General features: G+C 39.9%; 6 protein-coding genes and 1 pseudogene across 6 annotated transcripts in view; 3 read left to right on the top strand and 4 right to left on the bottom strand.

The window, feature by feature from the left end:
* Positions 1 to 34226, bottom strand: part of LOC139442898 (lysosomal cobalamin transporter ABCD4-like) — a 35880-nt gene extending 1654 nt beyond the window's left edge. Inside the window, exons 1-17 of the mRNA XM_071223806.1 lie at positions 34183 to 34226; positions 33277 to 33395; positions 31186 to 31313; positions 27283 to 27422; positions 26513 to 26629; positions 24691 to 24816; positions 21483 to 21628; positions 18797 to 18918; positions 15612 to 15703; positions 14425 to 14508; positions 12274 to 12425; positions 10681 to 10791; positions 9048 to 9127; positions 8088 to 8124; positions 3987 to 4080; positions 3129 to 3205; positions 263 to 471 (exon numbers count right to left, since the gene is read on the bottom strand). Of these exons, the coding sequence (XP_071079907.1) occupies positions 275 to 471; positions 3129 to 3205; positions 3987 to 4080; positions 8088 to 8124; positions 9048 to 9127; positions 10681 to 10791; positions 12274 to 12425; positions 14425 to 14508; positions 15612 to 15703; positions 18797 to 18918; positions 21483 to 21628; positions 24691 to 24816; positions 26513 to 26629; positions 27283 to 27422; positions 31186 to 31313; positions 33277 to 33395; positions 34183 to 34226 (1866 nt within the window). The 3' untranslated portion in view covers positions 263 to 274. The remainder of the gene's footprint in view (positions 1 to 262; positions 472 to 3128; positions 3206 to 3986; positions 4081 to 8087; positions 8125 to 9047; positions 9128 to 10680; positions 10792 to 12273; positions 12426 to 14424; positions 14509 to 15611; positions 15704 to 18796; positions 18919 to 21482; positions 21629 to 24690; positions 24817 to 26512; positions 26630 to 27282; positions 27423 to 31185; positions 31314 to 33276; positions 33396 to 34182) is intronic.
* A 26112-nt stretch (positions 34227 to 60338) lies between these two features.
* On the top strand, positions 60339 to 72308 carry LOC139442978 (G patch domain-containing protein 11-like). The gene is made up of 6 exons (XM_071223904.1): positions 60339 to 60481; positions 67499 to 67728; positions 68857 to 69110; positions 69576 to 69776; positions 71317 to 71398; positions 71712 to 72308. Exons 1-6 carry the CDS (start codon positions 60423 to 60425, stop codon positions 71768 to 71770), a joined length of 885 nt encoding a protein of 294 aa, XP_071080005.1. The 5' UTR covers positions 60339 to 60422; the 3' UTR covers positions 71771 to 72308.
* A 1866-nt stretch (positions 72309 to 74174) lies between these two features.
* Positions 74175 to 79567, bottom strand: LOC139443201 (cytochrome c oxidase assembly protein COX20, mitochondrial-like). The gene is made up of 4 exons (XM_071224163.1): positions 79394 to 79567; positions 76702 to 76813; positions 75341 to 75404; positions 74175 to 74623 (listed from the first exon to the last, which is right to left on the bottom strand). The coding sequence occupies exons 1-4, from the start codon at positions 79451 to 79453 to the stop codon at positions 74485 to 74487; spliced, it is 375 nt and encodes a 124-aa protein (XP_071080264.1). The 5' UTR covers positions 79454 to 79567; the 3' UTR covers positions 74175 to 74484.
* Positions 79568 to 80470: 903 nt separating this feature from the next.
* Positions 80471 to 85254, top strand: LOC139443210 (coiled-coil domain-containing protein 97-like). Its single transcript, XM_071224182.1, has 4 exons — positions 80471 to 81229; positions 81943 to 81988; positions 83214 to 83373; positions 84932 to 85254. The coding sequence occupies exons 1-4, from the start codon at positions 80600 to 80602 to the stop codon at positions 85230 to 85232; spliced, it is 1137 nt and encodes a 378-aa protein (XP_071080283.1). The 5' UTR covers positions 80471 to 80599; the 3' UTR covers positions 85233 to 85254.
* Positions 85255 to 93227: 7973 nt separating this feature from the next.
* Positions 93228 to 102490, top strand: LOC139444156 (lysosomal proton-coupled steroid conjugate and bile acid symporter SLC46A3-like). Its single transcript, XM_071225053.1, has 6 exons — positions 93228 to 94105; positions 94654 to 94887; positions 95065 to 95148; positions 98275 to 98431; positions 98573 to 98670; positions 102453 to 102490. The coding sequence occupies exons 1-6, from the start codon at positions 93232 to 93234 to the stop codon at positions 102488 to 102490; spliced, it is 1485 nt and encodes a 494-aa protein (XP_071081154.1). The 5' UTR covers positions 93228 to 93231.
* Positions 102491 to 110237: 7747 nt separating this feature from the next.
* On the bottom strand, positions 110238 to 122829 carry LOC139442070 (uncharacterized; annotated as a pseudogene).
* Positions 122830 to 126847: 4018 nt separating this feature from the next.
* LOC139442333 (uncharacterized) lies at positions 126848 to 129803 on the bottom strand. The gene is made up of 4 exons (XM_071223129.1): positions 129743 to 129803; positions 129262 to 129394; positions 127200 to 127333; positions 126848 to 127005 (listed from the first exon to the last, which is right to left on the bottom strand). Exons 1-4 carry the CDS (start codon positions 129801 to 129803, stop codon positions 126848 to 126850), a joined length of 486 nt encoding a protein of 161 aa, XP_071079230.1.
* Between the last annotated feature and the right edge of the window lie 14376 nt (positions 129804 to 144179).

Raw genomic sequence — 144179 nt, 5'->3', positions numbered from 1 at the left:
AGTTTCCAGCTGACCTGACTAGATCTTCAGCAAACCATGCTTGTCGTAAGAGGCGACTAACAGGATGGGTGGTCAGGCTCGCTGACTTTGTCGATGCATGTCATTGTATCCATATTGCGTAGATCTATACTTATGACATCAATTACTGGATTGTCTGGTTCAGACTCGATTATTGACAGACCGCAGTAATATAGCTGGAATATTGCTGAATGCCGCATTAAACAACAAACAAAACACCAGGTTATTCACAAGAAACACCAACCAATATTCCCAATCACGCGTTAATGACATCCTGTCTGATTGGGGTCATGGTCCAGCCTCCTTGTCCATCGAGATGGAGCTCCATGTCATGGAATCTCCGCACACTCTCTCGATGTCCGACACTCATGACCGTGATGTTGAGCTCCGCGCACTGCCGATACAGATGTTCCTCAAGGTTCACACCTATCTGACTGGTGGACTCATCTAATGCTGAAAATATAAGCAACAACTGAGTGAGTGAGTGAGTTGGGTTTAACACTGCTTTTAACAGTATTCCAGTTATATCACGGTGTGTCAGCTTAATGTGGGAGGAAAGCCTGAAGTGATGAAGGTCTCAGACGTTTACCACTTCGGTGAAACCCACGAGCACGGGTATGGTGCTGGCAAACCTAGAAACATAATCGGGGCGAACCGGGATTCAAACCCACTATCATAGGTTTCTGGCGTGTCGAAGGGATGCAACTCTGCACAGCGAATCGCGGCTTAGACAACTTGAGTATATTGGTCATACCTGCTAACCTTCAAGTGAATGAGGCTGCTGCCGTGGCCTAATGTTAGAAAAACTCCGCGGAGAGCGGAAGGTCCGGGATTGGACACCCCAGCCGCGTCATACCAAAAGATGTTAAAAGATGATACTTCTTGTTTCCCTGCCCGGCATTAAGAGGCAAAAACAACGACTGGTCAGTATACTGTGTCTGAGTAGTGTATTCATGTTAAACTGAGGCATGGTATCTCAGTGGGCTAGCACTTATTTCTAACCCTAAGTGTAATATTATTAGTTATGCAGCGTTAGAAATTGGCACCAGTCCTATAGTCCTTGCCAAACTGCCCAACAGTAAAGGTATCCTAAGTGTTGCAATATCGAGTAATGACTGCTCCCTATCATATCACAATCCAGTACAATAACTGATCCCTGTACATCCGGGCTTTTTAAGATCATGGCCTCCGAGAGTAAAGTGTCAAGTCAGACGCGATTCTTGTTGTCTCTATAATTAGTGTTTGGATAACACGGGATATTGAAACACTAAGGACTAGTAGAAATTGGTCCATTTTAAGGGTTTTTCTATATGTTATCATTAGAAGGACTAGTGGACAAAAACTGTTAGTTTCTAACCCTGGTTATGGTGTCTTTAGTTGCCGTATAAAGTGTTACGCTTCGCCCAATATTTTTCTGCTAACCTAATATGACACTGTATACGGCAACTAAAGACACCATAACAAATTTATTATGCTGAAAAGTTTACACTATTTGGTATCCATACCACACATGTCATGTCAAAACTAACACTTACAACCTAAGTTAAGGGTCAAAGGGAGACTACTCTTCAAACCTCAGAGGCCAAACCTTGTTGATAATTTTAACTTTATATAATCTTCATTAAAGTCAGGAATGTGAAAAAAATTTATACATAAACGTTCTTGCACATCAAAATTAATGATACTAAAACACAAAACAGTGTCGAATAACAAATGTCTGTTCCAGAATTTTCATGTGAAATATGTAAGGTGGGTGTTGGAAAATCCAAAATGGCTGTTAATGATGGTATACGGTCTCATTTTAGGTCAGTAACAACCATCTTGTATTTTTACTGACGATATATGCGGGCTCATATAGAGTTAGTAGTTCTTCTCTCTCATTGGTCAATCTCACTTTGAGGCATAACAAGGGCAAAAGTGAGCGTGACTCACTAATACCCCCGACCCGCCTAGTGTGTCAGTAGTTTCAAATTAAATAGCTAGGATAGGGTTAGGGTTAATTAATAAAAAAATGGAAAATTAATAAAAACAATTTTTTTTTCTTTTGACTGCACCCCTCCATATGACACAGATTATACATACTAAGTTTGAGATGAATCCCCTGAATAGTTTAAGAGAAATCGCACGGACAAAGTTGACGGACGGACAGACGGACGGAACCTTGGTATAACTGTATACCCCCGACCTTTTAGGTCATATGCCCAGGCAAACAAGTGGTCGATGGCGTCAACCATCCACAACGTCTATACATGATGACACCCTGGAGCCATCAGCCAGGTCACCCCGGACACTCACAGGACACTAGGGAGCTATTCCAGAATAACCACAGGCTTCAGAAACCTGCACAAGTCAACATTTTCAACATGAAAAGTTGTTTTCACCTACATGAACTGTCAGTCTGTGGTCAACTTGAAAAGGGGTACGAGTGATCAAGCAAATATTGTATTACGTAGCATCAGCAATTTAGCAGCCATTCGCAGTGAGCCTGTTGGCATTATGGTAAAACTGTAAGAATATAACTTTTAATAGGACTGGGACAAGTCAAAATTTACTACCCGGGTACCCACTCCCATATTACCCGACCCTACCCGGGTACCCACTGTAGGTCTCAGGAGATACAAAATGTCCGATTGGGAATTTTTTTTACCACAGCACTTGCAAAACGTATTTAGATACATGTATCATACACTGACGTTGACTTAAGTTATATCTTTATTCAACCATATGAAAAGTCAGAAGGAATGGGTGCACAGTCAAAAAGAAATGCGAACATTAGTGACTTGTAGTGTAACCATGGAGTTCTAGATAGTTTTTGTCATTAAACTACCGTATATCGCTGTGTATAAGGTGACTCCACGTATAAGACGACCCCCCTGTACACGCCTTCAAAATCAACCCAAAATCCTATACTCCGTGTATAAGGCGACCTGGAATGACGCACATCACAAGTGCGCACACAAACCTTATATATGCAATAAAAATATGTATATCTTATGCGTATATATCACATGACTAACCACGGGTCCGGGTAGTTCTGTGGGTACCCGGGTCCTCCTCAATACCCACCCAACCCGGGGAACCGAGTTCCCGTCCCAGCCCTAACTTCTAACCTGCAAACGGAGGCTGATGATAATACAGTCTGACGAAGGCCAGCCTCTGCATCTCTCCTGGGGACAGCTCATCATACCTGGGAGACAACAAGAACACACATTATTATTATTTTTAAGCCTTTAAAAAGGTAACTCATTTTGATGAATTCAATACTTCACAAGTGAAATCTGCAGCAGTGTCATTTTGCCCTTCTACTTCGTGTCTCCCAGAGTTTCAGGTCAACATCAGTGAGTGTTGTGCATTATTTGATCCATATGGATTGTTGCAGGCGCTGACCGTAGGGATGGTGTTGAAGTTGTCTGTGACGATGTGTCTGGGTCTGCTCCCCTACCTGTACCTCCCCGTGTCTGCCTGAAGTGATGCAGGTCTCAGACGTTTACCACTTCGGTGAAACCCGAGCACGGATATGGTGCTGACAAACCTAGAAACATAATCGGGGCGAACTGAGATTCGAACCCACAATCATAGGTTTCTGGCGTGTCCAAGGGACGCTACTCTTAATAGCGAATCGTAGCGCCTTAGACGACTGGGCCACCTGTGCCCCCCAAAAGATGTTAAAAGATGGTACTTGTTGTTACCCTGCCTGCATGGCAATCAGCATAACAAGGACTGGTCGGCTCCTAGTCAGAATACTGTGTCTGAGTGGGAATTCATGTTAAACTGCGGCATGGTATCTCAGTGGGCTAGCACTATAAAAATCGACACTTGTCCGGACAAGCACATCCCAACCCAACACACATCCACATTGCTATAAAAGTGCAACAATCTTGGACGCGACCTTAAACCCCATTTCACTTCACCTCACCTAATAACCAAGCATATTGTTTATATCTCAACAATCACCCTTTTACACTCACCAGTTCCAGTCCACAGCAACATCAAGCCCTCCAATCCTGTCAATCAGGTATTTCAGACCTACCAAATCTAGATATTGGTACATCTTGTCATCATCTGAAAAACAGTGTGCAAGTTCAGAATGTGAACATTGACATTCATAAATTAAGTTGATAGGTCAAAGGTGAATTAGATACTCATGACCTTGGTTCAAAATTGAGTGAGTTAATATTTACCGTCACATCGGCAGTATTTCAGCCATATCGTGACGACCTTGGTTCAAAAAGTCTTAAAGCTGAATGAACATATCAAATCTTATGCATGTGACTTAACAGGTCAAATGAAACCCAGCAGAAAAAAAATATTTAAACTGGCTTAGGCTTAAAAAAAATAATAGAACTGACTTATTGCTGCTATTACCATATGCAGCTCACATGTAAAGGGAATTAACTGCATGCTCTATTGGATTGCATTGTTTTTAAGTGTTAGGATTCTTATATTTTGGGGGGAAAATGGAAACCAAAATAAACATGCAGCAGACTTTATGATGATGCTGGCGGTGCCTGAGAACCATTATTTTTTTAGCCTTATATTTCTGTGAACCTTCACGAGTCCACTTTATTCAATTACACCTGTTTCCAGGGAGAACATGAACATCACTCTCAATGTTAAGCTTCGTTCTCTAATTTTCAGGATTTTATCACGAAAATACAAGTTGTAGACATTTCCTTTTATAGGATATCTATTAATGATTGTAAAAATACCATATCATCTTCTTAATGAAAATCTTGGTATGCTGAGAGTGAGTGATTACTTTGGTATAAGACCGCTTTGAACAATATTTCAGTTGTATCATAGAGAGTAATTTTGATGGAAAATGAAAGTCCAAAGTGATGCAGGTCTTAGATGTTGGTTAGTGAGTGAGTGAGTAAGTGAGTGTGTATGGTTTTATGCCACTTTTAGCAATATTCCAGCAATATCACAGCGGGGGACACCAGAAATGGGCTTCACACATTGTACCCATGTCGGGAATCAAACCCGGGTCTTCGGCGTGACGAGCGAACGCTTTAACCACTAGGTTACCCGACCGCCCCTAGATGTTGGTGAAAACCATAGGTACGGGTATGGTTTGGATAGAAATATACTCAGGGGTAGTGTGGGTTTCTCCACAGAAAACAACATCGATGTTAGATAACATGTGAGTGAGGAACAAATCAAAACACATTCTTGTTCAAGATGTACAGCATGTCCATTATACGATATATTTCTTTTGTCAAACCTGAAGACGACTTTTAAATCAAAATTCTAAACATCTAAATTATTGTGTCTTTTCCATCTTCATGAGTCAAGGAAGTTACTGGATATAGAAGTCCAGTTACCACCCTTGCAAAACTAGGCTGGAATTATGGAGTTATATTTTGGCTGGACTGACGAGTCTATGCATTGCCCAATCAAAACTGTGCATTCATAAATTGTTGTGCAGATTTTTGCTGATTGCAGGAATTGCAAAGCATTTGAACCTTCAACTGGGTGTGACAGATATTTTCCAAATCATTTCATGTTTTAAATCAAGGTGCTCAAGTTCTCTGATGCACTGAATAAGGTAAGACCCGTTTTATAACAACATTGATCTTGATTACCGATCAGGTTGTCTTGACTGGACACCATGATTTTGTTTGAAGGAAATGCAAAGAATTTGATAGGTGGAATCGGATTGGTCAGAAGGAGGCGCTACGTTCGAGCCACGAAATGTCAGCCTAGTTCGGCAAGGGTGGAAACGCGACTTTTACAGTCAGTTAACTCCCCTGCCTCGGGAAAATGGTGCATGAACATTAAAACTGTTGTTATATTCACAAACCAATTCTTCGTTGCAATCTACCATTTGTCAGAAATTTCAAAATAAATAACACCTCTATATCTCACAATTTTTAATCTTCCTAGTACATGTATTAAATTAATTGAACTTGGGTAAATTGTGCTGGTTTTTTTTCTTTTTGAATTCTTTTCATGAGTAAAAGCTGGCACAGTTTGTATTGCCTGTCCTCAACATGCGCAACATATATGCCCGGTAGCCACATGCTTTGATGCCTAGATTCAAGTGGGTGAGCCGTCTGGAAGTAAGTTGGTTTGGTTGGCTGGTTTGTTGTTTAATGCTGCACTCAGCAATATTCCAACTATATGACAGCGGTCTGTAAATAATGGAGTCTAGACCAGACAATCCAGTGATTAATATCATGAGCATCGATCCACGCAATTGGGATCAACAACATACATCAACCAAGTCAGGGAACCTGACCACCTGATCCCGTTAGTCGCCTCCTACAAGCATAGTTGCCTTTTACGGCAAGCATGGGTTGCTGAAGACCTATTCTACCCCGGATCTTCACGGGTGTGAGGTGCTCTAAGCAGTTGCAGTTATCAGCATGGTCAGAGGGCACAGTGAGTTAATAGCATGACTGATGTTCACACCATGATGTATGGTAAAACAGACAGGTTACGGCTGAATGATGCATACCGGTAGTTCTTCCTGGGATCACCTGTCACCAGCCATTGTGAGTCATCTCTAACGACAAACATGAAGAACTGAGGAACGGAGAGTCAACTAGAGGTGACGGCATTTACTAACTAGAGAAACAGACCCACAAGCCAGCACTTCCTCAAAGCTTAAAATGTTTTTGCACCAGTAGACCATGTCCATGGTGCATGTACAATGCTTGTTTGCTTGTTTGTTTGTTTGTTTGTTTGTTGTTTAATGCCACACTCAGCAATATTCCAGCTATATGACGGCGGTCTTTCAAATAATCGCGTCTGGACCAGACAATCCAGTGATTGACATCATGAGCATCGATCTACACAATTGGGATCGATGAGATGTATCAACCAAGTCAGCGAGCCTGACCACCCAATCCCGTTAGTCGCCTTTTACGACAAGCATAGTCGCCTTTTACGGCAAGTATAGGTTGCTGAAGACCTATTCTACCCCGGATTCTTCACGGGTCGCATGTACAATGTACTTTGAGTCCATTGGTTAGCTTAATGTTCAACGCCACACTCAGCAACATTCCAGTCCAAAATCACAACTTCCAGACATGGACCTTATTGAGACAACTTTAAGAACCAACAATCACCAAAGTCTCAGGACTGTGCATATAAAGTGAGTGAGTGAGTTTGGTTTTACGCCGCTTTTAGCAATATTCCAGCAATATCACAGCGGGGGACACCAGAAATGGGCTTCACACATTGTACCCATGTCGGGAATCGAACCCGGGTCTTCAGCGTGACGGGCGAACGCTTTAACCACAAGGCTACCCGACTGCCCTAGTGCAAATAAAAGTGCAAAAGTAATTAACTGATAATAAATGATACAGCATTGTTTCACAATGGTCCATTGGTTGGTTTAGTGCTAAACTCCACACTCAGCAATATTCTAGTCCAAAATCATTGCTTCCAGACCTTCATTAAGACAACTTCTTAAGATTCAACAATCACCCATGTCTTAGGATTGTGCAAGTCAAATATTGCAGCAATTAACAGCAATTAACAGCAATTATACAGTTATGTTTCACAACCTCAAAGGTAACCTTGATCTTTGATAGACATAGCACCAACATCATATGTGGTAGGATTTGTAAAGACACGCAAAAATAATTTTTATCTCTTTGACCTTCACAAAAGACTTCCCTAGGTCAAGGCCATAGTTAACTTTTTTTGACAGGGGGGGCAAATAAGATTATGCATTTCTTATTCAAGTTAACTTTCACAAGGAAAAATGTTTTCTATAAAAAATCCAGGGGGGCAAAACGAATTTTCCAGGGCCATTTGAAGGAGGCCATGGAAAAATAATCTCTGATGTTAATAACATCTAACAGTCAAGTGAAAAATTGCTGGCGGTGGCTGTGAAATTCCACAAAAACTTCTATATGACAAAGAAATAAATGTCAGAGGTACGTGACACATTGTTATATAGTCCCATTTAATACTACAGCAGACGCTATCAACACTGGTCTTCTTGTCTTTTATTCAGAGAGGACTGCACAAGAAAACACAGTAAAAGAGTAAGCAGTGTTACCTCTCTGACATTTATTGTGCTTGAAAGTACTAAACTATCACTCGACAATACTCACATTGAACACATTCATCACTCCTCAAAGGGTATATGATCTGGAAGAAAGAATACGCATTCTTAACCACAGAATAAATTGTAAATATTAGTTAAAAATTAAACAGAAAATGTATTCAGTTACCCTGGCAATAAACGAAAAGACCTCAACACTCAAAATAATTCAGTAATCTACTGATTAAACGGGAGGGACGGAATACTCATAGAATAGACATGAACTAATTAATGTCTGTCATGTCATACTGCCACACACCTTGTAGAGTGAGTGACTGAGTATTGTTTTTCGCAGCGTTTAGCAAATATTCCAGGAAAGGGATGAATGTATTAGACTTAAATTACTTGCAACATGTCTATCACGTCCATACTGCCACACACCTTGTAGAGTGAGTGAGTGAGTATTGTTTTTCGCCGCGTTTAGCAAATATTCCAGGGAAGGGATGAATGAATTAGACTTAAATTACTTGCAACATTTCTAGCACGTCCATACTGCCACACACCTTGTAGAGTAAGTGAGTGAGTATTGTTTTTTGTCGCGTTTAGCAAATATTCCAGGAAAGGGATGAGTGTATTAGACTTAAATTACTTGCAACATGTCTATCACGTCCATACTGCCACACACCTTGTAGAGTGAGTGAGTGAGTATTGTATTTTGCCGCGTTTAGCAAATATTCCAGGGAAGCGATGAATGAATAAGACTTAAATTACTTGCAACATGTCTATCACGTCTATACTGCCACACACACTGTAGAGTGAGTGGGTGTCTATGGTTTGTGCCAACGTGGGGAATCGAACCCAGGTTTCAGCGTGACAAGCGAACGTTTTAACCATGAGGCTACTCCACTGCGCCCCACACTGAAGAACACCATCAAGGATTGACTTTATCCACCTTAACAACTTTCCATACTTTTATAATCAATACTTCAGGACCCAAAGTAATAAACATCTTCGTAACACAAATACATACCTGTTCCCTCAGAGTACCGTCAGTGAAGTAGGGCCTCTGGGGAAGGTAGAAAACAGCCTTGGATCCTTTTGCCACATGTCCTGCAAAACATGTTTGTATTTTACATCATCATAAACAGTATTTCAGTTATACCATGGCATGTCAGCTTCATGTGGGAAATGATGATGATGATGATGATGATGATGATGATGATGATGATGATGATGATGAAGACAACAACAACAATACCAAGAACAATAAGAAGAAGAACAACAATAACAATAATAATACCAAAGGCTAAAAAGAATAATAGTCTTGGTTCTCAGGCACCGCCTGCATCAGCATAAAGTCTACTGCACATTTCGTTTTTATTTCCATTTTACAAAAAAATATAAAAATCCTAATACTTAAACAAAATGAGATACACTATAGCACACAGTTACTTCCCTTTACATGCTCACTGCTTAACTGCGCACATTTCGTTTTTATTTCCATTTTCAAAAAAGAAAGAAATCCTGAAACTCAAAATCAATGCGATCCAATGTAGCACACCATTTCTTAACTTTACATGCACACTGCTTTACTGCACATCTCGTGTTATGGTCATGGCGGCAGTAGGAGTTTGTATGCTTGTTTATGTAGGAGGGCCCTTTCCCAGGTTGATGGTACACAACTGTTTATTTGCTTACATACTAGTTTGAGCAAGCAAAAAAAACCACCTTCCCCCGCCCGCAATGTGTTTTCAAAAGTTATTGCCTGAGAACCAATTCTTTTATTTTTTGAAGCCTAGCAGTCATGTTACCATCTCAATGTAACCAATCATTCATGAGTAGGAATATGGTCCTGGCAAGTCATGGATCAAAATCATTTTCCATGCCTGGACCATTACAAAAATGGCCCACCAAAATGCTTTTCACATGGAAACTCGTATTTCCATTTGGCTGAACTCTTTCTTAAAGTGAGTGAGTGAGTATGGTTTTACACTGCTTTTAGCAATATTCCAGCAATATCCCAATGTGAGGAATCGAACCTGGGTCTTTGGCATGACGAGAGAACGCTTAACCCACCAGGCTACCCGACCACCCCTCTTCCTTAAATCTATCAACCAGCAAACTAAACCACTACATGTACAAAATAATTTTTTCAAGGGATATATTTTAATCGCTTAACCAGGGGAATATTTAACAAGTGCAAAAGTGAGCGTGGCTCACTAATACCCCCGACCCGCCTAGTGTGTCAGTAGTTACAAATTAAATAGCTAGGATAGGGTTTGAAAAATTCATAAAAAAATGGAAAATTAATATAAACAATTTTTTTCTTTTGACTGCGCCCCTCCATATGACACAGATTATATGTACTAAGTTTGAGATGAATCCACTGAATAGTTTAAGAGAAATCGCGTGGACAAAGGTCTCAGACGGACGTTAGGGTTTGAAAAAAGGCAAAAAAAATTGAAAATTAATTAAAACAATTTTTTCTTTTGACTGCACCCCTCCATATGACACAGATTATATGTACTAAGTTTGAGATGAATCCACTGAATAGTTTAAGAGAAATCGTGCTGACAAAGTTTTCGGACGGAGAGAACCTTGGTATAACTATATACCCCCGACATTTTATCGGGGCCGACTCGGGGGTATTAAAAGAAACGTACCAGTAATGCTTGACCACAGGCCATTGATGACTCGAAGCAGGGAGCTCTTCCCACAACCGCTGTCGCCAGTAACTAAGATGTTGATCCCGCTCTCCAGCTGGAAATTCAGATCTAAACACATCCAACAGAACAGGCTTAGTTGTGATTTCTGGAAATAGTCGGATGATGGCTGAGAACAAAGAGTTCTAAAAGATTGGTTTGTTTGTTGTTTAACGTCGCACTCAGCAATATTCCAGCTATACGACGGCGGTCTGTAAATAATCAAGTCTGGACCAGACAGTCCAGTGATTGATATGAGCATCGATCCATGCAATTGGGATCAATGACATGCATCAACCAAGTCAGCGAGCCTGACCACCCGATCCCGTTAGTCGCCTTTTATGACAAGCACAGTTGCCTTTTAAGGCAAGCATGGATTGCTGAAGACCTAAGTTCTAATAGAAACAGACACATGAATATAAATGGTTTGAATGATTTACCTTATAACCATCAGTAACAAAATGAAATCTTAAAGAATACATTAACAACATCTATACACCCATTACAATAGTTTGGCCCAGGCGATCGGCAGTCCAACTACATGATTCAGGTCACCCAACAGCTCCTTTGTCTGCAGGCTAGAATATTACATCAACAGATGAATCTGGCATTTAATGAATGAATGAATTAATTAAAAGCACAGCTACACCGACTCACTTTTACCCCAATGACAGTATGGCACGAAGGGGCGATTTGATATTGAGGGTGCAGGTTTGGGAGGAGGTACTTAAGTAAAACAAGCATGAATCATATCCCCCACCAATAAGACATGTTGTGTACAAGACATTAGCCCTCCAGGAACAAGCACTACCACCAATTCAGCGTCAAAGTCGGTGCTATGGAAACTTGAAATGTTTTTGAAAATCCCAAACTTTCAAATGACATCAGTATACCACTACACCTATTTATGTGTCAAATTTGGTGAAAAAATATTATTCGTTTTTCAAGATCTGCTCTGGAACAGTGCACTACCGCCATTTTCATTCCAAGTCCAAGTCGTTGCAAGGAAACATGAAAAATATTTTTTTATAAAATCCCCAACAATCAAAAGGCACCAGTTCACCTATCAATATTCACTAGACCTATCAATGTGCCAAGTTTGTTTAAGATATCTCTCATGGTTATTGAGTTCTGATCTGGAAACAGTCGGAAGGACAGACAGCACCCATTCTTATATCCCTTCTCGACTTTTCTGTACTCACTTCTGGATGAGGTGGGGTGAAATGGGGTTTAATGTCATGATCAAGATTAATGCACTTAAACTGCACTATGTTTTGAGTGTGCATGTGTGTGTGCGTGTGCGTGTGCGTGTGTGTGCTTGTATTAGTCTGCACTCAGGATGGTTTTATAGTGCTAGCCCACACAGATACCAAGTCACAGTTAAACATTAATACCCCACCCATACCCCACCAGACAGTCCTGTTTTCATCCCCTTAATCCGGAGTGCCAGGCAGGGCAATTAAGCACCATCTTTTAACGGGTTTCTTTTTTAACACATGCCCAGGGATCGAATCTCTGAACCTTGTGCTCTCCGGGCAGATGTCTAGTACTCACTTCTACACAGTATTTGGGATGACTTTGGTGGACCATATGTGACGTCCTGCAGTCTGAGTGCCGTGTTTGTCTGGGACACTGTGTCAGCCGCATCCTCAAGGAATTCTCTGTCAGTGTCAAGGTTAACGTCAGAGAGAGGCACCAGATCAGAACTGGAGGAGACGACAGGTGCAAGACAGACAGTGAGTGAGTGACTTGGGTTAAACGCCGCTTTTAACAGTATTCCAGTTATATCACCGCGTGTCAGCTTAATGTGGGAGGAAAGCCCAAAGTGGTGCAGGACTCAGACGTTTTACCACTTTGGTAAACCCACAAGCACGGGTATTGTGCTGACAAACCTTGAAACATAATTGGGGTGAACCGGGATTCGAACCCACAATCATAGGTTTCTGGCATGCCCAAGGGATGCAACTCTGCACAGCGAATCGCAGCGCCTTAGACGACTGGGCCACCCGTGCCCCCCAGCAAGACAGACAGACAAGTACAGTGATTTTCCCAGTGAGCACACAGGTATCTCTATAAATGTTAATTCTTAAACAGACAGAACACATCAAAGTTAATACTTCACTCATAACATTTGACTATTATTGCATATAACAAATAATATATTTGGGGCAACACGTTCTTGGTAAAGTACAAATTCTTGTTTTTTGGGGGGTTGAGTTCGATCCAGGATTCGAACCCACACTGCCAGAGTGAGGCACCTCATCGCCAGCACACAAAGTCAGCGATCCACAAAAATGAAAGTCCGACAACTGGTAGTCTAGATCACATACTTTGTGTACCCCTCCGACAAGTGTAAATTGGCATGGCTCTCATGGCTGAAAGGTATGAATACACAATGCCATTTAGAAAGTGGTCAAATGTAACCAATGTTATATTTTGGATACAACTTTCTTAGTAAATTAAAAATTCCAGTACTTTTTGGGGTTGAATCTCATGTTACATTTGACCACTTTCTAAATCGCTTTGTGTATTCATAATATTGCATACAGATGATCTTTATTTCAGTTGATGTATTTTTTAACCAAATTGCCGCCAAAAGGTAATATCAACAACTGAAAAATCATATATTTCCATCATGAGCCAAAATACAATATGAGACAATGAGGAATTACGGAGGATCTTTCCTCAATAAAATAACCATTATCATAAGTCATTGCCACTTTTGAGGTCTTTGATATTTTGTCTATATAAGAATTAACATTTATGGATACATTAACATAAAAATGGGTGAGCACAGTGTTTACATCCACGTAGCAAACTATAGAAACTTACACTGCTTATTTAATCATTAACTGTAGACAATACAAAATAAATTACCTTGATCAGTGCAATAATGCAACACAAGCCCCTCCCACTCTATTATCAGCCAATCAGGAAACAGCAGTCTGTTAATGGGCATGGCCTATCGTGTTATTAGGTTTATGGTCACATAAATGCAAACAAACAAGTGCAAAAGTGAGCGTGACTCACTAATACCACTGACCCGCCTAGTGTGTCAGTAGTTACAAATCAAAGAGCTAGGATAGGGTTAGGGTTTGAAAAATGCATAAAAATAATTTTTTTCTTTTGACTGCACCCCTTCATATGACAAAGATTATATGTACTAAGTTTGAGATGAATCCACTGAATAGTTTAAGAGAAATCGCGCAGACAAAGTTTTCAGACGGACATTAGGGTTTGAAAAATTCATATAAAATGGAAAATTCATAAAAACAATTTTTTTCTTTTGACTGCACCCCTTCATATGACGCAGATTATATGTACTAAGTTTGAGATGAATCCCCTGAATAGTTTAAGACAAATCGCACATACAAAGTTTTCAGACGGACATTAGGGTTTGAAAAATTAATAAAAAAATGGAAAATTAATAAAAACAATTTTTTTCTTTTGACTGCACCCCTCCTTATGACACAGATTATATGTAGTAAGTTTGAGATGAATCCCCTAAATAGTTTAAGAGAAATCGCACGGACAAAGTTATCGGACGGACGGATGGAACCTTGGTAAAACTATATACCCCCGACATATTGTCGGGGGTATAATAATCTGGTTAACAAATCAAAAGCTACGAATCACTTGCAGTTTATAAAAAAATGGATCTCCGGAACAAGGACAGTTTCAGCACCTGTCGGCCATTAGTCTCACCTGGGCATTGTCTCCTCCAGGAAACTGTAGTCCTCGGACTGTGCATCCTTTAACCGACCCAGCACTTCGAACAGCTCTCCAACCCTGGCAGAAATATACAGGTTGTGATGACACCATCTTACCGAGGCAAGAGCGTCCACTAGCCTGTATCGAAGTCTTGTTAACTTGGCTTTGATACATGCTAGTGGACACGCTTGCCTCGGGAAGATGAGATGACACATACATGGAGACAACTATGCCCAATATCCAACAGTCAATAAAAACAGCCGGAAACAAAGTGTCTACGTTCAGTGTACACGCTTCTATGGTTTCTTTCTAAACATATACCGCATTCGACCCACTCAGGGCGCCCAGGGCGCTCTCAAAATTAGAAATAGGGGGCTCTTATTAAAATATTATTTTGGTGAAAAAAAAAACAGAGTTGAAAGATAAATTTCATGGTTTATGCTGACAGCCTGAAATGTTTATGTACGGCAGATATATTTTTCCAGAATTTAATTGCCCATAGTTAATGGTGCATATAACACAGGAGTGCGTATTATACGCGAATGAATAAGTCTTGTTTACATTGATCCATCAGAAGGGGTGCTAATTGGGATTGTTCACTAGCCAATATATTAGCAAATATCGCCGTGGTCGCTTATTAGAGCGGGCGCTTATTACGTCGAATACCGTAGTCCTATAACATGCAGAAGGTCCCATTGCGAATAAAATACTATATATCTGTCACTCTGTCCATATAGTACCTGAAAAATACACTGGACTATAACTCTAATGTTTGTTTGTTTGTTTGTTGTTTAACGCCGCACTTAGCAATATTCCCGCTATATGACGGCGATCTGTAATTAATCATGTCTGGCCAGACAATCCAGTGATTGACATCATGAGCATCGATCCACGCAATTGGAAAAAGATGACATGGATCAATCAAGTCAGCGAGTCTGACCACCGGATCCCATTATTCCTGTCTTACAACAAGCAGTGTCAGTCGCCTTTTACGACAAGAATGGGTTGCTGAAGACCTATTCTACCCAGGATCTTCCCGGGTCTCTAACTCTAATGAAAATGTAACTTATCTATTGGCCAAAATCTGCCAAGATATTGGAAACACGAAGATGTGAAAACTAAATGTAAAACTCGAGTAACATACTTCCTGTGACCTGTGGTACACAGTGTAACACACTGACCTGTGAGCGTTGCCAGCCATGTCTGTGACCTTGGCAGACAGGTCGATGAGCTTGGTGAAACAACTGATGAGGTAGATGGTCACAAACGCATTCTGGAGCACAGAAACAGCAAGTGAGTTGACGACACTCAAACATCAGGAGATGCAAGTAATGGAAATTCTAGCTACCTTTCTCAGAGAACAAAACAAATAAAAATAAAAATGGTTCCACTACAGTATTATTCACAGAATTATACCAACAAAAGAGTTACTGTACAATATGGGATATAAAGAATCATTTCTTTGCAATTTTTGCAAACGAGAAAAACAAACCTTAGTAAACATGTTTTTTGAGTGCAAAATTGTAAAACATATCTTGAACAACCATACAAAATAGATCAAAGGAATGGAATAGAACTAGAATTTTCAAAATTGGCAATTTTATTAGGATATCAACAAAAACGAAATGATGTATTAAATCATATTCTAACTGTAACAAAGCAAAACATATTCAAATCAAACTTTTCCGACTCCAAACCAAATTTCCTACACATCAAACAAGAAATAACCGATTCATATTACATCGACAGAAATATATCATATTCACAATGTAAATACACACAGTTCATGACATTTTGGTCTGTCCGTCACCACCTATTCGTTTAAAACCACGAACTTGCACAATCCAACAATATGACACTGGAATAGATTTTGTTTGTTATCATCTATAGATATACTTTGTAACTTGTATGTATTTAAGATTGCATATGAACTATATTCTGTAAACATATTGTTTGTGTACTCCAAAAAGAAATAAAATAATATTAAAAAAACCCAAAACCTTTCTCAGAGAACAGGGACTCAAAAATAGTAATATTTTTCAAGTTGACAAAAAAAGCCAATAATGACATTAATGAAACAAAATCTGGGTGCCCCTTGATTGCATTAGGCTTAAAAAAAATAAAAGTATTGGTTTTCAGGCAATGACCTTTGAAAATAAAGTTCTGGCGGGTAGTGGCATTTTCTTTCTTTTTGCGTGTTCACACTAGTATTGAACGAAATAAACAGTTGTCTACCATCAACCTGGGAAAGGGCCTCCCTACATAAACAAGCATACAAACTCCTATTGCCGCCATGACCAAAACATGAGATGCGCAGTAAAGCAGTGTGCTTGTAAAGGGAAGTAACTGTGTGCTACATTGGATCGCATTATTTTAAAGTTTTTAAGATTTCTTTCTTTTTTTTAAAAAAGGCAATGAAAATGGAAATTAAAATGAAACGTGCAGCAGACTTTATGATGATGCGAGCGGTGCCTGAGAACCAAAACTATTATTTTTAGGCATAATAAAGTGATGAATGTTAATTTGGACATACTATAATATACGAGCGAGCGAGCATGGTTTTTACGCCGCTTTTAGCAATATTCCAGCAATATCACGGCGGGGGACACCAGAAATGGGCTTCACACATTGTACCCATGTCGGGATTCGAACCCGGGTCTTTGGCGTGGCCTGCGAACGCTTTAACCACTAGGCTACCCGACTGCCCCACTGTCACTTCAGGTTCAGTGTAAATGCAGTAAACAATCTTTATCACATATGTTCCCTCAGTCTGTCTTCCAGACCCAAGAGCATGAATTAAACAAGTGCAAAAGTGAGCGTGGCTAATACCCCCGACCCGCCTAGTGTGTCAGTAGTTACAAATTAAACAGCTAGGATAGGGTTAGCCTAGGGTTTGAAAAATTCATTAAAAAATGGAAAAATGAAAAAAACAATTTTTTTCTTTTGACTGCACCCCTCCATATGACATAGATTATATGTACTAAGTTTGAGATGAATCCACTGAATAGTTTAAGAGAAATCGCGCGGACAAAGTTTTCAGACGGACGTGGGGGTTTGAAAAATTCATAAAAAAATGGAAAATTAATAAAAACATTTTTTTTCTTTTGACTGCACCCCTCCATCTGACACAGATTATATGTACTAAGTTTGAGATGAATCCCCTGAATAGTTTAAGAGAAATCGTGGGGACAAAGTTTTGGGACGGACGGACAGATGGACGGACGGAATCTTGGTTATACACCTGACAAAATGTCGGGGGTATATAGTTATACCAAGATTCCGTCTGTCCGTCCGTACCAACTCAAGTCTACTACTGGATGCTCATATGAGTGATATTCCACATGTTTCCCATAATCGCAACATTCCCTTTTTTCCAAATGTCTTTTCAAAGCAAGATAAGTTTACCGAAATAGATTTTTCATGTATTCCTTAAATAAAGAATGTAATGAATCAGGCAAATAATGCCAGTTACCATAGTATCTTTGAGGTGTGAACTGATTTGATGAACCAAACAATGGTAGTTGTGTTGTTCCCAAATATATGTCAAAAATGAAAGTGGTTGCTTAAGTTACCATGGTTACTTCCTTGAATTATGGTTAGTTTGTGGACTACCGTTATATGATATGTATGTGAATAAAATGCAAAATTACAGAGTGAACGCTTTGCAGAGTAAGGGAGACAACTGTGCAGGAAATAGTCTTCCAACTTTGCCTCTGACTGCATCTAAGCTATGCAGTAAACAACTAAGAGTGAGTGAGTGAATAGGGTCTAACGCCGCTTTTAACAGTATTCGAGTTATATCAAGGTGTGTCAGCTTAATGTGGGAGGAAAGCCTGAAGTGATGAAGGTCTCAGACATTTATCACTTCGGTGAAACCCACGAGCACGGGTATGGTGCTGACAAACTTAGAAACATAATCGGGCGAACTGGGTTTAGAACCACGATCATAGGTTTCTGGAGTGCCCAAGGGACGCAACTCTGCACAGTGAGTCGCGGCGCCTTAGACGACTGGGCCACCTGGGCCCCCTGAACAACTAGGAAATGAAAACTGCACGGTTTTTTTAGTATCCAATTCCATGGTAATTGTAACCAGAATCAAGGCCGTTAGGTTTCAAATGTCTAAATTTTCAGGCATAAAATTCTTCCATGACATCAGTTGGTTAAAAAATGCAAAGAAAATCAACTTTATCGAAGTCTTTCCATATGAGTACAATACTGTTCACATTTTGCTAAAAAATGGAATCATGAAAAAAATTCATACACCAAAAGAAATCCATACGATTCCTGTGCTTTAGAACCTTTTTTCAACAGAGATTGCAGACCCAACTGAGCGTTGTTCACATTGATGTCAATGATACACATATACCTTGCTGATAAGTGCAGACAGCTCAGCTGCTGACAAAGAGTCGTAGCTCCCGGCAAAGATGGGCACAGCAATAGCAATGTAGCTTAGAATACTGCCCAGGTAGTCTGCAGCTTTGATGGAAACTGGAAGACAAGAAGAGTAGGTCATTGTCAATTATAGTGGGTGAATGTGCAGGGTTTTTTTTAAATAAGCCATATTCAAGCAATATCTCCACAGGCTACAAAAGAATGGGCGGTCTTCACAGATTGCAACCATGTGGGGAATCACGTCTGGGTCTTCAGTGTTACAAGCCATAGCTTTAACCACAAGACTTCCCCACCATGGGTCAACTACAGTTACTACAGGAATGCTACAGTTACTACAGGTATGCTACAGTTACAATAGGTATGCTACAGTTATTACAGGAATGCTAGAGTTACTACAGGAATGCTTCAGTTACTACAGGAATGCTACAGTTATTTCAGGAATGCTTCAGTTACTACAGGAATGCTACAGTTACTACAGGAATGCTTCAGTTACTACAGGAATGCTACAGTTATTACAGGAATGCTACAGTTACTACAGGAATGCTACAGTTACTACAGGAATGCTTCAGTTATTACAGGAATGCTTCAGTTACTACAGGAATGCTACAGTTACTACAGGAATGCCACAGTTACTACAGGAATGCTACAGTTACTACAGGAATGCCACAGTTACTACAGGAATGCTAGAGTTACTACAGGAAAGCTACAGTTACTACAGGTATGCTACAGTTACTACAGGAATGCTACAGTTACAACAGGAATGCAACAGTTACTACAGGAAAGCTACAGTTACTACAGGAATGCCACAGTTACAACAGGAATGCTAGAGTTACTACAGGAAAGCTACAGTTACTACAGGTATGCTACAGTTACTACAGGAATGCCACAGTTACTACAGGAATGCTACAGTTACAACAGGAATGCTACAGTTACTACAGGAATGCTACAGTTACTACAGGAATGCTTCAGTTACTACAGGAATGCTACAGTTACAATAGGAATGCTACAGGTACTACAGGAAAGCTTCAGTTACTACAGGAATACTACAGTTACTACAGGAAAGCTACAGTTACTACAGGAATGCTACAGTTACAACAGGAATGCTACAGTTACTACAGGAATGCTTCAGTTACTACAGGAATGCTACAGTTACTACAGGTATGCTTCAGTTACTACAGAAATGCTACAGTTACTACATGAATGCTACAAGTACTACAGAAATGCTACAGTTACTACAGGTATGCTTCAGTTACTACAGGAATGCTACAGTGACTACAGGAATGCTACAGTTAATGAGACCAGATTGCAATCTAATCAAACAGAATTTAATGGTAACAATTAGAAAAAGTATGGGAAACTGGTTAGCTATGCTCTCGTCAGACACACAGGGAGACAAGGATGGCAGACTGGGACATGTTACACTATAGTATACCGTATTCGACGTAATAAGCGCCCAGGGCGCTCTCAAAATTAGAAATAGGGGGCTCTTATTAGAATATTATTTTGGTGAAGAAAAAAAACAGAGTTGAAAGATCGTAAATGTCGTGGTTTATGCTGACAGCCTGAAATGTTTATGTACGACGGATATATTTTTCCAGAATTTAATTGCCCATAATTAAGGGTGCATATAACACACGAGTGTGTATTATACGCGAATAAATAAGTCTTGTGTACATTGATCAATCGAAAGGGGTGCTATTTAGGATTGTTCACTAGCCAATATATTAGCAAATAAATATTAGAGCATATACGCTATGTTGGAACTGATAGTATTATGTGCATACCTCTGTGCGTCTGTGTGTCTGTGTGTTTGTATGTGTGTGTATGCACGTGCGTGTTTACGAGTGTTTAAGATAGAGCATGTGTACGTATAATCGTGCTATTATTCTTCTGTACTGTATCCTTTTGTACTGTATCCATTTTAATGATATTTATACCAAACCGTTTCCATTGATTTTACTAGTCTCCTCTAGGTGTATTCTGTACATTTAGCTATTTACTGTATTTTTAACCTGTCTTAAGTCCAAGAAGAATGTAATCTGCATATGACTGTAGAGAAAGCAGAACTCCAGATAGCTGTCGGAGCAACTGAGTTCTTACTCAAAGGTTTCTATTTTAATTGGGTTATTACATTTTTCATTGGGTAACCAATATTTTTTCACTCAAATATCTATCACTCTATTGGGTTTTTCCCTAAGTGAGGAAACATTTTAAGATTTAAAAAAAAAATATAATGTTTTAGATGTATAAAAGGGTTCTAACAATAGGCTTGACTCTAACTCGTACTTGTGTCTTGGAAATTAGCTCCGTTACATGCATGCTGAAAAAGCTTTATTGGGGATTTATGCATGCTGTGTTTAAACATTTGAGTTTTTCATTTAATGCAGGCGTTTCTGTAAGCATGTTAATTGAAAGTAATTGAGTTTTGAATATATATGTTTTTGGGGGAGGAAGGAGTATTTTACGCCAAAACGCAGCTTATCTGTAGCTCTGAGAAAGTGAGACTTAAATAAACACTTCTCTCTCCTATACTGCCCCTGAATTCACACTGGGGTGACATTAACTTCTTTCCACTTACACCCTGAAATCATCTTTGTGAGGAGTATAGAAGTACAGGACACATCCTAAACCAAGAATATCATGTTGTTTATAAGACTCACAGTTCAGAGCATACTGTCTGCGGATCAGCTTATGCTGGACCTTGATAAGATCATGGAGTTTCTGATTGGCTTTCTTCTCCTCAGTGACCCCTGACCTGTAGAAAGCTGCTGACTCGGCATTAACTCGGATCTGCATGTGCTTGAACCTGCATCACAGGAGAAGAGGCCACATATAATAGCACTGATTCTGCATCCAGCAATCACATTAACTAAAACGTACCTGATCTTCAAATACAGGGTATCAATAATTCATTATGTGATTTTTGCTATGTTGGTTGGTTGGTTTGTTATTTAACGCCGCACTCAGCAATATTCCAGCTATATGACGGCAGTCTGTAATTAATCGAGTCTGGACCAGACAATCCAGTGATTGATATCATGATCATCGATCCACGCAATATGGATCGATGACATGCATCGACCAAGTCAGCGAGTCTGACCACCCGATCCCGTTAGTCGCCTTTTACGACGAGCAGAGTCACCTTTTACGGCAAGCATGGGTTGCTGAAGACCTATACTACCCCGGAATATTCACAGGTTGATTTTTGCTATGTAAGTATGATGAAAACATTTTCATTTAAAGATTCCATAATAACAAGACGTAATTTCCATCAATACATACAACACTGTGTCCGAGCCTAAAAATCAAGGTGACAAATGCTGTGATGTCATTTGACATTACAACTGATGGAAGCTTTACATAACTCATAAATATTCATTCAGTATGCACAAATGCATGAATTCGATGCTTAAATAAAACAAACTATGCCTTGAATGAAGCAAATATAAAACTTGCTACATGGAATTAATTCACTATGTTTACCAGAGATTCACAGGTTTCGCCTGACGCAGAAAACCTGCGTATTTGACGCATAAATAATTGAAAATACGCTAGAAAAATTTTCTACTGTGTCAGTGCTGACACAATGAAACAGTCATTACAATTAGTAAATTGAGACCTTTCCGTTTGTCAGAAAGAAAATACACTGTATTACAGTGATCCCTCGCTACAACGCTACCTTCGGTGTCCAAATAATTGATGAGCCTTATAGATGATCAGCGGTTTAACGAAGGTCGAGTCGCAGGTGGTAGACGACCAACAAAACAGTATACATGCTCTGCCTACCTAACACGATCTACGTTGCACTTTTCAGTTTCCCAAAAGATTTGAATAGAAGTTATTTATGATTCATAGTGTAAAATAAGATTTATCGAGTATTAGGCCTAATATGCGCTTTAAAAAAACACACACATCGTATCCCTTCAGATGAATAAACAGCTATAACCAACTCGATCAACAAAAAGATGAAATTTGATATAAAACACCACTAAAAATGATGATTTACCATTTAAAATGTACTTCCTGCCCTCAATTGTTTTAATTGCAGAGATTAAGATTACCGTGTGTATTTTCTCGTAAACTAAGCCGGAAATTAGCAATCGGCTGCGCACACATTTCCTCCCAATCAACTGGTGATTCAGTTGAAAGGTACCCAGTGATACCACTTCAAAGAATTTTGATGCAATGGTTGGAAGAAATTGTATCTGAAATTAATATTTTAACAGGAATAATATATTTAAAAAACGTGTTATTGTAGTTGCAGCTTCCACTATATACACTTAAAATTATAAGAACCATAAGCGTAGCACTTTGGTACAAATCTTATGCAGGATATTTTTTTATGTATGGTACGATTTTGACCAGTCACCGTAGGCACTTCACACGCTACACGTATTTCGATTGCGAAAACGTTATGTTGACATTTAATAGTCAAACTGCCTCATATGTTACTTTTAGCGAGTCATAGTACGGCATTTATGATATATGTATCCATTCTCTTGCAACTAAAGTTGGTTTCAAGGCGTCAACAGCGGTAATCTAACCGTGGTTGCTGTTAATAACGGTGAGTTGTGCGATCTACCTCACTTCGCATACAATTTCGCCGAAATTATTGTAAACAATATTATTATTATTGAATGAAATTTTGAATATAATTAAAACATATTGGAAACATTAGTCCAGATAAGAATGATTTTTTTAATTATCAGATATTTTAACAATAGGATTAAATTGCGTAGATTTACTTCAGTTCGGATTTGTTGACAGGTATTTTCGGTGTTACGTGATCGCGGTGATCAGCTGATAATGTTTTCTGAGATGGGGAAAACATCGTGTCATTGGAAAACTTGAGTGTTTTGAAAATGTTAGTAAATTTTGGGAGCCATGCTTTACCGTTTGCGCTAACACAGTTAGCGCTATATTGAAGGGCGCAATAACGAGGGAACACTGTAATAACATTATTAAAACCTGCTGATAATTTATTTTTGTGACTGTTCAGTGCCGACTATGATAGAGGTGTCTGTCTTTTTCAGAGGCAAAAGCAGAGGCGGAAGTAAATGCAATTCAGATTATCATTCTTGTATAAACTTGAAGCAAGAGTTGCTAGGATAATAGTAATGATGTCTGTCAGATTATTCAGTTCAAGAACTTACAGTTAAATATTACATAATAACAGTGTATATTCAGTACAGTCAGTAGTGAGTGAGTGAGTGAGAATGATTTTACGCCGCTTTTAGCAATATTCCAGCAATATCACGGCGGGGGACACCTGAAATGGGCTTCACACATTGTACCCATGTCGGGAATCGAACCCGGGTCTTCGGCGTGACGAGTGAACGCTTTAACCACTAGGCTACCCGACCGCCCCACAGTCAGTAGTACTACAAAACACTGAGCAAGCCATGGTTCCAGAAAGACTGGTGAAAGGTAGAATTAAAATAGTGTGCAACTTGACTTTGTGAATCAAATACATTTATGCTACAGTTAAAATTATGAAGAATATAAAAAGTTAAAATCTTTCCTTGTTTATGTTAACTTCATTTTTCATCCTGATAGCGAGATTCTGAGATTAGTTAATATAACTCCCAAAAATTGATGAATGACTCCTAATCTGAAAAGTTGGTGGTCACGATGACTCCCAATTTTTAATGTCTAGGGCAAACCCTAGATTCAAAGATTTCAAACCTAATTAATAAACAAGTTTTTTTATTACTGTTTTAAATGATCTAAATCTAGTCGAACATTTCATTGTGAGGTATGGCTGGAGCTTTGTATCTCTTATATGGACCCTAGGAATAACATATTCAGAGGTCCGGAGGATAATTAAACACTGTCACACTACACTGGATGTAGGAAGGTGAGTCTCACCTGAAGTCTCCCTCCCTCCTCTTCTGTTGGAAGACGGACCTCACCACGGGGGACATGAGGAACTTGTTGATGATCGTCGCCAGGATGAAGAAAACCACCACACTCACTGGACCAATGTACCCAGTGCTGAAACAACCAACAGATGACCTGATTTATACATCCAACAGATGACCTGATTTATACATTCAACAGATGACCAGATTTATACATCCAACAGATGACCTCATTTATACATCCAACAGATGACCAGATTTATACATTCCACACTCACTGGACCAATGTACCCAGTGCTAAAACATACAACAGATGACCTGATTTATACATCCAACAGATGACCTGATTTATACATCCAACAGATGACCTGATTTATACATCCAACAGGTGACCTGATTTAAACATCCAACAGATGACCTGATTTATACATCCAACAGATGACCTGATTTATACATCCAACAGATGACCTGATTTATACATTCCACACTCACTGGACCAATGTACCCAGTGCTGAAACATCTAACAGATGACCAGATTTATACATCCAACAGATGACCTGATTTATACATCCAACAGATGACCTGTTTTATACATCCAACAGATGACCTGATTTATACATCCAACAGATGACCTGATTTATACATTCCACACTCACTGGACCAATGTACCCAGTGCTGAAACAACCAACAGATGACCTGATTTATACATCCAACAGGTGACCTGATTTATACATTCCACGCTCACTGGAATATTTGTTCATATTATGACCTTTTAATACTAACATTTAATATTTTATTTGTATCTATTAGTGTTTACTTTTGATCTATATTTTAGAAGATGAATTTCTTGACCAAATGGCCACTTTTTGACAAGTCCTCACTTACAATGCTCACAGAAACCTTCATTGAATTACTGAATGAAACTGTGAGATAAGACAAGACATCACAGCCATAATGGCCTTCTATGCTCCAAGAAGTGGTGAGATGCACACAAGTATGTATGTGAATGTGTGCTTGTGAATGCGTGCTTGCTAATGTGTGGCTGCTTGTCATGACTAATGCTGTTTTTTAATGCTAGCCATAGGAGATGGATGCCATGCCGCAGTTTAACATGAATACCCACTCAAGCACATTATACTGACTCAGTGCCAACCAGTCCTTGTTTTAGCCCCTAAAGAGAAGTACCAGGCAGGGAAACAACAAGTACCATCTTTCAACGTGGTACATCTCCCCCAGGGAATAGAGTTAACTGACTTTAAAAGTCCACTTTCCACCCTTGCCAAACTAGGCTTAAATTACTGAGCTCGATCGTAGCGCCACCATTGGCTATTACCAGTTATGTCCCTTCTAAGCCTCTCCTATGGACCAATCAGATTCCAACTCTCATATCACTTCCACTAGCTTCACACAAAATGGTGGCGCCCAGTCAGGACGACCTGATTGATAATCAATATCTACATTGGGATAAAACGGATCTTACATCACGAAATGCATCATATCACATGAGCACCTTGATGAAAAACATGAAAAGATTTAGAATAATATCTGTTCACAACGAGTTGGCAATGCACATGCTTTGCAAATACTGCAGTCGATCGAAATCTGCACGACAGTTTACGAACTAGATTTTGTGATTATTTGCGCGATTTTGATTGGACTATGCATAGATTCGTTAGTCCAGCCAAAATGTAACTCCATAATACCAGCCTAGTTCTGCAAGGGTGGAAACTGGACTTTTATAGTCAGTTAACTCCCTTGCCTCGGGAGATGAACGTGGTATGGCCCAGAGTAGAATCCTATACAAGCCAATGGTAAGAAAGTGCACATACCCTTTGACAGCTTGGTTCACGTAGAAGCCGATGGTGAAAGGGGAGATAATCAGGGGGGCAATTATCAAACTGAAGGAATTGCATAGTTTGTCCACATCCTGCGTGATTCTCTGATCTCTGCAAGATACAAAATGGTAGAATTTGTTGTTTATATACAGCAAGTGTAAACATGTCATCATGGACATATATTGGTGTTTGGAAACATGAGTGTGCAATGAAAAGTAGACTTAAAATCATAAAACATAATTTGAAAGAAAAGGGATAGATGATTAGCATTAGGCTCAAAAAAAGAAAACAACTGGTTCTCAGGCAATGACTTTTAAAAATAATGTGTGGTTTGGTGGTGTGTTTTTGTTTGTTTGTTTGCTTGTTCAAACTAGTAAGTAAGCAAATAAACAGTTGTGTACCATCAACAAGCGAAAGGGCCTCCCTACATAAACAAGCATACAAACTCCTATTGCTGCCATGACCATAAAACAAGATACGCAGTAAAGCAGTGCACATGGAAAGGGAAGTAACTGTGTGCTAAATTGGATCACATTGTATTTAAGTATTAGGATTTTTAGATTTTGGGGGAAAATGGAAAGAAAAAAAAAACGTGTGGGAGACTTTAAGATGACGTGGGCGATGCCAGAGAACCAAGACTATTATTGTTTTTTAGTCTTATGTACATACACTCAAGATTAACAATCAAAATTTGCTTCTCAGGCAGGTCGGAACATTTAGTGACAACAAAATGTTGTAAGAACAAGAAACAGCAAAGTACATACGGGTTATCTATAGCTTTGTCCAGCACATTGAGTCTGTAGTAGATGATGTCGTAGAAGTAGCGGCGGTGAAGAGCAACAGTCAGCGTGCTCCTCCAAGTCACATACAGTACCGATGACACATACAAGATGGTACTCTTCATCTGAACATACAAGAAAATAATGTTAACGTGCATGCTGGCCTATTTCAGATTCCTATGTTCATGAAAGTGCGCACTTTTTTTCCAAAAAACACAGCTGTGTAGAAGGGGGTGCGCATTATACACGAATTATGAGTTTGGATGTTTTTTTCCCCCATGGAAAGACATTACCGTGAGCACGAAACACCGGAAATACCATGTCAACAAATCCATACAGAAATACGCAAAATAATTATGTAATTACACTGTCTGTCTATAAAAAGTGTTCTTTGTATTTCTGGACTTATGTTTGTAACTTACTTTATTAATTTTATTCAAAATTCCTTATAATATTGTTTTTATTAATTTCGGCGAAATCGTGTGTGAAGCGATCGGAAGATCGCACAACTCACCGTTATTAACAGCAACCACGGTCAGAATACCGCTATTGACGCCTTGAAACGAACTTTAGTTGACTGAGAATGGATACATATATCATAAATGACATACTTTGACTCGTTAAAAGTCATATTTGTTTTTGTTTGACGATTTTATGTCAACATGAAATTCTCGCGCTCACGTGATCCCGTGCGCGTGAGCCTTGACGGTGACTGGTCAGACATGTTCCATGTAAAAAATAATACCCGGGAATAGCGATCAGCTGCTTCGCTTAGGGTTATTATTATTTTAAATATGTTTAGTAAAGGCTGCATTTAATTAAGAAAATAATGGAATATATTATTCCTGATAAATAAAATAGTTTGAGATACAATTGTTGCCGATCCTTGCATTAAAAATCCTGTAAAGTTATATCATTGGGTGTGTCTTGACCGAATCACCGGTCGATTCCAAGAAAACGTGTGTACAGCTGATTGCTGTTTCCGGCTTAGTTTACGAGAAAATACACAAGGTAATCTTAATCCCTAGATATAAAACAATGCCTAGCAGAACAATAAATACTATTTAAACGGTAAATAAACATGTCTGGTGATTTTTTATCTCAAATTTCGAATTTGTACTGACGGAAGTTTCTCAGCACCCGTTCGTTTGCCGGACTTCGCTGAAAGGGTACGGTGTAAAAACATTTCTGCGCATAATATTCAAATTTCTTTTTTTCCAAAATATTGAACCCGCTAGAGGGGGGTGCGCATTATACATGGGTGCGCACTATACTCAAGAAAATACGGTAATAGCCATGTTTAAAAAATAATGAAACCTTTGCAATTTTAGTGAGTGAGTTGGGTTTAATGCCGCTTTTAACAGTATTCTTGTCATATCACGGCGTGTCAGCTTAATGTGGGAGGAAAGCCTGGAGTGATACAGGTCTCAGACGTTTACCACTTCGGTGAAACCTTGCAATTTTAAGACACCTGATTTCTCAGAACTTAATGGCAATGGCTATCCACATGGAAAACCTCAAAGCACAACAATTGACATAGATATATACAAATATATAAGATAGCTACGCGATAAATTGCAAAGAACAATGAAGAACAAAGCGTTGTTTATAATTTATGATAAAACATTGTTCTATCATGACGTCATTTCTTGAAGACGTAAATTGGACGAATTTATTTTTTAGAGGGAAGTGTCTAGTGAGTTGTTCCCAATAGACGTGAGTTGTTCCCAATAGACGTAGCTTGGCAGCACAGATGAACGCAATGGCTGAACGATCGCACCCAAAAGAGGGAGAAATATGAGAATCGGTATTGGGAGAAAAGGTACAGATAACCAATGTGAAAATTGTGAGACCACATTTAGCGCCCCCACCCCCTTCATAAACTGACAAAATGGACTTGTCCGACATTGCTGCAGTTGGGTTCTATGCAGGGAGTCATCATTATTTAAATATGAGTCAATGTTTTGAAGTGAGTACTTTTATCTAACATCCTCAAAGAGGCTGTACGTAAAGTTGATATCTCATACAAGAAATAAATGACACACGTTTATCGCAGCCCCTAATGGTTTATTCTCCCAGCAGTGTTTTATTGTACGATAAACAACTCCAACTCGTCATTTATTTCTTAAATACAGATAAACCTACTGCAATTTGATTGTAGATATTCTAAACATAAAGGTCTATCTGGCTCTTGAAAGAGGCCAGTGTCCACTTGCACAATGTGATCTTAGTGCTACATTCATCGTAACATAGATACTCTAACATAGACTTTACACAATCAGGGCAGACTAGGGAAGCTTAACTAACAGGCGGCCATTCAGTAAAAAATACATCAGTTGAAATAAAGGTCACAAGTATGCAATAATAGTCATATGTTACGAATAAAGTAATGAATATCATTATAAAGGTCAACATACAAATCAAATAGACGACATATGAAAGAGAGAACAATGTGTAGCATATTTAGAATGTCAGGGTACACAAATGGACACCAAACACTAAAGGACAATGTCGACAATAAAGAACGCCTGATGGCGGTGCAAACTGTGCAACAGTCTAATTTTAATCAGTTTGTTCAACTGTGAATATGATAAATGTTGGCAATGGGCAACATGTCACAGAGGTACACTATTGGCGTTTTATGCGTCCCTCGTTAGGTTTATACCACTAGCCTCCGGCTGGTATAAAACCTAACGAATGACACATAAAACCCCAGCACACCTCTTGTTTCTGCTACAACGAATTTATCTTACCGATATGTTTTATTGCAACATTGTAAAAGAATTAACACAAACTCAAAATTGATAGAAAACAGCTTTCGATTGACCTGGATTCATTTGTGCTATGTCATGTGACTTCCATTGACTTGGAAAAAGCGTGCAGGTTTTTGTTTAGAAGCAGGGTATAAGGGATTTATTCTGCCTCTCAGAAATCCACGTGTCGCCTGTATTGTTCGTGGCGGGGTATAAGAGATTTTTTCCCCCACTGAGAAATTTATTCCCCTCCAAGGTGGGTTACACAGTATTTTATTAAGATCACATGGACCAATCAAATCTCATCATTTGGACATGAAGTTAGATAAAATGTTTTATGTCATTCCTCGTGCACCCACTGTGTGACATCATATGCATGTTACATCAAGCGTTTATTCATCGTCACCGAGAAAGCAGAATGTTTTGATGAATATTTTGTTATTGTTTATGTTTTGCGCATTACTTTTGAATTCATTTAAGTAAGAAATGAATATGATTTTCAACATAATCAAAACCAAACCTAGAACAATTTGTACATAACCTACATTCTTTATCAACAAAATGATAAGGTATAGGCCACTCTGTTCCAGAGTCCATTGGATCAACGGGCAGGGACAGATGTGGGCTACCAAAATGCAGAAAGTGCTTCAATGCATCATGGACATTAACTCAAAAGCTTAGGCTTACAATAAAAGAACTGGTTCTCAGGCAATGGCTTTCGCAAATATTGTGCGGGCGGGCAGTGTTTTTTTGTTGTTGTTCAAACTAGTATGTAACCAAATAAACAGTTGTGCACCATCAACCTGGGAAAGGGCCTCCCTACAAATATGTATTCTTTGAGGAGTAAAATCCTGAAATTCATTATTTGAAGACTGGTCGACAACCAGTGTATCTATAATACACACATACAATGAGTTTTGTGTTCGAGATATGGAATATTTAAGGATTTTTGGTTTGTTTTTAAAATGGACATAAAAATGAAACATGAGGTGGAGTTTATGATTATGAGGACGGTGCCTAAACCAAAATTAATATTTTTTAAAGCTTTAAGTGCCTAGTTGTACACAAGTGAATTAACATTCCTTTTAAAAAATCTTAGCTTAATTGAACATGGTAAAATGACAAAATCTCTTACAAAAGCTTCTACGAGAATCAGCAGAACTGCCATGATTGTGTTGGAACGAAACCTGTCCACGTCCTTTTCTCCCAGGATTTCGTAGTACTTGCTGGGGAGTACGCCGATGTTGAAGATGATTACTTGCTCTACAAACACAAACAAAATCCATATATCTGGACATCAGGGACCAGTTTCACAAAGCAATCTTAGCGCTATACCTGTTGAAAGTCTACGTGGAAGTATGGCAGTTATGTTTGTGTTTAACGTCGCACTTAGCAACTTTCCAGCTATATGACGGCGGTCTGTAAATAATCGGGTCTGGACCAGACAATCCAGTGATTGACATCATGAGCATCGATCCACGCAATTAGGATCAATGACATGCATCAACCAAGTCAGTGAGCCTGACCACCCAATCCCGTTAGTAGCCTCTTCCGACAAGCACAGTCGCCTCTTATGGCAACCATGGGTTGCTGAAGACCTATTCTACCCCAGATTTTCATGGGTCTATGGGAGTTATGATCATCTTAGAGCCAAGATCACTGTGTATAATGCAGCGCTGTTTTGTTTTTTTATTCACAGGTTTCTTTGGGATATTTTTTAACAAGTCGTGTTTATGAAGTTGTCTCTGCAGTTTAATGTTATTTAAAATAAATTTTTAGTGGTGAAAACTGTACATTTGCATTCTGCAAATTTAAAGAAATATGGCACAGTAGCTCACCTGGATATGTAAGTCAACAGTTGTCAACAAAGAGAGCTACTCAACAGTAGTCGCTGTTAGCATTGATATTTCAATACTTTGTGCATAAATTCTTAGCAAAATCTAATGATTGAACAAAGCATGTTGAGCACTTTGATTAAAAACATGAAAAGACTTGGAAAATGTCTGTTGACAACGAGTTGGCGGTGTACATGCTTTGCAAATCCTGCAATCGACCAAAATCTGCATGACAGTTTACGAACAGGATTTAGTTTTGTGATTTTGATTGGACTATGCATTGACTCGATAGTCCAGCCAAAATGTAACTCCATAATACCAGCCTAGTTCGGCAAGGGTGGAAACTGGACTTTTAAAGTCAGTTAACTCTTTCTTTAGGAAGTTAGCACAGGCATTGCTACTGATGCCACGAGGGTGTGTTGAATCATATCTTAGCGAGTGAAACGGCTTGTGTAGAAGTTCCATGACAGTTTCCTCAAGCAAAAATATTCAACAACAAAAAACAAGTCATCCTGCTTTCTCAAAGTTTGTGAAGATTAAATGCAACTGAAAATGTGAAAACAGTGAAATGAACCAGGATACCCACACACGCATTTATTCACATGCTTCGTTTCTTCTCATCCCATGCATACAAACGCTTGCGATGGGGGTACAAACAGTTTGTCCAAATTTAGTATGTTTTTGGGGTTTGTTTGTTTTTTAACCCCGCACTCAGCAATATTCCAGGTATATGACAGCGGTCTGTAAATAATCAAATCTGGACCAGACAATCCAGTGATTGATATTAGCATCAATCCATGCAATTGGGATACGATGACATGCATCAGCCAAGTCAGCGAGCCTGACCATCAGATCCCGTTAGTCTCCTCTTACGACAAGCATATTTGCCTTTTATGGCAAGCACAGGTTGCTGAAGACCTATTCTACACCGGACAGGGCCCAAATTTAGAGGAGCTAAAGGATGTTGGCACACATGCTGTCCAAACTCATCCCAAAGATGTTCATTGGCAAAATCTACCAGTCCCCACTACTTTTTGTCAGTTCTAACTTTCAATCAAATAAAAAAAACGCATGAAAATTACCTGGCTTTAATTCCTTCAACATCATGTTCAATGCAATGACGTCATCTTTGCAGTAACTTAGTTAGATCTACATGTCATTCACACAAAGTATATTCACAAATTTCGCCTTTTTAAAAAAATAATTCGAGACTTAGTTGCTAGAAATATATATTTAACCTTAAAGAAGGGCAAACCAATGAAAATTCTAAAATCACACTTTTTGATCTGATGCAACAACTAAATGCCCCACACCATATCATGCATTTTTTTGGGATTGTCAAGATTCCTGTACATCTTTACATGGTGTTTGTTTCACAATATTTAACTTACCCAGTAGAGATAGCAGAAGAAGAAAGAAACTCAACAGAGATGTCACACTCAGCCATCTTGGGAACATCAAACGAAAAAGTCGCAGGAAGCGTTTGATGAACACAATATCAAAACTATATCTGTAAAAAGATGATATACATGCCTATACAGATTATAACCTATTATCCAAATTTTAAAAAATGACATTTTCAACTGTTCCAAGGCCATCTGTTAAATTTATAATAATTGCATTTATTTATTACATATTTAATTGTACATTATGATTTATCATCCAAAACTGGCTCCCACAGGAGATATCGCTTGGATTAGATCAAGCGATATCTACACTGTAGGTATCGCTGCAATGATATTACATCACAATGCTTTGCAGGCCATTGTGACGTCACTGGTTACCATGACGTCACAATCAAATGACATCACTAATGGCTCAGCTACTGAAGCTTTTAGCAGTACTTTATCAAAAGACACTCGGGTGAGATTCTCTATTTATTTTATTAACCTGTCCGTTATTGGCGTTAACATGTTAGACAAAACTCAACAGAGTTAATTCAGTGCAATAACAAAATAATGACCCGAACATTTAAATAGTTATCAGAACAAAACATGTCTAATTCATTTCATCATGTTATACTCTTATACTGCAAACTAAACTTGATGGTAACATAGATATTTTCTTCATTTCTTTTTTACCGATTTATTTCATTTAAAGGGAGGTAAGTGATATCGTTGGCTGCTCGACAAGGGCTCGCTTATCTAAGCCGGGAGCGAGATATTCAGAAATATAAATTTCATAACTCATAGAGACAAGATGGGATTGAAACTGCTCACATCCATGCAGCTGCATCTTATAAAGCCCTTGAACAAATATGGTAGCTTGCCACTATTTAGAAACTTATATGGACTCACTTCGAATCGGAGCTCAAGCGAGCGTGGCCTCCATCCGAGGACATGTTTAGGGGAAGATAACTCTAGGAAACCGCGAGTGCGAGCTTCAAAGTCACAATCATTAATATATGCAGGTTCAAACACTAACTTTTCGTTTGGCAATGATGTATACGGGTGATCATTGGGGTCACTCTACGTGCTTTTTTCCAAAGCCATTGTTTCACGAAAATTAATTACAATTAGATCTACATCACATCTTGAACATATAGTCACTATTAGTGTATTGGATAATTATCTTTATAAATAAAATGTAAGAAGCATTCTGATCTTAAGCATACTATTCCTAATAATTCTGGAATCATTGATCCTGATCGAAATAATTATCAACAGTTATACTTATAAAACGATCCAGCGCCAAAAAGAAGCAAGCCAATTTGGTCAATCACAGGAGTCCGTATCTAAAAATAGACGCCCTCATGCATATTCATGACCATCTCCACGCGCGAGCCCGAAGAAATATGCATGAGGGCGTCTATTTTTAGATACGGACTCCTGTAGGTCAAAACGCCACATTTTCCTAGTCTGTCTATGCTGTTTGTTTGTTGATTAACGCCGCACTCAGCAATATTCCAGCTATATGACGGCGCCTAGTCTATGCATGCATGCGGACAATATCAGATGTAGTAAGATTATTGCACTTTTATAGCGACGTTGCATGCACGTGTGTGTGGCTGCTTGAACTGGTCTGAACTGATGCCGACTTGTTATAGTGCTAACTCACTGAGATACCATGCCACAGGTAAACATGCATACCCCACTTAGACAGTATACTGACTCCAACCCGACCAGTCCTTGTTTTAGCCCCTGAATGCCGAGCGCCAGACAGGGTTACAACAAGTACCATCTTTTAACGTCTTTTCGTATGACGAGGCCGGGGATGAGACCCCGGACCTTCAGCTCTTCGGGCGGACGCTCTCCCTCTAGACCACGGAGGCGCGGTCAAATCTCTTTCGGTTAACTATTAAAACTAATAACAATAGGTATAAAAATTATTAAAAGTTTTGAATCAACTGAAAAATATATATTTATCGTATGAAAATCTTCATCACAAGATGTTACAAACTCTAAACTCATTTTCCATTTCATTTTTGGACTTTTGAACATCACAATAACAAAAAACAAAACATGAATGATTGCCAGACGGTATATATGTATTCATTCAGAAGATTTGAAAAATCGTTTACGTTTTGCGCGAGCGGACATTTTTTTTAAGTACTGCGCTTCCCCAACTCTGAAGCCAAATGACATAATCTCGCGAGATCGTTGTTGCCATAGTAACTGTTGTCACTTCAAACGACGCCATCTTTGGTGTACAGTCACAAATCGACTCTAAAGTACTGTTTTGATTTCTCTGGCAGTGTTTAATCACCAAGGCATATTATCACCACTATTTATATTCTGGTTTGATTGATTTTGAATAATTTTCTCATTTTGCTTGGGTAAGAGCGCCAAAGCTTCCATATGGCAATCCACTTTCACATTTATTACGGAAGTACAGATATCTTCGATTGTTTTAAAGATACTGGTATTTTATTTAAAGAGATCAATAATGTTTTTAAGGTATCATAAAAAATTAAAGATATCTTAAATTCTGTATTTAGTTTCAAGATATCAGGAATTGAATTAATGACATCATAACAAAACATGACATTTTCTTATTTTTAAATCATTTTGATATCAATAATTGAATTTAAGATATCAGCAATTCTTTTCAAGATATCAGTAGTACGCTTCACCATATCCTTAATTCATTTCGTGATATCTTAAATGTTATTGCAGATATCTACAATTATCTGCATTTAAGATATCTCCAATTCCATTCAAGATATCTTCAATTCATTTCAAGATATCTTTAAAGCAATTGAAGATATATGTATTCCGTAATGAATGTGAAAACGGCTTGCCATACTTCCACCCTAAGCTGTCCAGTTATGTTGAAATAAAAATTGGTTGCATCTTTAGCTCGTTCACAACCTTTCAGGATATGTTGGTTCTATTCCCTTATATTCATTTCCCCTATTCCCCCTTGAAGTAAACTTCAGCCATTTTTGTCAGTGTTATATCTTTGTTTTTGTCAGCGATTGTCAACGGATACAGGACGAACTGTAAACGGTGCTGAGTGATTAACACATTAAACTTAACCTGGGTACCGTTCCACAAAGCAATCTTAGCGCTACGTCCATCGTAAGCCAGTGTTAAAGTATGGGAGTTACGATCACCTCAGCGCTAAGATGGCTTTGTGGCGCCGATTGATTAAAACAAAACAAAAACTTTACCTGATGTTAATGTTTGCGGATTTTTGTGCTTTTTCTACAAGTCTTGTGCACATGTCTACACATTATTTTTGTTCCTCACACTCACAGCTCGGGATGAGTTGAATAACATGCAGAGGAGGCACAGTCTGGCTCTCTCCCACCCTGACACTCCCGCCACTCCCGTCCCCCTTCCAGTAGGTCATCATGGTCATTCGTGTTTAGTGTTTTCAGTCTCCAGGCTCTCGGGTGTTTTCTATGAACAAATGCCTCACCAGTTTGTTGATACTTTATGCCAGTCCTAACCATAATTAACCACTTACAAAAAGCTAACAGCCTTACACTCGTCTATAACCTAATGTCATACTGTAACCAAAATATCAAAGAGCTAATTATGCATGCCCTTTATCATCGCTTTAATTTTCAATCTTTCCCAGCATTGTTTTCATTTTTTCTCAGGTCTATATCATTTAATGAATCAACGCACGTTACTTTGCTCTGCTGCACCTTTCTAACACAACCAATTTGCACCCTTTTTCTTTTACCCTTTTAATAGGACCCCTCCACTACCGCTCGGTTCAGCTGCGACCCTCTGACACCCCATGCCGTCACCCACAACCCGCTCTCCAACCCACCCCTCCAGTGTTTGGACATTGATCTGGGCGACCCCGTACAATCCCTCCTGCCATCTGCTGTGATGGACACACACAAGACCGTACAATCACAACTGCCATGCAGAGACATTGATCTTCGCGACCCGAAAGTATCTCCATTCCCCAGTGTTGTGCAGGAAACACCATTGCCATATGTTGTGATTAATGTAGGCGACATTGAAGACACAAAGACCCAGTCTTTCATGGGATCATGTTATTCGTCAGTGTTAAACTTCTTCAAGGGACTGTTTTCTATGTTTTAGATCAATAGTTTATTAATAAGTGTCCAACATAATAAATCCACCATGAACTCATTTGTGGCATCTAATCTCAAATTATATCCCAAATTATCCCTATTTGGCTCCGCCCCTCAGCCACTTTGTGTGTGTGTGTGGGGGGGGGGGGGGGGGGGGGGGGGGGGCGCTAATACATCCATTATCCATGTGTCACTGTACATGAAGTATTGAATCCACGCGCTTAACGTAATATAGACACTATCCTTGTCCAAAATTCACCTCATTGCTCATTTAATTTGTCATGCCATCTCAGTAGCATAGTAGCCGATAACATCACAGTCTATCAATAGTAACATCATTTTGACCCTCTTAAGTATTTGACACGATTTTTCAATATATACTCTGCAAAAAAAGAAATGCAAGAGTGATTAGAGATTATTTTATGGTGGTCGATTGTCAAAACTTGGCACATATCACTGTCATTGACCCAGTTTCCATATGACACATATGAAATAGTAGATTTTCAAGAAGGTAATCCGTTCTCAATATCTTGTATGTCCACCATAAGGGTTCCAAACTGACTGGCATAGTCGTCCAATGGAATCAGTTAGATCCCGAATTGTGGCTTGCTGGGGAATGTTCACCCACTCTTCCTGCAGTGTGTATGTTAACCGTCGGAGGTTCTGTGGTCGTTGCTGACGTGCTCGCAGTCGTTGATCCAGTGTATCCCATAAATGTCTGATTGGCTTTAAATCTGGGGCGGTATTCATAAAAAAAAATAAGAATCTTCTAAGGCCTAAACTTAAGTTTTTTTCAGACTTAAGTTCTTTACGAATAGACCCGTGAAGATCCTGGGTAGAATAGGTCTTCAGCAACCCATGTTTGCCGTAAAAGGCGACTATGCTTGTCGTAAAAGGCGACTAACGGGATCGGGTGATCAGGCACGCTGACTTGGTTTATGCATGTCATCGATCCCAACTGCGTGGATCGATGTTCATGATGTTAAACACTTGATTGTCATATAGCTGGAATATTGCTGAGTGCGGCGTAAAACAACAAACCAAACCAAACCAAACCAAATATTTTATGAATACCGCCCCTGGTCACCTTGGGGGAAATGACAGGACCTAGATGTTGTGATTCCTGAAAAAGGTTGTCCCTTTTTGCATAATGGAAAGGGAGTTTGGCGGAAAAATGTCACCAATGTAATGTGTGCACAATTTGCACTATGTCTGTTCTACCAGTGTAGGAGACGACTGCAGAGGTGACGTGTTGAAAACAGGCTTCAACTGAAGGTGGTTCTCCTGTCTGCTGCTGCAGGTGCTGACTCCATCTATCAATGTGTGTGCGTGTGTGTGTGTGATGCCGCATTCCATGTGACAACACAGTGTTTGATCTGTGCGCACTGATTACTGATCACCTGAACGTCCCTTGAGATAGCAGTGACCTAGGTGACCTGTACATTGCCCTCCGACAGGACGTCAGGGCATACCTTCAGTTGGTTACACGGTGTCAAGTGGTCGTTATTTAACATTATGTAAAGATACTCAATGACATACTCACCGCATGCATTTGACTAGGGGTTGAATGAATATGTTCTTGAAAATCAATACATTTCCCTCATCTATTCCATGCTCTTTTTTAAATCTCAAAAAAGAAAAACTGAGCTGTAAAACCATCAAATTGTATTAATAGACGAAGATGTTTTGGTCGATAAGCTCTTTACTGCTTTCAAATTAACAGCAAAACAAATTCAAATATATGAGCGAAGGTGCGAGTTGAACAGCGTGTAAAGCAAGCATGGATATAACCATCGCCCCCGGTAAAGTTCTTGTGGTTGAAGTACTTATAAACTCACCTTTGATCAAGTGACCATGGACTCATTACATCATAATGTGCTATCTACACGAACAATTAACATGAAAACAACCGCTATGGACGGGATAACTGGCTCAAGCACAGTTCAACACATTTACGCCAACGTTTATCTGACTTAATTATAATCGGTGTTGATTTAACATATATGTAAAATAGTGGGGCCGGGGGTATACATACATGTAGGTTGTATCCATGCCAGATGATTACAAGAAAACATTGATGCAAAGCATCAAAGTTCCCCGCCATATGTGATGCCTCACAAACGCATAATTATGATACTTATGTTACTTAAAGGCATGATGGAGCATAATTAAATTAACCACAAATAACACAACGCTGTTGTGGAAACAAATATTATTTATTTTGAGTATTGGTCAATACAGTTGATACATTTGCATAGGGGAGGTCTATTTATCGATCCCCATTGCTTAGATCGATGCTCATGATGTCAATCACTGGATTGTCTGGTCCAGACTCGATTATTTTACAGACCCCCGGCATATAGTTGGAATATTGCTGAGTGCGGCGTTGAACTACAAACAAACAAAGATAAGGTCTTTTTGTCACAACCACAGATACACAGATACTCAAAATATTATCACGTAGTTGAAGAACATTTCAATACCGGGACTAATCAATAACGGAGAATCCTCGTCTCTTGTTTTACGTTTTTGTCTGTCAGTTTCTTTTTTTGTATTTCTTTCTTTAAAAAAATAGTAATTGTGATCATGACGAGTTGAGTTACTTGGTCTTTTTCTATGTACTGTTTTTTTTTTTTATCCAGTGTCAGTAACTGTTGTGGAATGTGGTTTACTTGTAACGATGACTGGTTTGAGTTCATATTATGATGATTGATGGGTTTGTCGTTTAACGCCAAACTCAGCAATATCCCATCTACATGGTGGCGTTCTGTAAATAATCGAGTCTGGACCAGACAATCCAGTGCTCAATGTCATGAGCATCGATCCGCGCAATTGGGGTCGATGCCATGCATCAACCGGAGCCTTGCCACCCTATTCCGATTGTCGCCTCTTACGACAAGCATAGTCGCCTGATTTACTGTTAAGATGTAACATAACAATTGAGCCATACTACTAAACAGAAGTAAAACTGCTTGTCCATTCGGATCAATCTGACTCAAACCATTCCGCTGATGAGAGTCAAATAATGCATGCGAATATAAATCCGTAAAAGTTGCAATGGAGACCTCATTAAAAAATACCAAAAGTGACGGGGATATCAATATTGCTTGTTGAAATGATTCTATGAAATTTGTTTTTCCTGCTTCAATATTTGGAGCACCTGTGACGGAGCCATAAAACTGATCTGTTATGTAGACAACATCGCTTGAGGCAGTGGCTGCTGGGAGCTGATTATGACCTAGATACCCCTCATTGCCTTCGGTGTTATGACTGTAGAGAGCCGTGCCTTCATCCAAAAGATTATCGAGATCAGTGGAAAACGGTACAGACGCAAATACTGACCAGAGCTACGGCTGTACATTGAATTCCATTAAACGGTTGAAAAATACTACAGCCTTGATGCAAATTCGCCGACACACTACTCCGATTTTGCTTTGACTTTGAGACCAAACGTTTCAAACACGGGGGACTGGGTTAATTCAAAATACGAAATATAACTATTCCAAATATTTCCAGTGAACATGTGCATCCAAACAATCAAAAGTGTGGTATGTAGAATGTGGACTTCAGCCATATTACATTTATATTGGGATGTCGTCGTTGTTCATGAATTAGCATATTCAGAACATATTTTATATTATGCTGTTATTTACGATCTCCGGAGTACAGTTCTTCTTTTGCATACACCGTGAAAATCAGAAAATTAGTCCTTGAGGAAAAAAGGACACATGAATGGTTTAATAATGTCAGCTAATGACCAGAAAGGTCAGATGCATCAATTAACTACATAAACACGATTTTGAAGTATCTCTTATTGCTGGAAAAGAATAGCATCAACATTCAAAGCACATGATTTGTATGTTTTGTTTCCGTAAATGCGTGGCTTGAAATTTCAATTAAACCAACATGTCGACATACATGCTACAAAATTAACGTTTCCCGTATACTTCCCCGCCTTAAGGGCGGGGAAGAATGATCAGTGGAAGCCATGCGTTGAGATCCACGAACAAACCACTTGGTCGTAATGCAAAAATAAGGCTGTCCGGTGATCTAATAATCGGTTGGTGTGCATCGGTCATAAAAAAAATATATTTTCTATATTTGTAAAGCTACGAATTCCTGTTGTTGAGTCAAACCTGTCGCTCCTATTCTTTGGCCTTTATCAAATATGGTAATAGAATGCTTAATGTTTCCCGTCCGATTAAAACACATATGGAATTACTTGAATCACTGCTGTAGCTAGTTAGACATATGAGATAAGAAAAGAAACACCTTCTCAAATACCATTAATTTTCACCATCACAAAAACAACCATGAATGATTGTCAGACGGTATATGTTTTCATTCAGAAGATTTGAAAAATCGCTTACGTTTTACGACCGAAAAGACTTTTCAAGTACTGCACTTCCCCAACTCTAAGGCACAGTGACGTGATCTCGCGAGATCGTTGTCGCCATAGTAACAGTTGTCACTTCAAACGACGCCATCTTTGGTGCATAGTCACAAATCGACTCTAAAGTCTTGCTTTGATTTCTCTGGCACGTTACTGCCTCATTTAGCATCATGTTTGCGAATGTGGCCAGTGTTTATCACCAAGGTATATTGTCACCACTTTTTATATTCTGTTTTGTTTGATTTTGATTAATTTTCTCATTTTCTTTGGGTAAGAACGCCAAACCTTCTATACCAAGCTGCCCAGTTCTGTTGAAATAAAACCTCAGTGTTTATGATCCTTGGTTCCATCTCGAGCTCGTTCACAACCTTCATGATATGTTGGTTCTATTCCCTTTTATTCATTTCCCACTTGATCTAAACTTCACTCATTTTTGACAATTTTATGTCTTTGTTTGTCAGCGCTTAACAACGGATACAAGACGAACTGTATGCGGCGCCGATTGATTAACACAATAAACTTCACCTGATGTTAATGTTTGCGGATTTTTGGTCTTTTTCTACAAGTCGTATTATTTTTGTTCCTCACACTCACAGCTCGGGAAGAGCTCAACAACCTACAGAGGCACAGCCTGGCTCTCTCCCACCCTGACACTCCCGTCCCCCTTCCAGTAGGTCATCATGGTCATTCGTGTTTAGTGTTTTCAGTCTGCAGGCTCTCGGTTGTTTTCTATGAACAAATAATGCCTCACCAGTTTGTTGATATTTTAGCCAGTCCTAACCATAATTAACCATTTACAAAAAGCTAACAGCCTTACACTTGTCTAACCAAAAACTCAAAGAGCTAATCATGCCTGCTCTTTATCATTGCTTTAATTTTCAATCTTTCCCAGAACTGTGTTCCTTCTTTCTCAGGTCTATATCATTTAATGAATCAACGCACGTTGCTTTGCTCTGATGCACCATTCTAACACAACCAATTTGCACTCTTTTTTATTTTACCCTTTTAATAGGACCCCTCCACTACCTCTCGATTCAGCTGGGACCCTCAGACACCCCATGCCGTCACCCACACCCCTCTCTCCAACCCACCCCTCCAGTGTTTGGACATTGATCTGGGCGACCCCGTACACTCCCTCCTGCCATCTGCTGTGATGGACACACACAAGACCCTACAATCAAAGCTGCCATGCATAGACATTGATCTTGGAGACCCGAAAGTATCTCCATTCCCAAGTGTTGTGCGGGAAACACCATTGCCATATGTTGTGATTGATGTAGGCGACATTGAAGAAACACAGACCCAGTCTTTCATGGGATCATGCTACTCGTCAGTGTTAAACTTCTTCAAGGGATTGTTTTCTGTGTTTTAGATGAATAGTTTATTAATGTGTCCAACATAAACCAACCATGAACTCATTTGTGGCATCTAATCTAAAATATTAAGTAAAATATTAGGCTTTTTCGACCAATTAAAATACATTCGCAGGTCTTGTCCAGTTGTTGCTAGGTGTTCATTTGATTGTTTGTTTACAATGTTTACATTTTTATTTTGTATAAAACCTTTGTTTCTGTTCAGTCTTGCTTTGTCTTTTTGTCCATATATTAGAATACGTTGTGAACTCAGTATAACTACAAGGAGTAGACGCCATCGGTCGTATCCAACCAGTCCGGTGCTGATTTCAGGCAAGTGGTTTCCGCAAAATGATTAGAATTTGGTAGAAAACAACTAGTCCCGCTGGATTTTCGCCAGACTCGGATTAACGGGTCAGTTGTCGGGGCGAACCCTGTACACATTGTAAAAAATTCCCGAAGAATCCTTATTGCCACCTGGGATTGATGAGTTGAAGAAGCACAACATGCCCTGTCTTTCGATTTATGTTTTAAATGATTAAGCTTGTTGTGTCCACCCTATGTTTGTCTCCTTGTGTATTACAGTATGTTTACAACTATGTACCACTTAAAATATTTATATTGTACCTTGGCTTCTGTCTTATCATAACAAAAACTGGCTTTGGTTTAGGGTCCAATGAGCATCTGGAGAAACTGACAATGGTATCCCTCTGTTTTTACCATTTATTAGTTAGAGTCGATGTACTCGTTTGGCACAATAAGCATGTAGTAATCTCTTCAATTTATACTGCCCCTCAAAGTAAATAATGTAGAGATTATACGTTGTATTTAGCGAGCCTTGGCGAGCTAAATACATATTGTTTATTCTACATGCAGGACATTTACCATCCCAAACACCCAAGCGTGATAACTTCTTTATCATGTCATTCTTCAATTCTGTGCTCGAAATCTCTTCTAATCTCTCACAATCATTACGTAAACATTGCTAGTTTTCCTGGAATGCGTGCATTAATATTACGTCAGAAGGTATGTGATGTGTCTTCGGACAGTTACAACAGTCGGTATAGTTCCAACTGAAACCTGTTTCTTATACAGTGGCGAAGCAACATCAACGCAAAACAACAATTGTTTTTAATTGCCTTTCGCGGCAATCCATCGGTCTGTCTGCTAGAGTAACTGACCTTTGTCAAAGGGAAGCTACTCTAACCCCAGTATAGTTCCAACTGAAACCTGAATCTAATACAGAGGCGTAACTACATGTAGGCAAAAAACAACATCTGCTTACACAAACTGTTCCTACTTGCTTTTCACGGCAATCCATCGGTCTGTTCGCTAGAGTAACTGCCCTTTATTAAAGGGAAGCTACTCTAACTGCCGTCACGTTTGTTGGCAAGAGTCTGCCTGTCCTGTCATATTACGTTACGACGTGCAATCAGATGTACACGGGCGACAAAACGAAACAAGGTGAGATATATTGGCCAAATCCAACTGCTTTGCTTTGGGTTAAAGGTTCCAAGCCGCAGAGGTCTACAAGCACAGATATGGAATCTGATCCCTCGAGGTTACACACAACCAAATGTTTTCCCATAGACTTCAATAGTAACGTTATATTTTTCTTAAAAATTAACCAAGCATTCAACAGCTATTACCTGTACGTGTGTGTACAGTTTGGCCTTAGAGCAGCAATGTGTGAACCCATCACACATGTTAAAATAATAAATGTGTGAACCCATCACATATGTTAAAATAATAAATGTGTGAACCCATCACACATACTAAAATAATAAATGTCTGAACCCAGTAATAAATGTCTGAACCTTTCCTGGACCTCTTACCAAGAATATGTACAGGTCCAAAATGTAATATGTCTGGTCCCACTCATATCTTTGGTCATAATTTTGTCAAAATGAAACATTTACTGTTACCTTGAACTGCACATGCAAATAATAAACTTACATTCAGACTTCAGATTATTTCTTTGATTGATAAATGATGCTGATACGACATCTTGATCGAAAGTAATGAAAGAAAAATGCTACTAAAGGATATAATTATAGATGTTAGATATGTTGGTTGGTTGGTTGGTTGTTTAACGCCGCACTTAGCAATATTCCAGCTATATGACGGCGGTCTGTAAATAAAAGAGTCTGGACCAGACAATCCAGTGATTAATATCACGCAATTGGTTGGTTGGTTGATTTGTTGCTTTACGCCGCACTCAGCAATATTCCAGACCAGACAATCCAGTGATTGACATCATGAGCATCGATCCACACAATTGGGATCGATGACATGCATCAACCAAGTCCGCGAGACTGACCACCCGATCCCGTTAGTCGCCTTTTACGACAAGCATAGCCGCCTTTTACGGCAAGCATGGGTTGCTGAAGACCTATTCTACCCCGGAATCTTCACGGGTCATCACGCAAATGGGATCAATGACATGCATCAACCAAGTCAGCGAACCTGACCCCCCGATCCTGTTAGTTGCCTTTTATGACAAGCATAGTCACCTTTTACGGCAAGCATGGGTTGCTGAAGACCTATTCTACCCCGGAATCTTCACGGGTCGTTAGATATGTCAAACGGGGGGTTGACCAGTATGAACTTATGACTTGAACTCAAAAATTGTACTTTATCTAAGGATAAAAGTACAGCAGTCAGCACCTTTTATCTTTTAGGGTTGGTTGGTTGGTCTTTAACGCTGCACTCAGCAATATTCCAGCTAAATAAAGGCGTTCTGTAAATTATCAAACCTGGACCAGACAATCAAGTGATTAATTATATCATGAGCATCGATCTATGCAATTGGCATCGATGACATGTATCAACGAAGTCAGCGAGCCTGACCAACCGATCCGGTTAGTTCGCCTCTTACGACAAGCATAGTCGCCTTTTACGGCAAGCATGGGTTGCTGAAGGCCTATTCTACCCCGGATCTTCACGGGTCTTGATCTTTTAGGGAAGCGTCTTACTCTGCACTCAAGTCTTGCTGTAGAGCAAATGGGGACATTGTACATGGTGTAATCACTGCATTGTGTGGCACTTGCTCACTGCTGGAAGACGAAACACTTGGCAGGACTGGAAGCCAACGATTGGTGACCGTGAACTGTGCACTTCTCAGCTGGGATCGGTTGCAGCCGCTGCAAAGATCGTGGTGGTGGGTTGTCATAGGAAGTATCACCAGTGCACTCATCTGCTTCATCAGTGATGAGGCGTGTAGTTTTTCCAAAGCATTCAAAATGTCAAAATATTTTTTTGCATGAACATCTAGTGATTGGCAGTAACAAATTTGATTATTTTTTGTGTTTTTAATCTTCACTGTAGACTCATGCAAGGTGTAAATTAAGAAAATATGCAAATTTGGTCTGAAATCCTAAATTGTTTGAAAGGTTATGCTTCCCAAAGGACATTCAAAGTTTCAGGACATATTGACATATTCAGGCATTTAAGATAAAATTAACCTACCTGATTCTCCACTAGAAAGCAACCCGAATTGGATAAGACCTCCATGTCTCAGAGGACTTGTCCTGATTCATTCACTGTCACCCATGCTTGTCAGAAATTTGGTTTGTTGTTTAACTCCGCACTTTGCAATCTTTCAGATATAAGAAAGCGTCTGTAAATAATCGTGTGTGGGCCAGACAATCCAGTGACTGACATCATGAACATTGGGATACGATGACATGCATCAACCAAGTCAGCGGGCCTGACCACATGATCCCGTTTGTCGCCAATAACGACAAGCATAGTCGCCTAATACGGCAAGCATGGGTTGCTGAAGACCTAATCTCCGCCCGGATCTTCGTGTGTCTGTTTGTTGTAAATGGTGACTATCTGGATTGGGGGGTCAGACCGACTTGGCCGATGCATGTCATCACATCCCAATACCGTGGATCAATGCTCATGATATCAATCACTCGACTGTCTTGTCCAGACTTTAAAATTTACAGAACGCAGCCATATAGGTTAAATATTGCCAAGTGTGGCAGACCCGTGAAGATCCGGGGTAGAATAGGTCTTCAGCAACCCATGCATCGCCTTGTCGTAAAGGGCGACTAACGGGATCGGGTGGTCAGGCTCGTTGACTTGGTTGATGCAGGTCATCGATTCTAAAACAAACAACATTGTAAGCTCTCATCAGGGCTAACTGTAAAGGGGTTGTGGCAAAAGTGTGCAGTGGATCTTGAAACAAAATTCCATAAATTACATCATAGTGCATTATGAAAATACCTGAAACAAATTGTCCACATATGTAAATTCTTCAAATAAGAATAAAATGTTTCCAGTTTCTGCTGTGGGAGACACTATATTCCTCACAAGAGCAAACTTTCCCTCGATCATGAGACAATTGTCACCCTGACGTGAGAAAACAGAATTCTATAAAATTTGGTTGCCTTGTATTGCTCATGTTGCATAAAGTTATCTATTAGGGGCAATTTGTATGAGACACGTTTGAGTAAGTAGCCCAGCGTTAGAAAATGGCACTAGTCCTTTAGTCCTTGCCAAATTGCCCAAGAGTTAAGGTAGCATATGGACTTTGTTAAAATTTTGCTGTATATTGCTGTATATTATTATTATTATTATAAGGAACTAGTGGACAAAAAACTGTTCGTTTCTATCGCAGTTAGCCGCTGACACACAGGCTGTTTTAGCTCTGATAATCATCGAATGATTTGCCAAATTGAAAGAAGAAACTTGGGTTGACGTATCATTTTCTTCAGCTTTCCCAAGAACCTTCCAAATGGAAAACTCGCGAAGTGATCTGATGGACTAAATTTTTGTAAAAGGTTGTGTATCTTGTACACAAGCATATCTTTGCCATACAAATTCCCAAACTCTTGTACAAAAAGACAAAATATTTCACAATGTGAATGACAGAACTGGTCACTTGCTAGGCAATATATTCCCACAAATAACACGAAATGCTTATACATGACATCCGATAGTTTTCCACAAAGAACAACAGATTCTGTATATGGCAGAAAGAGCCAAAATTCAGTTGCCTTCCATCTATCAACTTCACGAAGTGTTTGACCCTTCCGAACAAACTCTTTGGGCAAGTTTTGTTTGATTGTTTGTTGTTTAACGCCTCACGAAGTGTTCAACCCTTCCAAACAAACTCTGTGGGCAAGGTTTGTTTGTTTGTTGTTTAACGTTGCACTTAGCAATATTCCAACTATATGACGGTGGTCAGTAGATCCGGGGTAAAATAGGTCTTGAGCTACCCATCCTTGCCGTAAAAGGTTGGGTGGTTGCTTGTTTAACGCCGCACTCAGCAATATTCCAGCTATATGACGACGGTCTGTATGTAAATAATCGAGTGTGGACCAGACAATCCAGTGACTAATATCATGAACATCGATCCACGCAATTGGGACCGATGGCATGTATTAACCAAGTCAGCGAGCCTGACCACCCGATCCCGTTAGTCGCCTTTTACGATAAGCATAGTCACGGAAAGCATGGTTTGCTCAAGACCTATTCTACCCCGGAATCTTCACGGGTCTGCCGTAAAAGGCGACTATGCTTGTCGTAAAAGGCGATTAACGGGATCGGGTGGTCAGGCTCGCTTTCGTGGTTAATGCACGTCATCGTTCCCAATTTCTTGGATCGATGCTCATAATTTCCATCACTGGATTGCCTGGTCCAGATTCGATTATTTACAGACCGCGGTCATATTGCTGGAATATTGCTGAGTGTGGCGTTTAACAACAAACCAATCAACCAACGGCGGTCAGTAAATAATCGAGTCTTCACCAGACAATCCAGTGACTGACAACATGAGCATCGATCCACGCAATTGGGATCGATGACATACATCAACCAAGTCAGCGAGCCTCAGACCACCCGATCCCGTTAGTCGCGTCTTACGACAGGCATAGTTAGCCTTTAATAGCTAGCATGGGTTGCTGAAGACCTATTCTAACCCGGATCTTCATGGGCTCTTTGAGCAAGTAACTTTTCATGGCCGTAACATGATCCGAAATCTGACTCATCAGGGTCGAACATATCGTACATTCAGTTTCCAGAGGACCCTTCGTCCACAACCAAGTAATTCTTTTGAACCACACCCAAAAACACCAGAACCCACTTGCACAAAGCAATCTTAGCGCTAAGCCTATGTTAAAGTATGGGAGTTACGATCATCTTAGCGCTAAGATCGCTTTGTGCAAGTGGGCCCTGATGCATATAATCAAGAGGGAATTGGAATACCATACCAATGTTTAAAAGCCTTGTGAGGAAAAGGGCCCAAATGATGATTTTCATCAGCCATTTTGTCAAACTGACCATCCATTTGAAGGGGGCTATCTGTGACAAGAAATGTCATTTTGCCCTTCCATACTCCGCTCTGAACACAATTGTCACAGCCATAGTACTCACTGTGGCCTTTCACCTCCTCCACAAAGCTCTTGCAGGTGTGTCACAAATGAAGCAAGATATTTCAAGATTAATGTGGACATTACCTTTTTGTAATGAAGCCCTCTTTCTCTATGATGCATATTTCAGTAATGAAATCTTGAAGATACTCTGAGATGTTTCTTGGCCTATGAGTACCACAAGAAAATACCAATATTAAAAGGGGTTTTCACTTACTGTTGTGCAAGTCTCCCCAAGATTGGCCACAACTGAGTGTTTGTGCTTTTGAATAACGGCATTCCGTCAATGTTGATCTGAATCTTGACACATGTCTGCTCATATGCTGAGTAATCTATGTTTGAGAAAACATCTGAAATGCTAGATGCAATTCCAAAATGGTGGTATGATCCACCTGCGATAGACTTCATATCATAATTTTTAACAGTATTCAACCAAGTCCTTGGATCTTTGGTAGAGAAGGATAACCAGTCCGCATATTGTCCATCAAGGACGACAAAGCATTGTGGAGAATCTGAAATTCTGATGCCCAAATTGCAAGCTTAGCTTGCATAAGTTCTTCCTTTTCACTAGTGACGTGATTTAGTCTCTGATGATCAATTAGTCAATGCCTAGCATTTATCATTTTCATGCTTTTGTAATTCGTATTACTGGAAATGTCCACAAAGAAGTACTGGGTAAAGTACAGGAACATGTTGGGATAATCTGCGGTAGCACGGGTGGCCCAGTCGTTTAAGGCACCGCAATTGGCTGTGCAGAGTTGCGTCTGTTGGGCCAACGGGATCGGGTGGTCAGGCTCGCTGCCTTGGGTTTGATGCGCATGACATCAATCACTGGATTGTCTGGTCCAGACTCGATCATTTACAGACCGCCGTCATATAAAGAGAATACTACACTCATTCTCGTTGGATACCATTTTTACGAAACGAGTGGACTTTCAATGGTGTCTGACCGAGCGAAAGCGAGGTCAGAGACCATAGAAAGTTCACGAGTTTCGTATAAATGGTATCTAACGAGAATGAGTGTGGTATTTTATTTATTACCCACGTTAAAAATATATTTAAGTGTAAATACATAACAACTTTCGTTCGTTGACAGACCAAACTGAAACCGGTTGCAAAATCTGGTTGCGCATGAATTTTGATATATGACCAAATATGGGCATTGTTGACATGTTTATGCATACGCATTAACAACATGCGCCTGCTGTTCTGTTGGCAAACAAACCAGCACCGACGCTCAAGATCCTTTTGGAAGAAATTCTTGAACTTATGGTAATTCAAGCGCCATGTTGTTAGAATGTAGGACCTCGATAAGAAAATTTGTAATGTCACATTAGCGCCGCGCTTTGAATATCGGACCAACAGTCGGTCACTCGCACTGCCGGGGTCCCGGCTGTGCAATCAAAATGGTTCGGTTTCTTTGATCTATCAGCTGAATTTATATCATGTCAGTACCATTTTGGAAGAGAGAAATCAGTCTGTTCGCCAAAGACATTCATGTTAACTGTACCACCCTATACTGAAGACGTGAAAATCAACAAACTCAAATCTGCTTGCATGTCAGTGACAGCTTCGAAGGGCAAGGTCGCCATCGGAATAAGAAAAGACAACCGCGATCCACTCACAGCGTTTTACGCTAGAGATAGGGAATGTTATTGTTCACATATGGGATGTTTGAGGCCACAAAATCAGAAGTCAGGCACACTTCCACGGAGTTTTCGAATGATTTGTATGGAAACTGTGAACTTTAAGTGATCTGGTCGTGCTGTCGTGTACGTTCATTCATGAACAACACCTCCCGAAACAGCGCCACAAAATACGCTTCGAAGGGGACACTGATGGCACAACCGGATCATCCCAAGTAAGTCTAAAAATCTGTCCAGATAGTTTAAACATACTTCATTTCACCACGCTTATCCCTTTACGTTAAATCAAATTGAAAGTTGCGAAAGTGGTCGGGTGCGTCACGCTCATGGGGGCCCTCGATCGGTAGTCGTACATCGTACAATGGATATAGCTCGATTATATAATGTGTGAAGAAGCTCTATCCATAACTTATTTATAATGCAAACCGAACTTGATGCGTGTGACTATTTTGTTTGGTTTAATAAAGTGTTTGTAAATATCACTCGTTCTCATTAATTTCGTCAGTTCTGCCTTGTGGTTGCAAAATGAATGATTTCTCGCGATTCTTTATGAATGAAAAAAGTAGTCCCGGTGTGACAGAGGTCACGGTTATCCAATCTAAACGAATAAAACAAGGTCAACCTTGTACGACACACGTGTGACGTACGGATTTAGTATCTTACCACCTTTATCTTCACCACGTGGGTAATAAAGCTGGAATATTGCTGAGTGCGGCGTTAAACAACAAACCATCCAACCAATCTGTTGGGCATGCAGGAACCTATAATTGTGTGTTCGGATCCCTGGTTGTTCTGATTATGTTTATAGGATTATGTTAGTGGTAATTGTCTAAGAACTGCATCAGTTTGGACTTTCCTCCCACATATTAAGATGACACGCCGTGATTTAACTGAAATACTGTTCAAAGCGGCGTTGTTAAAGGATAACTTTTACATTCATTCTCAGCTAAATGGTAAATTACACAATTGTGCTGTCCCCTGTGTAAAACTTGGATAATATCTTAGCTGAAAATATATTTTCTGTTACAAATCATATAATGCAAGGTGAACGGCTAAATGAATACACTTGTTGATGTACTTGGTTCAGTTTGTATCTTCACCAGTCTAAAGTGTTGCTTATAAAGTCGTTCTGAGCCTTGTTCCCGTGCTCAGTGTGTGACTTCACGACTGAATAATTAAATATTCTGCACATTTTTACTGCACTTTACATTTTCTTTTCATGCATAATGATCATACATCATCATTACCAGCAGTTTTCAAGCAATGGTTCTGATAAAATATCTTTTACTAGCAGTATTCTATTGTCCCCGATTCTACCATCAGATACGTTGGACACTTGTGTGTGCGGAAGTCACAAACCAACTAAACAAACATTATAACACAATGTGTCACATATGATTTGTTCAAGCATAGTCTTAACACTTTTTATCATCAATTTCTGAAACAACTTAAAAAAAAAACATGATACTTTTCATCAGATACGTTAGCATGATTCATTGCAGCACACGCCTGATTCACTACAATACATCATGTTGTGTTTGTTACTTTCATAAAACAACATGTCGCCTACAAGAAATGTCCATCCCAAACCTTGACATGAGTATACTTTCGAAATATCTGACCAATTCGCAAAGTTGTCATCAGATACAATTTTGTCAGATATGTTAGAAAACATCAGCACCATCGGAAGATGGTCATCGAACTTCAGTAATCTCAATAAGTTGAATCTTATTAATGCACATGCGCGCCGTGGCACCTCTCTACTTCCGATTTTCAGCCAAGAACGTCCTGCAACCTGGTTTCGGTTCTCAACAATCCATCACAATCTTTGCCATCTTAGTAAATTGGGGTCCCCCGCCGTGATATTGCTGGAATATTGCTAAAAGCGGCGTAAAACCATACTCACTCAATTAGTAAATTGGTGATCTGAATTGAAAGCCACCCCATAGGTGATGTTTATTTGATAAAATAGTTACTGTTAACTAGGATGGAAAAAATGAATCCCTTACTGTAACTTAGCATTTCCCAAAGAGCATGTTTTCCAACCTAACGTATCTGATGCCAATGTAATTTAATGATTAGATATTTTTCAAGGACCACAACATTCTACTGATGTTTTCTGTCGGTATGCATTTCATTGATAGGCTAAGTACTTTGTTTTACTCAAGCTCCTGTCTAAACACCTAAATACCACCTAACGTATCTGATGATCTATATAACGTATCTGATGATCTATATAACGTATCTGATGAAATTAGCATATTTCACAAAGAATAAAGTATGAAAATTATTAAAAGGTGGCTATTTCATAAGTGCAAACATCTCTTTCACTTCGACGATTGTTTCAGCATGTTTTTTCTGTGCTTGGTTTTAGAAAATGGCGAAAACAGATGCAGAAAACCAAAAGGCGTATGGGGAAATAAAGAAACGAAATGACAGTCACTATCTAGCCAAAGAACGTGCTCGAGTCAGAAGGTTACAGAATACCAATTGATCAAATGCAAACAAAGAAGAAAAAGGCAGTTCGAGAAAGGAATAAACTCTACAGTAAAGCATACCGGGATAGAAAGAGAACACAGAAACAAGCACAAGGTGCCAGCGTAGTTGAGGTCACAGATGTGGTCGTTGATGCAGAAACTGACCAGGTCGACACAGTATCAAGCAGTACTGATGTATTTCGGCAGTAAATGTCACGCCCAGGTCCTTTCTTGGGCAAAATGACTTTTCCAAATAAACAGAGAAAACCAAAACGCTCGTGTGCACTGAAAGGAACAGATACAAAAGTAAAAGAGTTGACTGAACAACTTTCGAGCTACACAAAGAAGCAACAGAAATGGAAGAAACGATATCAGAGGATGAAGGCGAAGTATGGGACACCCAAACAGACTAACCGCGAAGGGAACAATACTGAAAATACCTCAGACCAGACGACAGACAGTCTTCAACAACAGTCTGAAGCAACACCTTCAACAAAAACCAGAAATGATCTCCGGTGTCCCAGTCCCAGTCAATTGCCAGCCACCGTTGTGAGACAATTAACAATGGCTAATGTACTTTTTGGAGAAATTAAAGAAAGTTTCGCAGCCAACAAAAAGCCAAGTGAATGTGATGACATCTCTTGTTGGAGGGAAAGTACTTAAGAAGTACAGATGTGTGTCGGGTTTGAACAAGGCTATCCACAAAGATACCTACATTTCTTTATTATTTCCAAAACTCATTTTGTTGATCAGTTTCAACTTACGCCTTTATACTATGAATAAAAGTGACAGATGCGCTTACGAATGGTGCAGCACAGGTCGCGAACTAGTCCAGATTTCTGCTATATCATCCGGGTACTGACAGGGAAAAAACAATATCAAAGGCAACAACCAGCCCCGGGGGAATTGCTGTAGATCAGTGCCTCTTTAAGACCAATTCACTCACTCACTCAACACGCTCAATATTTATGACAACAATCACAATACACATCTATGCAAATACCTGAAATAGAATCCAAATGCTTATGGGGAGATGGGGTGCACTACAACTTGCGGTGTTATTCCGTCAAACAAACTAGATTCAGTTTGTCAAATTAATAAATGTAACAGTATTAATATTAGTGAGTTGAGCACTTTGAGCAAGTGCAATCGAACGTGAAACAACGTGACTAATATGGAATCCCGTCAACGCCCCAAAAGCTTTTGAAGTATCGCGCTTCCCCAACTCTTAGGTCCAGTGACGTGATCTCGCGAGATCGTTGTCGCCATAGTTACTGTTGTCACTTCAAACGACGCCATCTTTCGTGCACAGTCACAAATCGACTCTAAAGTTTTGTTTTGATTTCTCTGGCACGTTACTGCCTCAATTTAGTAACATGATTGCGAATATGGCAAGTGTTTATCCCCAAGGTATATTATCACCACTTTTTTTATTCTGGTTTAATTGATTTTAAATAATTCTTTTCATTTTGTTTGGTTAAGAACGACAAAGCTTTTATCTTAAGTTTTTCAGTTATGGTGAAATATAAATCTCAGTGTTTGTGATCCTTGGTTACATCTCGAGCTCGTTCACAACCTTTAATGATATGTTGGTTCTATTCCCTTTTATTCATTTTCCCCATTCCCCCCTTGATCTAAATTTCACTCATTTTTGTCCATTTTATGTCTATGTTTTGTCAGCGGTTGACAACAGATACAAGACGAACTGTATAAGGTGCAGATTGATTAATACATTAAACTTAACCTGATGTTGAAGTCTGCGGTTTTGGGGGGTCTTACAAGTCTTATCCGCATGTCTACACATTACTTTTGTTCTCACACTCACAGCTCGGGATGAGTTGAACAACATGCAGAGGCACAGCCTGGCTCTCTCCCACCCTGACACTCCCGTCCCCCTTCCAGTAGGTCATCATGGTCATTCGTGTTAAGTGTTTTCAGTCTGCAGGCTCTCGGGTGTTTTCTATGAACAAATGTCTCACCAGTTTGTTGATACTGTATGCCAGTCCTAACCATAACTAACTATTTACTAAAAGCTAACAGCCTTACACTCGTCTATAACATAATGTCATACTGTAACCAAAACATCAACGAGCTAATTATGTATGACATTGCTTTAATTTTCAATCTTTCCCAGAACTATGTTCATTCTTTCTCAGGTCTATATCATTTAATGAATCAACGCACGTTACTTTGCTCTGATGCACCATTCTAACACAACCAATTTGCACTCTTTTTTCTTTTACCCTTTTAATAGGACCCCTCCACTACCGCTCGATTTATCTGCGACCCTCTGACACCCCATGCCGTCACCCACACCCCGCTCTCCAACCCACCGCTCCAGTGTTTGGACATTGATCTGGGTGACCCCGTACATTCCCTCCTACCATCTCCTGTGATTGAAACGCCCAAGACCGTACAATCAAAGCTGCCATGCATAGACATTGATCTTGGCGACCCGAAAGTATCCCCATTCCCCAGTGTTGTGCAGGAAACACCATTGTCATATGTTGTGATTGATGTAGGCGACATTGAAGAAACACAGACCCAGTCTTTCATGGGATCATGCTATTCGTCAGTGTTAAACTTCTTCAAGGGACTGTTTTCTATGTTTTAGATCAATAGTTTATTAATAAGTGTCCAGCATAAACCCACCATGAACTCATTTGCAGCATCTATTCTAAAATATTAATTACAATATTACACTATTTCGACCAATTAAAAATACATTCGCAGGTCTTGTACAGTTGTTGCTAGGTGTTCATTTGATTGTTTGTTTACAGTATTTTCATTTATAATTTGTATAAAACTTTTGTTTCTGTTCAGTCTTACTTTGTCTTTTTTGTTCACATATTTTAATATGTTTTGAACTTAGTATAATTACAAGGATTAGACGCCATTGGTCGCTGATTTCGGGTAGTGGTTTCCGCAAAATGAATAGATTTTGGTAGAAAACAACTAAACCATCTGGATTTTCGCTAGCCTCGGACTAAAGATTTCCAGAAGAATCCTGATTGTCACCTGTGTTTGATGTATATATTGAACTTGATCTCACACATATGATTGATACCAGTTATCTCAAATGGGTTTCTCACCCACAGGTGTGTAAGAAATTGGAGAAACACAGGCCCAGTCTTTCGTTGGAATGTGCTTCTGTTTTAAACGATTGTTTTATGTTTTAAATTATTATGCTTGTTTCTGTCCACCCTAGGCTTGTCTCTTTATATTACAGTGTGTTTACAACTATGTACCATCTTGTACTCATCTTGTACCTTGACTTCCTCCTTATGACAAAAACTGACTTTAGTTAAAGGGCCTAGGGGCCTGGAGAAACTGACAATGGAATCCCCCTGTATGTTTACCATTTACTAATATGTATGGCACACTAAGCATGTAATAATCTCTACAATTTATACTGTCCCTCAAAGTGAATATTTATTATCCATGTTTCACGTTTTTGACCACAGTACCATTTTCCCGAGGCAAGGGAGTTAACTGTGGAAACTAGACTTTCATAGTTACCTCCCTTGCCTCAGTGGTCGATGTTCCCTTGACACTGAGTTTCTCCCTCCAGAATGTGCAGAAAATGTAGTCACAGTGCCGTAGCCATGCAGTAGCTGGTTGATTCCTGTCATTGATCCCAATTGCGTGGATCGATGTTGATGATAGCAATCACTGGTTTGTCTGGTCCAGTCTCGATCATTTACAGAGCGCCGTCATATAGCTAGAATATTGCTGAGTGCGGCGTAAAACAACAAACCAACCAACCACGCTTATTTATCCAGGTACTAGTATCTGCTCGGTTTATCTGTTTCCCGACCAGTGGATCCGTTTGCATTCCAGTCGGCATTCTCAACCCAGCTGCCTACGGGCTCTAAAGGGTTTTCACATCCACCACGCATATCGGATACCCATTCCCTGATTGGATTGTTTGTTGTTTAACGCTGCACTCAGCAATGTTCCAGCTATATGACGGCGGTCTGTAAAATAATCGAGTCTGGACCAGACAATCCAGTGATTGACATCATGAGCATCGGGATTGGGATCGATGACATGTATCAACCAAGTCAGCGAGCCTGACCACCCGATCCCGTTAGTCGCCTTTTACGACAAGCATAGTCGCGTTTGATGAACAGAGGCAAATTTGAACTAAGTCATTTTGACCAGAGTGACCAGTATTTATTTATTCTTTTTTTTTTTTTTTTTTTGGGGGGGGGGGGGGGGGGGGGGGATAACTATGCGAAGTTTGAATTCGGATTACTCCATTAAAAATCATATGATATTATCTTCATTATTGTAGCAAATTAAAGTTAAATACCACTAGATTGTCGCCAGTAATTGTTTGTATGAAGTACATTTGCATACAATTTAAATTGTGTAAAATTAGAGTGATTCGCCTGGAGCCAAAAATTACGTTATATTAACTTAACAGTTTAATAATTAATACAATCCCTATGCTATCCAAATGACAATGGCATTATGACAACCAGAATAACTTCAACTTCATGTTGATAAATGCTTTTTATGTGTGTGTTTTGCACGGTGGACCTGGGTAGCCGGAGGCAAGATGATGCTATTTTAGGTGCTGACTCTCCATCTATTTATTTATGTGTGTGTGTGTGTGTGTGTGTGCGTGTGCGTGTGTGGAAGACAGTGTTTACTGATGACCTGGGCCCTCTTCAAAAAGCGATCTTAGTGCTAAGACGATCGTAACTCCCATACTTTAACATAGGCTTACGATAGTCTTAGTGCTAAGATGGCTTTGTTCATGTGGGCCCTGGACATCCCTTGAGATAGCAGTGACCTAGGTGACCTGTATATTGCCCTCCGACACGGCGTCAGGGCATACCTTCAGTAGGATAAGCGGTGTCAAGTCGCTGTTGTTTAATGTGAAAAATACTCATACTCATTACATGTATTTGACTAAGGGTTGATAAGAATAAATAGGATTATGAATAACAATACATTTCTATTCCTATGGCTCTATGCTACATCTCAACTGAGCTGTCAACACATCGAATGGTATTTATGGACGAAATGTTTTTGGTCGATAAGCTCTTTACTGCTTTCACAATAACAGCAAAACAAATTCAAGTATATGAGAAAATTATATGAGAGAGGGTGCGAGTTGAATAGCATGTGAAGCAAGCATGGATATAATCTTCGCCACCGGTGAAGTTCTTGTGGTTGAAGTACTTATAAACTGACCATGGACTCATTACATCATAATGTGCTATCTACACGAACAATGAACATGAAAACAACCGATACTGAAGCACAGTGCAACACATTTACGCCAACTTTTATCTGACTTAATTATAATCGGAGTTGATTTACATACCGTATTCGACGTAATAAGCGCTTAGGCGCTCTCAAAATTAGAAATAGGGGCCCTTATTAGAATATTATTTTGGTGAGGAAAAAAAACAGAGTTGAAAGATAAATTTCGTGGTTTATGCTGACGGTCTGAACTGTTTATATACGACAGATATATTTTTCCAGAATTTAATTGCCCATAATTAAGGGTGCATATAACACACGAGTGCGTATTATTCACGAATAAATAAGTCTTGTGTACATTGATCAATCGGAAGGGATGCTAATTGGGATTGTTCAATAGCCAATATATTAGCAAATATCACCGTGGGCGCTTATTAGAGCGGGGCGCTTATTACGTCGAATACGGTATATGTAAAATAGTGGGGCCAGGGGTATACATAGGTTGTATCTATGCCACTTGATTACGATCAGTGGTAGCCATGCGTTGAGATTCACGAACAATATGGTCGCAATGCAAAAATAAGGCTGTCCGGTGATCTAATGATCGGCTGGTCTTGGGTTCGAAACTCAGATTTGCCCCGATTACCGTATGATCTTTGGTCAACATCAGACCATGCTCTTGGTTTCAGCAACGTGGCACAGTAAACTGATACTTGATACTATATGGTATGTACAAAGCGTCAATGGAACTCCTGGAGGGGCACGGGTGGCCCAGTCGTCTAAGGCGCCGCGATTCGCTGTGCAGAGTTGCGTCCCTTGGGCACGCCAGAAACCTATGATTGTGGGTTCGAATCCCGGTTCCCCCCGATTATGTTTTTATGTTTGTCAGCACCATACCCGTGCTGGTGGGTTTCACCGAAGTGGTAAACGTCTGAGACCTGCATCACTTCGGGCTTTCCTCCCACATTAAGCTGACACGCCACGATATACATGTAACTGGAATACTGTTAAAAGCGGCGTTAAATCCAACTCACTCACTCACCTGGAGGTGAATTGAACCACCGGCACTTGTATCTCCACCATTCCGACTCCATGCATCTACATGGAGGATACGGGGCCGTGGGGTAGTCTAGTGGTTAATACGATTGCTTGTTTTTCCGAAGGCACGGGATTGATTCCTCGCATGGGTACAATGTGTGAAGCTCATTTCTGGCGTCCACGTATAATGTGTGTGGAAATTTCCAAAGTAATACACGTCTTAGACGTTTTTTCAGATGTAGATCTAGTAAAACCAAGGATCATGATCAGGTCGAGGCTGGGATTCGAACCCACTATGCAACTATGTACAAGGTGCCTAAGGAGATCCCAGGGACGGAACAGCGACATGTTAACCAATGTAGACCATGAATACATTTATTAGTGGTATGGTTTTGCCATTTGTGATTTATTACTCCCCTTAGAATTCAAGGGACATAACCCATCATGTAAACATTTTGGTTCGATTTTGGTTGGAACATTTTACATCATACAAAACTGTGATTTGTGATTGCTCGTTCAAGTTAACCACTCTAAAAGATGTCAAATGTAGATGATGACGAAGACGATTACATGTCAGATGCATTTCTTAAACAATGGTATGTTTACTTTGAGAATAATAACATCTTGGTTACCACACATCGGACAACCATACAACACAGGACCATGTACTCATAAGAATTTGCAAAAAAAACTCGTCTTCGAGTTTGTTTGTTATTATTAGTTACACTGTCCTGTGGATACAGTTACATTGAATAATACATATCGATATTAATCGGCGTTCGGCCTCGTCTGCGAGTTTGTTTGTTATTTAATATCATCAGTTACATGGTCCTGTGGATAATCCCAATGGCTATAATCTGTCATCTCATGTCATGTCATGAAATAGAGTTATTGGGTGGAGTTTGTTACAAATAAGTCTTTGTTTTGTACCTGTCTCAGTGTTTAGTCCATGGCATTAGTGCATTTTAGGCAAGACGCAGCCCTTTTTTTATTGCATGAACATCTATTCCTAGCATGATAAACAGGATGTCTGATGGTGTGCTGAACTGGGGTGCAGGCTAAAACGGCACCTCATCAAAACGTCACCGATTTCTCTGGCGAAAACGGCACCGCATTTGGCGAAAACGGCACCTCTATTTTTAAGAGCGATAACAACGATTTTTGTAGTAATATATAGGGTTTATTTACATGGTATTTGATGTATTTACATGTCATTTGATGTATGTGATGTATTTACATTGTATTTCCTGTTTTCACAGATAAGTAAATATGTTCATATATACAGTTTTGTGGCATGTCCATCGTCATCATCATCATCATCATCATCATCATCATAATCCTCTTCACAATATTGGTCCATGTACAACCGAACATTATGGGAGTACTTGGGTCAGGGAGAGATCTCCATCTCCATCCTATAGTTGGAGTAGAGGCTAATTTCTAATGTAAACTGGTTTTAACATCTCTTAATTATTGGCGTTTGCAAGTTACAATGTAAGTTTAATATCATTTATTTGACCAAGGTAAAAAAAAATAAGGTCGCTCAAGTCGAGGTGCCGTTTTCGCCAATCGGTGCCGTTTTCGCCCAGTGAGGTTTTGCTGAGGTGCCGTTTACGCTATAACCCGCTGAACTGCCATTTATAGCAGTGTTCTAACAACATATTGCTCTTCTGAAGTGGTGAAGCAGAAAACCATAGACGATAGGTCAAGTTGGCGAAGATAAGCATTATATATTGAAAACAAACAGCATTAATTCCATAAGGCAAATGAGATTAGTTTGTCAATATTTTATAACTATGATTCATTATATCCTTCTTGATTATGATGATGTAATAGCACTATATGATGTAATCCGTTTATCTTTGGAATGTTGCTCCATGTTAGAAATTGAGGAAAATATGTACAAGATGTAGATGTTGGTGTGCTAAGAAAATAGAAAACTAGCTTATAGTTATTATAATGTTTTCTTATTAGATAGGGTTTGTATAGTAATTAATAAAAGTTAAATACTATTAACATGATTAACATGGTGAGTGATTCCCCTCTCAGATTTATGTTTATTGAGTATAAAGGAACACATTAATAGTTATGGTGTCTTTAGTTGCCGTATACAGTGTCATATTAGGTTCGCAGAAAAATATTGGGCAAGGCTCATATCAACCATCTTGGATTTATACTAACGGTATACGGGCTCATGTGGGGTCAGTAGATCTGCTCACGTTCACATTGGCTATTAAGATTAAAGAACAAAGATCTTGAAGGATTTTATTAAATCAATCTTAGAAATGTTAAATATGCTTAACACAGACCAGCTGACATACATAAAAAAATAAAACCCTGATCAATTTCTTTCTTTAACCTTTAGCCTGCTGAATTGTTTTCAGACTTCTTGGCCCTGCCTGCTGGATTAATTTTAGCATAAGGCGATGTAAAGAGGGTGGGTGATTTCAAACAGCTGGTGCTTCATTATACAAGGGCCAATTGAAGAAATATTTTGCACATTTATTCCTGACAGAAAAATACACATTACTATGTAAAAAAATCCTGATGTTTTCAATCATACCAAGGTTAAGACCAAAACGAACACAAAATTTGTAAATTTTCGTAATCTTGCCTGAATTACGATATTGAAGGTGGTTTACGTTTCATGTCAGGAACCTTTCTAAATCGTTAAATTTGTGCTAATTGATTTCAATAATCAGATCACCGATATCTTAATTTTAACTGAGTATAAATTCGATGTTTTTTATTGGTAAGTAACAGCGCGGTGGTAAATTATGAACCATTTCTGTAAATTTATTATCAAAACGTTAAACAGAAAAAAACTAAATTTTCGAGGTCACCATGTCAGTTGCAGAAATACGAACATTCGAGTTAATCTAACATGTCACGTTATCAAATTTGCAGGAAACAATAAATGACTCATGAATATTCACCAATCCTTATTTCAAGTGTTTTGGTTGAATATTTACGATATACGAAAATACAAATACCGTGTCATGATGCTAGCAGACGTTCGAACATCAAACATGGCGCGCTTCGCCCGACCTCGTCGTAACTTATTGCTATTTTGATATCAACAAAGTTTACACTGTCTTCATGTTTATAACTTGGCGAAAGTTGACGATCTTCTCAATCGAAGATTCTTTCATTTCTCATTTTCCGTTTAATATGACGAGAGAAAAATGAAAATAAAGATCGTAAATTCTGACAGCAATATTTCAGTTTGCGCAAAGGTCACCGGATGTGATGTCACAGACAGGGGTAGTCTGCTGATAATCTTTCGAAACAAAACAATTACAGTCAATTTTGAAATGTTTCGCCTGTATTATAAAGAATAAACACAAATCACTACATACTATCAGTAATCGCCACTAACATGAAATTACAAAGTGATTTTCACGATATAATTGATGTATTTTTTAATCCGTTGGACCTTGCATGCTCCCGTGACCCGGAAACACGCCACATGCAAGTTTCTCGGTATCTTTTATTTGAACTTTTGTTGATACATAAGGATCACCATTCCATGTTACGTTGAATATAAAGTGATATGATTCATGTATCTGCGATGTATATGTTGATTACTTTGTTTTCACTATAATAATTATGTGTTTGAAGCAATAAGTCCATAGAAATCGTCGATCGGCAACGATCACACCCCACAACAGGTGCGCGATAATAGGCGTCACAAAACGTGTTTCAAAATAGCATTCATGCGATGCCGAATATGGTAGGATATACGCAGGTGGGTGATGTAAATATATATATTAAAAAATACGATATACATATTTTCAGTGTTAGTTTCTAATTAAATGTGGGATATTTAAATATTTTTTCCTTTTATAATTTAATACATTTATCGATTCTAGATCTAGCATGATTTTACAACAATTCATGGATCATCTTAAAATTTATTCCATCAATATAGAGACCGCCATGATTGCGTATTGATGATAGATTTGTTAATGTTTAATTATATACATCTGTTCACAGCTTCTAAAATATTAAGTTATATTTAGTATCTATTTTTTCCACAATGATTATGTGTATGGATACTAAATATTGGTCAACAGGTCAATGCATCAGCACAGTGTAACTGATCAGACTTTAATTACATATTTTATTCAACAATTGTCTTCTTTCACCTGAACATAAATTATGTGAATAAGTAACTATTTGATGTCATTATTTAAGTTTAGTATTTCATAAAATAATATAGAAATAGATAAGATCCTTATATGAACCTATACATACACAACTCATATGGACATTAATCTTGTGTATGAAGTTGTTTGTTTCCAAAAAACTAATTCTTAAATATAATTGTAATATGAATACGATACATTAATTTCTTGTAACAGAACATGATATTTTTGTTTGTTTAATCACAAGAACCAGGGTGGCACTTAGCTGGTGAGTTAGCCATATCGTATATTTATAAGAGAATGTTATCTTTTGAAAAAGGAATAGGGCACATATACATACATTGACAATTCTTGCAGTTCTGTTCGGTTGGAGAAATGTACATGGAAATATCCTACCTTATGTATTTTTTCAGGGTTCTCACCAATGAAATAATGTGTAATTAGTGTGGCAGGACTTTCCAGGTTTGTTGCAGTATGCTCTCGTGTGCTTGACAGTGACACTCATGCATGTCCCCTGAAGGAACATGAACCATTGTGAAATGTGATCAACAGGTTTTCGTCTTCAGTCAATATAATGTACAAAAATTCAAAATAAATGCAGATCATCACCAGCTTTGGATCTGACATCCTTAATCATTTTGATGGGTTTCTGAATATACAGTCAGTATAGGTCCTTATGTTCTTTGTGTCTCAGCCTTCTGGATGGAATGAAAAGAAATGTCCCTGTATACATGATTACCTTTGTCAGATGTATTTTGTCCTGTCAGCCACACCCCCTGACTTTATTTCACCTTATGTAGTTAATTTTCGCATACATGTACTGCTGCAAACCTGTTTTTCCCTTGTATATGCAATCACAGTATCAAACTTAATCAGCTGGTGTGTCACTAGTTCCTCAGTTGGTGTGTATAAAAGTGCCCTTGCCATCATGAAACAAGAAATGCCAAAAACAAAAGCATTTGCAATAACAAAAAACCCACATTTGTCCTTTCTTGAATAATCTTAGGATTAGTGCTTCAAATTTTTTGTGTCATAAATTAATTATTAAATTTCCTAAGGATTTTTCTTTGATGGACCAATATCAAACCATCTGACAAGTTAGACTGAATTATTACTTTAAAAGCCCTCATTTCTGAGGTGTCCATATTTTTTTTCTACTTTTAGGACAACATGAGCCGTCTACCTGAGCTTGGTTACGTAAACAAATACTTGTTTAAAATGTGAAATGGAATTCCACTGATTAGATATCTTTTTTTTTATCTCATTGTTCTATGAAATCCATTTGAAATGTGCTTTTTTGTACGTAAAATGTCTTGAGAGCTTGTACCCAAACAGGTATGTGCCCAGAATATTTTTGTATTACAGTTTTGTAGTTTCAAACTTACACATTGCTTTTTATATGAAAAAAGTTAATTTATTATCACTTTTCTGTCAATTCGCTAGATCTACAATTACCTTACGGTTTACCAATTTACTGGCCTCTTCTCTTCACAAGAATTTATTACTTTCCTATCACAATCAGTCAATTTGAGTTGTGCCAATGTGGACTGACTACACTCAAGGACCACGTACATTTAGGTTAGTCATATTATTGATGAAATGTTTTACCATAATGTTCAGCTCATTGTTTGCAATAAACATGAAAAAATAAATATGATCAACAAGATTTAGTTTAGTTTTTTGGGTACAAAATCATCAAGTGCTTTGGGTACAATTTTGTTTTGGGTACAAAATCACATAGGCCCTACATTTATCCAGTCGACGTGAGTACCTACTTCCATCCGTTCTGAAGATTGGGGAGGGGGAGTAAACGTTCTAAAAACAATCCTTAATATTCTAAATTGTCCTTCTTGCAATGACAGACCAATAACAATCTTCTGTTGTTATTATTATGGCATATTAATATGTTAAATCGCTCTCCGCTGTCGTCGTTTTCAGAAAATAATTTTAAAATCATCGAGCGCGGAATCCTTTACGGTTTCGGATTTAGACTTACAAATTTGGTGTTACGCATCGGCGGCAATCACGTATAAATATGAAACAAATAGGAGTGAAGACTGCTATCCAGATCAATAAATAGTAAACAAATGTCGAAAAAAAGTAAACTATGTATTTTCTTTTGAATTTGAATCTATTTCGGAATTTGTTTTATGATCGCTTACCAACTTTTGCATATTTTGCTTCGATGTGTCATGCGGTAAGTGCTTCCGGTTTCAGAAATGATAGGTTAAATTGCAAGTATTTCGATTATTTTCCGTAAACTGCATTATATTGCTATTGCATGATTTACCTAGAATGTATAACAGTTCAGATTTTGCGTATCATCCAATATTTGTCATTATTTGCAGTGTTTGTTGACTTTATTCAACTACACAAATCGCGAGTTAGGCCACGCCCAAACGTATCACCGACGTTTGTCGGCTTGTTGATGTGTCCGAAAGTTTATCAAACGAAATCATTTGAAAACTCTATAAAAATGATATGTTTTTACACAGATTTATACATTCGTGTCAATAATTCTAGAAAATGAAGTTAGATGTAACAAAATTATTATAATAGTCTTACGGGATCATTATGCATGTGGAGTTGTTTGTTTACCGCCGTTGCCATGATCGCACAAGTTTCATCCAATCGATGATGTTACGATTCAGATTGTTTTTGTTTATAATTAATTACTTCGAAAATTGCTAATTTTTAGAAATTAAGGAACTTGAGTGTGTTCCTTTCGTCGGCAAACAATAAATTATGATCGATTGTGAAAAGTCATAACATTATAAAGAAAATATCGGACTGCATGCCGATCAGCGTGAAGTGCCAAAAGTCAACAATGGCCGTTTGTGGTAGTTGTGTGCCGCGAAGTTTGGCTGAATCTTTTTAAACTCGCGATATTTTCTTTTTGAGGTAAATACACTACTGAAAGTTTTGATATTGAGCAAGCTGAGCATTTATGCATGCCATACGTAATTTAAATGTAACGCAAAGCCTTCTTGGTAAATAGATATGGCGAGTTTTGTTTGTGGGTGTCCTTATGCTATTCGCCTGTCGAACTGGTTCGACAGTAGCAACACTGGTAGTGACAAACTCTGTCGAACTGGTTCGACAGTAGCATTGAGAGCTTTAAAGAGTGGCATGGGTGGTCCAGTTGTCTAAGGCGCCGCAATTCGCTGTGCAGAATTGCGTCCCTTGGGCACACCAGAAACCTATAATTGTGTGTTCGAATCCCGGTTCGACCCGATTATGTTTCTAGGTTTGTCAGTACCATCCCTGTGCTCGTGGGTTTCACTGAAGTGGTAAACGTCTGAGCCCTGCATTACTTTGGGCTTTCCTCCCACATTAAGCTGACACGCCATGATATAACTGGAATACTGTTAAAAGTGGCGTTAAACCCAACTCACTCACTCACTCACTTAACACAGACCAGACATGCATTAAAAATAAAATGCCAACCAATTTCTTTCTTTGAAGCAGCGACACAAGACCTGGGCTGATGCCAGAACGAGTTGCCAAGAAGTTTGAGAGAGACAAAAAGAAGAAGGAGTTGAACAATAAGCATAGACAGATGTACAAGCCCCGTGCCACCCTTGAGAAGGAGAAGAGAGAGGAGGGTATGAAGGCAACCATCGGCAGCGACAACAAAGGCTTTGCTTTGCTGCAGAAGATGGGCTACAAACCCGGCATGGCGATTGGCAAAGCAGGTAGTACTGGGTTTTGGCTTTGGCATTTGGATTGCCGAAGACATGGGCAATGTTGATATGTTTTTCTCCTTGTTTACACAGAGTGAATGATTGTGCTGTACAAGATTGGCATTTGAGTATATGATTCCTAAAAACCAAATATATATCTTTGTTACACATGATATACAAACAGAAAAGATAACATAATGCTTAAAAAGTTGTTTTTTGGTTTTTTTTGTTTAACGCCGCACTCAGCACTATTCCAGCTATATGACGGCGGTCTGTAAATAATTGAATCTGGAGCAGACAATCCCGTGGTTAGTTACGTGATATATTGCTTAATGACAAAACTTATCTAAAACTCTATGGTCACACTACAAGTCACTAGTGTTCCCATTTCTTTCTGACTATGCACGCATTCCTTCTGACTTTTATATGTTTGAATAACGGTAAAAAATGCAGTAAACATCAGTGTATGCATGACAAGATCGTTTTATACGTGTATCTAAATACATTTTGCCAGAGCTACGGTCAAACATTTCCCAATCGGACAGTTTGTACCTATCTCTTGAGACCTACAGCGGGTACCCTGGTAGTGTTGGGTAATAGTGGGGTGGGTACCCGGGTAGTAAATTTGGACTCGTCCCAGCCCTACAACCAAATCAGCAAGCCTGACCACCCAATCCCGTTAGTTGCCTTTGTTTTGTGTGTTGAAGAGCAAGTAAAGTGTAAAATTTGATTGAGATTTTGTTGCGGATATCAATTTTCCTGGACACATTACGGCAATTCTCGAGAGAAAAATTATCATATTTGAAGAAAGTATTTAGATTTCCAAGTGAAAGTGCTGAAATCACATGTTCCGTAATCAGATTCCCAAAAGCTATTTGGGGGTGTAATTTTCGTCAAGCATTAATGATTAAGTATGCCCTTAAGTATTTAGTAAAGTACCAGTATCTGTAAAGATAACCCAAGTTTCTGTACACAGATCATACTGACAGTTAATAGGAGATGACTAACAAGATCGGGTGGTCAGACGTTGTAAATAACGTTGACATATGAACTAGAATTTAAAAAATAATGGGGGAAAAAATTGTCTGATATTGCATACAAGAGTAGTTAACTGTAAATGGTATTTTGCTGTTTCGCCAGGTTCTGGTAGGAAAGAGCCAGTGCCCATCCAGCTGAAGCTGGGTCGTGGTGGCCTGGGTCGAGAAGCTCATCAGAAGAGGAAGCAGGAAGAGCAGAGGCTGATGCGAGCCAACATGTCTGCCAAAAGACAGAGGATGGACAGCAGGCAGCGGACAGAGTTTGTCCAGAGGATGGGAGGTCGCTTTGCAGACAAAAGGGCTGAAGGGGATCTCCGAAAAAGTCAGAAAGTCTGTGAACAACTTGATGCTGAAGCAGTAAGTTACCGAAATAAGTGTATAAAATGGTTAGGGAAAGAGCCACTTCGAAGCTCACTTGCACAAAGCGATCTTAGCGCTATGACTATCGTAAAAATATGTTAAAATATGGGAGTTACAATCATCTTAACCCTAAGTTCGTTTTGTGCAAGTGGTTGGTTGATTGGCTTGATGTTTAAAGCCGCACTCAGCAATATTCCAGCTATATGACCGCGGTCTGTAAATATCAAGCCTGGACCAGACAATCCAGGGATTAATATCATGAGCATCGATCTATGAAATTGGGATCGATGACATGCATCAACCAAGTCAGCAAGCCTGACCACCCGATCCTGTCAGTCGCCTCTTACGACAAGCCTAGTTGCCTTTCAGTAAAACTGTGAAGTGAATATGATTTGTCTGTATGTTTGTGTATGCAGGATAGGAAACATGACTTGTCACTACGTATCCTGCTGCTTGTTTCAGAGTCTGACCCAGCCATCAGAGTATTTCTTTTGGCCAGCAGAATTCCATCCCAAAAACAAGAAGTTAAAAGCTGAGAATGACAGATTGAACCAAGGGTTATCAGACATGTCTGGAGGCTACGACTCGGTCCTGGATGATGACGATAAGGAAGAGGAAGAAGAAGAGGAAGAAGAAGAAGAAGAAAAAATGGAGTTGTATACTGTAAGCAGAAGTTAACATAACTAATTTATGAATTAACTTCCCTTATTACAAGAACAGAGAGTCCCCACTTATCGGTGGACTGCTCTGGCAGTTATATTGTCCAGTTGTGTGAGCCGTACTTGAGTACTGGTACACCAGGTTTATGTGTAGGATAAAGCACGTCTGAGGGTTTTTATGATGTTTAAAACACACATCCGCAGGATATCCAAAGGATAAATGTTTGAAATATCCTAAAAAACCCGAGGGGAAATGTGTTATCTAAGTTTTAAACCGAAAATAGAAACTTAAAACAACATTAATCAGCATTTTTATGTTTCAAACATACTTTCATGAATCTTAGGAAACAGGCTTAAAATATCTGTTGCTGGTATTCGGTACTTAAAAGCATTCTTAAAAGCATTGTGATTTATCAGCACCTCTGTAGCCTGGTGGTACACTCACTGGGCTACAGATACGAAGGTTGCGTGTTCAATTCTCGGGAATATAAAGAAAACATTTGTCATTTGATTTTACATTTCACTACATTGTGTTTAAATGCAAAATAAATTTCTCATGAGAAACATTCATATGTTACAAACTAAAAGGAAGTTGTATTAATAAAATCCCAGGGATATTACAACATTCCTGTTTATGAGATTTAACCTGACCGGAGAACAATAGGATGACGTCACTGGAGGTTTATAAGTAAGATTATACCCCTCTTACTTCTTGTCAGTAAACAGTAAATGAGAAACATTCATATGTTACAAACTAATCGGAAGTTGTATTAATAAAATCCCAGGGATATTACAACATTCCTGTTTATGAGATTTAACCTGACCGGAGAACAATAGGATGACGTCACTGGAGGTTTATAAGTAAGATTATACCCCTCTTACTTCTTGTCAGTAAACAGTAAATGAGAAACATTCATATGTTACAAACTAATCGAAAGTTGTATAAATAAAATCCCAGGGATATTACAACATTCCTGTTTATGAGATTTAACCTGACCGGAGAACAATAGGATGAGGTCACTGTAGGTTTATAAGTAAGATTATACCCCTCTTACTTCTTGTCAGTAAACAGTAAATGAGAAACATTCATATGTTACAAACTAATCGAAAGTTGTATTAATAAAATCCCAGGGATATTACAACATTCCTGTTTATGAGATTTAACCTGACCGGAGAACAATAGGATGACGTCACTGGAGGTTTATAAGTAAGATTATACCCCTCTTACTACTTGTCAGTAAACAGTAAATGAGAAACATTCATATGTTACAAACTAATCGAAAGTTGTATTAATAAAATCCCAGGGATATTACAACATTCCTGTTTATGAGATTTAACCTGACCGGAGAACAATAGGATGACGTCACTGGAGGTTTATAAGTAAGATTATACCCCTCTTACTACTTGTCAGTAAACACTTTAAACCAGTGATGCCTGGAATGCAGGGTTTCAGAATGTCAAGAGGCTGCACTGTATTGATACACTTACTGAAGGTTTTAGTGCTTCAATAGGTGATAAAATGTGAATTTCTTTTTCTTTTTTAGGCTGCAGAGATGTTGGAGATTTTAACATTGTACCTCAGGAAGACATATAAGTACTGTGTCTGGTGTGGAACTAGATATGATGGTAAGTTGATTTGCTCTCCCTGTCACTACGTTGACTCCTTGATTCTCATCTCCAAGGAACATGTTTTGCATCCAGAGACAAATGGAGAGTAGGTTCATGAGCATGTGTGACTCTTAACACTCAGATTTTGTGAAGAACAAAAAACAAATGACTTGTCATAGTACTGTTTACAAAGTCAGTTCTTTCATGGCTCTCAAAGAAAAACCTTTTTTGTGCTTGCCCTAATCCACTCAAATCAGCTTTAAAGCCTTTCATGAAACTTAAATAACTTCCAAATTTCAGAATGAACATTATTTTTCATACAATGTTACAGATGCTGCCGACCTGGCATCCAACTGCCCTGGTGACACAGCAGAAGCTCATGATGAATGACATGAAGCCCTCGTCACTACGTTATGTCTGGTGTCTGATATAAAGGGGCAGAGTATTTTACATGATGCAGTCGGACATGATCTGTCGAATGACCCAATTTCCTTCTGCACTTGAGTTATCAGGGATTCATTGGTTCAATTCTGGAAGAAAATGCTAAAAAGCAGCACCAATCTTAAAAGGATGCAATCTACAAACACCTCTTTCAGATTTGCTAATGTAACATTAAATGAATGTTAGGTGGTTCACACTGACAACAGTCACGACACCTTTCTACATTTACTGTACATCATAGAGCGGTCTCGCTGTGCAGAGTTGCCTCCCTTGATGCCAGGCTCGGCTGGTTCCGGGTTTTGACCAAGATATGCCCTGATTAGGAGTCTGGTCGTTGAACTGTCGAGCCAATGATTGCAGTGGTAAATGTCCAAAATAAATTTGGGATTTCTTCACTAGTTCCCGGAGTTCTCTGACAGGTCATGAATCATGATATAACTGAAATACTGTTCACAGTGACTTTTGACACATCTCACTGTTTCTTTCAGACGAGAAGTCTGGAGATAAACATAGCTTCCTATGTTGTGTATGTGAACGTATATTTGTTTCCCTGCAACATTTTACCTATGTGAGTAAGTATGTGAATTTGTGCATGTGTTTGAGTGAGAGGTAAAATCTGCAATATGACACGAAAATAAACAAATGATATATGACTGAGACTTGTTTATTATTTCAACAAAATATACATCTGATTTATTTCACGCACAACAATTTCTAGCCCTGACTGGTAGTCTCTGGCTGTTGGAAACATATGGACTAGACTATCCGATTCCAACCACAAGCACACACATCAATAGGTAAACACTAATAACAGCCACAGAGTACAGACTGCCCTGCTCAAACAAAGCTCCAGTTGTCTGTGACCGTCTCCGTGGTCTAGTGGTAGATCGTCCGCCCGGAGAGCCGAAGGTCCGGGGTTCGATCCCCGACCACGTCATACCAAAAGACGTTAAAAGCATACTTGTTACCCTGTCTGGCGCTCGGCATTAAGGGGCTAAAAAAAAGGACTGGTTGGCTCCGAGTCAGTATACTGTGTCTGAGTGGGGTATTCATGTTAAACTGCGGCATGGTATCTCGGTGAGCTAGCACTATAAATCGGCATCAGTCCGGACTAGTACAAACAGCCACACAAACACACACACGTACATGCACGTCGCTATATAAGTGCAATAATCTTGGACGCAACGTTAAACCCCATTTCACCTCACCTTCAGTTGTCTGTGCTAGGTGGCTTCTACCCTGAAATCATTGTACAAAATATTAATGATACTGAACATTATGAAGCTGGTCACAGTTACCTGTCAACATTCTTGCCGTATGATTCTCAGGAAACTGTTCAGGAAAAGTAATTCCCATAGCAAAATAACCCCCCACCCACCCACCCCAAGAAAATAACACAGGATAATTATCCGAGTAAAATTTGTTTTTTAGCTTTAGGCTAAAAACATAGCCTTGGTTCTCAGGCACCACACATCATAAAGTCTGCCGCATGTTTCTTTTGTATTTCCATTTTCCCCAAAAATATTTTACTCCTAATACTAAAAACAATCCGATCCAATGTACCATACAGTTACTTCCCTTTCCATGTGCACTGCTTTACTGCGCATATCGTGTTAAGGTCATGGCGGCAGTCGGTTTTCGAATGCTTGTTTTTGTATGGAGGCCCTTTCCCAAGTTGATGGACAATTGTTTATTTGGTTACATACTAGTTTCAACCCGCTCGAGAGAGAGCGAGACCCTCACCTATCACAATGGCCAGAGTGGTAAATGTGTTATGAAATCGTAATGTCCTCTGACCCCAACCCGTGAGGAGACCTTCCTTGGTCCATGTGTGGAAATGTCTTCCGGGGACTGTTGCCTTGGCACCTTGTCATACATCCAATACAAAGTCTCTAATGTTCTTACTTTTGAAAAAAAACTATTACTTGGCAAATATCATATGAAAAGTACCAACAGAATATCTTTTTATTCAGTTTCATCACAATGCACCATGTAGTATGTTGACATCAATACTACTATTCAGTATTATTTATATAATGCAGTTCATTCATATATATATTAACAATCTCCATATTAACAATGTGACAATCTCCACATGATTAGCAAAATGATAATGTCAGAATTCGAGGATGCCGAACATTCTTCCAATGCACATGTATCAAGTTTGAGACAGGACAAATAGCTCTTATATATGTTCCTGTGGATAACATGGACACATTTCTTAACCACATTAGATTAAGACCAAATTTATTATTAATATTTCAAACGGCCATTAATTTTTCATATCCAATGGAATTTGCAGTCCATATTATTTTGCATCTATTTTCAATTTTTATGTGTATATTTAAAAACAAAATATTTTGTGCACGGTACAACGTAAATGTACTTCTCACCTTCAAGAACCAACATGCTAATAATTACCATGATTAATATGACACTCAATTCCATATCAGGTTTTGGGCATCAAATTCCGGTTGAATCATTTGGGTTAGACCCCAAATCTGTATAATTCTGTGACATTCGGTGTATGGGTAGAGATGGACAGTGTTGAGATGCTGGTGTACTGCTCTCGTAACCTGCAGGCAGTTCCTCCACGATGTGTAATGTTCGGAATACATTCACAGTCTTCCACATATCTATTAATAACATTTTATCGGCCTTTGTCATACTTCCTTACTGTCAGAATTTGTCAGCATTTGCCTCTCAATTTCAGTTCCCTCGTACATAACTTTCATCTCCAGCCCTTTCTGCAGCTGTCGCTGTTTGAATCGATTGGCGGACCAATTGTATCTGCAGTGTGCCCTGGAAATACATGTAAACACGACATTGGAGTAGCTAGACATTGCGTCACCCGACGCCTTGCCGAAGGGGTTAACCTCTGGACATAATGTCCAACCTCTGATCAGAAGGCCGGGGTTTGGATTCCCAGCATTGTTTGTTTGTTTCTTGTTTAACGTTGCACTCGGTAATATTCCAGCTATATGACGGCAGTTTGTAAAATAATCAAGACCAGACAATCCAGTGATTGATATCATGAGCATCGATCCATGCAATTGGGATATGATGACATGCATCAACCAAGTCAGCGAGTCTGACCACCCGATCCTGTGAGTCGCCCCTTACGACAAACATTGGTTGCTGAAGACCTGTTCTACCCCGGATCTTCATGGGCTGGATTCCCTACTTGGACATACATTTCTTTATTTGTTTGGGTTGGCTCTTTTTAAGCATGCGGAGCTGAGGACCAATTCTGAAACCGAATCTCCAAAGTGCCTGCAGTTATAGGAGCACAGATCGGGAGGGATGTGTGATAAGAACATGAATACCCTTAGCATTGCTTCGAGCACTGCCGTTTTTATTTAATGTGTTTACATCAATACCTGCTTCGTAAGAGCAAACAAGGGAACCATCAACAAGATTGTTGAAACACTGAAACTTACAATACCAGAACTTATAATATTTTCCAACTAATATTTAAGCCTTAAATTTGAAGGCATGACAGTGTGACAAGATTCTCACCATGTTGCGAGGGTTGCTAGGAAATAGGATCCGAAAGCTACGTGCGGTGCTCTTCTGGTATTGCCTGTAAATCAAAATGTCAAGAATGTTTGAAACATGAATATACCAATATGATCAGAATAGTAGATTGCAGGAGTTGAACTTTCTAAACAGCCAATCAGTGTTGAGTTTCTAAATTCTTCATAAGAATGAGTAAAAAATTCACATCAGTATATCTGATTTTTGTATCTTGAAAACCCAAGTTAATTGGCCTGTTTTAAATGTAAATAGTACAGACAGCACCATTATATTGTTGAGGAAATGTTCACCCTGTCATTTCTGAGTGAGTGAGTGAGTTTAACAGTATTACAGTTTTATCACGGCGTGGCAGCTTAATGTGGGAGGAAAGCCAGAAGTGATCACAGTGATGTGAAACCCACGAGCACGGGTATGGTGCTGACAAACCTAGAAACATAATCAGGGCGAGGCGGGATTCGAACCCACAATCATACATTTCTGGCATGCCCAAGGGATGCAACTCTGCACAGCGAATCGCGCCCCTGAGACGACTGGGCCACCTGTGCCCCCTGTCATTTCTGAGCACCATGGCATCTACATCAAAAATGGAATTACTTCGAAGGAATTTGTAGGTCTTCTTTTATTAGAATCAAAATATCAATGTGGTGAAGAAAAAAGTTGAATTGCTTTCGAAAGCTGATTTTATTTGATATGACCTCCTATTGAGGTGTCTTCACATCTTCAGGCAGAGAGGATGCTCATGATATCAATCACTGGATTGTCTGGTCCTGACTCAATTATTAACAGACTGACATCAGATGGCTGGAATATTGCTGAGTGCAGCACCTGTATTAGGGTTGGGACGGGTAATTTCGGTACTCAGGTCGGGTGGGTCCTGAGTAGGACCCGGGTACCCACAGGACCCATGGTTAGTCTTATGATATACTGTTTTATGACGATAACAATAAAACTCATGGTTACACTACAAGTCACTATGTTTGCATTTATTTCTGACTATGCACGCATACTTTCTGACTTTTACATGTTTGAGCAAAGATACAGGTAAAGTCAACTTCAGTGTATGCATGGTCTGATCCCTTTGTAAATGTATCTAAATAATTTTTGCTAGAGCTTCGATAAAACAATTTCCCAACATATATTTTATACCAAACACTTGAGACCAACAGCTGGTACTCGGATAGGGTCGGGTAATAGGGGGCCAAACCTGTAAGACCTTGTACTTCTGTAATTTAAGAAGCCATGTATACGAGATTGGGTTCTTAAGCAAGCAACACAAACATCAGTGTGATCATACAAAAAGATTCAGCAACTTGTTATCTCTGTTAGTTAAAACAAACACTAACTTGTCAAAAGGAAATATGCGATGCCACCTCCAAGTCCACTTGATATACCCACAAGGAATGACTTCCGGAAACACGGGATCTCAGCGATGTTGTTCCCAAACACAAACAGAGACTACAAAAAATGAAGGTCATTGAGTCAGTTCATTGTTAGCTCAAGAGGGTGAGGTGAGGTGAGGTGAGGTGAAATTGGGTTTAACGTCGCTTCCAAGATTATTGCACTTATATAGCGAAGTGCGTGTGTGTGTGTGTGTGTGTGTGTGTGTGTGTGTGTGTACTAGTCCGGACTGATGCCGATTTATAGTGCTAGCTCACTGAGATACCATGCCACGATTTAACATGAATACCCCCCACAGACACAGTATACTGACTCCGAGCCGACCAGTTCTTGTTTTAGCCCCATGATGCCGAGCGCCAGACAGGGTAACATCAAGCACCATCTTTTAATGGCTTTTGGTATGACACGGTCGGGGTTCGAACCCCGGACCTTCCGCTCTCCGGGCGGACGCTCTACCACGGAGATGGGCTAGCTCAAGAAGGTCCAACATGGCGATCAGTATAAAAAGTAGAATTCTGGCAAGTGCTTGATTCTTCAAATTAAACTGCCAAGATCCAGTTAGATGAATAGCCTGAACTCCAATGCAGTAGCCATGTATTGATATATCGACTAAAAAATATCAGGATATCTGTCTGTGCCAAAAACATTTGTGTACCAACCTGAACATGACTCCTAGTATCATTTTCAGTTGAATTTAGTGTTATCATATGGACTAATATTAGCTTGTTATTTTACTAGACCTTGGCTTCAGACTAGTGGCTAAAGTCATAGACTGGGATATATGTCAATAAATATCATGATATATGAGAGCTATAGATAAGCTTTTGGCTATTTAGGTATTTTACCCAGGGAGTTGATTTTGATTGGGTATCCACAAGTTTTAGAAGGTATTCAAATTGTTTTACCCACCTGTTTCTTTACATTTGGGTATTTAACTTAAAACCTGTTTAGTAACAATCCCTGTAAATCATTTAAAACTATGTGAATACCTTATTCAATGTAATAGGTGCCCAGGGCCCTCTCAAAATTAGAAATATAGGGGCTCTTATTCAAATATTATTTTGGTGAAAAAAACAGAATTGAAAGATAAATTTCATGGGTTATGCTGACAGCCTGAAATGTTTATGTATGAAGGATATATTTTTCCAGAATTTAATTGCCCATAATTAAGGGTGCATGTAACACATGAGTGTGTATTATATGCGAATAAATAAGTCTTGTGTACATTGATCAATCGGAAAGGGTGCTAATTGGGATTGTTCACCAGCCAATATATGAGCAAATATCACCGTGAGTGCTTATTACGTCAAATACGGTAGTAGTATACCAGTCTGCATCTGCTTTCAGCTCCCTCTACGGGAGGCCATTTTTTTTTTTTTTTTTTTTTCTTTAATCACCAATCAGCGACTAATTAAGATACAACATGAACAATGACTAGGCATGATGTGCTTTTCAGTTGCCATCTATCAGTATGTTTGTCGCAGAGGTTTTTCCGAACGTAACTGTCGGTAGGTGAATTTTGCGTTCAGCTGATACACAATCATTTTATCTAACAGTTGTAATATACACAATTCTACCACGAATTTGGAATTAACTCGATTCTGATTGGTCAATCAGAGGCTTTAAAATCCCAATAAACCCCCTCTGATTGAAACAGCTGGTTTGACAGCCGCATTTCCACAGAAGCTAATAATCACAGAATAGTACTATTTTCAGTCATTGTCTGTAGGCATATTTAAATGATTATATCTACAATTACAGGTTACAAAATGCACAGATGCGGTTACTACAATATTCAAAGTATGTGTGGCAATACATTTCGTGCACAAAAACACGACAGAAATCAACAAAGGGAATTATTTATGTTTTGGAGACAACAGAGAAATTGGAATTTTGGAGCTTTTCTATATACGATTGTGACAGAATATCTTTTGCGTCACAATGAGCGATATGATGTCATAATGGTGACGTGCGATGTAGAGTGAAAGCCTTGCAAAGCTTGCTTTGTTTTCTTTATGGATGCCCACCTCATGTTAGCTTACCAAGTTGTCGTGCTTATATGCTTTCAATGCCTGTCATATGTTCGAGTGAAGTATTACGGTGTAAACAAACTGCTTGAGTATATACAGCACCATATTTTGTTCGGTGATTCCGTAATTCAGATCGAGAACCCACTCAAAACACTGAACTCAACCCATGCCGTTTCACTCAGTATATTTGCTTACACCAAAGAGTTGGCGTTTTATTTAGTCATGGTAGAATGGAGATAAACATACTGTGTTTTCAATGTAGTGCTAGGTTACCTGTAGATTTAACCGTGCTAAATTTAACATTTGAAACCTCACGCTGCGGAAATATACACAGCTTATCTCCAACTCTGATATAGATCTATATCTATTTCAGTTAATAACAAAATTAGTTTTTCTGTATGTGTATAGATATCAATTTCCTATATCTAAACCTTCAACTTATCAATTTGATGCTAAATATGAACTACTTCAAACAAATTTGAACTTTCAGCCTTCTTATGATCCATCGTAACTATGGTAATCTTAAAAATGTAATCGTTTTAATCTTTCTTATTTGAAGGTGAACAGGTGAAATGGATGCAACCTCTGTAACGAACTGGTACCTCACCTCACGTTTCTTCTTTTCTTTGTCATCTACCAATATGACATTGTCCTTGTTTTCCGCCATGACTGTTTATTCACTATTGGAAAAACAGAAACAACAGTCGGGTTACAGTCGGCAGTTCAACTATTTAAATATGTCATGTGTAGTTACCGATCTTGAAAAAGCACATTGTTTACGTAAATGTGAGTGAAGTAAACTGTATTTTTATTGGACGGCCACACTTGTAAAATGGACTGTCATTGGTTACAACGGAACTATGCCCTTAACCGGGATAAAGCTGGGTAGATATCAAATCATGGAACACTTGTGTAGTTGAAACGAATTTAGATTTACGAATAAGCAATTTATATTTACCAAGACTATTTATACCGATTATCTTGACTGATTTGTCAAGTTCCAAAATCTAACTTCATCGGCTTTTTCAGGATCTTTGATTAGAAAATAGCTCTAATTTTAAATAAACAATTCTCGTGGATTAGTTTGAGTTTATACACTCAGACTATCGGAAATGTTCGTTGTCATGAATAAATACATTTCTGGAAATAGTCCATTCAAAGGCCAATTTCAAACGTACCTAGAAACCCATGTTAATTAAGTCTAAAAATGGTGCACGGGTGGCTGGCAGTTGTATGATGTGTATGTTGTTCAACCAACGTCGGTTGGTCATGTGACTTGATTCACAGGACCATGTTAATAATAATAATAATAATAATAATAATAATAATAATATAAAAAAAACTCAGTCGAGGCCGAAGGTCAATCACTGGAGTGTCTGGTCAACACTCGATTGTAAACACAAAAACAAAACAAACCAAATAACTTCGCATCGGCAACATTTCAACTATTGAAGTCAAATATAATACTTCTGCATGTGGACCTCAGCATGTCTTGATTTCAAATTCATGACATGCAGGAGGTTTTATAAACGATTATAAAGCAAAACTAGTTGAACAAGGAGAGACTACAATTATTCTTCAAATGGTGATTTTACCCATATCCTTATACTCTCTTTCCGTTTCCTTTTGTTTTTGAGCCTTATGTAAATTCCGAAAATTGTCCGTATTTTACGGAAATCAAACATGGCGACCACCATGGTTGTGTTTACGTTTTGAGAGAGAATAGAACTCGGTAAAGATGTAAAAGCTTGCATGACCACACTGCTAAATATTAGTCTTGTCTCTATTGCACGCTCGTTACACCTAAATAAAAATGGATGTTGATGACAATTCTGATGAATGTGTTGATGAGGCCATCAACGGGGCTACTAATGAAGGAATTTGTATTGAAGGCAGTTCTGAAGGTGGTAGATGTGGAGAAAAGCTTGATGAACTGAAATCGAATATGATCTCACATGTTGCCATGTCAGAGGCTCATTTCAAACACCAACAACGAGGAGAGCCTGATTTATCATATGAAGATAAAGTACAAATTGCAACTGAAGTTCTTTCAAAAGGTCCAGCCATGTTTTTGGCCCGATTTGGTCAGTTTCTTGCGGCAGAGGATGTAGAATATTTTGTTGACTTTAAAGGTGATTATGAAATCGACTTCTATTTGAAAGAAATTTTGAAACAACAAGACAAAGTTCACAACCAAAAGGTAGTGAAAAATAGGCGATATGCTGCCATGCAGGAATTGCTGAGTCAGGGAGAATACTTCAGTGAGGAGGAAATGAAGTGGCGGGACCCATTGCTATACGAACAGATGGTCGGCAACTTCCTGACGGAAGAAGAAATACAGACTAAAGTGGATAAGACTGATCTGAGGTTTTCGAACATTCTGCTGAAACACATAGACCAGATAGAGGAAAATGCACTGTATGCCAGACAGAAGGAGGCAGAGGTATCAAGTGATCAATAGAATAATTCATTTATCAAGAAACCTATCAGCATGATCAGAGCTCTCTAATCCGATTTAATTGTTTTGTTAAGTTTATGGAGTTATAAACGTAAATAATGGTGTGCTAACTCTCTAAATCTATATAATGTGCACACCGGTTTTTACATTTACAACATATTGAAGTTAATTCTTATTAATAAATAAAGTGTAGCAGATTTATGCAAAGTGTGCACACCATTTTTTTTACATTTATAACTCCATAAATTTATGCAAAAACATACTGAAGTCAATTTTTATTAATGAATTAAATATGTTAACATTTTCACAGGCTGCTTTTTTAATCATTAACACACAATAAGCTGTGGGCATGAGTACAGAATCGGTGACATCATTCAACACAATAATGTCACACAAGTCCTGTTCTTTCTATTAGGAGGAAACAGTAGTCTGTTAATTGGCCTGGTCTATATTAGTTTTTCCTTTATGGAAACATACACACAAAAACAAAGGCTTGTTTAGCCACAGAATCACTGGCAATTTAATCATCATAAAAGATATTTCTTCTTTTCTATCACATTTTCATTTATTTTGACACTGATATGTTGTATCCTTACCATCTCAAGCCACAATGAATTTATTTTAAGATGTTTAACTTTTAAAATTTGAAATCCTCATCATTTTAGCATGTTGAATTCATTATCAGTGTCTCATTCCAGGAGTGTCAGGAAGAAGAGGAAGAAGACAGTGAGGAGGAGGAAGAAGGTGAGAATCACTCGGATACATCTTCCCGAGGCAAGAGAGTTAACTGACTTTAAAAGTCCAGTTTCCTGGGCTCGATCGTAGCACCACCAGTGGCTATTACGAGTTATGTCCTTTCTATGCCTTTTCTATTGACCAATCAGATTCAACCTCTCTATCACTTGCATTTGCTTCAAACAAAACGATGGCACCCAGTCAAGACGGTCTGATCGATCATGAAGATCTATATTGTGATAAAATGAGTCTTACAACGCGAAGTGCATCAAATCACGTGAGCACCTTGATTAAAAACATGAAAAGATTTTTAAAATATCTGTTGACAACGAGTTAGCGGTGCACATGCTTTGCAAATCCTGCAGTCGACCTGCATGACACTTTATGAACCGGATTTCAATTTTGGTGCGCGATTTTGATTGGACTATGCATAGACTCATTAGTCCAGCCAAAATGTAACTCCATAATAGGAGTCCGGTAATTGTGGCAACTGGACTTTTATAGCCAGTTAACTCACTTGCCTCGGGAAGATGCTCAGATATGGCCCCATCCAAACACGTAGTAAGGATGTGATAAACCACACATACCAGAACTTTTACCATAAGCCTTCAGCATGTTCAAGTACTATTTGTGGGTGATGTGGCAATCACGTTGAAAAATGTTTATTGACCCCCTTCTCAGGAAACTCATTTTTGTCTTAATGTTTAATTTAAAGTAGAAAGAGTCAAGATGCTCCATATGCAACTGTTTTTGCATATTGTTTATTTTGTTGTTGCATGCCTGTGACAATTTGTGTCTATGATGTTTGCAAATATTCTAGAAAAATTCAGGTGAGGTACAGAGCCTTATGGCTGACCTTCTGAATGTCTTATTTTAAATAGAAATAAAAACAGCATTTTAAAAAAAACATCTATGCATAGTTATAAGATAAGATATCTGACTGGCATTTATCCATATCACTAGAAATAGGAGAATGGGTCCCTCGAATATTATTGATCAAAGGTTACCTATACCTATTGCCCTAAGGGTAGGTATGAGGTCAGTAGCAGACCTAGAAATTTTGCAATTCACCACAATTTTTGTATTGTAATTCTCATTTTTGGTGGCCTAATCCTGATGATACTAGAAAGCATGATAAGACAATTCATTTGTCAAGACAAATCAATATCAGGAACTTATGAAATGATGACCGTTACCATGGTTACAAGACATGATTTCTAGTGCTGTATTACAGAGATGGAGAGCAGTGGGGAAGATGAGGAGGCAGACTTCGGGCCAGAAGAAAAGAAGAAACCAAAGATCTCTGATGTGGAGAAGCAGATGCTGAAATCCGAGTTTCTGCAGATTATGCAGGAGAGGTTCATGTCCGGGAAGGACCGGGACTTTGACTACAGGTAGGAGAGTAATAGCGTGGCGCTACATTGTCGTAAACCTATGTTAAAGTATGTGAGTTACGATTGTCTTAGTGTTACGATCGCTTTGTGGAACGGGGCCCTGGTCAGTTTCTGAACGGGTCAATACCAGACACATTTTTTAAAACCAATAAATACAGTTCGGCTAATTTAGAGAAATTTATCAGTACTGATATGATATTTTGCCGCCAATTATTCAAAGAATGTTTTTTTTAGAGTTTTGTGCCAAAATCGATTTGCACCTGACACGATATGACTTACCGTATTCGACGTAATAAGCACCCAGGCCGCTCTCAAAATTTCGTGGTTTATGCTGGCAGCCTGAAATGTTTATGTACGACAAATATATTTTTCCAGAATTAAATTCCCCATAATTGAGGGTGCATATCACACACGAGTGTGTATTATACGCGAATAAATAAGTCTTATATACATTGATTAATTGGAAAGGGTGCTAATTGGGATTGTTCACTAGCCAATATATTAGCAAATATTCCCATGGGCGCTTATTAGAGCGGGGCGCTTATTACGTCGTCCGAAAACTTTGTCCGCGCGATTTCTCTTAAACTATTCAGGGGATTCATCTCAAACTTAGTACATATAATCTGTGTCATATGGAGAGGTGCAGTCAAAAGAAAAAAAAATGTTTTGATTAATTTTCCATTTTGTGATGAATTTTTCAAACCCTAACGTCCGTCCGAAAACTTTGTCCGCGGCGATTTCTCTTAAATTGTTCAGTGGATTCATCTCAAACTTAGTACATATAATCTGTGTCATATGAAGGGGTGCAGTCAGAAGAAGAAAAAATTGTTTTTATTAATTTTCCATTTTTTTATGAATTTTTCAAACCCTAAAGGCTAACCCTATCCTAGCTATTTAACTTGTAACTACTGACACACTAGGCGGGTCGGGGGTATTAGTGAGCCACGCTTCCAGATTTACAGAACTATTCAGGGAGACAAGAACACCAGCTATGTTGTTCAATACTACCGCCAGGTAGCCAACAAAAAGATGATGTGATTTAATACTGCAGTGTGCATGGACAGGTTGACAAAAATGCCAATGTTATTTGATACCTCAATCAGGTAGACAAGATCCCCTATGACCAATGTTATTTGATACCTCAGTCAGGTAGACAAGATCCCCTATGACCAATGTTTTTGATACCTCAGTCAGGTAATCATGATCACCTATGACCAATGTTATTTGATACCTCAGTCAGGTAGATAAGATCCCCTATGACCAATGTTATTTGATATCTCAGTCAGGTAGACAAGATCTCCTCTGAACAATGTTATTTGATACCTCAGTGAGGTAGACAAGATCCCCTATGACCAATGTTATTTGATACCTCAGTCAGGTAGACAAGATCCCCTATGACCAATGTTATTTGATACCTCAGTCAGGTAGACAAGATCCCCTAAGATCAATGTTATTTGATACCTCAGTCAGGTAGACAAGATCCCCTATGACCAATGTTATTTGATACCTCAGTGAGGTAGACAAGTTCACCTGTGGCCAATGTTATTTGATTCTCCAGCCAGGTGGACAAGAATGCTGACTATGACTCCCTGGAGACCTTAGGGAAGGATGAGGAGGAGAGGTACTTCGATGATGAGGAGCCATGTACAGTTGACTCCCCACGAAGAACAGACTCCCCCGAGCTGACCGATATGCCAAGACTGGTAGCTGCACTGATCCCAAAGCCAGAGGATGATAGTGAAATTAAGGACTATATGAGTTATGAAGCTGGGCCTGATATAAGCCAGGCAACCACAGACCTCAACAAGATGTCCGTCTCCCAAGTTGCTGCAGAGGATGAGATGTTAGAGAAAGGTTGATGAACTTTCATTGTTTTGTATGTTTTTTGTAAATAAAACAATGCTATATAAATTTGTTGGTTGTCATTTTTGCATTTGCAATAAACTACCCAGCTCAGTTGAGATATGCAGTTATATTGTAGGAAATGGTGAATATATGGTTTTCTTTGGTGATGTTGCAAAAGAGCACACAATCATACAACCTTCCCCTTGCAGATCTTATGAAGGAGCTCTGTTGAACAATTTGAGAAAAGGCTGGAATACGTTTTGGCAAAGATTGAAATAAAAGTTCAAACATTTGGATATACATCATATTTTAAGTAATTTCTTTAAAAAATCTAGGTCATGACACAACGATAAATAATGTACATGTTTATCTACCTGTTATTTGTTCCATTAAATTATGGGTTTATCTACCCCAATCACCACACTCGGGTGAAATTATACCTATAACAACAGGTGCAGGACAAGTAGGACCCTCAATAATTGAGTGAGTGAGTTGGGTTTAACACCGCTTTTAACAGTATTCCAGTTATATCGCGATGTGTCAGCTTAATGTGGGAGGAAAGCCAGTAGTGATGCAGGTCTCAGACTTTACCACTTCGGCGAAACCCATGAGCATGGGTATGGTGCTGACAAACCTAGAAACATAATCGGGGTGAACCGGGATTCGAACCAACAATCATAAGCTTCTGACGTTCCAAAGGGACGCAACACTGCACAGCGAATCGTGGCACCTTAGACGACTGGGCCATCTGTGCCCCCGTACCCTCAATAAACCACCAGGCAGACTGGGTGCCGGCCTGATGCAGCACCTCATACATCGATCCTGTTTTAACACCAGTGAGGGGAATCCCCTCAGTGGCCGATTTTTCGTTTTAGGGACGATTTGCCTGTCGTTTGTTATTTCAATTCAATTTAGGTCAAGCATTTGTGATCATTTGATAATCATACATAAAATACGCCCTAATACCCCAATTTTCATCTGTTTAAAATCTCAACCAAAAAGTCCATGGTATAATTCCGACTATATCGTAAGCATGTGTTTACGAATCATCAAATAGTGTGATACCAGGCCCCGGTTTCAAGATTAAGTCTTAGACCGAATCTTAGCTAAGCAAAATCTTAAACTTCGTGCTTAGCTAAATTTGAGCTAAGACCGCTTTCATGATCGTGGGGCTTGGTGTTCGCGAAAAGGTGATCGTATCCTGACCCACCAGTGGTATCCATCACAAACACTTGCAAAGGCAAGTCATGCAGATTGAAATCTTGCCAGGGCACTAAGAAGTAAATGAGGATCTGCACATGTCATATTAAATACATTATTCATATTACATATGTAGTGCATACATGCACATGTCATACTATTTAATCATTTCAACACTAATATTTTTAAATGATCTTAATTCTTTTAACTTGCTCAATATTAAGCACGTCAACCAAGTTTAAGTTAATGTCTAACAGGGATCGTAGTCTTCTGGCTGATGAACCGCAGTCGTGTGGTTTCTTCGTGTGGAAAGATCACGGGAGGCCCAGTCGTCTGAGGTGCCGCAATTCACTGTGCAGAGTTGGGTCCCTTAGGCACGCCAGAAACCTATAATTGTGGGTTCGAATCCCGATTCGCCTCGATTATGTTTCTAGGTTTGGCAGCACCATACCCGTGTGGATGATTGCGTGTGTGTTCAGTGTTATATCTAAATATAGTGCCTGTTCTGGTAAGTTTATGTGTAATTCACATATCTGGGCTAAAAAAATGCAGGCACCCTTCCCAGCCTAATTTCTCTCGGTTTATTACTTTCCATATAATCCTTACTCCTGGAGTATTACACTACATCAGTGGGTAATTTGACTTTGTTGTTTTAAATAAGCGTATGTCACGATATGGCTGAAATACTGCGGATGTGACAATAACTCACTCACTCACTCACTCACTCACTCACTCACTCACGCACGCACGCACGCACGCACGCACGCATGCACGCACGCACTCACCCTCCCTCCCTCTTGACCCGTGAAGATCCGGGGACTATGCTTCTCGTAAGAGGTAAGAGGCGACTAACGGGATCGGGTGGTCAGGCTCGCTGACTTGGTCGATGCATGTCATCGCTCCCAATTGCGTGGATCGATGCTCAATCACTGGATTGTCTGGTCCAGACTCGATTATTTACAGACCGGCGTCATATAGCTGGAATACTGCTGGGTGCGGCGTAAAACAACCAACCAACCAACCCTCACTCACTCACTCGTAGTGATTATGGGATGTGTTTGTTTTGGAAGCTATTATTTACAAAGCAAACCCTCAGTGATAACCTGTCCACACATGAAACCAAGCAGGGTCTCCTAACGGGTCGGGGTCAGAACACATTACAATTGTTTCACGACCAGATAACACATCTACGGTTCTGCTCATTGTGATAGGTGAGGCTTTACTTAGTATTATTATTATTATTGCTGTTTTATGTATGATCAGATAGCTTCTTATCTCTCTCTCTCTCTCTCTCTCTCTCTCTCTCTCTCTCTCTCTCTCTCTCTCTCTCTGTCTCTGTGTGTGTGTGTGTGTGTGTGTGTGAAATCTGTTTTCGCTTCCTTTTAAAAAGATTGTCTATAAAATAAAGATCGTTCCAAATGTCATATTAAATAACATTGGCGTAGCGCTAAAATAGATGTCATTTTCCATAAATACATGTTTACAGGTAAAATTGCGATAAACTTAGACAGTGGTTTACCAAGTTGTATGAAATAGACTATAATTACAGGTGACGGCAACACTCAGATTCTTACCACCTGATGTAAGCATCGGGGAGACTCTCAAAATATCAAGATGCAAGTATTTCACGATAGGATGTTGTAATGAAAATGGGAAATGAAGATAGAAAATATTAAGTTCTCATTTGAAAGTGTAAAGACTGCAGCCCTTGAAAATTGTTCTTCGACCATTGAAAATTGTAAGTTATGTTAATGATGGGACAACTGGATGTACTTGGAATCAGCGTTAGAAATTGGCACTTAAGTACTCGCGGAAATGAAAAAAAACTGTTTTTTCGATCTCAGAATTTAAATAAATGCAGTTAATATACAAAATATATAAATATTCAAACAACTCAATTAGTACTGATTGGGCCTTGGCACAAATACAGCGTATCAAAGGTTTTTATGTCTTTTTACACGTAAACGTGCGTAAAAAATTGAACAAAACAGACTATTGTGAAACTGAGCATAACCAGGTGTTTGTAGATCAAGGTGAATGTCCAAGACCTATGGCACCTTGACGACAGGTGAAAACAGGTGCTTGAAACCCACGTTCATGTGATTTGTCAGTGGTTAGTGATTTGTGAGTGGCATTGTGGGATAATGAATCATCGTCAAAATATCAGAACGTAAAAGTAACATATTCCCTTCTCAAACAACAACTTACATGTCATTATTATTATGTACAAAAACATAGCTGTTATTTTTATTGTTGTTTTGATAACTTTTTTTTCCAGGCTAATTTGCATAATGCCTATAGCCTGTTTCTGCCTTGTCAATTTGGACTTAGTTTTATTTTTGAATGTTGAAAGTGACTACAAATTATCTCCTGTAAAGTACATTTTGTATTGAGCACTGAGATAAAACTAGCAAATCCAGAGTAGTACTTTTCCAGTTGGTTTGTTATTTCGTATTTACATCTACGTAATGCTATGTGTCGATTATTAAATCCAGCAAAACAGTTTTGTTTCATTACCATGAGTACTTTAGTCCTTTAGTTCTTGCCAATCTGTCCAATAGAAAATGTATGATAAGGTATCATAGTAGAACTTTGCCAATTCATAAGGGTTTTGCTATATGTTATCATTATAAGGCCTAGTGGACCAAACATGTTAGTTTCTTCCGCTGTGAATGTTAATTTACTTGCTGAATGAATATTATGAGATCTCATTTTGGAATACGCAATGTAGTATCGGTTACAAACACATATAAGCTCCCAGATATGTGATATTAACGTGTCATTTGAGAAAATCAAGTAGCATAATATTTGCATAATACGTCTTGAAATATAGATTGTACTTTTAAATACTATTTGACGCCAAAGCAATCGGTAATCCATTTGGCGTAACTGACTAAGTTTCGTTCTTCGCACAAGTATCACCATTCGTCACCTGCAAGAAAACTCGTCGCCCATTCGTCACCACTAACCCCTTTCCGTGACCTGCAAGAAGACTCGTCCCCCTATCGATGAATGTTATGTGCGAAAATACGACAAACCAATCAGAATGCGCGTATGATTTCAAGTTCTTCGTCAAAGAATCCATCAGAAATAATTTTTGATTTTACATAGGTCTTGCATCTAAAAATATACCCAAGACACAGTTAAATGTGTTCAAGCATACTGTATAACTTCGCATGTCCCGATGTGCTTTAAATTGCATCTGAAATTGCATCTGAAATATATATAATATATGGGGAAAGATATGTGAACCATTACGCAACGAGTTGACAATTAAGTGACAATTAAGGATAAGAATTTATGGATGAACAACTTCTTTATTACAATTAAGAGCGACGTTTCGGTGTAGGTTCTAACACCGTTATCATGCCCGTTTGCGCTAAGACGGAACCCGGTGGCAAAAATGGCCATGAGAGGGGCACGAGTCGCCACTCGGCTTGTCCCGGAATAACACGAGTTGGTCACGAATGAAGTATCACCACAGCTCAATATCTGATTCGTCAGAGGAAGAATCTGGATCGGTAGTAGCGTCATCCAATGAGATGACGACTGGGGCGGCGAGGCTTGACATGATCTTCAGCCCTGTGCCAAACTTCAGGATTGGTTCTTCTAAACGAAGCACGTGTGAGGATTTTGACATCTTTCAGCTTGAAGATTGTGTTATTCCTAGCTATAAACCCCTTGCAGTTGGCCTAGGTGAGCTCTATCGGATTGAGCTCACAGTGTCTGACGGGCGAAGGTAAGGCGACTTGGCCATGACGCTCTTCTAGTTTGTCCACCATGTATTGAATGGGCGTTTTGTTCAGTCGGATCTTTCCCATAAACTTTTGGTTAGTTGTTAAACGCCGCACTCAGCAATATTCCAGCTATATGACGGCGATCTGTAAATAATTGAGTCTGGACCAGACAATCCAGTGATTGATATCATGAGCATCGATCCACGCAATTGGGATCGATGACATGCATCAACCAAATCAGCGAGCCTGACCACCTGATCCCGTTAGTCGCCTTTTACGACAAGCATAGTCGCCTTTTACGGCACGCATGGGTTGCTGAAGACCTATTCCACCCCGGAATCTTCACGGGTCTTTTCCATAAGCGCTACCATGGTTTCAGATGGTTTGAATGCTACATTGCAAGAAGTTAGGTAGCTTTGCACCCCTGTCCCATGGTTGGTTGGCGTGCATGTTCCCGTTTCTCGTTGTGATAACTGGGGTTATTCAGGTTAGGGCTGGTTGGTTGGTTTGTTGTTTAACGCCGCACTCAGCAATTTTTCAGCTATATGACAGCGGTCTGTAAATTATCGAGTCTGGGCCAGACAATCCAGTGATTGATATCATGAGCATCGATCCACGCAATTTGGATTGATGACATGCATCAGCGAGCCTGACCACCCGATCCCGTTAGTCGCTTCTTACGATTGCTAGTCATCTTCGCGCTTGCAGACAAACGGATATAATTCCTGTAACAATGTAATTTGGGCCGATCTCCTCCATACACATGAATTAAGAGAATCGAGGTAAATTATCATTCGCGACCAACTCGTGTTATTCCGGGACAAGCCGAATAGCAGGTTACGGAAAGCGGCGAGTGGTGACGAATGGTAAGTTATCTGACATTTTGAGAGTTGTCTCCCCTGCTTTTTTAGGGGCGACATGCTAATTGATTCGGGGAGAAAGTAAAAAAATTATTTAGAATGAGACCTCAGGAAATATTTTTGAATAGTAGCCCTATTTCATGGAATAAGTATTATCCCTGAAAATTTAAAACAAAATATATTTTATATAAAACTGTTTGATTGACATTACAGAAGTTAGCGAGTAAATAAGAAAACATAAGACAATTTTATGGATAAGTTTGGTTTGTTGCATGTAGCGACGTTTAGATGTAAATTATTACACAGCCTGGTTCCCTGGGTATGCTGCGCTGGCGCTACACTGATCACTGTAGCGCCAGCACAGCATACCCATGGAACCAGGCTGATTCTCACAACGTTATCAAACTGGAGTGACTACAGCCTTGTGACGAGACGTGTACATACATGATATTTCGTGATAAGCAGATTATTAATAACAACACGTAATAGATAACAAGTAGCACACGGATACTTGGACGAAGCTAGATATACAGTAAGAATAACAAATGGCACACAGGTATTGAAGCACACAGGTATTGAAGCACACAGGTATTGTAGCACACAAGTAATGAAGCACTCAGGTATTGAAGCACACGGATATTGAAGCACACAGGAAATGAAGCATACAGGTAATGAAGCACACGTTTTGAAGCACACAGGTATTGAAGCACCCATGTTTTGAAGCACACAGGTATTGAAGCACACAGGTATTGAAGCACACAGGTATTGAAGCACACAGGTATTGTAGCACACAAGTAATGAAGCACTCAGGTATTGAAGCACACGGATATTGAAGCACACAGGAAATGAAGCATACAGGTAATGAAGCACACGTTTTGAAGCACACATGTATTGAAGCACCCATGTTTTGAAGCACACAGGTATTAAAGCACACAGGTAATGAAGCATACGGGTATTGAAGCACACGGGTATTGAAGCACACAGGTAATAATGAAAATGTCTTAGTGACAAATGATGGTCCACTTTTCGGCAAAGCTGGAAGTTTATGAAAGTATGACATAACAGTGCGATGCTATGAGCGCTCTCGACTGCGCGAGTACAGCATAATAATGTCATGGCCAAATAGTTGTTTGTTTTACTGCTTGCTTACAGAGCATTCGTCACCACTCGCCCCTTTCCGTGACCTGCAAGAAGACTCGTCCCCCTATCGATGAATGTTATGTGCGAAAATACGACAAACCAATCAGAATGCGCGTATGATTTCGAGTTCTTTGTCAAATAATCCCTCAGAAAAAATATTTGATTTTACATATGTCTTGCATCTAAAATTGTACCCAAGACACAGTTAAATGTGTTCAAGCATACTGTATAATTCCGCATGTCCCGATGTGCTTTAAATTGCATCTGAAATATATATAATATATGGGGAAATATATGTGAACCATTACGCAACGTGTTGACAATTGTTCTACGTATGCCCGTTTGCGCTAAGACGGAACGGCCACGAGAGGGGCACGAGTCGCTATTCGGCTTGTCCCGGAATAACACGAGTTGGTCACGAATGGCTTACATAGATATCTGGCCAGGCTGCGCATTAATCTTTCACTACGACTATTTATAGCAAAGTACTTATTGGTATCGCTAAATATAATCTGTACTGAAGTTGTCTTTACGGAATTCGTATTATGGTCATTTGTATATTGGCCTTAAGTATTATCAACGATTAGCATATCATCATCAGTCACACTTGTCGTCATCTCTAAGTCGCTGTGCAGAGTTGTATCCCGCACGCCATAAAATTATTATTCTGGGTTCGAATCTCGGTTCGCCCCCGATTACGTTTCTTGGTTTGTCAGCACCATACCCGTGCTCGTGGGTTTCACCGAAGTGGTAAACGTCTGAGACCTGCATCACTTCGGGCTTTCCTCACACATTAAGCTTACATGCCGTGATATAACTGGAATACTGTTAAAAACAGCGTTAAGCTCAACTCACTCACTAACACTAATCTTTCAATTTGCTGTTCGACTTTTTGTTATATTAGCGATCTATATTTGCTGACAGTAAAGTGAAATATGATTCTTTGGAAACATCTGGTGATGATGTTTGCAAATTTTATGTCTGTAATACACCGAATTAGCAACATTTATGTAACATTACATCGACAAAAACAATCTTCTTGTTTATCATTGAAATATATTATCTTTCGCAGGTTTATGGCCCTCTGTGGACGCAAAATGGCCGTTATAAGATGTGGCAGACGACAGTTTGATCTGAACCTCATAACAGTTGAACCAGTTTTGTTTCTTTACATGATCGGATCCTTTCTGACATACCCAACCTTCCAGGCCTTTGTGTTCGACAAGATCTGCACTGACAGCTACAACGAGACTTTCTGTGCCAGTCTGCAGAACAAGACATTCCAGGAGGACCACAAAACAGAAGAGGATTATGTCCAGTCACAAACGTCCTACTGGATTTTGAAGAAAAATGTTGTAGAACTTGTTCCGTCATGTTTAATTGTTGTATTCTTTCTGGGACCCTGGGGTGACAAAGTGGGTCGGAAGCTGCCAGTACTACTGCCATGTAGTGGCGCAATGTTGGCTTCCATCACCTACTTAATCATGTCAGTCTTTCCATCTATCAAGAAAGAATACATGTATATCGGGTTTGCAGTAAATGGCTTGTCTGGTGCTTTTTCAGCTCTGCTGATGTCCGTGTACAGCTACGTGACGCACATTGCTGATGCCACCAATAAAACTGTGCGGGTAGGTATCCTGGAGTCCATGACATTCTTTGCAGCAACAGTTGGGGTCTTTGTATCAGGAGTCATGCTCGACAATACAAGCTTCGTATTCGTCTTCGCGTTCATAACTGGAAGCTTCTTCTTAGGAATGTTATACGCTATCATACGTCTAGAGAACATCACAGCCAACACAAGACCCGAGGGTGAAGGTATCTGCGCTTACTTGTGTCTGTCCTCCATAAAGGAGTCTGGTCGTTGTGTGATGAAGAAGAGGCAGGAGAAGAGAAATGTCTACATCTTCTTACTGCTCGTTGTCTTCGTCATCCTTGAACTTGGAACATCATGTGAGTGAATCCATGGTTTACCTTTCAACCAAATCAGTAAATACGCTTTCGTGTCACTGGGTTTTCTGGTCCATCGATCGCATGGGTGTCTGGTTTGTTTACAGGCCGCCGTCGCGAGTCAGGAGTACTGCTGTGCGCTATCAGGCAACAAACGTGTTTCGTAAACCGTGAACTGTGTGAGCGGCGATTCGTCGGATAGGGCAGGACATGCCTACCCTTTTCGTGAACACCTGGATTCATCACTGATTTTCAGTGATCCATTCATATAATGTTCACCGCTATTTTGCTTTTTGCGCTGAAATGGAATCTGTTTCGGAGACCGCTTGTTATCTGGCGTTGAGAAATGTTATATATATATATTTGGTTACAAATATTTAAAACGGTACACATAGAACACCTTTAATTTGTATTATATTTGGCATACACCATCTAAATACTATTAACCCACATAAGAAGTAATGATTTCTCAGCGTTTTATATGTTTATTGCGATCGATATCGTGGAACAGGCAAGTGGGTGTTAATATTTGATACCTGGTTATTCTTCAGGTGAAATTGACGTCCTTTTCCTGTACACAAGGCGAGCTCCTCTCAGCTGGACCCCAACAACGTTCGGCTACTATAAGGGCCTGGAGAACTTCACTCGCAGTTTAACCCTGGTCATAGTTCTGCCTCTGTGCAGGACGATGAGAGATACTACTTTAGGACTTTGGGGCTTGGCGTCCAAGATCATCGGTCTGGTGATGATTGGTCTCAGCCCGTGGACATGGCTTGTATTTCTAGGTGACTTTCAACACGTATGTTTAAAGGGCTTGACTCTAATCATGTTGATATTGCATGGTTCTGAATATCATTTCAGATGTTGAATTTATAAACATCTATGTATGTTAACAACAAAAATAATTTATGTTAGGTATTCGCATTTGATCAATGACCTAACATTATGATTTTATGTTTCAGTGGTAATATTTGCCATGTTTCAAGGCTTTCCAGCAGCTGTTGTTCGGTCACTGATGTCCAGTATGGTCAGCCAGGCTGAACAGGGTAAGGTGAAGATCAAACAGTGAACTGAACGGGCTAAGGTGAAGATGTGTCTAACATACTTAGATTATATCTACTGTCAAGTCTCGTTAGTCCCACAATCGGCTTTATCCGGCACTTATAATGGGAACCGATTTAATCAGTGCTATTTAGACCCGTCAATCCGACAGTCTCGCACTTCGACCCCGACACACCTAATTTGCTACGAATTACCGAAATCACTCATTAATCAGGCTCGTTAATCTGCGTATTCCGTGGTCATCTGCCCGCGATACACAGCCCGTGTTTTGATGCAGGACGAGTCAGCTGGTAGCTGCATATTACAACGGCTGCAGAGATAAACTTGCTTAATAATAAACAATTAATGCTTTAAATAAAGACAACAGGATTAATCACTTGCTTAGATTACCTCAATCCCATTCAAATCAGATACAAGTTCACGCTTTCGCCGAGGACATCTCATTAAAGGTCACATCAGAACAACCTTTCACGAACTATGACCGACAAACTCGTGTTATTCCGGGACAAGCTTCTTGCAGGTTACGGAAAGGTGCGAGTAGTGACGAATGGAAATGACCAACAGGACGCCAACGTCAGCCACTTAGAAAGCAGCTTTCTTTAAACGTTGCGGTACCAGTTTCTAACTTGCGACTTCCATTCCAGACTATGATATTGTTAGCCAGCCTTATCATGTTGTGAAAAGGGTAAGGCCTAGCGCATGCCTAATGTTGTTAGCAAGGCTTTATAACAGAGAAACGCTCAGATCGTATCTGATGCACACTGCAAAGTGGAACAGGCTAAACTCATATCAAATTCACTGTAGTTAGCCACGCTTAATGATGTCGTATTTGTTTTAGATAGTCAAGCTGGTCAGGGTTAGGCGTATATCATATCTGATGTCGGCAGTCGGGCTGAACAAAGTAACTGTTTAGTCACAGCTACCGAGGTGCTATAGCAAGGCTTGACAGGTTGATAACTGAATCCATGTTTACATTTTACAGACGATCAGTCTAAGATTATTGTATGCACGCTATGATTAATTAAATTCTTTTCAGCATGGCACGGAAACCAATTCGTTTTTGTTTTGCATTATAGTTAGTATTGTATTAATGATTAGTTGAGTGAGGTTTTTGGTTTTACGCCTCTTTTAGCAATATTCCAGCAACATCACGGCGAGGGACACCAGGGATGGGCTTCACAAATTGTACTCATGTCGGGACTCGAACCCGGGTCGTAGGCGTGACGAGCGAACGCTTTAACCACTAGGCTACCCGACCGCCCCATTAATGATTAGGAATATGTAGTACATAAATAGGGGCGGTCGGGTAGCCTAGTCACGCCGAAGACCCGGGTTCGATTCCCGATAGAGGTACAATGTGTGAAGTCTATTTCGCCGTGATATTGCTGGAATATTGCTAAAAGCTATTATCACTCACTCACTTGTAAATTAATACATATTCACTGTAGAAGAAAATGGAGGTTATTTTTACCTTCTAGTTACACCACAATCCAAGTATGTCCATTGAACTTGACCTATAACAAAATATTCAGAGAGGCAATGAAATCATATGCGGTTTAATGAAGTAAAGAGTAAAGACTCTCCAACGCAAACGGTTTATGGTGTTTGATATTGGTCGAATCCGAGTCTGAGCGTGGCCATATGACAAAACCACGGCCACGATACGCAGTCGATAAATGAACATGGTCTATTTGAAAAATGCGTATCCATGGCCTAGAAAAGCAGAGATTGTCGGCATTACAATGCAGTGTCCAACGAATGTCAGAGGATCCCACCCATCGGTGCCCCGAATAGCGGAATCAGTCAATGGTGGGTTGCTTGACACATTTTAGTTTACAGAGCAGTGGGAAGGGGGAGCGATCGTCTTCGTCCTGTTGCACAGTGTGTGACGACAGAAAGACTGGTACATCGTCGTCAATCATCCCCGGCCGGACTACCCAAGATTCATAAGAAACAACCATGCGGCCGTCTTGCAGTTGCCTATTCGTGACCAACTCGTGTTATTCCGGGACAAGCCGAATAGCGACTCTTGACCCCCTCGTGGCCATTTTTGCGACCGGGTTCCGTCTTGGCGCAAACGGGCAAACCTAAAACAATTGTCAACTTGTTGCGTAATGGTTCTCATATATTTCCGCATATATTTTATATATTTCAGATGCAATTTAAAGCACATCGGGACGTGTGGAGTTATAAAGTATGATTGAACACATTTAACTGTGCCTTGGGTATATTTTTAGATGCAAGACATATGTAAAATCAAAAATTATTTCTGAGGGATTATTTGACGAAGAACTCGAAATCATACGCGCATTCTGATTGGTTTGCCGTATTTACGCACATAACATTCATCGATAGGGGGACGAGTCTTCTTGCAGGTCACGGAAAGGGGCGAGTGGTGACGAATGGCAGTTACCTTCTCGAACACCGGATATGAATCTAATCGAGCATATGTGAAGAACTTGGTCATCGGGCTCGATATCATATAAGCCCTCACGCAGTGATGCAGACCTTTCTGGAGCCTTAGCGTTCCATCCATCCACTGCTTGTTTATATCCATTCTCTAGACGTCAAGCTTGCATGGCCGCCCGAGGGAGTCACTCTCCATATTTACTGTACAGGCCCCAGCATCATACGACGTTTTTGTGACGCCATTATCACATGACGATTTCCCGTCTCATTGCACACAATGATCCTTTCCACATGCTTTGAAATATAAAAATTATGCAAGTTTAAATTTGGTATGCGTTTTCCTTGCCTCTCAACCAGTGAAGATTCCGGGGTAGAATAGGTCTTCAGCATCCCATGCTTGCTGTAAAAGGTGACTATGCTTGTCGTTAAAGGCAACTAACGGGATCGGGTGGTCAGGCTCGCTGACTTGGGTGATACATGTCATCGATCCCAATTGCGTGGATCGATGCTCATGATATCAATCACTGGATTGTCTGGTCCAAACTCGATTATTTACAGACCGCTGTCATATAGCTGGAATATTGCTGAATGCAGCGTTAAACAACAAACCAACCACCCAACCAAATCCTTGCCTCTCAGTATATATATAAACACATGTAAGCAATTGCACAGCATCTGATTGTCTGTTTTGTTGTTGCAAGGACGACTGTTTGGGGTGGTGGCTGCTGTGGAAAGCATTGCAAGCTTGTTGGCATCTCTCCTCTTCAATGAACTCTACCCAGAATCTCTGGCTTTCTTCCCAGGGTTCAGCTTCCTGTTGGCCGCTGGTCTGTGTGTCATCGCCGCAGCCATCATGCTGTGAGTGGCATATGTACTTTCCTGGTGCCAGTCTGATGAATTTGTACACACACACATTTTACTCTGATGCTTAACTTGTTTTCACGAAACAAAGGAACATACCTACTTGCACTGTATACTTACTAGTATGCGTTATTTTAGGTGGCTACATTTAGATCTCCGGAAAATGGTGCACGGTGGCATACAACAGGAAACGAAGGAGGAAAAGACAGCGACAGACAACACGTGGTGCAATAAAGGTGAGTTTTTATAAGTAAATTTACATATTGTTATAATGATTATGTCGCAGTCAGCAACATTCCAGGTAAGTCACTGCGCTTTATATACTAGTATAGTGGCATCTTCCCAAGGCACGGGGGGCGGTCGGGTAGCCTAGTGGTTAAAGCGTTCGCTCGTCACGCCGAAGACCCGGGTTCGAGTCCTGACATGGGTACAATGTGTGAAGCCCATTTGTGGTGTCCCCCGCCGTGATATTGCTGGAATGTTGCTAAAAGCGGCGTAAAACCATACTCACTCACTCACTCACCCAAGGCACGGGAGTTAACTGAATGTAAATGGCCAGTCTCCACCCTTGCCGAACTAGGCTTGAATTTCTGGGCTCGATCGTAGCGCCACCAGTGGCTATTGCGAGTTGTGTCCCTTCTATGTCCTTCCTATTGACCAATCAGATTCCACCTCTCGTATCACTTGCATTTGCTTTAAACGAAATGGCGGCGCACAGTCAGTAAGGTCTGATCGATAATCAAAATCTATACTGAATAACAAAAGTTCCTGTGACATTGAATAAGATTTAATGCAAAGTTATGTTTTTTACCAAATCTGAAACAATTTCGGTTCTCACCAGATAAAAGACTCCTGTAAGTGTTCAAATGGTTTCATTTGCCATACTGGCTTCAGAAAATGCATGATTTCATAACAAAACACATGAACATGCCAAAATGTCAATTTACAAATCAATAGCGTGTGTGTCCACCTCTGGATATCTTCGTCTCATGGAATGGACCAGGCGTCGCACAAAGTCCTGTGGGATATCTGTCCATATCTGCTGGAGCATGTTTCGAAGTTCCTGGAGTGTCTGTGGAACACGTGGTTGACGTCGAAGGCGCCGATCCATCTCATCCCACATGTGCTCAATTGGTGAGAGATCAGGGGAGCGAGCCGGCCAGGGGATGACATTCACGTTGTTTTGTTGAAGAGATTCCTGAACAAGTCGAGCAATATGAGGCCTGACGTTGTCATGTTGAAAGGTAATGCCTGGGCCATGACGACACAAAAACGGTAGAACAACAGGGCCGATGATCTCGTCGCGGTAGCACTGTCCATTGAGATTTCCCCCTACCACTATCAAACGGGTCCTATGTCTTGCTGAAATCCAACCCCGTACCATAACGCTGCCGCCCCCGAAGCGATCTTCTTCCATGACACAGTAATTGACGTAACGTTCACCTCGACGTCGGTACACTCGAACCCGCCCATCGCTGTGGCTGAGGTGAAAACGAGTCTCGTCAGTGAATAGAACTTGTCTCCACTGCATGGCCGTCTAGCGTAGACGCTGTCTGCACCACTGTAGACGTGCTTGACTGTGGTTTCCTTTCAAAATGGGACGTCTGACGGGTCTTCTGGTGACAATCCCTGCACATCTGAGGCGACGACGTACGGTTTGTGAAGATATTCGTCGAAGGCCAGGGATGCTTCTTGCAGTCACTAATGCTGGCTGGAATCGATTTCGTAGGTGTGTTGTTCGAATCCAGTTGTCTTGTTAATTATAGGTTTCGCGTGGCCTACATTCCGAGGATGGTCTCTGACTGAATTCGTCTGTTGCCAACGTTGCCATAAACACCAAATGGTGTTTCTGAGGACGTTAAATTGTCTTGCAACATCACGTTGACTCGATCCTGCTTCAAGCATACCAATGGCACGCAGACGCTCATTTTCGGATAGGCGTGGCATTTCGATATGTTGTATAATTGCGTTATTTGTTGTTTTTCTGAGTGGTTGTCAGCACGATGCCAAACAATGCATATGGAATCCCGTTAACGCACATGTTTTTATACCCATTTTTGGGTAGTGAAATGCATGGGGCTTGCATTAAAGTCAACTTTTGCATGGAATGCATGCTTTTCTGTAGCAGTTGCGTTTTTGTACTACAATATTGAAAACCAAACTTTACTTGTTTGAAAAATACACTTAAATATTGGTGTCACAGGAACTTTTGTTGTTGAGTGTATATTGTAATAAATCGGTCCTGACTTCGAGGAGAGCCTTGATTGAAAACATATATTTTTTTAATTATCATTTAGAAAATATCCGTTGACGCTGAGTTGGCGGAACACATGCTTTGCAAATACTGCAATCGACCGAACTCAGCACGGCAGTTGACGAACCGGATGTCGATTTCGTTAGGTGATTTTGATTGGACTATACAAAGTGTCGTTAGTCCAGCCAAGATGTAAATCCATAATTCCTGCCTAATTCGACAAGGGTGGAAACTGGACTTTTACAGCCAGTTAACACCCTTGCCTCGGGAAGATGATATAATGGAGTCTAAAGCAACGACCTCCGGTATCGGGGCATAATGACACACAGTCAGTCGAGTTACACTTTGTAACAATCCTATCGTATTTGAAAAGAAATGTTCTATAAGTAAAATATACTATAAACCACAAACAAATATATCTGGCAGGTAAGAGTGCATCTTCCCGAGGCAAGAGAGTTAACTGACTTTAAAAGTCCAGTTTCCACCCTTGCCGAACTAGGCTGGAATTCCTGGGCTCGATCGTAGCGCCACCAGTGGCTATTACGAGTAATGTCCTTTCTATGCCTCTCCTATTGACCAATCAGATTCAATCTCTCGTATCACTTGCATTTGCTTCAAACAAAACGGTGGCGCCCAGTCAAGACGATCTGATCGATCATGAAGATCTATATTGTGATCTTACATCGCGAAGTGCATCAAATCACGTGAACACTTTGATTAAAAACATGAAAAGATTTAGAAAATATCTGTTGACAACGAGTTAGCGGTGCACATGCTTTGCAAATCCTGCAGTCGACCGAAATCTGCATGACACTTTACGAACCGGATTTCGATTTTGGTGTGCGATTTTGATTGGACTATGCATAGACACGTTAGCCCAGCCAAAATGTAACTCCATAATACCGGCCTAGTTCAACAAGGGTGGAAACTGGACTTTTATAGTCAGTTAACTCACTTGCCTCGGGAAGATGGTAAGAGTGTGATTAGTAACTGTTCCATTCCCACCTAGCCAAGTCTAAAAGTAATCAGATAAACACGTGGTACGTCAACATGAAAATTTTAAAACCTTTTACCATCAGAATGAACTATTTACAGTGTTTTCGTGTCTTAATGCAAGGTGAGTGACTAAAAGAGTAGAATATCAAAAAGATGTCTCGTGCCATAACATCAGTATCTTGCTTGTCAGTAAGTTACTCTAAAAAATACAGCTTCTAACAGAACATGTTTGCAGCTGTCCAGCCATTGTTAATTACAGGTGGTTGGGATATTTCCTAACATAACACAAAAAAGTAGTGTCATTAAATAGGCAGGGTTGGTGCAAGTTCTTGAGTCACGGAAAGTGTGTCAATTTATGCAATGTTTCATCACCATGTTATTTGAACAATAGCTCATAATATGTGATAGCTTATTGATTAGAACAGCTTACCGGATACGTGAAACATTAATCCTGATTATGAGCGTTATTTGCTTGATAAATTAGTCATTTTCCCCACAATATCAGCACGGTTTAGGCCAGGTTTGATTGTTGACAAACTAGCGTTTTGAATTTGGGACTATAAACTTGGTCCGGTATTGGCACATATTTTAAACAGATTCAATTGTATATGATAGTGTCGTTTTACAAACCCATTCCTGAATTATTTAGAATATCGTGTTGTACTGATTTTTTCCAACTGGCAGTAGAAATGTATTTTTGGACAAAAATAAAATCAAGATCTTATTTGATACAGCAATGTAAGTGTTTGCTATTTTCTATTGTTTCAGGTGACTTGCAGACAGATGCAGTTATGACACACATGTAACGAACGTCTTAATCATGATCAAACTGAATCTTTTTTTTCTGCATGCTCTATAACAAATGTTCAAAATTGTATTCTATTGACCATTGAACATTTCCTAAATTAACTGCTCTAACTATATACAACATACAGTAAGTCATTAATCAAGTGCGTTGTTGTTTGCTATGAAATGCGTTCATTCATTAATTCGTTCGTTCGTTCATTCATGCATGTTCTCCTTGCTATATATCTAAATAATGGATTCAATAATTATTTATATGATATATTGTTATGTTGTATGATAGTTGTTGTTTTTAATGATAAACACCGCATGCTTTATTTTTTATGAAAAAAGGTACAGTAAACTACGTTTATTATTACGAACACACTTATAACGAACGGACGGATATAACAAACTGATTTTTTGTCCCAGCCATTTGCTGTATATTTCATCATGTAAACTTGATATATGTAGTTGATGGACATGCTCATAACAAACACGGATATAGCGAACTCACTTCGGTGTGAGTCGGTGTGTACTCTGTCAACGACAGCGTGCATGTTTGCACAACTTTTAATGTCTGAACTGATCACGTGTCACCTAGATGTGTACCTACATGAATATAAAATATTGAAGATCTATTTAGACCAACTCTGATAATATCATAATTTGTACCTCATCTTGTGTTTTTGACAGCTGTAGCAGTTTTCTTTGAACTAAGCTGCTTTGTGGTAACCAATTCAAACGAATTTTGCTTCTTACATTTGGCATCCTCCTAATTGCTACATGTTTACTGTAAATGGTGTTGAACATAAACGATATATTACAATTATTAAACCATCCATTCATTAGAAGCAAGTTACAGTCTGAAACGTAAGAGTCATCTTGGGATAATTACAACTTAAAGGCAGCTATGGGAGTAACTTTAGAAATGCCGAAAATAGGTAAAATGATATTAATCTATCATTAATGTTTTGCTGCAGACAACTGAAACAATTGTTGATGCGAGATGAAACCATATTAATTTACTCATCATGAATCTATAACTAACAAATAAACAAAATTGTATGCAATCTATTATCCTTTTGAATTGAATTTACATACACGTGCAGCAGGTAACTGCAGTTTGCTTTGCATGACCAAGTAGGGCATGACGTTTCCTAAGCTTCATTATGCTTGGCAAAGGTTGGCGGGATGATGAGGATTAGATAGAAGGACGCTGACAAGAATACCCCAGGTCGAAGTCACGCCCGTCTAACACGATGACAGGTTTAAGGATGATGATTCGTTTTATTTATCAGCAATTACGACTGGTGTTTTACATAAAGAGGTTGGATGAGATTAGTTAACCATTTAGAAGTTAGTAAAACAAATTGAAATAAGATTAAAGTGGCTATGGTAAAAAAATAGCACCAAGACCTTTCAATCTCATTAAAACTGGCAAATGGCAATGCATTACGCATAGCTAACGTATACCAAAGGGTTACCCATAAAACAAAAACGGAAGAGCTAGTTGAAATAGTAGGCAAAAATGGGATAATTCTTGGTGACTTTAATGCCCACAGGCCTTTGGGGGAAGACAGGGAGGAATGTGCATGTTCGGCAAAATCGTAGGGAATTGGGCTGAAGACGACAATTTCATAACTCTAAGACAATGGTAGTCAATGGTAACTTATGACCATGTCCGCAACGCGTGGAGTTCAGTTGACCTGTCAACTGCCACTTAGAACCCAACCTCACACAGCCAATGGCAAGTCCACGACGACATTTGGTGAAGCGACCACCTTCCCATACTCACCAACAAATGTAGCCCATCACAATTAGAGGAACAGTGTAATCCTCAGCCCAAATTCAGGAAGGAATGTACATCATTCACATCCTCAAAAATTGCTTTGGATAATCCTGACATTTTTCGTCCACACCACACCTCTGCATTTATTCCCGCAGCCGAAAAATCAATTTAAAAAAAACCCACAAAACTGGCAAAACTCGGCACCATGGTCGAACAGGAAAATAGCAAACGTTAGCACCATACCCGTATTTGTGGGTTTCACCAAACTGGTAAACGTCTGAGACATGCATCACTTTTCCTCCCACAATGAGCTGACAAGTCGTGATATCACTGGGATACTGTTCAAAGCGGCGCTATTAAATCCAACTCACTCTCTCACTTTGAGACTTTTATACTTGTCATGTGCAGACTCACGTTTACTTAGTAGAGCCCTTGCAATATTTTAATGCGGATGACTTGCCTTTGCGTGTGTTTGTGACAGATGCCACTGGTGGGGCAGGATACACCCACCTTTTCGCAAACACCTGGCGTGGTCACTATTTGATGATGATTCATGCTTATGACATTGTCGGAATTGTACAATGGACTGTTCTGAGAAAAGATTTTTTATGATTATGGAAAGACTCCTGTCGCTTGTATTGTATTTCTCCCTTATTTAGGGTATATATCTCCAAATATTTTATTCTCTGAACCTACTGTTTTACTTAAATATTTTTCTCCAACTGATCTTTATTTGACCGAAAATGTCAGCGGTGCTGGTTCGCTGTTGAGAAGCTTGTGAATTATTATTGTATTTATTAGAAATTTGGGGTAAGTGTCTCCAAATTTGTTTTTTTAATTTTATACAGGTATAAATCTCAACACTGTAACAAACATTTTATTTTATACAGGTATAAATCTCAACACTGGAAACAAACAATGTATACAGAGTATACATCTGAACGTTTACAAACTAACAGAACCCACTGAGTTGGGTTTTACGCCGCTTTGAACAGTATTCCAGTAATATCACGGCGTGTCAGATTAATGTGGGAGGAAAGCCCGAAGTGATTCAGGTCTTAGATGTTTACCACTTCATTGAAACCCACGAGCACGGGTATGGTGCTGACAAACCTAGAAACATAATCGGGTCGAACTGGGATTCGAACCCACAATCATAGGTTTCTGGCGTGCCCAAGGGACGCAACTCTGCATAGTGAATCGCGGCTCCTTAGACGACTGGGCCACCCGTGCCCCCGTCTAGACCTCAGAAGGAATGAGCATAGTACTGGGATAGATTGAACATTAAACAGATGATAATTGGGGTATCTTGTCAGTTTGTGTGGTTATGTCTTTGGTATTTTGTTGTAACAAAGTAAAGTCTATGGATCCTTAGCTTCATTAACATGTTTTTGCATTACATTTGAAGAGAACAAAACTATTTCCTATCTTCCCGAGGCAAGAGAGTTAACTGACCATAAAAGTCCAGTTTCCACCCTTGCCGAACTAGGCTGGTATAATGGAGTTACATTTTGGCTGGACTAACGTGTCTTTGCATAGTCCAATCATAATCGCGCACCGAAATCGAAATCCGGTTCGTAAAGTGTCATCCAGATTTCGGTCGACTGCAGGATTTGCAAAGCATGTGCACCGCTAACTCGTCGTCAACAGATATTTTCTAAATCTTTTCATGTTTTTAATCAAGGTGTTCACGTGATTTGATGCACTTCGCGTTGTAAGACTCGTTTTATCACAATATAGATCTTCATGATCGATCAGACCGTCTTGACTGGGCGCCACCGTTTTGTTTGAAGCAAATGCAAGTGATACGAGAGATTGAATCTGATTGGTCAATAGGAGAGGCATAGAAAGGACACAACTCGTAACAGCCACTGGTGGCGCTTACGATCGAGCCCAGGAATTCCAGTCTAGTTCGGCAAGGGTTGAAACTGGACTTTTAAAGCCAGTTAACTCTCTTGCCACGTCCATTAAGAGACATCACAATTAAACAGTAACATGAGGTTGACTATTATTTTAAACACATCCTCCGTGGTCTAGTGGATAGAGCATCTACCCGTAAGGTGCAATGTCTTTATATATTGGCCATATTTCTAACTCAGTATAATGTGTCTGAATGGCATTCATATTAAACCACGCATGGTATCACAGTGGGCGAGCACTGTCAAACTGGCATACCTCTGGGCTACTACAAGCAGCCACACACATACGTGTATACACTTAGACAGATAAATACAATAATATATTTAACCCCATTTGAACTCAGCTTATCGGAAAGTGCGAAGTGATATCAGGTATGTAAATTGAATCTGGAACAGAAAGCCCAGTACTTGAAAACACAAGCAACGATCCAGGCCGAATCTGCTGAAATTGACCACCCGACCCATTATAGTTGACTCTAATTATAGACCCATTATAGTTCTCCCCTATGGATTCTCATTGTAATATAACCATATCGGATTACTTGGGGAGCTGACTGTCGAAAAGCGAAATCTGCCAATCAAATAAGTTTGGTGAAGGGAGGACTGACTTAACGATAGTGCAAGGTTCTTGTTGAATAATTGTGGTGTTGTGTTACATATAGCTTGATTTACAAGGCGTACAGGTAATCTCTTACATTCACTCATAGTTAAGTGACAGAACAATGACGTAATACACCTGTGTACATTAAACCCCGCATATAGTGGACGCCTTTACAATCCATTTAACATAATATTGCAGAAAATCTCCAAAAGTGCAAAGACTTCTATAAAAAGACCAAGGTTATTTCACACCGGGTGTATACGATGCCAGTATCAGAAGCAAGCACAAGTTCCACAGAACACTTTACAATCGTGAAAGGAGCCTCTAGAATATTTTTGGAAGAAAACGTAAATTGCCCATGTTTCACAAAATGCATCATAATCAAATAATACATATCTCAGAAATATATTGACATACACAATTGGCAGTGTACATGTTTGCGCAAATTTTAATATCTGAACTGCTCACGTGTCACCTAGATGTATACCTACATGAATATAAAATGTTGAAGATCTATTTAGACCAACTCTGATAATATCAAAATTTGTACCTCATCTTGTGTTTTTGACAGCTGTAGCAGTTTTCTTTGAACTAAGCTGCTTTGTGGTAACCAATTCAAACGAATTTTGCTTCTTACATTTGGCATCCTCCTAATTGCTACATGTTTACTGTAAATGGTGTTGAACATAAACGATATATTACAATTATTAAACCATCCATTCATTAGAAGCAAGTTACAGTTACAAGAGTCATCTTGGGATGATTACAAATTAAAGGCAACTACGGGAGTAACTTTAGAAATGCCGAAAATAGGTAAAATGATATTAATCTATCATTAATGTTTTGCTGCAGACAACTGAAACAATTGTTGATGCGAGATGAAACCATATTAATTTACTCATCATTAATCTATAGCTATAACAGTATCAGAAGCAAGCACAAGTTCCACAGAACACTTTGCAATCGTGATAGGAGCCTCTAGAATATTTTTGGAAGAAAACGTAAATTGCCCCTGTTTCACAAAATGCCACATAATCAAATAATACATATCTCAGAGATATATTGACATACACAATTGGTTCTTATACCTGCAAGCCATCTCTTATGTGATATATTTTCAATTACAGCCAACACCCAAGTAGCACACATGCCCTGGTGTATTTATCAAATGTTTTGAGAAGGAAAGTCTAGGTAAGACATAGCGATGATGAGTTAAAGGATAGTTTATATTGGAAAGGTTTCAAGGACGATCCTAGATGTTGTGGTAGCCGATGTGATAATAACTATTATTTCATATACAGTAAAAACCTGTTATATGGGCGATGGCGTCCTCAACTCAAATTGTCTGGATTAATAACTGTCATGAATACCGAATCATTGTTACTCCAGGTTATACGATGCCAGTATCAGAAGCCAGCACAAGTCCCACAGAACACTTTACAATCGTGATGATGTACGATTCCCATTAGGTTGTACGATTCCGACTCTATCATGAGCAAAGTGTTATGAATCACTATCAAATAGTGATGATACCGGGTGATCGAGACCCGTGAAGATCCGTTGTAGAATAGGTCTTCAGTAACCCATACTTGCCGTAAAAGGCAACTATGCTTGTCGTAAAAGGCGACTAACAGGATCGGGTGGTCAGGCTCGCTGACTTGGTTGATACATGTTATCGATCTTTCTGGAGCCTTAGCGTTCCATCCATCCACTACTTGTTTATATCCATTCTCTAGACGTCAAGTTTGCATGGCCGCCCGAGGGAGTCACTCTCCATATTTACTGTACAGGCCCCAGCATCATACGACGTTTTTGTGACGCCATTATCACATGACCATTTCCCGTCTCAGCGCTGACTCTGACCTGTTGCACACAATGATCCTTTCCACATGCTTTGAAATATAAAAAATATGCAAGTTTAAATTTGGTATGCGTTTTCCTTGCCTCTCAACCAATTCCGGGGTAGAATAGGTCTTCAGCATCCCATGCTTGCTATAAAAGGTGACTATGCTTGTCGTTAAAGGCGACTAACGGGATCGGGTGGTCAGGCTCGCTGGCTTGGGTGATACATGTCATCGATCCCAATTGCGTGGACCGATGCGCATGATGTCAATCACTGGGTTGTCTGGTCCAGACTCGATTATTTTACAGACGCCGTCATATAGCTGGAATATTGCTGAGTGCGGCGTTAAACAACAAAGAAACAAACAAACCAGGTGATCGACAAAAGGTGATCAGATCCTGCCCCACTGAAGGCCATCGGAGAGCGGAAGGTCCGGGGTTCGATTCCCGACCGCATCGTACTAAAAGACGTTACAGGATGGTACTTGCTGTTACCCTGCATGTATAACGTATGTGTATAGCTTTTGTCTGATAATCGTCTGGAGGATGTATAATGTAGATGTATAGCTTTTGTCTGATAATTGTCTGGAGGATGTATAACGTATGTGTATAGCTTTTGTTTAATACTTGTCTGGAGGATGTATAATGTAGATGTATAGCTTTTGTTTAATACTTGTCTGGAGGATGTATAATGTAGATGTATAGCTTTTGTTTAATACTTGTCTGGAGGATGTATAATGTAGATGTATAGCTTTTGTTTAATATTTGTCTGGAGGATGTATAATGTAGATGTATAGCTTTTGTTTAATACTTGTCTGGAGGATGTATAATGTAGATGTATAGCTTTTGTTTAATACTTGTCTGGAGGATGTATAATGTAGATGTATAGCTTTTGTTTAATACTTGTCTGGAGGATGTATAATGTAGATGTATAGCTTTTGTTTAATACTTGTCTGGAGGATGTATAACGTATGTGTATAGCTTTTGTTTAATACTTGTCTGGAGGATGTATAATGTAGATGTATAGCTTTTGTTTAATACTTGTCTGGAGGGTGTATAATGAAGATGTATAGATTTTGTTTAATAATTGTCTGGAGGATGTATAACGTATGTGTATAGCTTTTGTTTAATACTTGTCTGGAGGATGTATAACGTATGTGTGTAGCTTTTGTTTAATACTTGTCTGGAGGATGTATAATGTAGATGTATAGCTTTTGTCTGATAATCGTCTGGAGGATGTATAACGTGTGTGTATAGCTTTTGTTTAATAATTGTCTGGCTGATGTATAATGTAGATGTATAGCTTTTGTTTAATAATTGTCTGAAGGATGTATAACGTGTGTGTATAGCTGATGTCTGATAATTGTCTGAAGGCTGTATAATGTAGGTGTATAGTTTTTGTCTGATAATGGTCTGGAGGATGTATAATGTAGATGTATAGCTTTTGTTTAATAATTGTCTGAAGGATGTCTACCGTATGTGTTTAGTATGTTTCATGTACACATGTTTACCGATATATGGCCTTTGCTCGAATAATGTGCGTCATTTCTGTTTTGACTGTCTGTTGTTCTCGGACCGATAGTGAAATACTATGTTTCTTCCTTTCTAGTAGTTCTTCAAGGTAAATGTTCTCTCACGTCGTTATAAGCTATGACTTCGGGCAGAGAATGTTTTTTCAGAATATCAACAGCTAGCTTCAATGCATGTTCACTGGATGTGGCCATCAACGCTGTGGTCAAGCCTTTTGTCCAGGTCTCGTGAAATGACGTCAGCTTTCGCGCAGGATTGTCGAGCATGACATGGGGGATTCCGCACAGAGTGGAGAGGATATGTCCGTGCAGACGGTCAGTGATGACCACTCGCCCTCTCTGAAGAAACATGGCGCCAGTACTGGTGTGAAGAAAGGCATTCTCCATGGACGTCTCGCCTTTAGGTGATATGAATGATGTCCAGTCTGCCACGTGTACAGTGTAAGGCCCCATTAAGGACGGGATGGAGTAGTTGGGTGTTTCACCATCAGCCCGTTTGAGCCACAGTATGTCATATATTGGAGACATAAACCTAGGGATAGATCCTATTTGAAACACGATGTCTGGCACTAAGAACAGCGTTTGCTTCGGGAAGAGCTCTCGTCCTATAGCAAAGGACTTCCTGTCTCTTAAAAGGAATGTAATATTTGGATACTTTTGGTAAATTTCTTTCACATACACCATTCTGTGCGCGGGTAGGTGACCTCCTTTTAGCCATATACTTTGTGGAAACATCAAAATGTTAAAATGCTCATAAAAACGGCTTAGAATCTGGTCCCGAAGAACGTCGTTTTGTAAGTAGCCAATGAGATTGCCCCCTCCGTGTAGCAACACAACTGTGTTCTCTTTATTGTAGTTTCTGCTTAACCAGAGGGCTTTATCCAGGGCCCCTCTTTCCTCACACACATTCGTGTTACAGTAGTATACGAGCTGAATGCCCAGCCGTCTCAGGAGATAAATTTCGCCCACGGTTATGGCAGGGTCTCCTTTGTTCTCAAAGGCGTTTATGTCAAACAGAAATGCATATTTATAATTTCCTAGAAGAGTTTGGAATATGTTGAGCTGCACGCGTTGCATCTCAGTGATAAGATCATTGCTTTTGTTTAAGAAAGGTAGGTAGACATCTGTCTGGTTAGGATGATCCACTAAGTTCCATTTTTGGTAGGTTTGGGAAGCGTTAGGAGATGGTGGTATATTTGGACGGACGTGAGCGATGTTGTCTAGCCTGTTGAGGACCGACATCCAATGAGAGGTGTTTATTTTTAGCTTTTCATAAGGCTCCCGTTTGTCTTGTGGAACTGAAAGACTTAGTGTAGTGTATACTCCGCAACTAATTGCCAGTAGAAGAAACAGTATTTGCTTTCGATACTTGAGACCTGAAAGTGTCAATACCAAAAGAGACGTTAAAACAGTTCTTTATAATGAAGTAAATAATAACCATTGACATGCTATCTTCATATTAAAAATCAAAGATTTTTTGTTATGAAATCGCAGTTATTACAGACGCTGACCTTTCTCTGGTACTTAATCGTTTCCTTTACATGATGGAATCCTGCACGAGGATTGTTTAATGTTTTTTGTTAGCATTAGGGGTCCATTTCCAATACAAGGCATAATGACCCGGGACCGTATTCTCTATTGGAGCTATAGTATTAGTTATGGTGTCTTTAGTTGCCGTATGCGGTGTCATATTAGGTTCGCAGAAATATTGGGCGAGGCGTCAACTAAAGACACGAAAAGTTTACACTATCTGATATCCATATCGTAAAGGTCTTGTCAAAACGAAAACGTGACACTTTCATTACAACCGTTGACGTTAAGGGTCAAGGGGAGACTACTCTTCAGACCTTAGAGGCCAAACCTTGTTGACAACTGCAACTATTATCATTATCAATAAAGTTACGAACGTGATCTAAAAAACATATTAATGTCCTTGCACATCAAATTAATGATATTAAAACACAAAACAGTACCGAATAATGAATTTCGGTACCAGACGTTTCATGTCAAATATTTGAGGTGGGTGTTGGAAAATCCAAGATGGCTGTCACTGACGGTACACGGTGTCATATGAAGTCAGTAACAACCATCTTGGATTTTTACTGACGGTATACGGGCTCATATTAGGTTAGTACTCCTGCTCTCTGATTGGTCAATCTCACTTTGAGGCATAATAAACTATAGTACACTGGCAAATATGATCTTCCATGACTCACAATGGCTTACCTGTTTCAACCCTTAAGCCTGTTGAGGTATCCTTCCCCATTGTATATATTCCAAGGCCCAAAACTGCTAAAGCAAGTCCTCCAAGGTTTGAGAGCGACAGGGACCTCGATCCAGCCAACACTAGAAACATCACCACGAGGAGCCGCTTCAGATTGTTAAGGACGGCATGTGTGATAACTGACACCTCCTTAAGCACCACACTCGTCGACAGGGACGAGTACAACACGTGAAACTCAGTTGATGTCGAAAGAAGGAATACAACATGCGTACCAGGTCCGAGTTTATGAATTCCCAAAATGGCCACTGACGTCCATGCTAAGAAACTAAAGATCAGTGCGTGGTGTGAACGCACTTTAATTTCACACTCGCCTGTATATTTTATGGCAATGTTCCTCAAACCAAAACCTAAATTTGACAAAAGTGCAAATATTATCCCCGACAGGTGATAGATGTTTTTAAAGGATTGACCAGTGAAAATGATACACCCAATCACGACCAATGGTAGGCTGGTTTTCACCGAAACTGGAAGTGATTTTCTGCATACCAATGCATCTAACAGAGCAGTTGTGATAGGTTCCATGAGTCTGATGGCAATGGTTGAGGAAGCCTCTAAGAATGTCATGCTACAGTTACTACAGAGTGTCCCGACGAGGTGGCAGAGGGCCGGCAAGTGGCGCCATACAGCGCTGGTAGGGGCGTTGTTTTGGACAGCCTGTTTCATCATCAGGAGACAGAGACCCATCTGTGATGATGTAGCAAGACACGCCCATACAAGGCCGGGGATCCAGGGAACATGTTTTTGTGAGGTTGTCAAGAAACATTTCGTTGAGAGGTGACACAAATATGAAGTGGTTACCCAAGCCAAGTAGGCGACAGGGCCTTTGACGACTGTCTGAAACAAACACACAAAAAATCATTCGTTTTAGAAACTAAGTTGAAATTTCAAGATACTAAGTTGAAATTTCAAGATACTAAGTTGAAATTTTACGATACAGAAGTTGAAATTTCAAGATATTAAGTTGAAATTTCAAGATAATAAGTTGAAATTTCAAGATAATAGGTTGAAACTTCAAGATCCTATATTGAAATTTCAAGATAGTATCGGAAAAAACAAAAAAACGAATGGCCCTAAAAGGCTTCCGTAACTTTTTGGTTCGGATAATGAGAACATTTTAAACTAGAGGTTGCCAAATATGTTTTCTAGAATTTATGTATTGCGATTCAGAAATAATTAGATAGGATCTTTCCTATGGACAATAGAGAATAAAAAGCTGATGTGTGTAACATACACGTTCAATGAATACACATTTTCTAGAAAGCCTCCTGTCGCTGATTATTGAAATATTTAATGTGGGACTGAGATGAATAGACTGCTATTGGTAGTTACATACAGCTATGACGTCACTCTATTGCTTCAACTGTAGATTATCTGCAACGAATTGACAGTTTACTGACCCACATTCTACAAAGCAAATATTAATTCGAAGCACGCGTATTGCGAATCTACTGGATAACAACGATCAAATCGCACAAAATGCACGTGCAGTGCTAATATACGAGCTTCAAATGCAGCACAGGTATCGAAGCACGAAACTAAAGATTCTGATGTATTACAACAGTACTGTAATCGCTCACAACACCACCGTGCCAAGAGTCATGCTCTGTGTGCAATCACTTTGTGAAAAGTCAGGCCAACTTGCACAAAGCGATCTTAGCGATACGACTATTTTAAGCGTATGTTAAAGTATGGGAGTTACGATTTAAATCCATTTCACGTAAGAAATCAGTTGAAAGATTGCATAGAAGCATAAATAGTCATTCTATCTTTTGGAAACCGATAAGAGCATTACAAAACAAACCCAGACAGAAGAATCATATAACGAAAGCAGAATGGCTTTGCCATTTTAGAGAGGTTTTTGCAAATGACAATGTTTTTTCTCCTCACTTAGATGATGAAAATGAACTCAGTTCTAATCAGTTTACATATATTGATGCATTCATACTAAATTCTACGATAACTGAACATGAAATTATATCATCAATAAATAAGTTAAAAAAAGGAAAATCTGCCGGGCCCGATCAAGTGCTGATAGAAATACTTAAATGTTCCCAATTGGCAGTTGGTCTTGTTCAGAAATAGTCCCTCTACATAAAAAGGCGATCCGAGAAACCCTGACAACTACAGGGGGATCTCATAAATGAGTGTTCTGGGGAAAAATAATTCCTCTGTTTTGAATAACAGGCTTACTAACGTGGCGAATATGAGAGATAAGATACCGGAAGTTCAAGCTGGTTTTAGAAAACATTATTCAACCATAGATCATATTTTTACATTATATCCTGCAATTAAAAAATGTCTAACACGTCGTAAACACAAGGTTTACGTTGCTTTTATTGATTTTAAAAAGGCATTTGATACAGTTGATCGTTATAAATTATGGTGTTGTTTAAGAAAAGCTGGACTACAAGGGAAGATGTTTAATAAGATAAATATACTAAGGAATGGAATTTATCTGTAAATTTAGATAAGACAGAAATTATAGTATTCAGAAAAGGGGGTCCTTTAAATTTTAGGGAAAGATGGTACTTAAATGGACAACAAATTAATGTAGTTAATGGTTATAAGTATCTCGGCATACATTCAACACTGAATATGGACGAATGTGTATCACTGCGAGGGAAACGAGCTTTACTTAATATAGGTGTTTATGTGTGCGTGTGTGTGTGCGTGTGTGTGTGTGTGTGTGTGTTGGGGGGGGGGGGGGGGGAGGGGGGGTTACTGGTAATTTTACCACGACATTGAAGAATGCTTGGTTTCTGATTGTTTAAAAAGAGGTATCATTTTCCCTACTGAGGACAGCCTATCAATGCATACAACAATGGCTACCGATAACCCTTTACACTTTAGAATATGTCATACGTTCGAAATCAGAACTGCAGCTTATTAGTAAGTGCGTGAGTATGAATTTTAGCCGCTTTTAGCATTATTCCAGCAATATAACGGCGGGGGACACCAGAAATGGCCTCACGCATTGTACCTATGCAGCTTATTAAAAACTTGATGAAATCTATTTAAAAACCCACACGATTAAGTAACACACACTAACCACTGTGTCAGGGCCACATACTAATTGGTCACAAAAATAAGCAGTCCCCCTCGTTCGTCGTCTACAGCTACAAACGACGGTATTCATCCATGCTTAACAATGGCACTTTCATTGTTGACATGTTGACCATAACGATAGACAGGGATAGTTCCCCGGGTCCATGTCATTTGTAAACAACACTGTCACCGTGAAGCCAGGTAGCTTTTCGGGGTGGAGAGATAGTGATTCGTAATACTGTTGGGGATACAACTGCTACATAAGCACCACCTCAAGATACACAAATAAAATGTACCTTAAATCCTGTAATTAAGAAAAGGTTGATGGCGAAATAAACTCGTTCAACTCGTTTCCCCATTTCCACAACCTGTTATTCAATCATCAAAGTTCAATAAGAAGATTATCAATGATCAATCTATTTATAAAGCCACATTCTCCGTATCACCAATTCGTTTGTCATACATGTATATTATCACGTTCACTGCCTTTGAGTATATCTAATCTGTACAGTATGTCAAAGGCCGTTCAGCAGGTACCGCCCTGCTGTCATCAGGTCTTGGCTAAAGGCCATTCAGTAGGTACCACTCTGTTGTCATCAGGTCTTGGCTAAAGGCCATTCAGTAGGTACCACTCTGTTGTCATCAGGTATTGGCTAAAGGCCGTTCAGCAGGTACCGCCCTGATGTCATCAGGTCTTGGCTAAAGTCCGTTCGGCAGGTACCGCTCTGTTGTCATCAGGTCTTGGCTAAAGGCCGTTCAGCAGGTACCGCCCTGTTCTCATCAGGTCTTGGCTAAAGGCCGTTCAGCAGGTACCGCCCTGTTGTCATCAGGTATTGGCTAAAGGCCGTTCAGCAGGTACTGCCCTGTTCTCACCAGGTCTTGGCTAAAGGCCATTCAGTAGGTACCGCCCTGTTGTCATCAGGTCTTGGCTAAAGGCCGTTCAGCAGGTACCGCCCTGATGTCATCAGGTCTTAGCTAAAGGCCGTTCAGTAGGTACCGCCCTGATGTCATCAGGTCTTGGCTAAAGGCCATTCACCATGATACTGTATGTTGTCATCAGGTCAAGACTAAAGGCCATTCACCATGCTAGTGCTCTGTTGTCACTACTGTGGGCATTCAACTGTATGAACTTAATACATTCTTCGTGTGGTGACTATATACAATTTCGGAAAGTTCTTTTAACAAATGGCATTGCATTGGCTGTTATATTCTGTGTTAACATAAATAAAACTGTGTTTGGGTGTGTCGGTAACAGAGACATAACATGGATAAGATTTTTCAGAATTCATGTTTTTACAAAATAACGAATACCACGATGTGTCAAAATATACGCGAATCTTCACAGTCTTTAATTCCAGTCTTCACGCGACAGGACATGGAATAATATATCAGAGCTGAGCACCCGATTTAAGACAGTTAACTGCAGTAGTTTCACTGTCATTATTTGAAAAATACTTATAACGATCTTTCATAGAATCAAGGAAGAAGGATTCCTTCTTTTTCGACAAGGGGCGGTCGGGTAGCTTAGTGGTTAAAGCGTTCGTTCGGTCGTCACGCCGAAGACCCGGGTTCGATTCCCGACATGGGTACAATGTGTGAAACCCGTTTCTGGTGTCCTACGCCGTGATATTGCTGGAATACAGTAATCTACGTTTATAACGAACACGCTTATAACGAACTGACGGATATAACGAACTTACTTTTTTGGTCCCGACTATTTGCTGTAGTTATGCTGTATATATGCTTATAACGAACTACGGTTATAACGAACTACAATTAGTAGTCCATTTGAGTTCGCTATAACCGTAGTTTACTGTATATTGCTAAAAGCGGCGTAAAACCAAACTCACTCACTTTTTTTTGACAAATGTCTATGTCCCGAGGGTTTAATATTCTATAGTCGTGACCTTCCCTGGATTTGGGCTGATGGTATGCATAAAAACACGTGACATACCATCTAATTGAACTCTCGCCATGATCGTGTCGTGCTGTAGATTTGATCAGCTAGTCGTATATCACATAACATGACGGTAGCTTCGTCATACATTATCACAAAAATTATTCTGCATTTCATTATCAGTTCACTGAGTGTATTTCACATAACATCAATGAAGCGTTATCAGTAAATGAATACATTTATAGAAATAGACTTAATCACGCTACATACATACGTGTGGCATGTTATTACGAAAGCATGTATTACAATACAAACCCTGTAAGCACTCGGTCATGTGTTCACACTATACGACCTTAAGCTAAAATTCTGTATGCAGTCTAATGGCTATATACGAGGGGTGTTCAATAGGTTTTGCAACTTCAATATAAGACCAAGTCGGAGAATATATTTTGCACTTTTATGTCTCAGTTGAATCACCCACCCTTCAGCCCAGACTTAGCCCCCAGTGACTATTTCCTGTTCCGGCAAATGAAATCTGCCCTTCGTGGAAGACGCTTCCAGGATGGCGAGAACATAAAGGCTGCCACAGAGGTGTGGTTAGAGGGCCAACCTGCTAATTTCTATAAAAGTGGTATTAAAAGCTTGAAGGACAAATGAAATAAGGGTATTGAGGTGAATGGAGATTATATTGAAAAATAAAAGGTCAAAAGATCTTATATTGAAGTTGCAAAACTTATTGAACGTCCCTCGTACCGATTGGCAACTCATTAAGATATTCACTCTATACAAATATATACCATGCTGCCATTGTCGTTAACCAATCCCCAGTTCGTCTACTATACCCCTGAATTCCAACCGATCCCCAACTCAACCTTCTCTGTCCCTGAATTCCAACCGATCCCCAACTCAGCTTTCTCTGTCCCTGAATTCCAACCGATCCCCAACTCAGCTTTCTCTGTCCCTGAATTCCAATCGATCCCCAACTAAGCTTTCTCTGTCCCTGAATTCCAATCGATCCCCAACTCAGCTTTCTCTGTCCCTGAACTCCAACCGATCCCCAACTCAGCTTTCTCTGTCCCTGAACTCCAACCGATCCCCAACTCAGCTTTCTCTGTCCCTGAACTCCAAGAGTCCATGGACCATGTATGCAGCATAATACATTCTTGCTGTGGTGACAATTTCGAGTAGGGGCGGTCGGGTAGCCTAGTGGTTAAAGCGTTCGCTCGCCACGCCGAAGACCCGAGTTCGATTCCCGACATGGGTACAATATGTGAAGCCCATTTCTGGTGTCCCCCGCCGTGATATTGCTGGAATATTGCTAAAAGCGGCGTAAAACCATACTCAATCACTCTGATTTAGATATGACATTATCAAGTATTGGTCTGTCTGTCGCCCCTTGGGATCTCTATTCTCTAGTTTTCAAGTTATTTGTCCTTACAGGTTTTATGTTACTACACTACTCTACACTACTCTACACTACTCACTACAATTTCGAGTACATGGACCGCTCGGAAATGTGACAATGTAACTGTGTCATCTGTTGAATATTTGCCATAGACACCCCAGTGTCTTGGTTCATAATACACCTGCCGAGGAATGGGTGGTAGATAAACAGGCATACTCCCTACGTTAGTCTTCGTACATAATACACCTGTCGAGGAATTGGTGGTAGATAAACAGGCATACTCCCTACGTTAGTCTACGTACATAGTACACCTGCCGAGGGGGGTGTTGTAGATAAACAGGCATACTCCCTACGTTAGTCTTCTTACATAATACACCTGCCGAGGAATGGGTGGTAGATAAACAGGCATACTCCCTACGTTAGTCTTCGTACATAATACACCTGCCGAGGGGTGGGTGGTAGATAAACAGGCATACTCCATACGTTAGTCTACGTACATAATACACCTGCTGAGGAATGGGTGGTAGATAAACAGGCATACTCCATACGTTAGTCTACGTACATAATACACCTGCCGAGGAATGGGTGGTAGATAAACAGGCATACTCCCTACGTTAGTCTACGTACATAATACACCTATCGAGGAATGGGTGGTAGATAAACAGGCATACTCCCTACGTTAGTCTTCGTACATAATACACCTGCCGAGGGGTGGGTGGTAGATAAACAGGCATACTCCCTACGTTAGTCTACGTACATAATACACCTGCCGAGGAATGGGTGGTAGATAAACAGGCATACTCCATACGTTAGTCTTCGTACATAACACACCTGCCGAGGGGTGGGTGCTAGATAAACAGGCATACTCCCTACGTTAGTCTACGTACATAATACACCTGCCGAGGAATGGGTGGTAGATAAACAGGCATACTCCCTACGTTAGTCTACGTACATAATACACCTGCCGAGGAATGGGTGGTAGATAAACAGGCATACTCCATACGTTAGTCTTCGTACATAATACACCTGCCGAGGAATGGGTGGTAGATAAACAGGCATACTCCATACGTTAGTCTTCGTACATAATACACCTGCCGAGGGTGGGTGGTAGATAAACAGGCATACTCCATACGTTAGTCTACGTACATAATACACCTGCCGAGGGGTGGGTGGTAGATAACCAGGCATACTCCCTACGTTAGTCTTCGTACATAATACACCTGTCGAGGGTGGGTGGTAGATAAACAGGCATACTCCCTACGTTACAAATAACTTGTAAAACTAGAAAATAGAGATCCCAAGCGGCGACAGACAGACCAATACTTGATAATGTCATATCTAAATCAGAGTGAGTGGGTATGGTTTTACGCCGCTTTTAGCAATATTCCAGCAATATCACGGCGGGGAACACCAGAAATGGGCTTCACACATTGTACCCATGTCGGGAATCGAACCCGGGTCTTCGGCGTGACGAGCGAACGTTTTAACCACTAGGCTACCCGACCGCCCCTCTAAATCAGAAGATATGACCTGCAGTCGCTTCTGTTCGTTAGGTAGGCCACAAGCCACTGATATGATAAACTACTTTCTCCGTGTCCCGACCGGGTCCTGCTTAAATCACCATTCATAAAAAGACATTCTATTAAACAGTTAATAAAGGATAATGATCCTCGCATATTTTCTCACACGTGGTGCTACGGGAGACTATTTGTAAATGTTGATTAGATGTTCCTTTCTTCTTTCAAATAGTTGAATATGGAAGCCTGTTTATAATCCGATATTCACATAAATATATTTTTTTAATAGGTGAGGGATTCCCAAGAAAAAACACTAAATTGTACACTTCACACATTAGATCGATTTCTACTCTCACATTTATTTATATAAAGATAAGAGACACAATGTGTTTTTTCTACTATGATTTCGAGTACAGTGAGTGAGTTGGGTTTAACGCCGCTTTTAACAATATTGCATTTATATCACGGCGTGTCAGCTTAATGTGGGAGGAAAGCCCGAAGTGATGCAGGTCTCACACGTTTATCACTTCGGTGAAACCCACGAGCACGGGTATGGTGCTGACAAACCTAGAAACATAATCGGGGCGAACCGGGATTCGAACCCACAATCATAGGTTTCTGGGGTGTTCAAGGGACGCAACTCTGCACAACGAATCGCGGCGCCTGACACGAGTGGCCACCCGTGCCACCACATAAACAATGAAAGAAATCAAGAAAATCACAACTGTATGATAAGCAGAATCAATAAGATTGACACAAATAATGGTCCACCGAGATTACTCGACCATCTTTGAAAGTGTCAAAAGTGTCAAAATGACGTTCTACGCAGGTGTGTGACGCTACTGCGTGAGGTACAACTATCATTCGTCACCACTCGCCCCTTTCCGTAACATGTCGTATTTTCGCACATTACATTCATCGATAGGGGGACGAGTCTTCTTGCAGGTCACGGAAAGGGACGAGTGGTGACGAATGATGAGTCGGGCACGAGTCGCTTGTCACGGAATAACACGAGTTGGTCACGAATGGTACAACTATAGGATGTGTTTGGGCGTTCAGTTTTACAGACACAAACATTCTTGCATAATGTTTATCGTCAACATTAATCTTTGTTCTAACACTTGGTATTAACATTTATTATGTATGATTTATGATTTTATGATATATGATCTCCTACTTTTTTAAGAGATCATACTAAACAAAAAAAGGTAGGGATCATGATTTGTTTGTTGTTTAACACCGCACTCAGCAATATTCCAGCTATATGACGGCGGTCTGTAAATAATCAGGTCTGGACCAGACAATCCAGTGATTGACACCACGAGCATCGATCCACGAAATTGGGATACGATGACATGTATCAACCAAGTCAGCGAGCCTGACCATCCGATCCCGTTAGTCGCCTCTTACGGCAAGCAGAGTCGCCTTTTACGGCAAGCATGGGCAGCTGAAGACCTATTCTACCCCGGATCATCACAGACTGTCACTGATCATGAATGTAGTGAAAGTTGAGCACACAATTTCATAAAAATATAACGTTTTTTCTGTATATCACTATTGCAATACGTGACGTTACATATGAATTCAATGCATGTATTATGTAAGTCAGAATATCAAATACAGTAAACTACGGTTATAACGAACTGGCCGATACAACGAACTTATTTTTCAGTCCCGACCATTTGTTGCATAAATGGCGTATATATGCTTATAACGAACTACGGTTATTACGAACTAAAATTAGTGGTCCCTTCGAGTTCGTTATAACCGTAATTTACTGTATACTACATAAGAGTGAGGACACCCTGTGTCATCATTGATTTTCAGTAATCCATTCATATAATGTTGACTACTATATTGCTTTTGGGTCAGTGGAATATGTTTCGGCGGACAATTGACACAGGTTATTCTACAGTTTCACATTAACGAGACAACCAACTTGTTTTATATTATTTGTTTTGCTCTTTGATTCTAATTGCGATATGAAGATGTCGTTGAAAACTGTCTATACGACTGTACTCGTATAAGCTGTCTCCTCTAATGCATTCGTCACCACTCGCCCCTTTCCGTAACCTGCAAGAAGACTCGTCCCTCTATCGATGAATGTTATGTGCGAAAATACGGCAAACCAATCAGAACGCGCACATGATTTCAAGTTCTTCGTCAAAGAATCCATCAGAAATAATTTTTGATTTTACATCTAAAAACATACTCAAAACACAGTTAAATGTGTTCAAGCATACTGTATAACTTCGCATGTCCCGATGTGCTTTAAATTGCATCTGAAATATATAAAATATATGGGGAAATATATGTGAACCATTACGCAACGAGTTGACAATTGTTTTAGGTATGCCCGTTTGCGCTAAGACGGAACCCGGTCGCAAAAATGACCATGAGAGGGGCACGAGTCGCTATTCGGCTTGTCCCGGAATAACACGAGTTGGTCACGAATGTCCTCTAATGCTGTAAAAGGTTTCGTTTACTTACGGAATACATAGGTAAGTTCCCACAGTGCGCGAGCTGGACATGTGACCAGCGTGATGTTCTATTAAGGACGGTCCTGATAGCAGTCGCGATGACTTCAATCACAGGCGTCAGAAGCATCTGTCAGTGTGTCGTGTTGTAGATAAGTGTGCCAGCCCACGATCGCATTTCTTAGTATGATAATCACGTTGTGGTGATAACAGCTGTTATATTGGTAGATATATTGATACTGCTGTATATATAATATACTATATATAATAAATATTGAGTAAGTATGGTTTTACGCTGCTTTTAGAAATACATTGTATTCCAGCAATATCACGGCGGGGGACACCATAAATAATGGGCTTCACAAATTGTACCCGGAATCGAACCCGGGTCTTCGGCGTGACGAGCGAACGCGAACGCAACCACAAGGCTACCTCTCATTTGAATGGAACTGTTGTTGAAAATTGATATAAAAACCCTTCAAGTAACATTTTATAACATTTTCATTGGCAATCCGACCTGAGATCTATTTGTTATTGTGCCGACAAGGGAGGCCCAGTCGTCTAAGGCGCCGCGTTACGACGTAAATTGTAATAAAAAGGTAAATTGTAATACTTGCAGCAAATTGTAATAATTTTGACGTAAATTGTAATAAAAAGGTAAATTGTAATACTTGCAGCAAATTGTAATAATTTTGACGTAAATTGTAATAAAAAGGTAAATTGTAATACTTGCAGCAAATTGTAATAATTTTGACGTAAATTGTAATAAAAAGGTAAATTGTAATACTTGCAGCAAATTGTAATAATTTTGACGTAAATTGTAAGAAACAACGTAAATTGTAATAATATTTGACGTAAATTGTAATACACAAATTGTAATAAAAATTGACGTAAATTGTAATAATCTCTACTTGTGGTAAAATGTTATAAAGTCTTACATAAATTGTAATACCCTTACTACCGTAGTGTCCAAGACGCCAATTGACTAGAAATGATTTTTGTCAGTTGAGCTTGCGTTTCACATGTACAATTCTAGAAATACTGTGTATGATGACAAACGTACAAAACTGTTAAGTTAGGGATGGTTGGTATAGGATTTATCGTGCAATCGTTATTAAAGGGTGGTGTCAACATCGATAAATTTAAATGACTGAAAGATCCATCCTCGGGTTCAAAATGATGGGTTACACAAAGAACTTAATTGTGACATATTGTTCAATACTCTTATAAGGCTATTCAAGATGTTTTTTGCATGACTTGCTTCAACTGTACGTTGACCAGTTCGACACGACTGAACGAGTGATGACGAAGGGTACAAACACAGGCTGGTAAACCAGTGTGTCGATTTGCAGTGGAAACGCTATACGAGTTGAGAAGGAGTACATGATCCTTTTCTTGAAACAAACGAGGGAATTTAATCATATTTATACAATTCATTTTATTTTGACGAAGAATTCAAATACAACAAATGAGTTGACAGATCCCGTGCATACACAAATAACATCCGGTATCTTCGGATAACTCTTGTACAGTTTCAAAGAGTATACGAGTTATCATAAATTTCTTGCAATCAATTGCTGAAATATATCTACTTGTATCCAAATAGAAAGGAATTGAAAATTTACAATGAAAATATGTTTGTCACTAAAGTAAATTTTCTCTTTGACCTTGAAACGTACTTGAAGATCATTAAACTCGACAATCGTTGGTGGATTGCGCCAAGAAACCTTGATACGAAATATATACGTACAATAATCCCCTGAAAAAATAACCTCCTCTGAAAGATTAAAAGGATTAAAGTAATTTGGGCTAACATCAAGCACTGTAATAACATACTCTCTTAAAATTCCAATGAAATGACTGGTGACTTACCAAAAAGTCAAATTATATTTTGCTCCGATTTTTTTACCTAGTTCTAATTGCCTACCCTTATCACTTTTTTTCTGAAATTGAGTTGAAACTTCCAAATTTGAGACTGCAATATATGTCTTCAGGAGGTATTTCATACACAATGTAACAACTGTTTTATCCCATTTCAAATTTGGTTTCATGCTGAATCGCTCTTTTCAACTACTGCTAACACACTTTAAATGCAAGGAAAGCATCCCAGACACATATTTTTTATATATAAATACATTGTGTTGATAACCACAAACTTAACCTACAGAAATAACCCTCCAGTGAGTTTATATAAACCGACGTCCAAAAGAAACTTTACCAACTGAAAATATATATTTCCGACAAAGTATAAAAATATTTTCGATGAAGTCTATCTAAAACACATAACCTAAATACAACAATAGTGTATGCAGAAAATTTTAATCGTCTGTTACATGTTTGCGAGATAACACGCGAAAAAGTGAAAAACACGTGCACCACGGACAACTGCAAATGCACGTGCGAGTAGGGTATAAAACAATTGCAACGGTAAGTCAGACATCCACAGTGATAAAAAAATCACAAAAGAAATGTCACGACTCACAGTCGAACAACGTGAACGAGCCTTGGGTATGGTACAGATGGGAGCCACCCACGCCCATATTGCACGAACCTTCGGTTGCTCCCGTGTTGCCGTTACCAACTTGATGCAACGTTATAGACAGACAGGGTGGACCGCTGACAGGCCAAGAACAGGCAGACCGAGGGTGACCACGCCCCATGATGACCGGTACTTGCGTACCTCGCACCTCCGAAATCGCTTCCTGACAGTCACGTCATCGGCGACAAATGCCTTAGGTCACAGGGTTAGTCGACAGACAGTGGCCAGGAGACTCAGGGCTCATGGAGTCAGGGCTTTTAGACAATACAGAGGACAGCTATTGACAGCGCAACATCGTCGTCTGCGATTGAGATGGGCCCGGACTGTACGACGTTGGCAACGACGTGACTGGCAGAGGGTTGTCCTCACTGACGAAAGTCGATTCTGTATATTTAGGGCTGATGGAAGACAACGTGTTTACCGCCGACGGGGTGAACGAACGGCGGCGTGTTGCGTGCAGGAGGTCGTACCATATGGTGGAGGGAGTGTCATGGTGTGGGGAGGGATCTGTGGGCAGGAGAGGACACCGCTGGTCATCGTTGACGGAAACTTGACAGCTCAGCGTTACATGGATAACATTCTTCGTCCAGTTGTCCTACCATTTCTCCAACAGCAGCCACGTGGTGTCATTTATCAGCATGACAACGCTAGAGCCCATACAGCCAGAATTGTCACTAACTTCCTCGCAGCCAACAACGTCAAAGCCCTGCCGTGGCCTGCATGCTCACCCGACATGTCCCCCATAGAACACCTCTGGGACTTGATGGATCGTCGTGTTCGACAACGACCACACTCTCCAGCCAACCAGGAAGAATGGCGTCAAATCCCAAGTGACCTCATCAGACGACTGACTTTTTCTGTGCGTCGAAGAGTTTTTGCGTGTATTGAGGCATTTGGTGGTCACACACGCTACTAATGACTTGTTATTGAACGTGAGCGATTGTTTATGTACTCTGCCTATTGTCCATGATTCTGAAAGCTCGAGTTTTGTACCACACCCAACTTTGGGGGGCTCTGAAGTCATTCTCGGTCGCGGTATGATTGTCATTTTCAGTGTTGATTATGTTGATATATTGATCTTCTCAATACACTTTACTTCATACCTGTATGTTTTGTTGTTGTTGAGCAAGAGTGATACCAAACTCTGGTAAAGTTTCTTTTGGACGTCAGTTTATATACAACAATGTTCGATTTATCAAGTTTCAACAAGTTCTCACACCCCACACTATGTCATATTTAATGACGATTGTACGATAAACCCTGTACCAACCCTGACAAGGATAGGTCCTAGTCATTAAACGCCTTTGACACTAAACTTATAAGGTTATTACAATTTATGTAAAAAGTTATTACATTTTACCGCAAGTTGAGATTATTACAATTTACGTCAATTTTTATTACAATTTGCGTATTGGTGGAAACTGGACTTTTAATTACCTTGCCTCGGGAAGATGATTTCAACAAGATAGAAAGCACTTTCCACACTGCTGGACTGTCGCCATCGGATTGTGTTCTTTGGTTTGATAATGATACCTACGTCTGGTGATGCTGAACAATGGCGGCCTCCGACATGGAGCGGTTGAAACCAAAGGCTGCTCTCCACGCAACCACTTCGGTACAGCTGCGGATGACTGCAGTCGCTTCCCCTACCATGCATGAAGCGTTCACTCGGGGAGGGATGGACGCAAGTACTACAACAGAGAAACAAAATGCTAGCCTTACTTTGCGTAACTTTTCTTAGTAATGATTCTGGCTAAACAGTCACACTTCGCAGTACACTTCAATTTACTGTTCATGTCAATTGTTAAGAGTGAGAGAGAGCTGGGAGAGGTGATTTGAGAGGTGAATTTTGTTGAACCTTCAGCGTGGATGTTTCTATACTTACGCTGCAGGGTATAGGGTGAGGGGTGGTCGTCGATACAGATGCCGTTGACTGCAGCAAAGCTGCGGAGGGTGTCGCGGTTGTCACAGGTCACCGTCCGCTGGAATGCACACAGAAGTCGCTCCTCGGTAACCTCACTGGAAGGAGACAACCCAGACGGTATTAGATCTAAATGGTGGATCTAGTGAATGATTCTAAACGCTGTCTAATGAAGAGTCTAAATTTGGACGATATTGTGATTTAAGTGCCTTTTAATTCGCCGCCGCACAGTAAAGGCGGGTGCCTACCGTATTTTTACAATGTTATAGCATATCACTTCGGAACAAGTGTGAACGACAGCAGTCGCTCACTACGACAGAGAAACATAAAATGCTGTCCCGAAGTGATAAACAAACAATTCATACCAAAAGATATAACAGAAACTGAAAACGACCTAAGTTGTTGCCACCACCACGAATCAACAGAATGGCAACATAGATGCACGTGTTGATAAAACATCTTCACCGTTCTAACCCCGCTGTAACAGCTGTCCACCCAGTTGTTAATACCATGAAATAAACAGTGTCCCCGTGAGGACATGTCAATAGTAGCTGGTAAAAGACGATCATCAGAATAATCTGTCCTAGAGATGCAAAAGCTATATGGAAAATAAATTGTAATTGATGATGGTTTGGTTTTATTTTAAAACGAACTGTTATCGTCCTGTAGCTAATTGAGCGATATGTCTTCACAACACTCAACACCAACACGGCCCGCTCAGTTTTAACGTAAGCGGCACACACAAAAAAAGAGTCGGGCAAAAGAAAGTTTGATTTGACCTAAAGATTTCAAACGATATCAAAACGTAGGGTCCAAAACACAACATCATCACCATTGACTAACCATTTCTTGATTGTTTCATTTTTATCCACCATCAAACAAGGGTGTATACTATCTATTTCCCTGCAGTTTACTTTGTGAGATGTATGAATATGCATGTCATTGGGCATATGCTGTGACTGTTGTCATTCACGACTTTCCAACAAAGCGGCAATCAAGGTGGCAATTTGAAAAAACGGCATGTTAAAAAGTATTTAAATATTGAAGTTTGTCTTTAGAATACTCACCCCAAGTGTAAAACGCAGAACCAAATATCTAACTGAATGTCTACCTTTGATTGTTACTGTCCCCGGAGTGGTGGGGTAGCCTGGTGGTTAAAGCGTTCCCACGTCATGCCGAAGGCCCGGGTTCGATTTCACTCATGGTTACAATGTGTGAAGCCCTAATGTCCCCTGTCGAAATATTGCTAAAATCAGCGTTAAGCCTTGCGCACTCACTGAAGATTGCCGTAGACACTGGTGATTGTAATACGGAACTAGAAGTGCTTTTCTAATCTAACCCATCGGCGTTTATTCGTGCAGAGCAAGGTCCGATCTGTTGTGTAATCTTCATTAACACACACCAGAACAGGGTTTAGGTATCAGATTGTTTTGTTGATCAGTTAATGTGAAATAAACTGATTTAACACTTTCACAACAGCAAAAATATCACAAAACACGTGGCACGTGATTAAGTTTGGCTTGTGTACAATATTTGATGCTCCTCAGATGTCCGGTGTTTACAAAGGGTACATACAAAGTATATCTTATCTCCATTTTAAGATCAATTCCAAGTCTGTTTCCAAGACCCTAGAGAATAAATCATAAAATGAACCAATTCAAGTGTAGAATGATTTGATAAGTCTAGAAAATGAGTATTATTCTGGGCTCCATTTGGATTTGATTTTATATTCTGTAGATATATTTTTTAAATGAGATAACTTTATTTGTGGGACAAAGTGTTCGTCCATTAAAAACCCTGAACCCATTCGCCATCACGGCTTCGTGACATCATCTTCGACTTCTCTATTAACTCCAACTTAGCACCGAATATCCCTCGCTAACCTGTGCAATTTGATTGGATGGCTATTTTTAGCATCTCGTCATTCGAAACCAAGCTGTGGGAAGGCAGCGAATTGGTAAAGGGTATTTATGACAATAGAATGGAGATATTATACCCTGGGTAAGCGAAGATGTGCAAGGTTTACCTGCAGACAGCGTTGAGGGTGCTGTGGATGTCATGGTGTGTCAGAATACCGTCGAGGTTGACGTAATATCCGAGAAGGGTCAAATGACAGATGTCGTTCATCCACCACAAAAAGTTGACAACGTCACATCTATCTGCAGGAATAAGGTTATTGGTTGAAATAGGGTTTGGGGTCCAAATGCAGCTGACATAGGTTTTTGGAAAGTTTGAAAGAGATGGGTGTCAAACACTTCTATTTCACTTCATTTTGTACAGTTCGATTTAATCTTTAAAAAGACCCACCATATGAGTGAATAAATTATGTAATAGTAAATGAATTTATATGCATATATTTTATCGGCTATATCGTCACAGTTATCTGACAATCGTAGATAATTGACTGACGTTTTCCTTTGGAAAGCCTTGAACGACAAACAGTTTTAGAATATTAACACCAGTTGTGGACTATTGAACAATATGAAGTATTCTATTGCTACTAATACCAAAATAGTTCTGTGCTCGTGCCATCAACATTCCCAGATGCAGGAAAGCTGCAAACTTCATTCTGTACAGTACTCCACAAAAAAACCTGAAAACAAAATAACAACGCAACATAACACCGCAAAGCAACATAACAGCATAACACAACACCTGCCAACAACATACCAAAACACATGCAAGCAACAAGACAATATACAAAAACACCTGCAAGCAACAAGACAATATACAAAAACACCTGCAAGCAACAAGACAATATACAAAAACACCTGCAAGCAACAAGACAATATACAAAAACACCTGCAAGCAACAAGACAATATACAAAAACACCTGAAAACAATATGACAATATACAAAAACACCTGCAAACAGCATAACAAAACACCAGCAAGCAACAAGACAATATACAAAAACACCTGCAAGCAACAAGACAATATACAAAAACACCTGCAAGCAACAAGACAATATACAAAAACACCTGCAAGCAACAAGACAATATACAAAAACACCTGCAAGCAACAAGACAATATACAAAAACACCTGCAAGCAACAAGACAATATACAAAAACACCTGCAAGCAACAAGACAATATACAAAAACACCTGCAAGCAACAAGACAATATACAAAAACACCTGCAAGCAACAAGACAATATACAAAAACACCTGAAAACAATATGACAATATACAAAAACACCTGCAAACAGCATAACAAAACACCTGCAAGCAACAAGACAATATACAAAAACACCTGAAAACAACATAATGACATTTCAAAACACTTCTGCCCAAGTTAAGAGCGTTAACTCACGATGAAAGTCCAGTTTCCATCCTTGCCAAACTAGGCTGGTATTATAGAGTTACAGTTCTGGTGGGTGATGCTATTCCAATCAAAATCGTGCAACGAAATGGAAATTCGGTTCGTAAACTGTGCTGCAGATTTCGGGCGATTTGCAAAACATGTACACCGCCAACTCGTTGTCAACAGATATTTTCCAAGTCTTTTCATGTTTTTAATCAAGGTACTCTCGTGATTTGATGCACTTCGCGATGTAAGCACCCTTTTATCATATAAATATAGATAGATCTTGATTATCGAGCAGATCGTCTTGACTGGGCGCCGCCATTTTGAAATAAATGTAAGTGATACGAGAGGTGAATCTGATTGGTCTTTAGGAGAGGCTTAGAAGGGACATAACTCGTAATAACCACACTTGGCGCTACGATCGAGCCCAGGAATTCCTGCCCAGATTGGCAATGGTGGAGACTGGACTTTTAAAGTCAGTTAACTCCCTTGCCTCGGGAAGATGGACAAAACATGGAAAGAAGATGTGCTAAAACATATTTGAAGAAAGTACTAAACAGTTTTGAAGATTAGGAAACAATGAACAGAAAGAAAAGGTAGGTTGCATTTCTTCACATACTGCCTGTTGACAAAACAAGCCGGACGCTGGACGTGTTACATTTTTCATTTGCAGACATTGAACGTTAACACATCAAAGGGACGCACCAAACGTATTACCATAACATTTATAACATTTGTTTCGAGGAAGCAAATGCAGTTAAGAGAGACACACAAGATGCATTTTTTTAATTTCCTGCATGTTTATAGAAACAAGCCGGATGAATTACGGTTTTCGGCGTGTGGTATCTGTAATATACTGCTTGCATTGACAGAAGCAGGCCTCGAGCGCTTGGAACCCCATAGTATTTGGACCTGACCCGTAGTACTATGACCCCCCACCCACACCTCCGTTTCTTCAACGATTAAAAATCATAGTAATTGGACCCCGTCCCATAGTACTGTGGCACATCAGTGGTTATTGGACCCCCTCACCTAAATAAGCCCATAGTATTTGGACACTACCCCCCGTATCTTTAAAACAATACATGTGTTGACTAAAACAAGCCACGGGCGCTGGACGTGTTACAGTGATTGGAGCGGCGTATCTTTAATATACTACATGCGTTGACAGAAGCAAGCCACGGGCGCCGGACGTGTTACAGTCAGTGGCGTGGCGTATCTTTAATAAAAAAAACATGCGTTGACAGAAGCAGGCCACGAGTGCCGGACGTTTTACGCTGATTGGAGTGGCGTATCTTCAACATACTACATGGATTGACAGAAGCCAGCCACGGGCGCCCGACGCGTTACAGTGGTTGGAGTGGCGTATCTTTAATATAAAACATGCGTTGACAGAAGAAAGCCACGAGCGCCGGACGTGTTACAGTGATTGGAGTGGCGTATCTTTAACATACTACATGTGTTGACAAAAACAAGCCACGGGCGCCGGACGTGTTACCCTGATTGGAGTGGCGTATCTTTAACATACTACATGGATTGACAGAAGCCAGCCACGGGCGCCGGACGTGTTACAGTGATTGGAGTGGCGTATCTTTAAAACACTACATGCGTTGACAAAAGAAAGCCACGGGCGCCGGACGTGTTACAGTGAGTGGAGTGGCGTATCTTTAATATAAAACATGCGTTGACAGAAGAAAGCCACGAGCGCCGGACGTGTTACAGTGATTGGAGTGGCGTATCTTTAATATAAAACATGCATTGACAGAAGGAAGCCACGGGCGCCGGACGTGTTACGGTGATTGGAGTGGCGTATCTTTAAAACACTACATGCGTTGACAGAAGAAAGCCACGGGCGCCGGACGTGTTACGCTGATTGGGGTGGCGTATCTTTAATATACTACATGCGTTGACAGAAGAAAGCCACGGGCGCCGGACGTGTTACGCTGATTGGGGTGGCGTATCTTTAATATACTACATGCGTTGACAGAAGAAAGCCACGGGCGCCGGACGTGTTACGCTGATTGGGGTGGCGTATCTTTAATATATAACATGCGTTGACCGAAGAAAGCCACAGGCGCCGGACGTGTTACAGTCAGTGGCATGGCATATCTTTGATATAAAACATGCGTTGACCGAAGAAAGCCACGAGCGCCGGACGTGTTACAGTGATTGGAGTGGCGTATCTTTAATATAAAACATGCGTTGACAGAAGCAAGCCACGGGCGCCGGACGTGTTACGCTGATTGGAGTGGCGTATCTTTAATATAAAACATGCGTTGACAGAAGAAAGCCACGAGCGCCGGACGTGTTACAGTGATTGGAGTGGCGTATCTTTAACATACTACATGTGTTGACAGAAACAAGCCACGGGCGCCGGACGTGTTACCCTGATTGGAGTGGCGTATCTTTAACATACTACATGGATTGACAGAAGGAAGCCACGGGCGCCCGACGTGTTACAGTGGTTGGAGTGGCGTATCTTTAATATAAAACATGCATTGACAGAAGAAAGCCACGAGCGCCGGACGTGTTACAGTGATTGGAGTGGCGTATCTTTAATATAAAACATGCATTGACAGAAGGAAGCCACGGGCGCCGGGCGTGTTACAGTGATTGGAGTGGCGTATCTTTAATATAAAACATGCGTTGACAGAAGCAAGCCACGGGCGCCGGACGTGTTACGCTGATTGGAGTGGCGTATCTTTAACATACTACATGGATTGACAGAAGCCAGCCACGGGCGCCGGACGTGTTACAGTGATTGGAGGGGCGTATCTTTAAAACACTACATGCGTTGACAGAAGAAAGCCACGGGCGCCGGACGTGTTACAGTGAGTGGAGTGGCGTATCTTTAATATAAAACATGCGTTGACAGAAGAAAGCCACGAGCGCCGGACGTGTTACAGTGATTGGAGTGGCGTATCTTTAATATAAAACATGCATTGACAGAAGGAAGCCACGGGCGCCGGACGTGTTACAGTGATTGGAGTGGCGTATCTTTAAAACACTACATGCGTTGACAGAAGAAAGCCACGGGCGCCGGACGTGTTACGGTGATTGGGGTGGCGTATCTTTAACATACTACATGCGTTGACAGAAGAAAGCCACGGGCGCCGGACGTGTTACAGTGATTGGAGCGGCGTGTCTTTAATATAAAACATGCGTTGACAGGAGCAAGCCACGGGCGCCGGACGTGTTACAGTGATTGGAGTGGCGTATCTTTAAAACACTACATGCGTTGACAGAAGAAAGCCACAGGCGCCGGACGTGTTACATTGATTTGGGTGGCGTATCTTTAATATAAAACATGCGTTGACAGAAGAAAGCCATGGGCGCCGGACGTGTTACAGTCAGTGGCATGGCATATCTTTAATATAAAACATGCGTTGACCGAAGAAAGCCACGGGCGCGGGCGTGTTACAGTCAGTGGCATTGCATATCTTTAATATAAAACATGCGTTGACCGAAGAAAGCCACGAGCGCCGGACGTGTTACAGTCAGAGGGGTGGCGTATCTTTAATATACAACATGCGTTGACAAAAGCAAACCACGGGCGCCGGGCGTGTTACGCTGATTGGAGTGGCGTATCTTTAACATACTACATGGGTTGACAGAAGAAATCCACGGGCGCCGGACGTGTTACAGTGATTGGAGTGGCATATCTTTAATATACTACATGCGTTGACAGAAGCAAGGAACGGGCGCCGGATGTGTTACAGTTAGTAAACGTCTAACACAATACCTGCGTGTTACATGTATCCTGCAGACACTACGTGGTTCCACTGCGTAGTTCCACTGTGGTGGTCAGTCACGTAATGCAGTAACCCTTAGACTGAATGTAACTGTGCCTCGTGTATGTACTTAAAAACCAAAGGAGGTTAAGGTCAAACTTTAAATGACAGAACAGAAATAAGTGGGTCCAACAGTGTATAATTGCGATGAAATGCAGAAATATTTTTACAAATTTAAGATTAACTAGTCCAAGCAAACACATTACATGTGTTCAGGTCTATTTTGATGTTAACGTGTATATCGTGTTGTTTATACGTATTTTAAGTGAGTGAATGAGTTAGTTTTAACGCCGCTTTTAACAGCATTCAAGTTATATCACGGCGTATCAGCTTAATGTGGGAGAAAAGCCCGAAGTGATGCAGGTCTCAGACGTTTACAACTTCGGTGAAACCCACGAGCACGGGTATGGTGCTGACAAACCTAGAAACTTAATCGGGGCGAACCAGGATTCGAACCCACGATCATAAATGCACAGCGAATCGCGGCGCCTTAGACGACTGGGCCACCCATGCGCCCTCGTATTTTAAGATTATGCAGACAAAATTAATATGAAGTCCATCCATTCTTTAACAGTGTTTAACAGCAATGCCTCGTGCAGCCATACAGTTGACATCGTGAACACGTTTTCAAGAAACATGCACTATATAACACATGAACTGCCAGAAACAGTTAACCGAATGCTCAGTGTAATTCACTTATCAAAGATCAATCAAATGATTCATGGAAAATTTGCATGCGAGACATCCAGTCCCGTCTGATGCCACACATGGTACAATGGGTGAAGACACACCCCTAGTGTTCCCTGATGTGATTATGCTAGATTATGCCTGAAGACATGTGAATCCATTCTCATTCACTGCAACACATGTAGGTCCAGTTCATCTCAAGAAATATTCAATCAGCAATACTGAGAATGATTCGTCTCACGTTCAGTGTATGTCTGATATAAACTACCGGGCAAAGGAAAGCTTTCACTTTAAAAATAGTTGTATAAAAAGCAAAAAAGCTGGTACAGGTTTGAACCCCCGCAGAAAACATTCGCCCAAACGCAACCTTACCACAACAACGCAGATTTTCGAACGCAGCTTTCCAAATCATGCATTGTTGAAAACGTGCAAAACGTGAATTTGAGACATTGGTCCAAATGCACGTGTGTGATTGTGGCATAAATACCGACGCTGGACAGCAGGCATTCAGTAAGCAAAAAAAACCACCAAGAATATGCCCAGACTTACACAAGCGTAACGAGACAGAGCGATCGGTATGGCCAATATGGGGGCTACTCAACGTCAGATAGCCAGAACCTTCAACTGCTCCCAGACCATCATCAGCAAGTTGATAATCCGCTACCAACAGACAGGACGGACTCAATACCGGCCAAGATCGGGAAGACCGAGAGTGACAACACCGGCCGAAGACCGCTACATCCGAAACAGATGTGTGACGGCGACGTCAACGGCGGCAACCGCACAAGGGCATGCCATCAGCAGACGAACAGTCCTTCGACGACTTCGTACGGCTGGTATACGGGCCTACCGACCCTTCCGTGGAATGGCCTTGACCCGTCTACGCCGTCAACGCAGACTGCAATGGGCACGAACTGTACGTCGGTGGCAGCGACGTGACTGGGCGAGAGTGCTCTTTACAGATGAAAGTCGGTTCTGTTTGTTCAGGAACGATGGCAGTGTTCGAGTTTTTCGCCGAAGGGGAGAGCGACTGGCGCCAAACTGCATTAGAGAAGTTCACCCGTTTTGAGGTGGAAGCGTCATGGTATGGGGTGGCATGTGTGGCCAGATTACAACACGGCTGGTTATCATCCGAGGAAACCTGAATGCTCAGCGATACAGGGATGAAGTGTTGAGACCTGTTGTGGTGCCCTTTATTCAACATCAGAGAGGATTAATTTTGCAACAAGACAACGCAAGGCCTCACACCGCCCGAATTGTTCAAGACTACCTGAACAACGTTAACGTCAACGTATTGCCCTGGCCACCTTGTTCTCCAGACATGAACCCCATTGAACATCTCTGGGATCATCTTGATCGTTAGCTAAGACAACATGTACCGCCTCCAGCGAACCGACAGGAGCATGAACAGACTCTATTGAACTTATGGAACAGGATTCCTGTTGACGTTATCCGCCGACTGACGACGTCAATGAGGAGGCGTGTGTTGGCGTGCATAGATGCCCAGGGTGGTCACACTCGCTATTGATGACGTGTTACCTGACTACTGTGTCATTAATGGGCTCTTCATGCACTTTTTCAATGAACTCTGATTTGTGTAATTTTTAATTTGGACCCCTTGACTCTTTCTTTGTGTATTGCGGAGAATGCAATATCGGCATTACAACGCATTTTCATTCTTATTCATGGAAAATGATTTCTGTTTATAAATCTATCATCATAAATCTCAAATGCCTTTGTTTTTGGTGTTTGGTCAAGTGAAGTCGGGGAAAACTTTCTTTTGCCCGGTAGTTTATAACGTCATTACTAGTCTCGATTGAGGACACCCATTCAATTGGGGATAAAAGGCAAGAAGGGCGCGGTCTTGAAAAATAGGTGTAGAGTGAGTGAGTGAATTTTGCATAAAGCTGCACCAGCAATCTTGCTGCTATTCTGTTTGATAAGTACAAGTGGATTGAGTGAGTGAATACTGCATAACGCTGCACCAGCAATCTTGCTGCTATTCTGTGTGATGAGTACAAGTGGAGTGAGTGAGTGAATACCGCATAACGCTGCACCAGCAATCTTGCTGCTATTCTGTGCGATGAGTACAAGTGGAGTGAGTGAGTGAATACTGCATAACGCTGCACCAGCAATCTTGCCGCTATTCTGTGTGATAAGTACATGTGGAGTGAGTGAGTGAATACTGCATAACGCTGCACCAGCAATCTTGCCGCTATTCAGTGTGATGAGTACACGTGGAGTGGGTGAGTGAATACTGCATAACGCTGCACCAGCAATCTTGCCACTATTCCCTATGATTACACGTGGAGTGAGTGAGTGAATACTGCATAATGCTTCACCAGCAATCTTGCCACTATTCCCTGTGATGAGTACAAGTGGAGTGAGTGAGTGACTACCGCATAACGCTGCACCAGCAATCTTGAGGCTATTCTTGTGATGAGTACAAGTGGAGAGAGTGAGTGAATACCGCATAACGCTGCACCAGCAATCTTGCCACTATTCCCTGTGATGAGTACACGTGGAGTGAGTGAGTGAATACTGCATAATGCTGCACCAGCAATCTTGCCGCTATTCCCTGTGATGAGTACACGTGGAGTGAGTGAGTGAATACTGCATAACGCTGCACCAGCAATCTTGTCACTATTCCCTGTGATGAGTACACGTGGAGTGAGTGAGTGAATACTGCATAATGCTGCACCAGCAATCTTGCCACTATTCCCTGTGATGAGTACACGTGGAGTGAGTGAGTGAATACCGCATAACGCTGCACCAGCAATCTTGCCGCTATTCCCTGTGATGAGTACACGTGGAATGAGTGAGTAAATACCGCATGAAACCCCACCAGCACTTGCCGGCTCTTCACTGCGATGAGTACATGTTGAGTGAGTGAATACTGCAATACGTCGAATCAGCATTATTGCTGCTATTTGCAGAGAAGGGTACATGTAGAAGGAGAGTGCTTGGGAAACTTTAGTATTTTCAATGTGGTGAAGCAGTCTAAGTTTTCAGTCTTTCAGGCCTTATTTAATGCATGGGAAGCTGAACAATGTGGATGCCAAAACTGAAAGTTCTGAGCACTGAAAACTCAATGACACCAACAAATCTGAAAACACATAAAGTGGAGAAGTTTGTTTCTGTCATCAAGTTTTCTTGTCATTACCATAAACATAAAGACCAAATACAAATTGGGAGGAAATATGTGCACAGCTGATTGTCATTTCCGGCTTAGTTAACGAGAAAATACACACGGTAATCTTAATCTCTGCATATTAAACGATGCGTTTGAGAGCAGGAAATTCATTTTAAATGGTAAATCATCATGTCTGGTGATGTTGTATGTAAAATTTCATACTTTTATTGACCATGTTTGTTATAGATCTAGATTCTACCTGCTCATTCACCCGAAGGAATACGATGTGATGTTTTATTTTAAAGCGCATATTAATACGATAAATCTTTTTTTACACTAAGAATCATAAATAACTTCTATTCTAATCGTTTTTTGAAACTCAGAAACATGCAACGTAGATCGTGTTAGGTAGGAAGAACATGTATACTGTTTTGTTGGTCGTCTACCACCTACGACTCGACCTTCGTTAAACCGCTGATCATCTATTACCCTCATCAATTATTTGGACCCCGAAGGTAGCGTTGTAGTGAGGGATCACTGTGCAACAATTAGCATTCTATTGGTGCATTTATTGACAAATAATAAAATGACATAACTTAGAAATAGGAAAATTACAAAATACAATCAATCATAGAAAAATACATTATGAATTTGATCACCAAAGTGCACAAATACTGAACAAGAAATATTCCATGTGCTCCATTCCAATTCATTGTCAACAGTAACATATATACATACAATTTTCAAGAATAAGACTGAAAAAAGTGATAATCATTGTTTTATATGACTGATCAATCAATTCAGCTTATCACAAAACATTCAACACAATATAATTCAACCGTACCATCAACAAGTTGGTATGTTTGTCCATGGGTATTTTTCCAGTGTGAAATATGCATAGCATTCCTTACTCTCAGTCGATCATACATGGACGGGAGAGCTGATATACCGTATTCGACGTAATAAGCGCCCGTCTCTAATAAGCGCCCACGGCGATATTTGCTAATATATTTGGCAAGTGAACAATCCCAACTAGCACCCCTTCCGATTGATCAAAGTACACAAGACTTATTTATTCGTGTATAATACGCACTCCTGTGTTATATGCACCCTAAAATATGGGCAATCAAATTCTGGAAAAATATATCTGTCGTATATAAACAGTTCAGGCCGTCAGCATAAACCACGAAATTTATCTTTCAACTCTGTTTTTCCACCAAAATAATATTCTAATAAGAGCCCCCTATATCTAATTTTGAGAGCGCCCTGGGCGCTTATTACGTCGAATACGGTATGCATAGCAATATGGATGACACCTTTCACACCCCTAACAACAGTCACAAATAGATTTGATATCAGTTAAATACTATCTGAATATTGCAAGGATTTACAAGAAATGCTGTGATTTAAGAGAAGTAATGTGTATTGCACAAAATATAACATACTTCAAGACAATATCTGGACTAACGTCATACTGATACACACAAGTGATATTGTTGCCCAGTCACTGGGCATCTTCCTGAGGCAAGAGAGTTAACTGACTATAAAAGTCCAGTTTCCACCCTTGCCGAACTAGGCTGGGATTATGGAGTTACATTTTGGCTGGACTAACGAGTCTATGCATAGTCCAATCAGAATCGCGCACCGAAATCGAAATCCAGTTCGTAAACTGTCATGAAGATTTCGGTCGATTGCAGGATTTGCAAAGCATGCGCACCGCCAACTCGTTGTCAGCAGATATTTTCCAAATCTTTTCATGTTTTTAATCAAGGTGCTCACCTGAATTGATGCATTTCGCAATGTAAGACCCGTTTTATCACAATAGAGATCTTCATTGTCGATCAGATGGTCCTGACTTGGCGCCACCATTTTGTGTGAAGCAAACGCAAGTGATACGACAGATGGAATCCTTTGGTCCATAGGAGAGGCTTACAGGGGACATAACTGGTAATAGCCACTGGTGGCGCAACGATCGAGCCCAGGAATTCCAGCCTAGTTCGGAAAAGGTGGAAACTGGACTTTTAAAGTCAGTTAACTCCCTTGACTCGGGAAGATGGCCACTGGAATGTGTCAGGTCACTCTGCCGAATCTTTCAGCAAGTTCGTCATGTTCAAATACTGATGGGAGTTACTAAAGCATCATGTGCCATGTACTCTTGAAAGTCAGCAGTAATCAGATCAACATCCACCTTGAGTACAAAAATCATGCGGACTGTTTTATTGACATGGTGTATATGATTTTGATTTGTATGTTCTGGATTTGGAGGAGGTCTGATGCTGACCTTCTACTGAAATGGAAGGTTTCAACAACACAAAGGTTAAATAAAAATTGTCACAAAAATGAGGCTATTCAGCCAATGATAACAGACAAATGTCAAATCATCAGATATGTCACTTTGTATCAAATGAAATACGAATTGATTCCTATTTTGCCATAGATCGCAAATTAATTTTGCATACAGAAAACATGCGATGAGAATAGCGCTGTAAAGTTCTTTAAACTCTAATGCCCCTGCACTATAGTCATAACACCACCTGACATCAGTGGAAGTCTCTACATGTAAGAAATATAAGGGAAAGACTAAATGTGCATATTTTTATCCATTTGTTAAATATTATCACACTCACATAAAGAAATTTTGTTTACTTTAATAATAGATATTGAAAATCATGATGATATCAGGATGTAATTAAACTATTCATAAAGGTTGAATACTATTAATTATACTTTCATGCAAAACATTTTAACAGTGGGTGAGATTTCCCTCCATGGGGAGGTGGGTGAAGTGATATGGGGTTTAACATCACATTAAAGATTATTGCACTTATATTGCAATCTTCCTCCATGTTTAAGTGTTAATTTCACAAGGTAGTTAAAAAGTGTGACTCCGGTAATGGAGTGAGTGAGTGAATATGGTTTTACGCCGCTTTTAGCAATATTCCAGCAATATCACAGCGGGGACACCAGAAATGGGCTTCACACATTGTACCCATGTCGGGAATGGAACCGGTATCTTCAACGTGACGAGGGAACGCCTTAACCACAAGGCTACCCGACCCCCCCCCCCCCCCCCGGTAATGGAATACACAGTGACACCCTAAGTTTTCATTTGGACAAAGAAATCTAAACAATATTTTTAGAAATGTGTTTCTTACAAAAAGGAAAACACTAAGACAGTCTAGCAGACATCACTAAGATGTCGTGTCATGAACCGAAAAATATAATTGGTACACCTGACAACAAAAATCTAGATTCAGCCATAATAAGATAACATGTTGCATGATGTATAGCAGGTATCAATACTGGCATTACAAAGAAAGTTACAAGGAACATTAATGTGAAAATAATATTCTGGATATTTATGAATTTATGTTTTTGCGGGTGAATATTATTCAAAAAACGTTCTGAAAAGGGAAGTTACAATATGATTATTGTAATGAGATATAAAGCTTGCTTTTGTCATATAGTTTTCTCTGATACTTTGTGTGTATTGAATATAGACTGTTTCCAAGTCTTCTAGTTGTAGAGGAGAAGAGGTAAAAACAACACTCTATTGCATTTGACAACTGTGACCTTGATGCCTGGAATAGGGGGGACAACTCATGTCATTAGTGATTATCTTGGATCAGCCGTTTAACAATGTGTGTGTGTGGGGGGGGGGGGGGGGCTTTGTTGGACATTTTTCTGACATCAACACATACAAGAAGGAACAGCTGTTTTGGGACCCAAAAAAACATTTTTTTAACAACAACCAGCAATCTCATAAAAATCAGATCTTAGTTCACGCTGCCGCTAAACAAAGATCTGAGGACATCCCTTTATGGGTCACGTCAGAACGACCCTTTTTGCGAAATTTGACCGACCACTAAAATGACTAACAAGAAGTCAACATCAGCCAATTAGAAAGCAGCTTTCTCGAGCTTTCGGCACTCGTTTCAACCTGGCGACTTCCATTTCAGACTAAGTTTGAAAAATACCTTGACACCGTTATCCCACTTATAGTCTGGAATGTCTGATTTCATAAAACACGATGTAGGGTAAATAGAGAATCTCACCTGAGTGTCTTTTGATATCAAAATATATCAACACGAGTTGATAAAAGTGGAAAAATTCTGAGGCTTGCCGAGGATTTTTGCCACTTTTATCAACGAGTGTTGATATATTTGATATCAAAAGACACGAGGGTGAGATTTTATTTATCATCCAACATCATTCTTCCAACTTTTTCAATTTGTAGACAGTAATTAGCAGTGTCTTCAGTGTAAAAATTACTGCTAACAGCTTCAGTAGCAGAGCCATTAGTGATGTCATTTGATTGTGACGTCACTGGTTACCATGGTCTGCAAAGCATTGTGATGTCATTTCATTGCAGCGATATCTACAGTGTATATATAGCTTGATCTAATCCAAGCGATATCTTCTGTGGGAGCCAGTTTTGGATGATAAGGGCCCTTTTTGGACAATTAGAAATAATTAATCTTAAAGTTTTGGCAATTTTTGTATGGTATGACATTTCTAAAAAAAATTCAAATTGTTGACAAGAAACGCTGTTCTTTCTTACAATTGTGAGTTCTTTTACTTCTTAAAGGCTAATATTAGAAAAAAATGCTGATTATTCCAACTTAAAACCAAATCTAACTATGAGCAAATCTGTGACCAAGACGAATTTTTTGGCTAATTTTTATAGTCTTGATCTACGTGTACCCAAAAAATCATTTTGGGTCAAAGACTTGCTCATGTTTAAATGTTAAAATGCTTTTTTAAAAACCTCTAAATCAGCCTTTTTGATACATTTGAACCTTATATTTAAATAAGTGCTAGATATGCATATGTTGAAATGAACAAAGTCTAGTTCTCATTCACATAAACATATCTTATAACAATCATAACAATTTCAATTGACGTCTTCGATAACACAATCATATTCGTTCACGTTAAGTATCAGCATGCACATTTCTTGAGTTCCTTTTTGCAAGTACTTTCCGCATTCTATAAAAATAAATGTTTTCTCCTATACAGACCCCTTATCATACTAACAGATATATGATAGCACATGATTACAAAATACATTCACCATAAGATATTCAGGATACAGCTTTGTATAGATGACATATTGTTATTTACTTCAACATAACCATTATCCTAGGAAATATACACCCGCCAGTACCAGGATTACATGTTATATGTTATACGATTGGACAAAATATTTTGATCATGTTCCCAAAGCAAGCTTGTCCACTAGCCTATATCAAAGCCTAGTTTCTACCCTTGCCACATCAAGGCCACTTTTCTTGGCTCGACCCTGGCGCCACTTGAGTAGATCAAGAGTTGCGCCCCTTGTAATGAAACCATGATATCCAATCAGATCGCTGTTCTGACCTCGTATAGCTTCACAAAAATGACGACTACCATAGACGATGATGACCTCTTTCCTGAGATAACGAAAACATTCGCATTTTCATCCCTGACACAAAAACATAGGCAATCGTTGGGGGGGTTAAAAGATGAAAAGATATATTCGTGTTGACAAAGACAGGCAGCGTTAAATCATTGATGTTGACTTTTAGCAAATGAAAGTGTGCTTGATGTGGCAAGAGTGGAAAAAAGACTTTGATATAAAGGCTAGTGGATTCTCTTGCCTCGGGAAGATGCATTTCACAGGATCAGCATGTGATCTTAATTTTGACTTGTTATCATAAGTAAGCATCATAAATATAGTACTAGTGATATATGACGGGGAAGATGAATATATATCTGCATAATGTTGTTGTCATCTCTGTGTAATGATATGTGTTACCATGGTTACCCAAACTTGACTATCATCAGGCACCGTAACATGCTTCCCTCACAATCTATTGCATACACTTTGAATGGAATGTGACAACCATAAACAACACAAAACACAAGCCAACATTTGCAATGGCATACGTACAAAAGACTTGCAAGATAATTACTGTTCTACGTTGTCATGGGCGGATACAGCTTTTTTGAAAAGGGGGGTGCACAATTAAGATCTATTTATTGTCTT

The sequence above is a fragment of the Haliotis cracherodii genome, unplaced genomic scaffold (genome assembly GCF_022045235.1).
Source record: "Haliotis cracherodii isolate W230 unplaced genomic scaffold, xgHalCrac1.p SCAF_5, whole genome shotgun sequence".
Classification (NCBI taxonomy): domain Eukaryota; kingdom Metazoa; phylum Mollusca; class Gastropoda; order Lepetellida; family Haliotidae; genus Haliotis; species Haliotis cracherodii.
The sequence above is the reverse complement of the archived record's forward strand: the minus strand, read 5'-3'. Positions and strand labels throughout refer to the sequence as shown.

Coding starts and splice junctions, on each gene's coding strand:
- LOC139442978 (XM_071223904.1), top strand. CDS start 60,423: ATGTCAAATGTAGATGATGACGAAGACGATTACATGTCAGATGCATTT. Junction 69,777..71,316: donor AAAAAATGGAGTTGTATACT/GTAAGCAGAAGT, acceptor TTTCTTTTTTAG/GCTGCAGAGATGTTGGAGAT. Junction 71,399..71,711: donor GTGTGGAACTAGATATGATG/GTAAGTTGATTT, acceptor ACAATGTTACAG/ATGCTGCCGACCTGGCATCC.
- LOC139442333 (XM_071223129.1), bottom strand. CDS start 129,803: ATGAAGTTTGCAGCTTTCCTGCATCTGGGAATGTTGATGGCACGAGCA. Junction 129,395..129,742: donor ACGAGCACAGAACTATTTTG/GTATTAGTAGCA, acceptor TTATTCCTGCAG/ATAGATGTGACGTTGTCAAC. Junction 127,006..127,199: donor CTCACCCTATACCCTGCAGC/GTAAGTATAGAA, acceptor TCTCTGTTGTAG/TACTTGCGTCCATCCCTCCC.
- LOC139444156 (XM_071225053.1), top strand. CDS start 93,232: ATGGCCCTCTGTGGACGCAAAATGGCCGTTATAAGATGTGGCAGACGA. Junction 94,106..94,653: donor CCTTGAACTTGGAACATCAT/GTGAGTGAATCC, acceptor GTTATTCTTCAG/GTGAAATTGACGTCCTTTTC. Junction 98,671..102,452: donor CAACACGTGGTGCAATAAAG/GTGAGTTTTTAT, acceptor CTATTGTTTCAG/GTGACTTGCAGACAGATGCA.
- LOC139443210 (XM_071224182.1), top strand. CDS start 80,600: ATGGATGTTGATGACAATTCTGATGAATGTGTTGATGAGGCCATCAAC. Junction 81,230..81,942: donor CCAGACAGAAGGAGGCAGAG/GTATCAAGTGAT, acceptor GTCTCATTCCAG/GAGTGTCAGGAAGAAGAGGA. Junction 83,374..84,931: donor GACCGGGACTTTGACTACAG/GTAGGAGAGTAA, acceptor TTGATTCTCCAG/CCAGGTGGACAAGAATGCTG.
- LOC139443201 (XM_071224163.1), bottom strand. CDS start 79,453: ATGGCGGAAAACAAGGACAATGTCATATTGGTAGATGACAAAGAAAAG. Junction 76,814..79,393: donor AAGAAAAGAAGAAACGTGAG/GTGAGGTACCAG, acceptor CATTTTTTGTAG/TCTCTGTTTGTGTTTGGGAA. Junction 75,405..76,701: donor CGCATATTTCCTTTTGACAA/GTTAGTGTTTGT, acceptor TTTGATTTACAG/GCAATACCAGAAGAGCACCG.